At 39.2% G+C, this 144,179-nt stretch overlaps 3 protein-coding genes and 1 long non-coding RNA gene across 4 annotated transcripts in view; 1 reads left to right on the top strand and 3 right to left on the bottom strand.

The window, feature by feature from the left end:
- The window catches only part of csmd3a (CUB and Sushi multiple domains 3a), a gene marked incomplete at its 5' end in the record, with an annotated part of 185,252 nt that extends 168,997 nt beyond the window's left edge, over positions 1-16,255 (bottom strand). The window contains 3 exons of the mRNA XM_079468986.1: positions 6,842-6,954; positions 15,910-16,132; positions 16,225-16,255. Coding sequence (XP_079325112.1) covers positions 6,842-6,954; positions 15,910-16,132; positions 16,225-16,255 — 367 coding nt within the window. The remainder of the gene's footprint in view (positions 1-6,841; positions 6,955-15,909; positions 16,133-16,224) is intronic.
- Positions 16,256-16,611: 356 nt separating this feature from the next.
- LOC306901110 lies at positions 16,612-20,263 on the top strand. Its single transcript, XR_013787363.1, has 4 exons — positions 16,612-18,831; positions 18,926-19,051; positions 19,165-19,240; positions 19,615-20,263. It is a non-coding gene; the product is annotated as an uncharacterized lncRNA (long non-coding RNA).
- Positions 20,264-83,803: 63,540 nt separating this feature from the next.
- eif3ha (eukaryotic translation initiation factor 3, subunit H, a) lies at positions 83,804-129,548 on the bottom strand. Its single transcript, XM_079470436.1, has 8 exons — positions 129,344-129,548; positions 119,368-119,524; positions 103,084-103,251; positions 97,122-97,221; positions 94,969-95,118; positions 92,068-92,188; positions 85,310-85,442; positions 83,804-84,066 (listed from the first exon to the last, which is right to left on the bottom strand). The coding sequence occupies exons 1-8, from the start codon at positions 129,422-129,424 to the stop codon at positions 83,969-83,971; spliced, it is 1,008 nt and encodes a 335-aa protein (XP_079326562.1). The 5' UTR covers positions 129,425-129,548; the 3' UTR covers positions 83,804-83,968.
- A 1,914-nt stretch (positions 129,549-131,462) lies between these two features.
- rad21a (RAD21 cohesin complex component a) lies at positions 131,463-136,506 on the bottom strand. Its single transcript, XM_079470052.1, has 14 exons — positions 136,291-136,506; positions 135,293-135,479; positions 135,082-135,211; positions 134,870-134,969; positions 134,541-134,647; positions 134,235-134,426; positions 134,035-134,157; positions 133,778-133,909; positions 133,406-133,629; positions 133,125-133,278; positions 132,789-132,934; positions 132,516-132,692; positions 132,339-132,422; positions 131,463-132,222 (listed from the first exon to the last, which is right to left on the bottom strand). The coding sequence occupies exons 2-14, from the start codon at positions 135,434-135,436 to the stop codon at positions 132,031-132,033; spliced, it is 1,905 nt and encodes a 634-aa protein (XP_079326178.1). The 5' UTR covers positions 135,437-135,479; positions 136,291-136,506; the 3' UTR covers positions 131,463-132,030.
- Between the last annotated feature and the right edge of the window lie 7,673 nt (positions 136,507-144,179).

Here is a 144,179-nt window from a genome sequence, read left to right as displayed (position 1 = left end):
TCGCCCGCTAATGCAGACTCATGTACCCGCCAGATCGCTAAGCTCTGCAAACGAACAATGTCTAGTAGTGCCATCCCAAAAAGTTGAAAAATCACTCATGTACCTTATGTGGATCAGTTCCACATTTGGGGAATGATCTGCCCGCTGCTACAAGATCAGCAGATTATGTAGCCATCTTTAATAATTGGCTGAAAACACATATCTTCGGTCAGCACATGAACAGTTGATCAGTTCTTACTTCTATCTCTTTTCTACTCTTTCTATCAAGGAAAAAGAAAAATCAGTGGTAGGCTATATGAGACCAGTTCTATTGCATTTATGCTTTTTGTTGTACTTTTGTTGTTCCATTTTCTTCCAATGTTTACCTCATTTGGAAGTCGCTTTGGATAAAAGCGACTGCTAAATTACTAAATGTAAATGTATTATTGTTAATGTATCATATGTGTGTACCATATGCCTGCATATATTTGCTTGGATGTAATGTCTTTCTATTTACATTTATCCATTTGGCACACTTCCATGCAAATTATTATACCGAAATGCAGAACCAATCTGGTTTTCGTTTTCTTACATCTATAATTAAATGTTCAAGAACATGTAGTGTTAAAAAAACTAATACAGGAAGATCCCAACGTTGGACCAACCGGACATGCAAAATTATGATTCAAGCACATGATTCATATTCAGCATTTGGATCTGGAGGTGCATTTGTTGTTTGGTACATTTCTGTACTTTCTAAACCATTAATTTAATCTTAATACGAGCACTTGAGTAATCCATTTTAAGTGTCTTAAAATCCCCTGTCAGTTAACACCGGCGAGAACATTATCTCCACATCACTCAAAAACAAAAGTAGAAAATCTACTTTTCTTAATCTGCCTTTAACAACAGAGCGTACACTTTGGGACCAACACTTCCAACAAACTCAATTTCCATTCGGCTGCATTCAGGAGTCCCGCTGTTAAAACGCTCATGATTCAAGTTGATCAAATACTCTCCGCAACAATCCTATCTTACGCGCTGACTGTTTTCCACACGGGAACACAGCACATCTGTCAGCCCATCTTCACCAGCGTCAGGATAGTCCCACAGAGCTTCACGCCCCTGATCTGGGGTAATGGAGGCATCGCCTGTTCATTACAGGTTGGCATTCGGTATTATGGCAGTCAAATAAATGGGCCAGAAATGAGATGCTCTTTTTATGCGGAAAGTATTACCTTGCAGAGAGGATTTTCATTATTTAAATCTTGACAAAGCAGCAATTATAAAGTTAGTCCCTTGGTAGGCTCAGGAAAGTTAAAGGCAAACAGAACAGACACAACATAAGCCATGTTTGAGTGACGGCGCCGGACACGCATGCAAAACTGGAGATGTTTTTTTCACAGAGACCTTGTAATTGCACAGATGTCCAATTATGACAAATATAGCAGGTTGCTTTAACGACACGGATTTCCCACAGTACCAAATCTATACTTGACACAGGACAGCTTAAATTCCCCATACAAAACACACTTAGCATATATCAAGTTTATCCATTACGTGTATACTTATTATACAAGTCTGGGTCATATTTTCTTTAACCTTGCATAGTTTAGTTCCTGGTTTATGTAGAGGACGTGTCACACAACCTGTCAATGTTAGACTATTAATAATACCGCCATGAATATTTAGTCAACAACCGACACATGAACTTGCAGCAACATAGCGCAGAGGGTTAATGTCGAGAAGCCTGTTTATTTTGCTCTCCGATTTCTTCTGTTGTGTTGCGGCTTATCTTGAAATAAAAGTTATATACATAACACACACTCATGGCAAGTTTTAAGAAAAGTCCTAAAACGGAAACACTGGAAGAAAGTTTCTTTCCGGCTGACATCACCAGTCCCTTCATAGTATTCCTCTTCATTCTGAACTCTCCTGAAACATCACATCGGCTTCATCTGTCTAACACACAAAGCTTATTTTCTAAGATGTTATTTGTTAATTCTACCTGTATTTACACAAGGATCACAGCAGCGGACTGTCACACCATCTGATGAAGCACGCTGGGACAGCGCTTCCCTTCGATTACTTAACATGACAATTTATACCACGAACATCGACATAAACACAGCATGACACCTGTCATAAGAACATATGGAGGATTACACGTCCAACATCTGCCATAAATGACTTGGTTTCGTCAAAATCAATGTGGTTGGGTGATCTGCACCGGCCGCGAATCAACAAGCGAGATGTAATATCTAAAGATTATTCTAAAGAAATCTGAATGTTAACCCGCTCCGCTGTGTCATTTCATCTTATTTAGAGTACGTGTCTGCTGGAAAACAAGATGCAAAAACAGAATTGCAGATTAAGAGGATACACACGGAAATGGACTACTTCATGTAACACATACAGAATATCGTTCAAACACCGTTCCAACCAGAAACAATAATTAATATTAACTTAAACCCCAAAATTAAGAAAATAAAAACTTCAATTGAAATAAAACAATAGACGGGTAAATATTATCTGGATTAAACTGAATTACAATGTTGCTTTAGCAATAAACTGAAAATAGTTAAAATGGCACAAAAAATATGAACTGGAAATAAATACAAACTAAACGTAAATAAAAATATTAAACCTAAGTTGAAAACACACCAAAATGCTTAAAATGTAACTTTTTAGATATAATAAACATATTTAATGAAATCTATTCACAAAAAAGATACATTAATGTTCTTTAATATACAATTCATGTATAATAAAAAATATAAGTTACACTTTAAATAATTTATTACAAAATAACAAAATAAGAGCTGCACATTCCAGCATTAAAGGCCTTTGGCTGTAAGTGAGATCCCGCTTGTTTAAAATAATAAAACACCTGAGGGCTCGAGTCATATTGAAGGTGAAATAAACAGTTGCGATAGATGATCACACACAGAGAGGTCCTGACACTGACTCTTATGAGGAGAAATAGAGCTATTTTAAACCACTTGTGGTTGCCAGAGATGTTCATCACGGCTCCCAAAGTGTCCATGAAAAGACCACCAGAAACACTACGGTATAATGACACTTTTATTTGTAATATTCGGGGAAAAATGGAACGCAGATTACGTCTTTCCTGAATCTGAAACCTTTCTTGTCAAACCATTGTACACGATGATAAACCAGCTCTATTTGTCACATTTTGTCACAAACTATTTGTCACATTTACCAAAACATGGGCTTACAAAATAAACATGTTTAGCCTATTAAAATGACATGAATTGATAAAGTCGATAAAGTCAATGTGAAAGATCATTCGTAAAAGATTTCTTTGCTCAGTTTTATTGCTCGGGATATTTGATAGAGTTTTCAATTGAGTTTCAATTTAGTCTCAGATGTTTCTCCTTAAATGACATGAGAAAAATATAAACAAATGGGAGTGTTATTTTTAAAACAAATGAAGAGAACATCAGTCAATATCATGTAATATCAGTCCGACTTAATTTCATTAAATACAACAAAAACGTTCAGCAATGTGACAATTCTCATGCTTGAATTAGAAATGAAATTACAGAGATATTTAACAGATTTATTATCCCTCTAAATATGACCAAAACAAAGAAAGACTAACAGCCTTTTTCGTACACATAAAAACACGAAATGATATCATTTTATAATGAGAAAACGAGAGAAAATTGGCTTGGTCTTTTTACATTCTATCACTCTTTTATCTTTCTATTAATCAATCTATTTTCAGGTCAAATATGATATATCACAACTGTGACCTGAAGGGCTTAGAGTACATTGAGAAAGGCGTTGAAGTAATGGCCACAGACTGATCCCTGGAGATGAGCTATTTATCCCTCCATACGTCTAATGACTCCACCGCCCTTGAAGATGATGGAAGTTTGTCAGAGAGCGATGCGGCACCGAGCGCAGTCTCCATGCATTCAGAATTACTGAGCTTTCCGTGGCGTACTAGCAATCCTAAAACACAAACCGTCGCTGAAGCCTCCACACGCAGATCCGGTGGGTCAACAGGCGAGCGACCAGCCTTCCAGAGACATTAAGAAAGCAACGATTGCCATTCCTGCTACCGTCCTGAAAATGCTTCTGAATCGACGGTCTTCCTAACATCCAGATCACCGCGGAGGGGTGCGGCTAATGCACATCGTGATGACCGGACATTAGCATGTCGATGGTGACATGTGGTATTTCCAAAGTCATTGGCATTCTGAAGGGCACACGCTGTGTCGCAGAACAAAAAGGTTGAAGATTCTCTGTACTTTAAACCGAGATGATGACTTGTAGCGGATGGCGATAGAGACATTAATCAAAGCGTACGTACCGACTGTCAAACATGCTTTTGGTTGTTGCGACGTGAGGGCAAACTGACAGCAGGCAAAATGAGATTTGGTCTCCCCGTGTGTTCTTCTTGCACGATGTCTATCTCTCCCATAAACTGTGAATTTCTAACAGAATAAAACGCAGTTTGTACGCAGACCAAACGCTTGTTAGTGGTGCTGGCTGAGGCCTATACTTACGCTGGGGATTTAAACAAACCTCCAAACCCACACTGTTTACACCAGACAGGAATAATACTTCAGACTGACTGGATTGTTGGAGAGAGGTGTGGTATTACTGCTTTAAGCCATCAGAACTTTAACCGCTGAACTGTTTTACCGAGCTACAAAATCCTTGAGACGGAGAAACTCGATGAATATCACAGCCCACGTACGCACAGCTCTTCAGAAGTGACAAGCGTTTAGTGTGGACAGAATACAGGTGGATAACCATAGCAACATATGAAAAAGGAACAGCGATACGTGATATTTATATAAGTGATATTTCACTTAAAAATGATAATTCAGTTATCATTTCCTCACCCTCTTGTCACTTGAAACATGAATGACTTTATTTCTTCCGAAAAACACAAAAGAAGATATTTGGAAGAATGTTTGACACCAAACAACGGCTGTGCCCATTGACTTGCATTGGTCTTGTGTCTATACAATAGAAGTGAATGAGTACCGCCATTGTTCGGTTATCAACATTCTTCAAAACATAAGTAGGGATATAACGATTCACTCAGATAATGATGCGATGTGAGTGAATCCCTGCTGTTCAAAACATGTACAGTTTATTTTACGGTGCGTTCAAATTTCAAGTTCGATTATTTTGGTTCTTTTGGTCCGGACCAAAAATAAAATGCATGTAGTCCCGGTTCACTTATTGTTCAGACTGACATTTTAACAGCGAACCTAAAGATATGGAAAAACAATTGTACATGCTCAGTGTATGCCTGCGCATATGAGGATATTATTAGCAAGACGGTAACTCGCGAAGACCTCATGAAGTGTTTAAAAGCAGTCAAAATGGCGACAGGACTTCCTCCTTTACATGCACAAGCACATATGATATCTAAAATCTTTTATATTACCAAATCACGTGATTTTTTTTATTGTTATCTCTTCCAGTTTTGCACTTTTATACATTTATGTTTTAAAACCGTTAGTTTTGTTTCCAAAGCTTCAGTACATAATGACGCTTTCATCCGTCTTACGAATGTACTGCAAATGCTCTTAAGAACGCTGAAGACGAACAGAAATGAGACATACAGCTCTGTGCTTGGAGCACGTCAGTCACTTGCGTCAGAAAAGTGAGTGAAACGCACACACAAGCACATGTTTCTACCAAAAAATACGTCATTAATAGCGGTTCACTTCCACGATTTGGTACGATTGCGTTCATATCAGCAGCGAACTGTACTGGAGTTCACATGAGCCGTGCCCCAGACTCAGGTACACCTCAGCGGTGCGCACACGGGTTCAGAAGACACGTTCACATCATCCATAGCAACCGAACTCTGACCTTAATCGAACCCGATTGCCCACCACTAACAGAACAATCGCACCGGAGTTCGTTTTAATCGACCCAAACATGGCATATATGAACACACCCTAAAGGTCTCAAACGACTTGAATCATCACATAATATAAACTTTATTTTTACCCAGCTCGCGGTGAATCGCTACATCCCTATATATAAAACATTTCACTTTTCAGTGACCCTAAACTTTTAAACATCAGTGTGAGTGTCCTCAAACTCTTCATTTACAGTACATCTATTAAACTATAAAGATGACAAGAAAGGACACAAAGTAATTGTAAATTCAATGGCAATCTCATGCCCCCAAGAGTGTAATACCCTGCAGGATTAATATTCCAAAACCCATAAAGATCTAAAGGACATTAAACACAAAAGCACGAGGCCGGAACCGTGGCTTTGAATAATTTACACTGCAGAGAAGCAGCAGATGGACTAACATGCTGTGGTCCGGTCAGGTGGACTGAGTGATGGAATGATGGACACCGTTTGAGAAATGACGGTCGCTGACAGTGCGACCCAGACACCTGCGAACGGAACCAATCGACATCCAGACTCGCACATCATCTGCTTCCTAACTAAAGATTCCCTTATGGGGAGTTATTTACAGAGACTCGAGTGATTTAAAGTTTGTTTGCTGATCTGAGAGGCACAGACAAACCCTGTTTGTTTTTTCTAAAAGGGGCATGTCACGGAAAACCAAACCCTGGCGACCTAGCCAGTGATTTAAAATTTATCACTCTTTGCCTATTCAAGTACACACAACATGAGAAATAATACAATAAAAGGAATAAATACTTCGCTTTGTCCTATTCTATCTTTCCGCCCACTGCCTGCTGTCAAAGCACACACATGCACACACACACACACTTAAGTGATAAGCATTTTTTAATTGACTGCAACAGTGCATGATTTTTCACCTTCAAACATAAAACACTTTGTAAACAGCAGATAAAATGAAAGGTTGAGTAATGTGTCTCACCTTCATAATATATTTTAAATCCGTGAGCGCTTACAGCAAAGTCACTGGTGAGACGCAGAGAAAAGATGGACCCAGTACTTGTGACCGGCGCTGGCAGCTGGAATCCTGTTATCCTGTGTGACAAAAGAGAAAATGTTCGTGAAAGATTCCCATGCAAATAAACACGTATTTTAATCTTTAAACCTTTTTTGTTTTGCACGGGCCATTTTAGATTTAGCTAAATAAACATCTATGAAACGCCATCAAAATGTTTTAAAACTATGAAGAAATGAGCAATGCCTAAAAACGATTTGGATAATATTTGTTACGCAAATAATGACTGTACATCAGTTTAATTTATAATGTGGCAATCATCTTTTTTATGATTTTCTATTATTGCAATCAAGTTTCAACGACTGTGTCAATAAAAATGTTTGATATGAAATAAGAAACGTCCCAAAACATCTTCCGTTTATCTTCCAATCAAGCTGTAATTTCACAGATTATATAAAATGGTTTTAATGTAGCAGCTAATAGCTATGAAATTATCCTTAACAAGACAAAAGAGTCTGTCATTTTATTCCAGAAAGGTTTACAATTTAATTTCCGACAGCATCAGTACCACAGAATGTTATCAAACGAAATTCAGTTGCAGCTCTGATGGAAAAGAGATTTGTCTGGTTTAGAAAACATATGGATAAAAAAACGTCAGAATCACAGTGATGCGTTGAAGTTTGTCAATTTTTTTTTCTAAATGTTTACAGGGACAAAAACCTAAATTCATGCAAGTTATGTCTTTACTGCTTTTAAGTGCAACGATTCTAGGGATGACTTGTTCATGTATCTTTAATATAAAAGACCCCTGTCGGCTGCGATGTCATTCCTATTCAAGTGTCCGATTGCTCTTTTGAAGTATTTTATTCATAGCTTGTTTAACAATAGTGTAGTGAGTCGTGCCTGTTATATACTGTACACTTTATCTATTCTAGGTTAACAAATATCATAAGATGAAAGAGAGAGTTTTATATTTCATAACAGCTCAATCAAATAATTGTTTGTGTATCACTAATAATAATAATAATTGTAATTTATATAGCGCCTTTCCAGGGCTCAAGGACGCTTTACAATAAACAAACAACAATAAAGGCAAAGTTGACAAAGACAGCAGACAAAACAACAGTAGATGAGAATTAGGTGAATGGGGCAGCACATATATAAAAAATAATAATAAATAAATAAAAAATAATAATAATCCTTCTTTAACAGATCAAGGAAATCCTTGAAATCAAGATAAGCAACAATGATCCCAAAAAAATTCACCAGCTGAACTGCGAGGCCTGATCAATTTTATTGAGGGAACAATATAATAACTTCATAAAATGAAATCTATACAAATATTTTATCAGTGTAATTTCCAAATAGCCACCAATGGTCCGTTTCTGCTGACCACTCAGGGTCACTCGGGAATAACATCACATTGGAGAAGCTTATTATTAACAATCTGAGAATTATTGAATTATTGTAAAGTCAGCGTAATGCAGGAGTTCAGGTTAATGATGTCCTAAGAACATCTCTCACCCGGCCAGAAGGCGATTAGAAACAATTGTACTTTCAAAACCAGCGGGATTTAAGTTATGTGAAATACATGCAAACATATTTGTGGTAAAGTAAAGTTCACTGAAAGTGCAAAGTAATCTCAAGTAGTCCATTCAAAGACCAAGATGAGGCACAATGTGCGCAGAAATGTGAAAAGCACACCGGACTGGACTTTATCAATCTGGCTATGCGAACCCATAAGAAAGAAAAATCACAAATGAACTTTTTATATCATGAGTATTTCTCCTAGACATTAATGAGAAATGTACAGCAAAGAGACACTTCGCTTTGAGTGTCTCAGATATTTCTCCAGGGAAAAATAGGCGGAATTATCACATACGTCTTTAGTGACAGAAGAGATGTCAACAATTGAGTCATGAGATGTTAATCAATCCGATCTCAGATTTCTCAAGTCTGATATTAAATATCATTATTATCTCAATATGAACTCAAACATTTCTCAAATATACCCAAATCTTGGGTACTTCTATCTACATTTATTTGGCACGTCCATTATCCATACTGAACAATAACCATGTCTTTCAGGAGAAACATCTGAGACTCCGTCGACACGAAAACGAAACACGACTGAAAACTCAAATCTCCTGACTTATGAAAGAGCAACATCTGAGCGATAAAGTTTTCATTTGGTCCAAATAATCTTCAAGCCATCTCAAGAAACATACTTGGGAAAGCGCGATATACCTGCCATTATTTGGCAATTGAAAAGTAAAGCTTTTGATCCTGCGGACACGCAGCCAGCGCATCTGAGGGATTCATTACCGCATCTGTGCAACGACCAAACGCCGGAGAAAAGACCTGAATTATCCCAAACAGAGCACAATTATTCTCCGTCTTATTGGTTTTTCTTGGCTGTGAGTCCATTTTCGCATACACTGCAAAAACACAACAGCTGCCTTTTCAATAATGCATCATTGGTTTCTTACCCAAGCTTTGTTTTTACATGACCCTTACATGCAAATGCAATCAATGACAACGGCGGTAACCATGACAACGCATAATTGCAAGCAGCTCCAGAAAACAATGACATAACGCATACATGTTGTCCAAAAGGACCATTCAGTACATCTACAGATACACAGCACTATAAACACGTATGCATAAAAAATCTGTTAAGAAACCGGTTCATATAAACGTCTTTGTTATATGATAGAAAGAGTTGATTGATTTGAAAACCCTTAAAGCGACAGATCATCAAAGTGTTCATCATTTACTCATCATCGTGTCATTCCAAAACTTTTTCACTTTCTAAACACGAAAGAAGATATTTTGAAGAACACCGATAACTAAATAACACCGGCCCTTTCGTTGATTTACATTACATTGCACTAAACCACCTAGACATCAAAATATTTCTTATAATTCTTTTTCGTTCCATAGAGAGTGATGTACACGTTTCAAGGGTGAATAACTGATGACAGAATTTGCATCTGTGCATAAACCATCCTTTTAAAATCAGCACTAGGATTTTATTAATAGCCAAAAGTCTGACTCGGTCGCTTTCCCCAGCATCTGGTTGCCATGGCAACATCAGCTCTGATTATTTGTTATTATATAATAGCACGTAAGATGCAATATCAGCACGGCTGTAAATAAGAGGCCACAGGTACATCCAGCACATCAGTTCTGTAAACAAATCACATAACTTACATTTCAGACTCAAATTCGACCATATTCCCTTTTCACAAATCAGAAACTGTGACAGTCACACACACTGACAATTTCCTTCCCACACCGAAACCTGTGGAGACAGACCTGATAACCTTTCTTAACTCTCTAAAATTGGAAGCTCTTCGGGCATGAAAAATGATTGAGCACTGATTGAAGACCTGAACAACACAAGAGAATCCAGGCAAGGGTTTTGGTCAAGTTTAACTCACCTTGTGCCGGTTTCTGATGGATGGAATGATGTAGATCTGCATCTGACGTGAAGAGGGAGTATTTGTGCGGTACTAATTCAGACTCTTCCCCTTTAATTACTTCATGTCAAAGCAGTGTCAAATGTTATCAGCACCTTAACAAGAATTATTTCATCCCAAAATTACAATTCTGACAGACTCATGTCATTGCAAAACTAAATGCTTTTATTTTATTCTGAAGTTAACCGGGACAGTTAATTGTCTATTAAAATTATTAAATTATAATTCATTTGTTATAAAATAATAATTTTAAAACAACAATAATAGAGAGGAGAGAGGAGAGGAGAGGATATTGGCTGGTATTCTTTTCATTATTTTATTAAAAAAAGAATCGTTCTCTATGAAAAAATGATAAAAAATGATAATTCATATGTTAACAATAGCAATAGTAATACAATTAATTAGTTCATAATTTATTCAATTTAATTATTTAATAAATAATACATATAAATCAACATTTGACATTTAAACTCTAAACGGGACAGGTTCCACCATCCGGGTTTTAAGTATGACACGAGGGAGAGCAAACGATGACACAAGTTTCATTTCTGGATGAACCCATCCTTTAAGAAAAGTATTATGACCTCCGTGAACATTTACATCAATCTGCTGCAAACGGCTTCAGCAGCGGCAGACTCGCGCCGTTGACGTGTCATCTATCACGCCCGATGCCGCTGCCCACAGAGACTCCCGCTCCTTCTTCCAGACTTGTAAAACGAATTATGCGTACAAGATGACACTGTACATCAAGCCAAGCTGACCAATTTCCTACTCGGAGCGCAAAACATCATAATTGCGAAATTGAAATGACTGGGCAGACACTATTTAAGAGAAGCAAGACAGGCCAATTACTCAAACGCACCGTGCTCGCGTCTGACCGGCCCGCGCTATCCAATTAGCCCGGCGTTCTCTGAAGGTTGAGTAAATAACCGTGTTTGGATCGGCCTTGCATACACACGGAGTGACGCCTCACTAATCAGACTTCGTTAGAAAGCTTTGCCTTGATCCTGACATGTTTTGGCCGTTTGCCGTTAATCTGAATCTGACTGCCGTATCTCTGAAGAGGGCAGGTGAGAAAGAAAAATGTCTTTCAGATTTGCTTTCGCAATCTCACAAAACGCTCCACGAAAACCAAATTCATTTGTCGCGCCCGCTTCGGATTGATTCATTCATCCGCTCTGGAAAAGCATCTCTCAGGTATGTTTTACGCACGCGTGTTTTCTGCGTGTGCTGAAATACAACGTTCTGTTTGGTGGGTGAATTAATCATTCTCACTCTTATCTTGACCATGTTTTGGAGATCAGCTTTATTGAATACGTCTGCTGAAGATCTGGAGATCTGGAAACATCTGCTGCGTAAAAACATCTGCTAAACATCTTAGAAAGAGCAGCTTTAAGTCCATTCTCAATCATAAACATGTAACAGACATCTTCTAGATGTCTACATGACTTCTGACAGCAGACGTCTCCGAGACGTATTGCAGATGAACAAACTATGTATTGTAGATGCCTTGCAGATGTAAATGCAGACGTCAAATAGACGCAAGGCAGATGTATGTGTGCTATCAGGTTTTTTTTGCATGCGCATTCCAATTAATATCAATCAAAATGGCAGTTTAATAACAACTCAATAAATACAACTAACACGATAAAACAACATAAACATGATAACATAAAAAAACATGATTTTTGACTTTTGTTTTTCATTCTCACGTTGGAACCAAACTCTTCGTAAACTCTGGGCAAAAACACAATTTAATGAAATCATTTGACGCCTCTAACCTCATTCAACAAACAGGAGGTCAACTTTTAATTGTTGATCTGCCCCACAAACTTCTGTCCTCTCATGCTTCAGTTCAGGGTACTTTGAAAACAGAGCCGTGCGATGTGAAGAAACTATTTCGGGACGGCACGTTCCGAACGGAGAAATGACAAATTGCAATGTCAGGAAGCAGTTGGATAAGTACCGTGTCAAAGGCATCTGCTTGAATTGCTTTGATAAATGGATTCTTTTCCAGAACGTGTTGAAGTCGAGGGTTGCCGTAAGAAAGCGTAATATTTCCCTATTTGCTGGATGGCAAACGAGTGGTTTTGTCCTCAAATGTTGTCTGCCAGGCCTTCACAGAAAAACAATGCAGGTGAAATAGGGCGTATATTGTAATAGAGACAAATTTAATCGTGATATCGTTATATGGATAAAAACAGATTACAATCTGTAACTTCAGCTTTTCTATCGCCCTGTTTGAAACATAAAATTGCAGGTTATTCACGTTAATCTTAATAATAAACATACTTATCAGCTCAGCCTATAAAGCATTATCAGACTCCTAATATAAAGGCTACAAAGGAACCTTTTTTAATGTAAAATAACCTTTTTCTAGCTTTTAGCTTTTAGTTCTTCTGATGTTAAAAGTTCTTTATGAAAGTCTAAAATGGCATCACGCAGCTTCTTTTTAAAAAGTGAGCAAACACGCCTGACCCCAAGTTAACTTCCGGCATGTGTTATATTTTAACAATACATTTAATATTACATTTTTATTATTAATTTATACTTTGTATTAAATTAAACTATTCAACAGTTATTGATTTTTTTGAGGAGGTCTAACGGAAGTAAGTTTGGGCCACATAACGTTTGTTTATGTTGTTGCTCCCGAGTCTTCAACTAAAATTGCTTGAGGTCCAATAAACGAATCCTCCTTACCAGCTGAGGTCCGGTCAATGTAATACCTAAAAACATGACATGATGCTTTTTGGTTAAGAGCTTGTTATGTTCCATAGTGAACATTCACATGCTCGTTGTTGGGCGGTGAGTGAGTGAAAGAGGACCTGTGTAGTTCGCTCATGGTGGGCTTTGAGCTAATATATTTTACATGTCCTTACCTCAGACTGCTGCAAGTAAGTTTCTTCAAAGTGTCTATGTCTAGTTTCATAATGCCGTTTAAGGTTTCCACTTTTGACAACCGCAACAGCCTCAAATGGGCCTCGCACATCGTATCGATGTAGGAAGAATAACTGCAAATCTCGACCCATCTCGGAAAACATGGTTTTCAGCATCATTCATTTATTTATCATGTCAAAAGGCTTTGAGGTCCGGACGGATGCATCTTGCCGTCCTCATTCGGACTGGAGACCACTAGTTGGTCTATAAGATCCATTTTGCATCTTTTTTCATATAAGCTTAAGCTTTCAACATAAGTGTTGAGTAAACGGCACTCGTAAAAATATTTCAGAAGGTCATATAAGACATATTGACTTCTTGTGCAATGATGCCAACTTAAGGCTAGCACCCTTTACTATATCTCCTCTAGAGATCTTCCATCTTGTACAGACTTGAGTAAGGGATGAGTATTACCTGACAGTTTTGAAAGGCCCATAGAAACTCCGGAGAAAGTTGAAGCACGACTCATACAGCCGCAGATATAATACGGGACACAATAACTTCTCGAGGATGTGACAGATAAGTCAGAAGGACATAATGTTCTCATGCTTCAGTAATGACAGATCCAGCGTGTTCCGGGAAGCCATTCGAGTCCCGTTTCACTCTTTGGATTGTTGCGCTTTTAAGACACGAGCATCTATTACTTCAAGCTAATGAAAGCGGCCGCTCTGCTCCTCCTCCGTCTCATATCAGACTCTCCAACGGAAAATACACCAAATAAATTTTGAGAGTAATACCTGTTAAACCCAAGAAAACCGTATTACTGAAAGGCGGGCGTTAGATTAATGCTTTAATAAGTGTATAATGAACTACCGTGCCTGCAGAGAAGAAGAATAACTATTGATTTACTCACCGCTTCGATAATAAAATCTCCTTCTTATTCCGCAACATATTTGTGAAGATTTGCTGTATTCATTACACGCTCTAATTTGAAGAGTATAATGGGAAAACTTCGCAGGGTTGGTGACCAGACATTATCTGATGAATATCTCCTAAAATCTTTGAAAGAGAGAACATTTACTCATGCTTTGCACTTTGATGTCAGTTTTGGTTGAATGGAAATTGTGTCTTGGTGAGCACGGAAACACTGCGGGATGAATGCTTGGGAAGTTTTATATTGAATGTGGGAATAATGAATCAAAACTACCTCATAATAGTGACACGATTTTTAAAGGAATAGTTCACCCTAAAATCTAAATTCATTTTTTTCTTCAGCAGAACACAAAAGAAGATTGTTGGTAACCAAACAACACCGGCCTCCATTGACTTCCATTATATGAACACAAAACCACCGAGACATTTCTCAAAATATCTTTGTGTGATATTTTATAACGATAAACAAACGAAGACAGAATTTTTCTCTTTGGAGCTGAGAGAAGGTTATATCTGTATCTCCAAACTGATGAGTATGGCATCCATTTTTGGAATCCAAACGTTGTTCTGTTCAACCTCCTCAAAGTCATTTTAAATACATCAATATCAAGATGAATTACAACGTTACAAAAAAGGTGCACAACGGTGTACTGAAATTATTTTATGAGGCAATGAAGTGCGCATCCCATGAAGCATTGCAAACGGCATAATCGAATCGTAATAGACGGGACGGTATTAAACGATTGACTACATGCCATCGCTTTTAAGTATACAATACAATATATTTGACATTTACGGAAAAATCAGCATCAACAAACGTTGGGGAGCGCAGGAAGCAGCTTTATACATTATCGCTTTTTTATGGAGGAAAAATGAATTCGAGTTCTACTTCCAGAAGTCCTGCACGCCACAACGGAAATGACTTTCAGCGAGCGTTATAATGTTCGGATAGAAACGCAAAGGCCAGATTGCCATAAAACAAATACTTTCAGTCATTATAATGAGCGGAAGTGAGAATGTCTTTGGGCTCATCTGGAGAACACAGATCTGCTGCTGTTGTCGTTATAATTGTTTTAACCTTTAATAAGAGAAACGTAAGACCAGGTTAATTTTGTGCGCTTTTAAGCCTTTCAAAGCATTTTCGCTCAATTTATAAATAAGTAGCCTACTCTCGATTATCAAACGTGGCATTCGACAGAGACATTTTTGTATAGTGACTACTAACTACACTCAGTCGTCCTGAGAGAATTATACTTTACATAACTGCCCTTGTGTCATCTCTGTCACCTCATATTTATGTGTACAAGAAAGGAGATAAAGGATTAGCCGATCCCCGTGAAAAACAAACATTGTCACACACTTCCGACTCTCTTTCAAATCCAAAACTCGCCTTAAAAAACCAACATACATCCCAACGCAAACTCATGGCAATTAATAATTACATTTTAGCTAAATTTGGATGAATTCATTCAGTATCATTCGCACATCCGATCTGCTTTCATCCCATGGCTAGGTTTATGTATAAAATCTCCTCATGTGCCTCCTAAAATAGTTTCGTTTTCTTGAGTAATCGAGTTGCACATTCCCAGCAGGAGAAGTTCATAAAGAACACTGTAAATATTGAATGCAATAAGAAAATGTAGGTGCACACACACGCAAAACTGAAAGATATGATGCCACTTTTTTTTTTATTAATGCAACCCCGGCAGAACCCCTTTCACAATGCCTGTGAACACGACTTGCCTCGTTCTGAAGTTGGAAGGATGAGGATGTCCGTCGTATAAAGATAAAAAGTCATATTCTTCCTCCACAGCGAAGGATTGAAAAACTATATGGATTCTGTTCCTCTCTTCTGCTACGACAACCCACGTACAGTTCGCTCCATTGGGATATCCGTGAGGAAAACCCGGACTTTCTATGGTCCCATTTTTCCCTTTTATTGTCCCACCACATGTATAAATGAAGCCTGGAAGGAAAGAAAGAAAGAAAGAAAGAAAGAAAGAAAGAAAGAAAGAATGAAATATTAGTGCACTGTCCGAAAGCATGGAAAACACACACTGTAACCGTCTTTAAGGTTAACATCAAACATTCGCTAGTTAATTTACTCTCTTACACTATATAACACATTGTTTACTATGAAGGTTCACCCAAATATGAAAATGATCTCATGATTCAGTTCAGAGGACATGTATTAACGGACATGAAAATGATCTCATGATTCAGTTCAGAGGACATGTATTAACCCGCTGGAGGCATTCGGAGTAGGTTTATGGCGATGACCGATGTGCTTTCTTGGAGCGTTACTATTTAAAATCCCATTTTATAATAACATATATAATACAGTATATATTATATTTAAGAAAATAACATGGTGGCGTTTCAGCATTAAATTGTTTGTTTGTTCATATTTGTGTTTCATTAAAAAATACAAATGCTTAAAACTACATACACTGTAAAATATTACCGTAAAAATACGGCCAATTTTAACGGCAAAATACTGTTCTTTTAAAAAACGGTTTAATAATGTTAATTTACAGTCATTGATCTGTAAATTAATTACTCGCTAGTAAAATTAGAACATTCAACCGTAAATCTGTTTACGGAATTTAACCGCAAAGAGCTGTATAGCAAACAAAGGCAATCAGAGTTAATCTTTATTTAGTCTGGATTTACATTTAAACAGAGTAATTCAAAACATTACTGTGATAATTTACACAATCCTTTATTACAAAGTAAAATAAGTTTGCACAGTAAGAAATATACAAGTTGTACAATTTAACTTTGCCCTCAGTTAAAACAATTTCCCCATGGACAAATAATTAAAGGGATAACATAATTAAATCCCCTATTTAAAGGGTTTTTTCAGGGGTGAAACAAAATGACCCCATGTTTTACTCAACCTTAAAGTATCGATGATCCTCAGACAAATACAGTCGATGATATAGAAATAAAGTTTGGAAGAGAAAGGCTAACGGGTATGATAACTCAGAATGTATTCATAAAAAATACACCCTTTAACAGAGACATCACAGCCAGCGGTGATTTTAAGAAAGACTTGCCGAGGTGAGGCTGCGTTGGGCGGGGTGCATAAGTGAAATCGACTCACTTGTCCGAAACAGTTGGAGCAAATTTTTTAATAGACGCTATCTTTATTAAACGACAGCAGATCTGAACTTTATACACATACATTCTCGTCTAAACAACTCTCAAAACTACATTTTGTTACACAAAACAGTCATATTTTGAAGCTCTTGGCTCGATGACAACAGTAACGTTACTTGCGCAACTAACGTTAGCTAATTTACGGATGACGTTTTTACAAGTCAACGAGAACACGAGTACGCCAGGAGACGGCCATATCTTCCAAGACACTGTCAAGGTAAGTGTTTTTATTTGTATTTATCTATTATTTTATTATATTGCGCTTCGAAACTTATATATTTTGACTGAGCTGCGTGGCGCGAATTACCTAGACTGACACACAAACCAGAGAGTTCTCAAATGGCCACCACTGACGAGCATCAGAAGCGGTGCGGAAGGGGGAAACTGTTAGATAATTCAACGACACTCCTTGACTTAAAGTTGTAGTAGAAACGTTACAGATTCAATCTCAAATTGAAGCTATTTACAAGGTAGTCGATCATGGGAACTAAACCAGTCTAGTTGCTCTCCCCTCCCCCGCCGCTCGGGTTCTTACTCCGCAGCACAAGAGGCAGTGGCGGACCTGCTGAATGAATTCTAGTCAGTGTGACACCTCGCGGTTTTCGTAGCTGCATACATTTCATTTCAAGTCTCGTCTGAAGAAATTCATGGGATTCAAGTTTGATTATTAAATGAGTTTTGTGTCTCCACACACACGTTCTGTTGCAAATACGGTACAGTAGACTGGTGGTTTGCTTCGTTAAATTGGCGATAAGCGCATGCAGTACAACGTCGATATATAACATAATAATTTACTTAATAACTTCAAATAAAGTAAAAAATACAGTTTTGTGTGTGTTAGCGCAATATATTACATGTGTGGTATGCTTTTGTACGTTAGCTAGACCAAGAAGACTTGGTAAATTGCCGTAAAGTGACTATTACCTGAGGTAACGTTAAATCCCTCCAGATATAAATGAATGAAATTCAGACTTGTGCTGTTTCGTGGTGTTAAAGATAAGCAATGTTTTTTTGCAAGCTTTGTGGACACATATGTAGTACTATACCTGCATTTCTGAGACATATGCATGTTTCTCATGTCAGGTTTAATTGTGCCTGTTTGCAATAAGTAACTCACTGTTATCCGATCTGTGTCAGTGACCTTATTTGAATTAACATCTAATGTTTTTTTTGTGTCAAGTCAGGTGTAAACTCTGAAGGACCTTTTATAAGCATCTTAAATCACACATTAGAGACGGGAGGAATGAAGACTGTTCTGTCCCAGACGGATAACACAGAGAGGGCCCACCTGCTTATCAATCTTCAGCGGTCCCGTTTTCAGGAACATGAAGATGGACTTGTTTTATGCATTTTCTTTCCACTAGTAATTTATTAAAATTTCTGTATTGAAGTAATTTTTTGATGTTTTTCCATGTATTGTGTTTTCTCTACAGATTACTGCATCTTCATCTGATGTTGAGAAGACACTCATTCTACCTGCCAGTCCTCGTCTGATTATGCTCGGTTAGTGTCACCGGTAACCGGTTGTTCAAATGAAGCAATCTCAAAGGCAGTTCATTGAAATTATAATGTAAATGTTTTTTTTTTTTCATTTTAGACATTGGAGGGCAGGCAAATGTTGTAAGATGGATGCTTAGTCTAGAGGGCCGTATTATATTTGAGTGTACATCTTCCATCTGCAGTATCAGGAGGAGGCTTGTTGCACTTAAGAATTTCTTCAAAGGTACGACCTCTAAGAGTTTTCCATCCTTTCACTGTTTAGTAGTGTATATAAATTCTTCAATCAGAATGATTAACAAATGGTTATTGTATTCTGTAAAAATTTGTTGAACCTAGACGCTTAATTGGAATTAAACCAGAACGAGTCTCCAATACCTGCAGAGGAAAGGTCTCCAAGAAGACCGGCAAGGTGGTGAGTAAAAATATTCATCAGTTAATCCAAAGGTTGCCTCTCTACTGAATTGCATTCTGTTATAAAAGCAGGCCGTTTTATTAAGTAATGTACTCTGTGTTGCTGAACACACCGCGTTTTTATAATTTTGAGCTCCATTGTCTTTCTCATGGATCAGCATAGTCGTGGCTGTTACACGAAAATTCACAAGTTACACGAGCAGAGCATCATCATGCAACAAGTCTGCGTTATTTTTGGGGCAACTTGTTTGACGTGACCATCGACACACATTTCATTCATTTTAAACACCGTGGCAAGACTGTAGCTTTCCAAGAGTAGGGTTAGAGATACCTTCTATAGATACTCTGCTTAAAGTTTTTTTTCCTATCTTTCAGACTACCAGCATGTGAAGTTGGTCACAGATGGTGGAAAGTTCTTTGCCGATTCAAGGTTTAATAATACAATGTTTTCTATTGTTTAAGAAGTTAGATAATATGTCTATAGACTGTTCTTTTTGCACAGTATCTGTTTATGGAGAAATAATAATAAATTTGTATCTGTTTAAATATGTCTATAGACTGGGTTCTTTATGCACAACATATCTGTTTGGTAATTTTATGGTTCCTCTTCTCATCTTTGCCAGTCTGTTGTTTAATTTATTTAAATAAAAAGCATTCATTCAGAAACTCTGCTGCTAGTATTTTACTGAAAATATGCTATTTAATAAAACTGTAAAATGATGGTACGCAGCTGGAAACCATATTGCCAGTACTTTACCGTTAATTTACAGAAAGCCGTAAATGAGTGAAACCGTAAAATTACGGTTCGCAGCTGGAAACCCTGCTGCCAGGATTTTTCCGTTAATTTACAGAAAGCCGTAAATGAGTGAAACCGTAAAATTACGGTTCGCAGCTGGAAACCCTGCTGCCAGGATTTTACCGTTAATTTACAGAAAGCCGTAAATGAGTGAAACCGTAAAATAACGGTCCGCAGCTGGAAACCCTGCTGCCAGTATTTTACCGTCAAATTACGGCAGAATTTTTTACAGTGTACAGTACTGTGGAAAGATCTTGTTTTTATTGTTGCAAACAAAAACATTTTTGTAAGGTGTATGTGTAGCTCTTGCTTTGGTGCACCAGAATAAATAAACATAGATTTACAAACATACAAACAAGCAACGTGAGATTTTTGTATAAACAAGCATTCCTACAGCAGAAGGTGTTGCCCACACAGAGATCTGATCCATCATCGAGTCAGTCTGGGATTACATGAAGAGACAAAAAACTGAGACAACATAAATCAATAAGAACTGTGGCAACATGTCAAAGATGCTTGGAACAAACTACCTGGAAACTACTCAATGATGGAACGCTCCAATTTCACTGTGTTCGGTTTTTGTCTAGAAAATTATTATATTTGATATTTTCTATTCACACAGCAAGGCTAAACTAGATAAATATAAATAACATGTTAAAAACAAACTGTATAACAGCTGTTCAAACTTAGACGGGATCATAGTTTGGGAAGAAAATATCTACGATTTGAATCTCTCATAAGAAAAATGACAGATGAGACCTCTTTAAAATCGCAATTATTTCTCCTTGACATCAATGAGATTACAGGCCTTATTTTAACAATCTAAGTGCATGGTCTATAACGCACGGCCCAAGTCCACTTAGGGGGTGTCCGAATCCACTTTTGCTAATTTAAGGATGGGAAAAATGGTCTGTACAAGTAATGAGTAATGGGTGTGTTTTGGGCAGTAAACATTTACGCATTTGGCAGACGCTTTAACCAAAGCGACTTACATTGCATTGCACTATACATTTGTTTATGACTGTGCAATCCCCTGGGATCCAACCCATGACATTGACGTTGCCAGCGCCATGTTTTAACCACTGAGCTAAAGGAAAGCTTAATTTATTTATTAATATATCATTTATTTAGCCTCATGTCATTTCATACCCTTTGTTCGGATGAACACGGATATCTGGAAGAATGTTAGCAATTTTCAATATTGTGACATCATTGACTGCCATAGTGGGAAAATGTAAATGGTAGTCAGAGGTGCCCCAAAACTGTTTGTGTTCCTATATTTGTACAAAAATCTTTCTTTGTGTTTAACAGAACAAAGATTTTTTAACAGGTTTGAAACAACCTGAGGGTACAGTAAGTAAATGATGACCGAAGTTTCATTTTTGGGCGAACTATCCCTTTAAGAGCTAGTTGCGCTCGGATTCACTATTTACACGGCCGAATTTGCAAGAGCACGCTTTCCTCAGAGAGTAAACGCATCTGTTCGTGCACGAGGTTAAAGCGCACGAGAAAACCATCTACAAGCCGGATTTCTATCTCCATGTACACAATAAAAATGTATTTGTAATATTTGGCATTATTGTCCATCTGTGTGTAATAAGCAGCCTATTGGCGCGTATTACTAGCACGCTCTTTAAACAACTATGAAAATATTGCCTTAATATACTTAAGACCAGGTTGGTCAATGGCACAGTCTATTTCAGTTGCCTCAAAATAGCAATGTGCCAACAATATGGCTGATTTTCAGACCATGGATCCACAAATGGGCGCAATTGAGATTGTAACAACGTGGCGCAAGACGTGAAAATGAAAACTGCGACGGGCTGAAACTAGCAAAAAACACTTGCGTCCAGCATGTGGGTATGATAGCAAATGGAAACTTCTACATCTTAGAAATTTCTCCTGAGAGAGTCTCAAAGAGTTCAGAAGAGATGACAAAAATGTCAGCGTCACTGAGCTCAGATTTGTCAAGTCTGCGATCAAAAGTCAGCATCATTGGAGATCTCAATATGAACTCAAACATTTCTCATCAAATTTAACCAAATCCGGATTGTTTTACCTCTACAATCTACATTCATTTGACACATCCATCCTCTTCCTGCATTCAACAATTACACTCTCGTTTGTTTCTGTTTTTCACTTTTAGGAGATATAAGAGCAACATATGAGCAGTAAGACAATCTCGGTGTCCCAGTATGCCATCTGACAACACTGCTGCCTGTTCTGAATCAAATTTAGCCGTCTCCTCCAGGCTTTAAAAGAGCAAGCTCTGAGCAATCACTTCTGGGAATCTCTTGTACAGCTAGTTAGTATTCCTCTCCACAACACGCATTTCAAGTTTCCCGTCTGAAAAATCCCCAACCGGAGACATCTGACGTCGCTCTGGCATTAGTCAAGGCATGTCAGTATCTGCTCTCATGCTCGTAATGGTCCGATTGTGACAGGAATTACTACATCAGTCTAATGTTTGAGTCACCGTCATCAGATGGTTGTTCTCGGAGATGATAGTGGCTTCATTTGATGGCCGTTCCCTTATATTTCAACCCGCCGAGCACCGTGGGAGTGCATCTACCACCTGCTACACACAAATTGGCACATTTTAATGTGACAACCTGAGCAAATAGATGGGTAATGACAACTAGCATTAATTGAGCTCTTCTATTTATCCCTTCCGCTTCCCTTAAGGCGTAATTAGCTTCCGCAACTCCGCGAGATAAAGGATCTTATTCTCTCTGCTTTTTTCACGTCTGTTGTTGGCCGGGAGAGAAGAAAGAATGATCGCTCTTGAGAGACGTCGGCACTGACTCACAACCACCATGAGATCTGGCCAGACTCGATAACAAACTGCAAACATCCAGAAGAAGCATGCGATGGAGGTGTTCATACAAACAGATGTTTGGGTCATTATAATTAACCGAAGAAAATGTAAAAAAAAGGAATAATAAAGGCAGTAAAATTAACATGCTTTCTAAATACTTTGCAATTTAGATAAGACAAATGGCTTTCTGCATACAGGAATGAGAATGGCCACCGCTGTTTATAACAGGCGTTATCGCATGAAATTCCATTCCCAACATGGTCTCTCTCATCCGACCCCTGTATGCTCTTACGCCCCTCTCATTTCCGGCGACCGCAGTCTGTTGTTGAATGTACCGGAATGTTGAACCGCCATCTTGGTATGCCCAACTGACAGAGAGCCCAATTGAGTCCAAATCTAAAACAACCCATTCTTCATCTTATTAGGCTGATGATGACATCATTTTTATTTTGGAGTGAACTAGCATTTAGCATAAGCCTACTAGAATGTGGCACTGACCAATCAGCATTCGGAAGCAGAAACTAGCCATTACATAATGTTGATTAGAAAAAAAGCGTCTATTGCAATTCTATTGCATTGCCTGCTTTTATCAAAATGACTTCAGGAAAAATCTAAAAACCATTAATTCATTGGTTGAAGGATCTGAAGCCCAACATCAAACAAACATTTACAAACAGCAAAAAGTCTTTGAAAATACATAAATGAGAAAACACGGCAAGAAAAATTTTATAAATATTACAATTTGATTACAGTGAGATCACACAATGTTCTAGTAAGCAAAACTAACTCAAACAAATATTTAAAGTAAGATATGCTTTCCAGTTGAAATGTCCAGGAACTACTAATAGACTGTACGAAGCTTTAGTTTCAGAATAGTTTCTCTTGGATTTACTGAAATAAGAATAAGCCTCGATGGTTAATATAATAAAATGTACTATATAAACCACCACAGGACTTTCATGCAGTATTTATTTTTTAGGTCATTGGTGAGTAAAATTTAACTATTAAAACATTTCAGTTCATTTAAAACAAATAAAATATAGGCCTATTGTTTAAAAACTTAATTAAATTTAACCCTTTAAGAAAGAAAAACTACACCAAACCGTGCCTTAGCAAAATTGTATACGTTTAGAATATTATTAATAATGAATTAAATGGATTAAATTAAACGTTAACAGTAAATTAATAAATATAAAAAATAACAATTGCTAAAACTAATGTTAAACAAATTAAATAAAACAAAAAATGTATTCAACTTCTATTAAAACATTGATAAAATTGAACTAAAACCAGCACTGAAAGAAATGTATTAAATGTAAAGAAAATGCATTCAACTTTTATCAAAACTTTTACAAAATGTATAAAATTGAACTAAAACCAGCACTGAAATAAATTGTACCCAAACAACGACAGATAAAAATAAATAAAAATGAAACGTAATGAATAAATGACAAATGCACATAGCAAAATTGTTAAAACCAAAACTAACAGGAAAACAACTAAATATCAAAATAAAAGCAAATTTATAATATTAATAAAATAGCAGAAAGCAAAAATGTAACTAATACGAAGCAACATCGGAACCACTGCACAAGTGCCATTGCGGGTTTTACCAACAGTGTCACACCATGCTCGTCCAATCAGAACACAGAGCTTCTGAGCTGAAACTACCTGTTTCGTACTGTTCATTATTTTCTGTGCGTTTCAGCGGGAGCTGTGACATCTATGTGTCTGTGGTGAAAAGGGTAATTCTGTCTGGATAATACTGAACCAGTAATTTTTTCAGGCAGCTGCAATTGGAGGCAATCATGAACGAAATCGGCCTTTGTCTTCATGATTAGTGTCACATCATGAGGTGATTTTGGTCCTAAATGGTTTGAAGAGGCGGAGCGGCAGAACCCAGGCCCTGAGCTCATTCATTTAACATTCAGTGTTTGAAAGGGTTGGGCCCGTTGCTCATATCTTGTTGACAGGGCTGTGGATTACACCTGCACGGACAATTAAAGTTTTGCATAAAAACATTTGGAACACAGCCATCCTGGGAAAACCTGACCACTGGTACTCAAGCCGGACGGAGAGGGACGATTTCAATGAACCAATCAAATAGATAAAAAAAACATAACAATCGACTCTTTCCTCAATGAATCATCATTTATATAATGGATAAAGTGTAATATTTTATATTTATACCTGCATCTTCACTGCACCTTTGTTGTTGATGCCTACGCATCATCAGCGCCCATGCAATCTTATCTCATACGGGTTTTTGATTCATAATTTTGTTTATTTATGTGTTACATTGTTTGTATTCCGAATTGGGTGCGTTTATATTGCCTATCTTGTAAATACGTGTGAAAATTGAATTAGGAATTTCGCTGTCCTTGCACAAAGACATGGTTCTCAGTTATCTTTTCACTTAAGTACTTGCTTCACATGGTTCGCCTAAACCTACTTAGGAGAAAGAAAGATGGACACAAATGAGAGCACTGCTGGCATAAAGATTACAGCGATATGATGAATGTGGATGGCATAAATGATTCGCTCTCCAGAAAAACTGGTAAGAAATATAGTCAATAGAGTAAGTGATTCAAAAGGGGTCGGTGTTTTTGGGTTACCAACATTTGAAATATCTTTTGTGTTCTGCAAAAGAAAATCAAACGGGATTGGATTGACATGAGGTGGAGTCAATGATGACAGAATTGTGAAAGAATTGTCATTTTTTGGTGAACTATCCCCTTAAGACTACGTGTACCAGCAAAGTAATGTACAATAACATCATAAACACAGGCTTTAAGAGACGCAAGAAAGTGTGTTAAGCGAAGCATCAATGTAATTGCTTTGCGTTTCATTTAATAACGCCGATAATGATTATCAAATGTTGGCGACTGAGAATTAGTACAATCTAAATTGTGTATTGGAAATGAAATGATGGCAGTACTTACCTTCAAATGATAATAAATCTGCACTGAACCAAAACTCAGAAGCACAGAAAACCAGCTTGAACTAAGATTCAGTCAGATTTATTAGTGTGGTGTTTGTGTACTTATCACATTTTGCACATGACAAATAGGCTCCTAACTTTTACAGTGTGAATACTGTAAGCTGTTAACATATGCGCCGCGGACCGAATCAGGTCTTAGCTACAATTCCAATAAAAAACAAGCAATTGCTTTTTTTTTTGAGTGGGTTAAGATTTGTCTTATCTCCAACCCTGCTAACGGCACGGAAAGAAAGAATTAGACATTAGACCTTCCTGTAAGAGAACCCATTACAGATCATTGCAAGCGCCGAGGTTCCCGTTGCTTCTAAAACGCCTTGAAAAAGCATCGTTCCCTAAAATCACGTTCCCCCAGATTCATTTAGATGTTTTTTCCTCACTGCTTATTTCTGCTTTACTTTCGAAGCAGGGCGTCTCGTCTCATCCACCCATCACTCTTATTATACGCTGCCCTCCCGCGGGTGACCGCTGACACCGTAATGGTGGCACGCCCGCCGCCGCCCGCTATAAATTGATATGAGAAACAGCATTAACATCACGCTGCGATTGCGGAGCAGAGAAAATAGGTCAGTCATACGAATCAACATCTAAACACATAAATCTCATTGGAATGGAAACACGAGGAGAAGATGGGAACCAGCTGCTCCTACGGCGATTTTATCACGTCGACTCCACCCGGCAGCCACCGACGAGGCGGACAAGAGCTCAATCAAGATTTGTTTTGCCGCTGGAGAAGCAGCGCAGAGATGACAATAGACCTCAATCTTATTTCTGCTCGCATAGCCAGATGGCCAGAAGAGAATTAAAACTGACAAGCTTAAAAATGCTAAGCAACAGCATAACAATGTTTTCTTACGCTTTCGGATCTTTTGCCGTACACTCGAAGGGTTATGCATATCTGAATGTCGCGTTGTGCAAGAAACATGGTTTGACTTTAAACCTAAACAGAAAACAAGCCTGCAAATAGATATTAAATATGTGTTCAGAGGTGTATAAAGACTTCACATAATGAAGCGTTATGTTTTAATTACCTTAGAATGAGCTATTGTATCTGTTTACATTGACCGCGGGTCCCCTTACATGGAATTCGCCATGTTGTTTCTACAGTAGCCCTAAACGGACAAACTGCTCTAAATAGCGTGTTTCATAAATACGTTATCTCCTTCGGCAAAGAAACGAAATGTGACGACATCTTAGTCATGTGTCAGCCACCGTAGTGCCTCGAAAGGAAAGGGTGAGCGGTTAAAATTACTAGCCTCACCTCTAGATGGCACTAAATTTCACAAACTGGACCTTTAATATCCTTGTTTACTATCCTTGTCAAGAAAATGTATCTTTATTTAAGAATTTTTTTATATTTGCACTTGAAAACAATACAAAGAAAGTTTGTCAAATAGCCTCACCAAATTTTTTCTCCATCCATGTTAAACTAAACCCGAGGAGTCATTTGTGCAAATATCCCTTCTGTGCATCACCTTTGGTCAATTCTGCACACTATATATGCTGTTTTCTGAAAAACAAGCTATATTTATGACCAAGTGCATAAGAAAAGTAGTTCAAAGTTACTTGTACTGTAATAGGCGGACACATCATGGTGTCGCGCTCCTGAAGTTTCACTGTATCTCTGTGATTCATAGCATAAAGCTCTAAGGTGCACAAACTCTCTCCGCTATGAGCGAACAAGCTCGACTCATTTGTTTTTACTGGTAGGTAAGTTTCTTTCCCCGTTTATCATTTTACTCTTTACCCCACTTATAATGTTAGTATACTTTCTGGCTCTATAAACAGTTATTCATTTTTATACCACCATTTGCATGAAAGTAATGTTCACATAAAAATAAAACTGCATCAGAGCCTTGATTTCAAGAATCATATCAGGTAGCTCATAGATCACATGCATACTCTCGAGACCGACATTATAATGAAATCGATCAAATGACTGCACACACCCACCCGGATCGATCACTGTCATCTGAAGACCTGTCACACCCGGACAGATGTAACCCGTTAGGGCGCCTTCTGTTGTTTAAATCTGCTCATCGTATCATCAAACAAACTATCAGTGGCTTTACCAATCGAAAGCCAGTATCGATTCTCGACAGGGAAGACGAGTGGAAGAAGCAACGGGGATCCTGACTTGAGTGAAACCGGTCAAAACAGAACAAATGGCCTTTTGAAGTTGAGCAACAGGCCAAATATTGAGCTTATCATTTTTTATTTAGTCTTCAAACCCAACTTTATACAGTATGCTACATTTTAACATCAAAGCCACACTTAAAAATGACAATATCAAAGCAACTGGCATTTAAACAAACTTTCGTCTGTCTTACGAATGTACTGCAAATGCTATAAAGACCTAGGGCTGGGTACCGATTCTGATGTTCCGATTCAATTCCGATTCACAAGCTCTCGATTAGTTTACGATTCACAAGCTCTCGGTTAGTTTACGATTCACAAGCTCTCGATTAGTTTACGATTCCCAAGCTCTCGATTAGTTTACGATTCACAAGCTCTCGATAAGTTTACGGTTCACAAGCTCTCGATTAGTTTACGATTCACAAGCTCTCGATTTGCTTACGATTCACAAGCTCTCGATTAGTTTACGATTCACAAGCTCTTGATTCGTTTACGATTCGCAAACTCTCGATTCAATTCAATTCCAATTCACAGGCTCTGGATTTCGATTCCGGTTCACAAGCTCTGGATTCTATTCAATTTCGATTCACAAGCTCTCGATTCGTTTACGATTCATAAGCTCTCGATTCGTTTACGATTCATAAGCTCTCGATTCGTTTACGATTCGCAAGCTCTCGATTCGATACAATTCCAATTCACAGGCTCTGGATTCGCTTCCGGTTCACAAGCTCTGGATTATATTCAATTCCGATTCCAAAGCTCTCAATTCGTTTACGATTCACAAGCTCTCGATTCGATTCCAATTCACAGGCTCTGGATTCGATTCCGGTTCACAAGCTCTTGATTATATTCAATTCCGATTCACAAGATCTCGATTCATTTACGATTCACAAGCTCTCGATTAGTTTACGATTCACAAGCCGTCGATTAGTTTACGATTCACAAGCTCTTGATTCGTTTACGATTCGCAAACTCTCGATTCAATTCAATTCCAATTCACAGGCTCTGGATTCGATTCCGGTTCACAAGCTCTGGATTATATTCAATTCCGATTCCAAAGCTCTCAATTCGTTTACGATTCACAAGCTCTCGATTCGATTCCAATTCACAGGCTCTGGATTCGATTCCGGTTCACAAGCTCTTGATTATATTCAATTCCGATTCACAAGATCTCGATTCATTTACGATTCACAAGCTCTCGATTCGTTTATGATTCGCAAGCTCTCGATTCAATTCAATTCGAATTCACAAGCTCTCGATTCCATTACGGTTCACAAGCTCTCAATTCGATTCGAAATAAATATCACAGTACAATGGTGAATCAAAAAAATTTAAAGAAGAGACATAAACCTGCACACACTTGGTTATATTGAAAGAGAACAGGTTATTTAACATTTAAGATACAGTATAACAAAGAAAATTTCACAAAATTGGCTGTAAAGAGGGGCTGCAATCATATGAACCGCTGTGTTTTATGTGAAGTTGCATAATTAAGCATCCGTTGATTAAGCAATGAATGAATGATATGCTTTCTGTTGTAACACCCACCCATTGTAAAACGACATCTAGTGGATAGTAGCAGCTATAACATTCACGTTAATCAATGTTCAGTGCTTGCGGAAATATGAAAGAAAAGAAATCGATTCACAGCTTTTGAGAATCAATATTGAATCGAGCGCATTTAAAAAAAAAGATTAATCGATTTTTCAGGTTTTTTGCCCAGCCCTAATTAGACGAACAGAAATGAAATAAAACACTCTCTGCATGGAGTGCGTCAGTCACGCTCGTCCGAAAAGTTAGTGAAACACACACAAGCACACAATTTTACCAAATAATACGTCATTGAAAGCGGTTCACTTCCACGATTTGGTACGATTGCGTTCATATCAGAACCGTACTGGAGTTCACATGAACCGCACCCCAGACCACCTTTTTATGCGGACTCGGGTACAGTTAAAGGGTGCGCACCAAAAGTCCTAATGTGAAATCGACCTTAAATGTGCTGCTGTGACTCCTGTTATTAATGTTAATCGAAGAACAAAAGAAAAGAAGAAATCAATGTGATTTTGTAGCTTTAATGGGGATTCTTCTCTATTGCATGTATTTAGCAGTTAAGACTGTAAGGTGTTTGAGAACTTACCTGGCACACTTATTAGAATGGGTTTGATTAGTCGAAAACAAATATATATTTAATAAAGACATCAGTTGCAAAGCCAACAACATAAAAATTTTGGCTTTCATTCATAAAATGATGCTGTTAAAGAAATGGTTTGTTTCTACATTAATTTAGAATGTAAATGTATATTTGATTGAAAGCACTAAAATAAACATGTTAAACAAAATAAATGATTGTATTTCTTTAATTTCATCAATGCAACGAAACATAATACATAAAGGTGATTTTAAAATTTTACTCCAAGTGTGCGATTAATCGCAGTTAATCACACGAAAAAGGTGCGATTAATCACAATTAATTTATGTATCTACTGACGTATCTATTGACATATTTAATGTGATGAACTACATTAATGGTTATATTACTGCGCAATACAATCTCATGGCAATTCGTAACTATTTTAGGGGGGGATAATTCGTATGAATCCATATGATCTCATTCGTACATTTCAGTACAATTTCCTTTCTCTCCAGTGACACGGGGTGAAGCATCATTCTTGCATTTTCCTAAATCCGTAATCTTTAATACAAGTCACATCGTACTAATTTATACGAAAACCAACAACAAAAAACATAATATTGTTACGTTTTCTTGTGAGATCAGATCGCATTGAGCAGTTGGTTAAAGCTCAAGCCTCATTTGTTTGCAGATGCCAATTGCTTTTAAATGTTATCTAACGCAATAACAGTCATATGACTGTATCCCTCGTGTCTTTTTGACTTGTAAAGTGTCCAAACTATTTTTTAATCTAATAAACTTCGAGCCAAATTCGAAGCAATATATCTAGATTAAATAAAATGCAAAGTTAGGGAAACCGCTAAGGCGATGATCAAAGCTAATCCATTTTGTCAGGAAGGAATCATTGCGCGGGGAAAAGTTGATATAATCGACATAAAAATTGAAAACATTATCAAGCGATACAAATGTTTCTATTAAAAAACGCGTACAGATTACTCAGGCAGTCTTTGGAGGGGCCGTTAAACTGCACACCTCAACACAACTTATCAAACTTCATTAGAGTCAATTAAACACAAACCCCTGTTCTTCTATAATGGACTGTAGCTTTCCTCGTGGCCCTGATCTGGTTTATAGATGAGAAGGCTCTCCTGATTTGCTAGTGAATAATTACGATCGCCCCGCTCTGCAATCTGTTATTCAATTTGTGAGATGGGCAGAAAACGCTTGCTTTTCAAGACCAGGGATTCCTTAAAGAAAAACAAGCGAGAGCCGCAGTTTGTGTAATGAACTTAAACAGCATTTGTCAATCAAGGTGTTTTCAGGTGAGCGGCGTGGAGCGCTGCTATATAACACCACAGAGAAGCTGTGAAACTGAGCGAGGCTGTGAAAGGATCTTAAAACAAGACTCAGCAGACCAAACGGTTGCAAAATAAAACTGCTAAATAATCTGTATATGGGTAGTTGACAAATATACCGTAAATGGGGTAACAGAACAAAACTTGGAAACAAACTAACAATAACGATAAATCTCTCTTATACTATTTTAAATGATACATATACATTCAATTTAATTCGATTTGATTTGTATAGCGCTTTTCACAATGTCCATTGTTCCAAAGTAGCTTTTATGAAGAGTTTATTTGCAAAAACACAAGAAATAAAATCATGTTTTTTATTATTAAGTGTTTTTGTTAGAAGTTTTTGAGTTATTTTACCTTCATCAAAACAACCCAATATTCATCTGGATACACAATAAAATAACATCATGTTTGAACTTCATAGTTCTTCCAATGTTATATAATATATTACAAAATGTTTGTTTTCTAAATGTTTGCTGTCACACCATAGGACATATGTGCGGTTTATTTGTCAACAGGTGTGCCAAACGTCATTGATAATTCTTACAAATACTAATAATACTAATAGTTATGCTAATATTACTACTAATCATTTGTATTTTATTTTGCGCCTTTAAAAGCTACTTCTCCAAGCACTTAACACAGTAAAGATATTTAAATAAAATACACTTTTAACACTTTTTATTTAATAAATAAATTAATTGAATTTAACTGGAAAAAACTAATAAAAAACTATTTAAAATTAGAACATTTGCACTGCTGTGCTAGAAATAACAAAAGAAATGAGAAGATTCTTACAAAATGGAATAATTTTGTTTTTGTTTACCACGGTTTTGTTTGTCTAATCATTTGAAGGCAACATTGACGATTAATTATGATTCAATGCACATCCCTTTTAACAACGTGTTTATAATTACACCCTAGCAACCACATAGCAACACCCTGGCAACCAACAAAACACAGCTGCGTCACAGGGTGAGTTTTGCATAATCGGTCAGCATCCACATCTCTCCATGCAACATAAAAACTCGAAGAAAACTAAAGTTCATGCTAGTCAATTAAAACCTAAAAAGCACTTCGCGAATCCCATCTGTCAACATTACATGCATTTAATGCAATGCAACCTCTCTGGGCTTTATATTCTGCAGTCTCTCAGTAATGACTGAATTATGTCCTACTCGAGAAAATCCAGTTAAAGTTAACTTACACCGCTCTTGCACATCAGAATACAGTGGATGAACGTGTCTTTACACAAGCCAATAAATCATCGGTCCAATGAAAGATGATTCGGCACAATACTTACAGCACGTGTTAAAAGTCGACTCTATAGCTACAAGAAGAATCTGCCATCTGTGCGACGTTTCATCAATTTTCTTTGATAAGGACGTCGAGGTTGATGATGGATCACAATGTCAATTAAGGCTTCATCTGCTTGACTGATTAAATTAATTCCCTCGCAGCCTCCTGCTCGGCTTTACGCAGGGGTCACACTGTTTTTAAAGAAATGATCATCGCAGGCTTTTCATTTGGAGAGCGATGCTGAATAAAGGTTCTCTGCAGAGAACACTTAAATATATTGGCTCTTATTCTGAAAGCGACCCGCTGTCCACCTGAATCCGTCGTTGGATTTCTTTTACACGAAGTCCAAAAGTAGAAGCGAGAAAATCACGTCTGCGGTCTGAGGGACGGCGTATGTGACAAACACATGTGCATAGGCTTCGGTCTCCAACACACCAACAGATAAACCACGAATCTGAACTCAAATCATAACGGTATATCTCACATTAGCTTTAGATGCCGGTCCCAAAAATAACAATTGAGAAACTTTCAAAGCTCAAACGTTTCTCCAAACGGAGTAAAATGAGTTTTCTTCCAGCAGAAGGCCCCACAAGTCTCGAGATCTAAAACGGATCTTAAGTTAAAGATGTCAATGTAAACTTTTCAAACATTTCTCATCAACGACTGAACGATGGAAGCTCCGACATCCACATTCATTTGTATAATTCTCTACTCTCACCGTATGTCAATAATTGGATTAACAATACGTCTCCGTAGGGAACGAGATCTCTTTAATATACGTCAACAGTTTCTTCCAGGCGTCGATAAGATTAAATGTAGATTAAATGGTCCAATATATGAGACTTTTCTCCTGACACTTGTAATCTCACATTTTTCCCAACAACGTCCAAGATGTTCCGATTCAAACATCAGACATCGCAAAGACTTCTCATCAAAGAGACCAAACTCTGAGCTGTGCTATCCACATTCATTACAGGAATCTATACTTGCTCCTAAAACATTTTAAAAGAAGTCTCTCGGTTTTAAAAGAAAAACATCTAAGCAATTCCTTGTTTTTCAGGGGTTGTTTATAGCTAAAGGGATCGATTATTGAGGACGTCACGATAGCATTCATTTATCCTGTGCAATGGATTCCTAAACTACTGGAACATCACGTGACCCGTGTGCATCGAAATGTGGGATTAAAACAATAAGTATACCCCAACAGGATATATCTCAGTTTCTGGCCTGCGGGCAATCATTGGTTAAAGTGAAAATACAGTGACAAGATGGGAGCTATTCAACAAGCAAGTGTCCTTGAGACGTCGGCTAGAGGGAAAATAATGACAGTATCTAAGCAGTATATGAGCTGGCAATGTCCCGCTCAACCGGAATAGGGCTGTTTGAACTTGACATTAAACATAATGTTATTCCAAAGCCATATGCGGTTATCATTTTTGCAGGACACTGTAAGCTACATCGACGGTTCGTAGGGACCATGGCAGTCTAACTCCAAATAAACACAAAAGTAGTTCATTTGACTTTTGATGCTCAGACACTGCGCCTCTCAGATCACGTATTGCAGAATAAAACTGGCATGTTGCGTTCGGTTACGCCACGAACGCGCCTGTCAATCACGTCCCACTTGGTGTGACCACACCGACGCGTCATGAGAGAGATTTCAAAGCTTCAATGCTATTGCAAAAGAAAGCTTTTGTACGCTTGCTGGAAAATAAGTCTAATGGAGTGCTTTCATAAGCTTTATCAAAAGAACGACAGCTGCTGATATTATATAAAAAAATGAAATACAATTTTAAGCAAAGAAGTTCATACACGTAAAGGGATTTCTCACATTTCCTCCTTTGGTTTACAGATAATGACTGGATTTTCAATTTAGGCTACCACACGTAATATTACCAGTCGAGCTTTTGATGCTCATGGCATTAAACTGACTGTAGGCCATCCACATCAGGACCAATCGAGCACGACCGAGATCAATAATCTCAAATCAGATGTAAAGTTATTTCACTGGCCTTTCTATTCAACACACCGTCCAATTTTCCAAGCGCCTCTTATTAAAAATGTATCAACAGAGCGATGAAGGCAGTGCCGAGCTGTTTGTTTGGTCAAGGACGTTGTATGAGGAATAACTTCAAAGCCGCGGCTACAATGCCAGAGGCCTCGTCTCATCACTAGGAGAAAGCCACAAAATCTTTGCATTCGTGAACACAGAGTTCTTTATTTAACCATCTGACATGATGAATCCAGCAAATCTCAGAGCTGATCTACAGTAATCACGCTTGTTTTCCTACAGCATTTCAATCTCACCACCATCTGACATTTACCTGCGTCGCCAGACAAATGTAATGAGGAATTTAGCATGCAGTACGCTCTAGTGTCTGTCCGTTGGCCGACATGCACACGCAGAAAAGCAAAAAATGAACGGGTGGGGGGGTTAATATCTTGCTGTGCTGGCATAATTTCCATCAGATTTCCATTAGACTGAGTCACTTAGCATCGAACTCACAGGAGGGAACGCTGCGAGAGTTTAAAGGTGTTTGTTAGCAAAAGAAGCAATTATGTGCGTGTTTAACTTAGCCGTGCTTTTAAGGGGACTTGAAGACGATTTTTACTCAGCCAGTCGGCTTCAAGCTCGACACAGACTGCAGCAATAAATATGGATCCCGTTCGATACCACATTTGCAATATAAATAAGGAGACCAATAATCCTTCATACACGTCGGACACACAACAGTCTCCATTCACATCTGACAGTGGAAGATTACACGCAACTCTTAGCTTCTATAAAAGTATTACAAATAAAACTCTACAAGTCTCTGCGAGACATCACTGTGACTGTTTGTGATTCCACTTATGATTCCTACGTATAAGCACATGAATAACTGTAGAACAGAAGTGCAATGGTCTGTGATACAGCACAAAAGTGCTTTCAATATTTGAAATGGTTTTTAATCAAACCAAAGCCCCGAAGACAAGAGCTAAACTATATTATATTATATGAATACATACTTGAGGCAATACAAAAAACAGCCATGCAATATGAGATCGTGTGGATGTGTAGATTTTACCCTTTCTAAACGCCGAATGAAGATGCACATGCAACAATTGTATTACATTTAAAAACTCATGTGATGAAATCATGAGTAGAGTAAAAAATTAAAAAATTACATTTCTCTCTATACACAAGCACATTCTTTCATTGCAACAGATAGATAGATAGATAGATAGATAGATAGATAGATAGATAGATAGATAGATAGATAGATAGATAGATAGATAGATAGATAGATAGATAGATAGATAGATAGATAGATAGATAGATAGATAGATAGATAGATAGATAGATAGATAGATAGATAGATAGATAGATAGATAGATAGATATTCATCCGTTATATTCTAGGAGAAAGTGAAAGCAAAGGACAGAAAATGCGTTTTATCTCATAACGTCCTGTGATGAAGAAATAGATTCGCCTGCTTAAACATTCGTGCCAACACACATATCTGGATCTGAACGCATGTACATCTTATTCAAATTCGTGCCAATTGAAATGCCCCGCATTGAAAACTCCCAGTATTCTCGCATCCTTTGCATCCCGACACCTGCAAGCCCTCAGCCTCACCAAGCATCCGAAAGCAGCACGTACCTTGCGCACACGTGAATAAAAAGGCGAACACTATATTCCAAAGGATAAATCCAGCTTTAAGCGTCATTGTTTTAGCGCGGTAAGAGTTCGCACGACAGCATGTCATACATCCCCTGCGTGCAAACGTTAGAAATCCACGCCATCCCTCGTTTTCAGCTCCTTTCATTGTCTCGAAGTGTCCGGGAGAAATGGATATTCCTCGGCTTGGAGAGGAACGCGGTCGCTGGAGCGCGTCTGGATGTATAAGGAGGTGTTTTAGGAGACCAGCATCGGCAACCTTGGCGAGGACTCAACCATCTCGCCAACAGGGGCACAAAGTATTCTCTGTACTCCTCATATGACTCTCATCAGTTTCTCCTCACTTACAGAGCAGAGAAGAGCTGCTGGCTCAACGCGCGCATTTAGACAAACAGCACTGCGCGTGCTTTCCGCAACTAATGGATATGCATCGGGTCAATGGCTTACTTTGATATGCGTTAATATACATTCAACGTATGCATTTAATACGGTTTCGCAAATAACAGTAACAGAGGGTTTTATGATTCGAGATGTTTGCAATGCGTCAAACTAAATTCTTTACGGTTATAAACGCGCATTTACGCATTGGTCAATTATGCATTGCGGGCGAGTACTTAATGTAAGTATTGAAAAGGGAATTACTTGTTTTAAATAGCGCGTGTCCGTGCAATGTCACTGCACGCATGCACAACACGTTTAATGGGATTTCGCAAATAGTTGCTAAATGCACGCTCGTGACTATTTAAAATGCATGCAATGCATCGACCAAAACAGGAAACATCACACGCTTTCCACATTACGCAGAGAGTTGTCAAATGCATGCGTGCGGCTGTTGCACATGTATGCAATCCATTAACAACGCGATGCCTTCCTCTAATAAATCAATGTTCTTTCCAGCGAATAGTTTACGTAATGCACACTGCATTTCATTAGATGTTGCAGTATGCACGCGCCACTATTTAAGCCCGTGGCCATGCTTGAACAACGCTGCATGCTGAACTCGGTGAGTGTTGCATTATCGTTTTTAGTCCGTTTCAGCACTTCATTAAAGGTGGGAGAGGGTCCCAGCATTTACCTCGAACTCCTCGACCCCACCCCCGCAGGTACATTTAATCAAACATGAGATTTTAGAGGAGTCTTCTGCCATCTGTAGGTTAGGTGACCACGTCTGTTTCACACATCACCAGCACCCCATCCCTCTCTGATACACAGACTTTTATACATTGTGGGGACATAATAACGCCTGGTTTCAGGGACAAATCTTAAGGATAAGACTAAAATGATTGTCTGAGCTGTCTTGGCTGAAAATAACCGAATAACAAAGATCTTAAAATGCGTCAGTGTCATTGTTTTGTCTCAAGATGCACACCAGTGATGCATCTTCCAAGACATTTTCATAAAAGCGACTTCACTATTATAATTTAACTTAATTTGTCGTTACAAAAAACAACAAAACAAACTCATAATTGGTTCATTAACTCTCCCTATTTCAACCCAGCATAATGATAACTTTCCATGTAAGACAAAGGGCGCTGTGTTCCACAATGTGTTCTAACAACAAAAGGTCACGGTGACCAGGTGCTGTCTATACCTATAACCACATGTGGGGAGGTCATAACAGTAGCCCATACAAAAGCATCATCACAAAACAGTCTCAGACATCACAGCAGTTCATTTCTGAAAGATGTATGTGTTATGACTAGTTAGTTTCTCTGAAACAACATTGCTGGGGAAGTCAACAAAGTATGGAGTCAATGTACGCTTCCATTGCGCTACAGTACATCCCAAAAGTAGTGTGCATAAGAAAGTGAACTCAAGCTGCACGCGTTGCGTGAATTTCTGGATTTAGGTAATCAAAAGCACCTTTTCAGTAAGAGTGGTTGTAAATAAGCTGAAAAAGCCTCATTCTGATCCGATGAAGCCTGCTTTCTGCTGAAGGCGGCATGCCCTGTTCAACTTTCATCCCTGCCAAGGATTAGCCTACACGCTGCAAAACACAACCACTGCAAAAACATCTATGATGCACGCTCACGAATGCAAAGCATGCCGCTATCCCGTGATTTATTTCGGGAGCAACCCATCTGTCCATTGATTCGGTCTAGGCCAGCAAAGCTGCTACTCCACTGGCCCGCTGTCAAGATATCTAAAACCAGGTATATAAATCCGTGTGCATATCAAGAATGCATGAAATGCACCAGAAAACCACATTATCAACCCCCGCAGTTTGTCCAGCGGCCGACGCGAGGGCCCACCCTGGCGTCATACCGCTAAAAAATTAATATTCAACAACTCGAACACGCTTGTTTACTGAGCTAAACACAGGTTCCCTCTAGGCAACATAACAGCCTAAAAGAATCCTCTAGACTTGTTTCTGTCATATCTAATACAGCGTTGAGTATGATGGAGATAGGATGAGCAGCGCTTTGACATTTCAGGCTTTGATTTCCGCTTCATTAACATAGATTAACAGAGAGAGAGAGATACTCAGGGAAGGAGGTTTTGTGCTCGGTAACAAACCGCATCGGCTTCCCTGCCAACAATGAGCTTCTCGGCCACCATCTGAAGGTTTGCTTCAGAGATGAGAGCGAGCATTACCCGAGCTCATTAGACATGCACTTTGCGAGTTCCTGTCTGCCCCCACGTTCTGCCTGCTGGCCAATTTAATAACTAGCAACTCTCACCTCCTCTGATCTGCACCGCTCTCTAAATTCCAGGCAAGTCTCTCTTAAAGTCCTCCCAATTTAGTCTGTTAAGCGCCAAGGTGCTTTTGTCCGACTGGAAGCACTGATCTTGCAATTCCATCCGTTCGAAAATGCAGGCGAATGTGGCCATGCATTTCAGACTTGTATTTCTGGAAATGGATAATTGACCGCCGCAAAGTGTTGACAAAGGGTGTTCTATATCTGGACTTCTGGAGGAAAAACGAATCGTCAGAGAATGTTATGAAATGTTTGCAATATCCCAAGGTGCAAGGTGGTGCAGTTTTTTTCTGTATTAAAATACTTCCTCTTATGTTAACGTAGTATGCAAAGAGAACTGAAAGTAAAGCCATCTGTTCGTTGCGTCTTCCAAAATTTGTCAGAGAAGAACCATTTTTCGGTACAAATTTGGAAGATTTATGTTAAGCAGCTATATACAGTATTGGTTTCTCCAAACCAACATTTACATTTTGTCATATAGCAGACGCTTTTATCCAAAGCGTCTTACAAAGAGTTCGGGGAGCAATAAGCGAAATGACAGACAATGAGCAATAGTACAATAGTAGTACTGGTCATGAAGTGCTTTGAGCGGCTGGTCCTGGCACACCTAAAGGACTCTCTACCACCCACACTGGACCCATACCAATTTGCCTATCGCAACAATAGGAGAACAGATGATGCAGTGTCCATGGCGCTGCACTCCGTGCTCACACATCTGGACAATAAGGGCACTTATGCACGTATGCTGTTTCGTAGACTTCAGTTCTGTTTTCAATACCGTCATCCCTTCCAAGCTAATCGTCAAACTTGGAAACCTAGGCATCAACAACCCTACCTGCAACTGGATTATGGACTTCCTGACGAACAGGCCTCAGCTTGTTCGGTTAGGCCCCATCTGCTCCACCACCACCACCACCCTCAACACTGGTGTACCACAGGGCTGCGTACTGAGCCCCTTTCTCTACTCCCTTTTCACACTCGACTGCAGGCCTGTGAACGGATCTAACTCCTTCATCAAGTTTGCAGACGATACAACAGTGATTGGTCTCATCAGCAACAACGATGAGACTGCATGCAGGGAGGAGGTCCGGCACCTGGCCACATGGTGCTCAGACAGCAACCTGCTCCTTAACACCTCCAAGACAAAGGAGATCATCGTGGACTTCGGGAAGGCGAAAGGAGGCACACACGACCCCATCCACATTAATGGGATGGCTGTTGAACGTGTTTCCAGTTTTAAGTTCCTGGGGACTTACATTTCGGAGGACCTGTCCTGGACCACCAACACCTCATGCCTGGTCAAGAAGGCTCACCAGCGTCTTATTTTCTGAGGACACTGAAGAAAAACCAACTGTCTTCAACTATCCTGGTTAACTTCTATCGCTGCACGATAGAGAGCATCCTGACCAACTGTGTCACAGTCCGATACAGGAACTGTTCTGTTGCTGAGCGCAAGGCACTGCAGCGGGTGGTGAAAACAGCCCAGCGCATCACAGGGACAACACTTTCTCCCATTGAGGACATCCAGAAGAAACGCTGTCTGCGTCGAGCTTGCAGCATTCTCAAGGACTCCTCTCACCCCGCTCATAGACTGTTTACTCTCCTGCCTTCCGGTAGGCGCTTCCGGTGCCTTCGGACAAGAACCAGCAGACTAAGAAACAGCTTTTCTCCCAGAGCTGTTTCATTATTGAACTCTGCCGCCCACTGATTCCACTACCTCTCTTACCTTTAACTCCAATGCTGCTACAACATTGTTTACATTGCACTACAGGGCTGCATGCATGACTGAACTGTACACACCAGTACTTCATGTTATCTGCTCTACCGGACTGTTTACGCACACACAGCATCATTTGCCCTCTATACTGCTCACTTGCACACCAGGAATATTTAACTGAATGCTCATTTGCACTAATGGACCACTTCCATAACTGCACTAACCCATCTACTGCACTGTAATTCTATTAACTGCATCTACTCATCTACTGCACTGTAACTTCAATAACTGCACTAACTTATCCACTGCACTGTAACTCTATTAACTGCATCTACTCATCTATTGCACTGTAACTTCAATAACTGCACTAACTTATCCACTGCACTGTAACTCTATTAACTGCATCTACTCATCTATTGCACTGTAACTTCAATATCTGCACTAACTCATCCACTGCACTGTAACTCTATTAACTGCATCTACTCATCTATTGCACTGTAACTCTATTAACTGCATCTACTCATCTACTGCACTGTAACTTCAATAACTGCACTAACTTATCCACTGCACTGTAACTCTATTAACTGCATCTACTCATCTATTGCACTGTAACTTCAATAACGGCATTAACTTATCTACTGCACTGTAACTCTATTAACTGCATCTACTCATCTATTGCACTGTAACTTCAATAACTGCACTAACTCATCCACTGCACTGTAACTCTATTAACTGCATCTACTCATCTATTGCACTGTAACTTCAATAACTGCACTAACTTATCCACTGCACTGTAACTCTATTAACTGCATCTACTCATCTATTGCACTGTAACTTCAATAACTGCACTAACTCATCCACTGCACTGTAACTCTATTAACTGCATCTACTCATCTATTGCACTGTAACTTCAATAACTGCACTAACTCATCCACTGCACTGTAACTCTATTAACTGCATCTACTCATCTACTGCACTGTAACTTCAATAACTGCATTAACTAATCAACTGCACTGTAACTCTATTAACTGCATCTACTCATCTATTGCACTGTAACTTCAATATCTGCACTAACTCATCCACTGCACTGTAACTCTATTAACTGCATCTACTCATCTATTGCACTGTAACTCTATTAACTGCATCTACTCATCTATTGCACTGTAACTTCAATAACTGCATTAACTAATCTACTGCTCTGTAACCTATAAACTGCATTAACTCATCTTCTGGACTGCAACCTATTAACTGCATTAACTCGTATACTCCACCGTAACTTTAATAACTGCATTAACTCATCCACTGCACTGTAACTTCAACAACTACATTAACTCACCTATTGTACTGCAACTTTAATAGCCAATAATTTATGCATACCTAAGTCACTTGCACTATTTTAGTCTAAATTATTATCTGTTCATATCCACCTGTACATTAATGTTCATAGTATATAGCCATCTGTATATATTGTTCATAGTATATACCTACTGTCATATTTTCATAGAACATTCCTACTGCAAAATATTTTTTTAGTCCATGCCCACTGTATTATATTCTCTCATATTGTATTCTGTATTTATTCTAACTGTATATCCTGCACTTGCTAACTGCACTTCTGGTTAGACCTAAACTACATTTCGTTACACTGTACTTGTATATGTGTAATGACAATAAAGTTGAATCTAATCTAATCTAATAGGTGCTAATACAAATTTACTAGTTTCAACAAAAGCTAGACCACTACCTGTTGAGAGAAGAGGGTTAGTGTTTTTTTTTATATATTTTTTTCATTTCAACAGTAGACAGTTCACGAGTTCACCTGCGCAGATAACAGCGATGTTGATAGGGATAATAAAGCAAGAGCTTGGTTATGAAGGTTATGCGTATTTGGCGTGCTGTCCGGGAAGCGGGCTCCGAGCTCGCCAGATCTATCCGAACCCGAAACACTACACCTTGGTCAGGGTGAGTGCGCCGAGCTCGGAACCGGTTTGAGCCCAGAGCACACCCCCCGGGGCTCTTGCAAAAGAAAAGTGAGTTTGGGAGAGGAGCCGGGGTGGAGGAGGGATGCTTAATCTTAGGAGATCGAGCAGGTAAGATGGATTCTCTATTTATGAGCGAGCTCGCTATGGCTAATTGTGTATGTGCAGTGATTGCTGATTGTGGACCAGCCGGCTGATTATATGCTACGGCTCCTCCCGAACTTTGTTAATTAAACATCATTTCACGAGTTCACCTGCGCAGATAACAGCGATGTTGATAGGGATAATAAAGCAAGAGCTTGGTTATGAAGGTTATGCGTATTTGGCGTGCTGTCCGGGAAGCGGGCTCCGAGCTCGCCAGATCTATCCGAACCCGAAACACTACACCTTGGTCAGGGTGAGTGCGCCGAGCTCGGAACCGGTTTGAGCCCAGAGCACACCCCCCATAAAGCAAGAAGTTGGACAGCCGCCGGAGTACGCATACCCCCCCAAACGCGGTGCTGGACAGTATGGAGGCGTGGACTGCGTTCGGGTAAGGACAAGAGGATGGTGGCTCCTTAGAAGGTGTGGTTTGAGATGAGGCAAGACTGGGGCAGGGGTTCCTCCAAGGATGGTTGAGACTGATATGGAGAGAGGATGCCTGCTGGAGTGGTGAGAAGTTGAAACCCATGAGCGGCTGGAAGTAGATTTAGTGCCCGTAGAGGGTGTAAATCTAGGAATTCAGAGATTATCTAAAATTAACCCCTCTTCGTGGGTGTCCCTGGATGAGGACTGATACTGAAGGAGGGGGCTACTGAAGGAGGGATCCCGCTGAAGTAGAGCACCTGATGGAGGTTCCTGCTGGGGAGAGAGCTGCTGTTGTGCTTGATCCTTAGAAAGTTGTAGCTGGCACAACACGAGATGGAAGCACTGGCCTCTGCGAAGGCGATCGCTGCGGCGACGCAGGCTTCGACGTCTTAGATGGAAGCACTGGCCTCTGAGGAGGCGATCGCTGCGGCTACGCAGGCTTCGACGTCTTAGATGGAAGCACTGGCCTCTGCGGAGGCGATCGCTGCGGCGACGCTGGCTTCGACATCTCAGACGGAAGCACTGGCCTCTGCGGAGGCGACCGCTGCGGCGACGCTGGCTTCGACATCTTAGACGGAAGCACTGGTCTCTGTGGAGGAGATCGCTGCGGCGACGCTGGCTTCGATGACTTGGATGGAAGCACTGGCCTCTGCGGAGGCGATCGCTGCGGCGACGCTGGCTTCGATGACTTGGATGGAAGCACTGGCCTCTGCGGAGGCGATCGCTGCGGCGACGCTGGCTTCGATGACTTGGATGGAAGCACTGGCCTCTGCGGAGGCGATCGCTGCGGCGACGCTGGCTTCGATGACTTGGATGGAAGCACTGGCCTCTGCGGAGGCGATCGCTGCGGCGACGCTGGCTTCGATGATTTGGATGGAAGCACTGGCCTCTTGCGGAGGCGATCGCTGCGGCGACGCTGGCTTCGATGATTTGGATGGAAGCACTGGCCTCTGCGGAGGCGATCGCTGCGGCGACGCTGGCTTCGACGTCTTGGATGGAAGCACTGGCCTCTGCGGAGGCGATCGCTGCGGCGACGCTGGCTTCGATGACTTGGATGGAAGCACTGGCCTCTGCGGAGGCGATCGCTGCGGCGACGCTGGCTTCGATGATTTGGATGGAAGCACTGGCCTCTTGCGGAGGCGATCGCTGCGGCGACGCTGGCTTCAATGATTTGGATGGAAGCACTGGCCTCTGCGGAGGCGATCGCTGCGGCGACGCTGGCTTCGACGTCTTGGATGGAGGCTTCTGCTGAAGAGTCTGCTGTGGCAGAGCCTGTGACTTGGGCGATGGCCCCTGCAGGCTGGGTCTGGATCCCTGGTGATTGCTGAGGCGGTTGCAGTGACCGTGAGATCTCCCGCTAGGGAGATGAAGGCTGAATAGTGGAGGTTCGAGCCCATGTGGGTGAAGGATGGATTCTTAGATGATTCGGGAAATGAGGGTTCGATGGGCTTCCCTGATGATTGAGAGATCTGACCTGATGTAGCTCTTAAAAGCTTCCGACGTCCAGCGCCCTAGTGCTTGGATTTGAGACTGCGATAGGCCTTTTTGGGCGGCTGTAGTTGCTGCGCCTATGCGGAAGGAGTGGCCGGAAAAGTGGTCTGCGGGAATGCCAGACAAGAGCAATACGGCTTTGAGGTGTTTTTGGAACCAGAAGCGTGTGGCTGGGCGGTTAGATTCGTCCACGAAGAGAGGGTCTGATGTGGTTTTGGTCTGAGATTTCCTGAAGTGAAGGTAGGCTAGAAGGGTCTGATAAGGCTGAATCGGTGACTGGAGGTTGAAGATGTAGATGAAATGTCCCCTCCTGGTTTGGTCCGTCTTGCTTTGTTTAATTAAGAATGAGATCGTCTCTGAATCGAGTACTGATAGGTCAGATAACGTTGGATGTATTACGGGGTTGAAGATGGACGTGGTGGAAATTTCAGAACATCTTAGAAAGCCGAAAAAGGCTAGGATAAACATGGAGTCGAGCGTGCGATCGACGTGCTTGGAGTGATATCCTTTACGGAGGGTGGAAATGCATCTGGTCAGTATATCCAGGGTTATAGGTTGCCTGGCGTCTGGGCGAGCAGGCTGGGTTCTTTGAATGCCCTTGATGAGCATAGATGTTTGGGAGCTGGCTATTGCTGCGGATGGAGAGTTGAATATGAGCTTGTGGAAGAACTGGACCCCACTCATGTAACCTTTAATTGAGCTTGCTTGGAGGTTTTTTGACAAGTTTAGGAAGGAGATGAAGGAGGTGATGGAGATTACGGAAAATGAGGGAAAGGGAATGTTGAACGCGTGGTGAAACGCCTTGAAGCTTTTCCATGCAGTGAGATAAGATTGGAGGGTCCTAAGGGAGACGGCTTGGATGATGGAGTTTCGAGATGCATCGAGGAGGGTTTTTAGTGGGTGGTTTACAGGAATATCAGCTCCGAATAGGGAGGTATCGGAGTTGGCAAGGGGTCTGCTTCGGGCGCCAGCTGCCTGAATTTCTGGAAAGCGAAACGAGAAAGGGCATCAGCAATCTGATTTTTGCTCCGGGAATGTGTTTGGCAGTTAGAATGAACTGGTCACAGGCTGAGATCCAGATGAGGCGTCTGAGGAACGGCATTAAAGCGGGGGAGTGAGAGCGGCCTTTGTTAATGCAATGAACCGTGGCCTCGTTATCGCAATGTACCATAATACTGGAAGCCGACCACTCTTTCCCCCATAGGGATGCTGCGACGACCAGTGGATACAGCTCGAAAAGTGCAGAGGATGCTAAGGCCTGCGGAATCTCTAAGAGCTGGGGGGGCCAAGAGGATGCAAACCAACGACCCTGGTAAAAGCCTCCGAAACCTACAGAAGGGGCGGCGTCAGTGAAAAGGTGAATATCGACGGGGGAGGAGGACATGTCACTGTAGAAAAATGACAAGCCATTCCATTGCTTGAGAAATTGTATCCATAAGCTCAGCTCGTCAAGGCAGGGGCTGGATATGGATAACATGTCCTCTAAAGCGTGCGCGGTGGACGCGAGAGAGAGGAGGTGTGAAACGAACGGGCGACCTTGCGGGATTATTCTCATCGCGAAATTCAGATGGCCGAGAACGGACAGGAGCTCGCGTTTGGAGCAGCGGGGATTAGCTAACAGCGAGGAAGCGATGACGATTGTTCTGTCGATTTTCTCTTTGGGCAGTGAAGCCTGGAATTTAAGAGAGTCTAATTTTATTCCGAGAAATTCGATGGAAGTGCTCGGTCCTGAAGTTTTGTCTGGGGCAAGGGGGACGCCGAGTTTTTTAAAAACCTGTTGGACTTTTGCTAGATGTGCAGCTGGAAACGAGTCGGGAGACGAGATGATTAAAAAATCGTCTAGTAGGTGGATTAAGTAGGGAATTGCATAATTGTTAGAGAGAATCCAGCAAATTGCCTCTGACAACATGTCGAAGATTTTGGGGCTGCTTCTGCAGCCGAAAGTAAGGCGGACAGAAAAGTAAAATTTATTGCGCCATTGAATGCCGAAAAGGTGCCAGAAGTCTGGGTGGATGGGCATGACTTTAAATGCGGATGTAATGTCGACTTTGGCTAGCCAAGCTCCACGACCTGCATGTTTTATTAAAGTAATGGCTTGGTCGATGTTGTGATAGTGCAGCGAAAATTCCTCAATTGGAATGAGGCTGTTGATGCTTGGAAAGGCCGAGCCGTGCGGTGACGAGAGATCGAAAATGAGGCGCTTTTTGCCAGAGAATTTACGCGTTGCTACGCCGATGGGGCTGATGCGAAATACGGAAAACGGGGGAGCTTCGAAAGGGCCGATAATGAATTTTGCGTCAATCTCCTTTTTAATAAGGAGATCGACTGACTCTGGTTCGGAAAGCGCGGACTGAAGGTTGGGGCAAATTAAGCTGCGTGATGGAAGACTGATAACGCCGGGGTCGAAGCCGTTCGAGAGACCGGTCAGAAGGTAGTCCGTGAACTGAATGTCGGGGTGCGAAGACAACTCGAAAGACAAACAAGAAACGTTCACGGGAGTCGAGAGGTAATTTTTTAAATTTTTATTCTGCATTTGGGACATCGGGCATACAATGCGAGCGTGTGCACCGCTGCAGAAAAGGCACACGTGCAGGAAGCGACAACGCTGCCTGGAACATCTGCCAGAATTGAAACTCCTGCATGCCTCCAGACTGCTGGGTTGCCCGTGAGCTTGGTTGGCTGGGCGGTTTGGCAGGCGCGGAACAGAGGAAGTGGATTTGGGAGGCGTAACTGGGCATGAGGGAAGAGAGGGGGTGACTAGGGGACAGCCGATTGTAGGATGCGCTACTGAGCGACATACCGCGCAGGAAATATTCCGAACGCCTAAGAAAACCCTGTTATGCAACTCAGTGTCCAGTGCGCCCCAGTAGGGGCACTGGTTCCACTGAGCCACACGAATGGCACACTTGGCGGAGAAAAGTTTGTGGTAAGTGTAAAAATGCGCGCCCCCGTAGGAGAGAGCGAGCTCTGCCACGATGGCGAGGTAATCGCCCAGCTCGCGTCTCCTATGAGGGAACGCAGTGCAGATCACGTCAGTGTAGCGGGAAAAAGCAACGGTAAATTCGGGGAACGACAGTGTGCGGGTGTGGTTGGGTGACTGATTTTTAAATGTGAGCGATAGATCACCGTAAGAGATCTGCCGCTCGGTTGACGGGGGTGATAATGGTGAGAGGAGAAAATAAAGGTCTGTGTCCGCACCTGTCAAGATCTGCGTTCTTATGTTCCCCGAAACTGGAGGCGGTTCCAGGGCTGGTGCGTTGATTGGCACTGGCATTGCTGTCGCCGAGGCCAATGAGAAGCTCGATCGAGCCTGCGGAAGAGAGAGAAGGGGGGGAATGGCGGCCGCCTGAGCGGCTAGCGGAGTCATGCTCGCGCTAGCAGCGGCTACCAGGGTGGCTGGGAAATGGCTAGGAACCGGCGCCTGCATCGCTAGCTGAGGCAGCCTCGCGCTAGCGGCGGCTACCGAGGGGGTTGGAAAATGGCTAGGACCCGGCGCCTGCATCGCTAGCTGAGGCAGCCTCGCGCTAGTGGTGGACGCAGGCGCCGTGGGCCAAGAGCCAGGGGCAGGGAATGGGAATGGGTGGTAAAGCACCGGAGCTCCAGGTGCTGGTGAGCCAATGCTTCGAGAGCAGCCCGCTACTGCTGGCGGGGTGTTTGCAGGAGGCCGAAGCTGGCCAACGGCGAGAGGGACCGGTGGGTCCGTGGCGATACCTGCGCTCGCGGAAGCCCTGCTGTTCCGGCTTCCCCGCGGGCGGCCGCGACTAGCTGCGGAGGTGGATTGCCCGGGTCGGGAATACGGAGAACCGCGAGCCGTGCCCGGCTTGGTGGCGGAACCCCCCATAGCGCCCTTCGGTGAGGCGGTGTCCGCCAGGGAAGAGGCGTAGAGGCCGTAAAGCTCCGCCTTGGTCATCCGCCTGTGGAAGTGGACGTCCGCGTTGGACAGAGCTAGTCGTAAGCCCTGGACGGTCCATTTCTGTATGGCGGGGATCGCGTTGTGAGCGGAGGTGTAGGAAGAAGCCGGGGAAGCAGGTGGACGTCTCTTTGAGGCAGGAGACGATGTGCCACCTCTCGGCTTAGCCTTCCGAGGTGTAGAACGGCGGAGCGGGCGGCCTCGTGATGAAGCCGGAGAATCGCTCGATATATCCGATCCTGAGCTGGATTGATGAGCGCTCGGCGGCGCTGAAAGATTGTCGTCGATGACGTGGGTCTCAGACATCGCGTTGATGCTTAATCTTAGGAGATCGAGCAGGTAAGATGGATTCTCTATTTATGAGCGAGCTCGCTATGGCTAATTGTGTATGTGCAGTGATTGCTGATTGTGGACCAGCCGGCTGATTATATGCTACGGCTCCTCCCGAACTTTGTTAATTAAACATCATTAGGAATTAATGCGTGATATGCCATGGTTTGCACATTTTTTTTATATATATGATATATTGAAAAAGGTCCTACAGTACAAAAGGTTCTTTACAGCCATTTTTCCATCCTTTTCCATCAAATAAGCAGCAAAAAGTAACTAAGCCAACCGTTGGGTTGAATAAGCCCAGACAATGTTTATATTTCACCCAAAAATGGGATGAAACAATCTGGTATAAGTTAATTTATAATGGTTAAAAACAGTATAAACGGTTAGGCTAGTGCGTTTTTGACCCAACGCTGGATTGAAAATAACCAATTAACAAGCATGTCTTAGAGTATATATCCAAAATAGTTCCGCTACAGCATCGTGAAGTATCTAAACTTTTAAGATTGTACGATAACATTTTAAATCTGTAAAATCAATTTGCACTATTTTAAAATACAGAATATTAAAAATGTATAACCAACATACAGTATATGTTTCACGTTATCTTCTAGGCTATCTGCATTCTAAAACTTTGACCATATACAGAATAACTTTTTAAAAGTATTTAAACCATTCAGTTAATGTAAATAACTGCGATATGCACATTCGAGATGTTTCAATATTTTCCATATATTACGCAGCCCTAGTAGACATTCTAGTTATCGTTTTTGCAGTTCTTTCCGCTCAGAAATTACACACTCCACCGTTAACAACAATGACTGTAATTTCTCTCCAGCTGGAGAACTGCTTGGATTGCAGTACTCTGATGATTAAAAACAACAGCACAATATCACCATGAGCACCACTACAAGTGGTCAACACCATCATCTTCACAAACCTGACGTCCCCCGAGAGGAGCCCCCGTCTCCCGAACACGCACGTTACCTCGGCCAGCGTCGGGCTGATGTGCCGGCCCAGAGCGTGAAAGCAACACAGAGAAATGAAACACTTCAGTGTGTTAATTCAGCAATAAATCACAGGGCAGCGTACTCAGGGCTGGGCTGAAGGGAATTCACTGATTGAACGCTCATTGACTTTGCTGCAGTTTCAACATGAATATTTTACAGTTGGTGAGGGGAGAGGTTACGGCGTTACAAACCGCTGGATTTAGAGAGTTACGGTCAGTCGTATACATTTTAGAGGCCGGGTAAATATACGAAATATATTTCAAGTTTCACTTCAGGCCAACGCTATTCCGAAAGACATAAAACTCGACAGAAGGGCGAAGCAGAGCCAAGTGACTCCTGCCTGATACAGCTTCTTAAAATACAGTCTCTTGTACCCAAAGATAACGTTTCAAAACCTAGTGTTCCAAAAGATACAACGCAACCTCTTCAGGGCCAAATTCATGTATTTATGCATTACAAAGACGTCAGTCCCATGAAGCTTCACAAGGAGCTCGGTGAAAAAAATCAAGTGGACAAAAGGAGATTAATGTCTTAGAATACAGAAAATTTTGATCTAAAAGAAGTTAAGACTGCACCTTTTTTATTGAGCAAGTACATAAAAGATCAATGTTGAAAAATATCTAACCTCACAAGTTGAGCTGTTGGGTAAAATTTCATTGACATCATCTCACTTTAATTTACGTAAATATAAGTGCGTTAAGTAACCTGCAACTTTGGGTTTCAAACAGCGATGGCGATAGAGAGACAAAAAGTACAGATGGACTATATTACTTCATACTTGCTCCAATGAACTTTTCTGTAAAGCAACATTCTAATACCAAACTATTGAAACCAAGTGTAACTCAAGTTTACAGTTTGCTTTTCGTGAATTTCATTTCAGTTAAGATGCGATCTCAGAAGACAGCCTCCCACTACTGTATGTAGGCAGTAAAGATTTTGAAACCGCCTCAAGGAGATTCTTAATACCAAACACAAGACCCCTTCCACATCAAATATTTGTCGTCTCATGTTTAGGAGTCGTCTCCTTTTATAGTGATGATATTTCAGACACGAGCGACTCTTGACAAGGTGATAAAGTGAACGACAGAGCCTCAGAACAAACAAGAGAAGTCAAACATCTTTACTCTGCCATTTATTTTATTAGTCTTTGTGAAATACGGGGAAAGTATCACACATTCTCAACAGATTTTACTGCTGGGTATTTACCGAGCAGACGCGGGTTAAGTGTCTCGCTCAAGGGCACAACGCGGTATAATCCGTACAATATTAGTATCAAAGCCTTAACCAGTTTCTCTCACAGCAGGACGCTCGGTTTCTCATGCATTTGAACAGCTCACTCGGCCTGCGTGTTTGCCTTTTGCTTGACATTGCGGTTGAAAATCAGCTTGGTTTTTGCATATTTCTATAATAAAATTTCTATATTCATTTCACAAAAATAAAAATGTATTTCGACAGCTTTTTACAGTACAATCGAAACAAGCTGGGATATTTTCAACACGTGGTTGGGTCGAAAGGGGACGTTCACAAACTGTGGGTCAAACTAATCCAGAAATGTTTCACATTTTACTCCAAACCAACATTTTGGGCTGAAACCGTTGGGTTTGTCCTCTTTGACACGATTATGGGTAAAAAACTGAATTTTCTAGACTTTAAAGGCATAATAGTACAGAAAATAGATTCATAAAATTATGAAACACAGATTCCATGATATTTTAGCATTTTTTTGTAAGATGTACTTTGCTGGTACTGTGTGATTTGAGTCTTTGCTTTGCAATGTCACTTGATTTAACACATCATTTATATACGTATATTTTGTATATATATATATATATATATATATATATATACTGTATGTGTGTGTTTGTGGGTGTTAAATTAAGAGTAAAATGCCAAGATGTTCAAACCTGCAATTGTGATCTTAGTCTCGGCTGCGCCATCAGTTCAGTAAACATTCTGCATTTTAACAAAAACTCCAATTTGCTTAACTCCAAAAAAAGTGCAACTCTCCATTAACAAATAACAAAATCCCTGATGTACAACACAAATTCAGCTTTAATAAGAAACATACAGTACAGCTCCACATGCATTCATTGTAAGCCTTCTTTAATAGACAAAGACCAGTCTAGCTTATTAAATCCAACTTCAAGGACTTGCACAGTCTGTTTTATGTACGTACCCACGCTATCCTTTAGAAGCACTTGATTTGCCTCTTACGGATATGAATGTTTTGAAAAAATGAAACACACCTGGTGTCAACTGTGTAGACTGGCAAAGATCAGACATTGACTACACAGAGCGTTTGTTAGAACAAAACATGTCTTAAGAAGCCGCGGTAATGAAGGAGGGAAACTCTCGCTGCAAAACTGCCACATAAATGCATTTTAAGACGAGTCTAATCCCTTAAGCCTTTCCTTGCCATGCAAGAGTTGATTTTAGACTCATTTATAATGATCTGCTCCAATCCATTTTCCCTTGTTAGAATCAAACTTTGTAGAGTCAAGTGTTTCGCGCTCCCAGAGGAAAAAAGTTGCACTGTAAATATTATGGAAATGGACCGGTCAAGGCTACTAACTACAGTAAAAGCAGCATGGGTTTAGGTCAGCACCGTCTATCTATTCAGATGAGCTATCGGCTCTTAAAATTCATCATATGCATTGAAGGGCAGAGACAGCAGCTAATAACTACAGACCTCAGGGCCACGGATTGATGCTGAATGACTCTTCATTCAGGTCGTCTAGTGGACAGTGACTCTAGAGAAGATCATTTGGCGCCTTTTTGTGCGCGAGCAGCTTGCTTGTCATTTAGCTGCCAAAAAGAATGAGCAAATCTGACCTCATGAAAGCCACTATCTCCATTCTACAACAACATCCCGCAGGGATAAAGACACCGCCTCAACAGTCGTACACGCAAAAGCAACCAGGCCCATTTAACTCTCTGTGAATACAGGTTAAATGATCTCCATTGTGCCGTAATTACTTAATACTTGTTCGTTGTATAATTTGCAACGATTAGTCAGTAATTACGGAGACGTGATGCTCATCCTCAGTTCAATGGACTTGAATGCACTCTGATCGCATGTCTCGAACCGCATCATATCATCAAAGGAAAGGGGTATTGACAAATGTCTATCGCAACAAGAGTTACAAAAAGGCCAATATAACAGAAGAGTCGCACAGAGCAGAAACGCCCCCTGCAATGCAATTTGCACACTACACATCCCAAATAATATTCAAAATGAGTACGTCTCAAATCGCAGTAAAAGCACACAATTAAAAAAAGAAAACATATATATATATATATATATACACACATGTATACATGTCATGTGTTTGGATCCTGTAAAAGTCATGATAGCTCTCCAAAACTTATTATATTTTTATTGAGACAATACACTGAATTATTGCATTAAAAAGTATATGTTCGGATGATAAATTATAAAAATAAGTTTTCTATTAAGTAAAAAAATATATAAAATTAGTCAAAATTGCATTAGAAGAAAAGCTGAAATGAAAGCAGTTATTTTTCGACGTTGTTGTCGACTTCCGTTATGCATTAGCGGTCATGAGTTCCATACACCTCAGGTTTCAGATATTTCCCAACCTGAAAATAATTTCTGGAACGGCGCTCTTTTAATATTAATTAATGCTTTACTAAATTATCAGTACTAAATTTTTACTAAAACATTAATGTTACTCATTCCATATTTCCGGGTTTGAAACTTTCCTAAATCCAAGGTGTGTGGAACGCAGCAGGTCGACTCTACATACTTCTCGTAGCATCGCCTTTACTAGTACTTTTAACACGCTTTTAGTTCATTCAATACGATTTTCACCATTAATCCGACTCAGGCACAGGCCCTGGCCGCAAGCTTTCAAGTCTACTTTCAATCTCTGCAATTTTATCGACAAAACATTTTGACATTTCATCTTCCACTGATCTTCTCATTTTCTTCTGCCACGCACGCGTCTATTTTTTACTCACGCCCTCAAACGCGTCTTTGAAGAAAGCTATTCCTGAAGTTTTATTTAATGTTTCCATTCTTCACAGACGCAAGGGAAAATCGTACCTCCATACAGCAGTTTTAAGATAGACTTGAAATAAATCAAAATGCCAGTCTGCAAGAAAAAACAAGCCATTGATCAGTCGAAATGCAGGATGAACTAAACTGCAGCTTTGCGCGCTAAATTTATCTCCGTCCATCACTTTGACTTGAGAGTTGAATAAACCGGATGAAGGATGAATAAACCGTGTTTATTTGCAAGTTTCGCAGACGAAATAGTCTATGCATTAGGAAATAGATGCTGTTACGTGCACCGTTGCACAAAACCTTCTCGGTGCTTGTGATAGGTAGGTTAACCTTTTGCTAAGGATAATTATGACCCCAATTTCCCGGAAACGAGATGTTATGTGATGACTATCCATACAGCTGAGTGCTAATGATACTCTGGAGGTATCGTTCACATATTGGGGCACGAGATCAAGGTGACAACGTCTCATCGACCATCCGTTACTGAAGAACACCATTTCCTTTGCAGTATATGACATCACTTAAGGTGATGCGTGTCATTTTTCTGCTAAACTGCTCTCATTCTGGCTCAATGTGCAAAGACAAGGAATTTCTGCAGTAGTTTGACCTCCTGAACACGCGTGTGGCTCTAAACATTGTTTCAAGTAAACAAGTATGGCTGCTCGATTATGACACAAATCATAATCGCGATTATTTTGGCCAATATTGAAATCCGGATTATTTAACACGATTACTCCTTAACCTTTAAAACAACAAAGAAAATTTAAAAAAACTCTGCTTTTAAACTCTGAACGAAATATCCACAGCACACACAGGTGTGCGCTGTGGATTTATTCAACAAGGAAAGAGAGGGTCCTTGCGAAATGGAACGCGACACAATAATCGTTTATTGTTTTTGTAATTGATGAAGGCTAAAATGGACGATTACGATTAACTTTCGATTAAATGCACAGCCCTACCAACAAGGCAACTGTTGCGATTTTAGCGAGCCTTTCAGTTTGTGATCCTCATAAATGCGAATCCCTTTGCTGCCACTAGGGGCGTCACCGTCATTCGCTTTGACGGCGTCTTTATGTTTAAAGCGCAATACGCATGCTTTGCACTTGGCAAGCCGTTTTGTGATGGATGGACTCATTTATTTGAGCAGATACCAACCTTTACCTTGTCATACTGTCTTGAAACCGTGTGTATTTTACTATATTAGATAACATTTGTATTTGATGTGATATACTACAATGCACGTTTAATACAGAATTGTAGACCATCATGGCCAGGATGACTAAAACTATTTCAGTATTTTTTGTGCGTGTGTGAGAAAACAATATATATTTTATTAAATTATGATTGTACCACAAAGTTTTCTAAATATTAGTATTTTGTTAACCACCGTATAATACTGTCAAGTAAGTGCTTTACAGACTGCAAAATATTTTTTTTATTGTACATACATCAACTGCTAACTAAAATGCTGTCTTTTATCACGTTTCAAATATAATTTTGGCTGTTTGCCATAATATATACTTTAGAAATGGCATTGTAAAGTGAACGTTTCTGAATTAAAAAGACAAATAAACAACTGTGACCACAGTTGTAAGCTGACATAAGATGACATCCAGTTACTGTACGTTTTCCACAGGCCTAGATGTTAGCAGATGGCAATCTAAATAAACCGCTGATTGACTCAGACGCTTGTTAAAAAAACATCTGCGAGTGTGAAAACGTGTCCTGGAGGAAGGGAGCGAGGGTTTTGTGTCAACCTGAACGTAGTCACGGTGACGGCGGTCTCAATCAATCCCGAAGAAGCTATCAGTTCTCATCACAACATCCTCCAGCCTCCTCCGGAGATTGATAAGTGTGTCACTCACTACAGCCCAGCTGCCCTTCTGTAATTACACATCTGACCTCCCTTATTTTCTTCATATCAATCCACATACAGATAGACCGAAACAGGCCCTTCTCTTCTCCAAGCACAAAAACAGGGCTTGCGACAAAGTAACAGATTCTCATTCAGAATCGTTTGCAAATTACCCGAATTCTTTGTTCTATTGATGATTGCGTCTCAGATCATTCTCCATTAGAACAAAAACAGCGCCACCTTTTTATTTAGCAGACCCATGTTTGGTGGATAGTTAGACACACCCACCTGCTCAATAATGCACTCCTCTGAAAGTACTAAAGCACCATTAGGGGTCCGGAAATGGAAGCAGAATCGTTAAAATCTCATGGCTAATGGAAAGGGACTGCCATTGGTTTTGCAGGCACGCTTGGGCTTTAGGTGCATCTGAAATGCATACTTAATGCAAGGTAATTAAGAGGCTAGCGCCGGACTCCCCTGGGCCGCTGGCATTAGTGAGGTATCATCTGGACTTCTGTACCTGTGTGCAGTCATGTGACCCAACTCCAGTCCAGACGGAAAGCTGTGCCTTCAGAAAGAGCTTCAATACCGAGCATCTGTCTGACTAATGGTCCATCTCTGCTGTGAATATAAACTGCAGCGACACACTTTCACTTCACCGATGCCTCGTATCAGCGCCGTGCGGTGGATTTCTCAAACTCGATTTACTTTCATTTAATGTTTACACAGATTCTAGGTGAAAGGATAATGGCGCTGCGTTTATCTTACTATGAGCAAGCAAATTTTTCTTTCATATTTGAAAGATTCATTTGACCTTTTCTGGCCAATCGTTGTGCAACGGTTTCAGACCAAAAGTAAAACACATTTTGTTAAACACCAGGGCCCTTATTTATATCTCAAAGGGAGGTTTTGGCAGTTTTCACAGATGCAAAAGTACAGCTTTATTTGTCTCTGTGGTTATTTAAGTCCGTCTCACTCGCTCATTATCATTTCAAGTAAAAAATTGAAGCAATTTCACGTTTATTTCGATCTGAAAGCGAGCCCAAAAAGCACTTGGACTTATTAAACATGATTTGCAGACTTTTACACATGATGGTGTTGCTGTCGGACGGTTCACGTTAAAAATAATTTACACCATTTCATCTCATATTTCATAACATTTGTTTTATTTACTACATTTACACTGTTAACTGCCAGTATAGGGACTGTTTTACTGCGGTGAATTATATTCTCATCCACATTCTTGGCACTGGCTCTTCCCGAGAAACACTCCGGCCAAATCCAGCAATGAAATGAAATACACTCCACAGTGTCTTATATCTACTTGTGAGATTATATATGAGAAGCATTACAGGGTTCATTCATCAGGATAGATGTGAAAATAACAGGAATAATCGAATGAGCTATACAGCGGTACGATGTAAATCAACAGGCTAATAATTTTACATTCAAATTGCAGCTAGATAAATTACAACATCACATCACCGGCCGCATATTAATTCTGGAAACAGGGAAGCCAGCCGGTAATTTTCTTTGGGTGGAATGAATCACAATACAATTGAATCGATTTAACACAGAACCTCCACGATTCCTCGCTCGCTCTTGGGTGGCAATGAGGGACGAGATGGCGGGTAACTGGCTGAATGCCAATCCAATCCCAAGATAGCGGATGGTGGTTTTGTACCCTTGAGAGGCGCATTCCATGTGAGATTGCCAAGATGGAGCTAAAACAGAGAAGCCGAGAACATTTCGCATTTACGCCGGTCTACTGTGAAAAAACAGAGCTACAAAATCTAGTCCATTTGAGCCACAGGGCATGAAAGAAAACAACTTTACTGTTTCACCCGGTGATCTTGTATATTCAATTTGAATTCCGCTATCAGTTTACTGTAGAAAAAAGTGATGTAACCACATTGAATTATGTATTCTGGTTTATATGCGTTTACCATGGTAAATTTGTGACGATTGTGGTTGTTGATGAATTGTTTGTTAGGGTTGGATACACAAGCGTTTGTGAAATGCAACCATACAAACAAGAACATTCTGTACTAAGGGTGCTGTAAGCTTGCCATGCATAAAATGTCTCCACTAGCTGACAAATATCAGTGAAATAGGTGTTCAGAGGAATCAGTCTCTCTGTGACAGCCCTGGGCTCCGTGTACTGCAAAAAAAACAGCCTGCTTTTATAACCAATCAGAAAACTAGCCAATCAAAAACACTGTCTAGCTGTCAGTCATGGTACACATTGGGGATGGCTGACATTCCTCTGGAGGACATGGATTTAGAGAGAGCAGAGGTGGAAGAAGAGAGGAAGTTTGCAAAACAGCTGAAATGGCTTATACGGCGGGTTTCATGCACCAAGTTGTGAAATGCTAAGCAACTGACTCTTTAAGAGACTAAAACCAGCTGTGACCTATTTATACACAATGTCAAAAGAATAGCTGTTTTTAGGTAATGAAAAACACTTGAAATGATTAAATATGGTGGTGTTAAAGTTGAAAAGCAATTTTTAATGGTAAGATGTTTGCAAAAACCCAGTGACAAAAAGAAAGATTGACTAATAAGAACAATCTATGGCAAAAAAACTGATGTAAACCAATGCGGAAAAAATGGAGACCGTTCCATATTTTCATTCCAGTCCAGTGTCCAAACCTTTGGAGAGACAAAATCACCCAACAACAATGTGAAAGACCAACAGCATGACAAGACGCACGAAAACTGTGATAAAAATCCAATTTATTGTAATTTTGTTACTTTTTCACATGTAGAAACATCACTGTTGTTTTGCTTAAAAGTGAATATGAACTTATTTTCTTTGTATTTGTGGTCTGAAACAATACAGAGCATCTTTTCCGTTATTTTCACCCATTTCTTACAAAATATTTTAATACAAATTTGGGATAAATATTCTTAGTAGTTCACTGAAGGAAACAAATAGAATTTTACCTTAACAATCTTGATCACAAAAATCTTGAAATGGTCTTGTCATTTTTTTTATGCGGCTGTATGGACGTTACTGTCATAGATGTACTGTATATACATACTGAAGATGCCTCACTAGTGGCTGTTTTCAATGGGCCGCTACATAAGTCTCCCACCGTATTAAAGTGGTCTGTGAACACTCAAGATGCATAGTCACAGTTGACTTACTCTTTTGTCGAGCCAAACTGCTAAACTGACATAATACAAAATGATGACGACATCAGAAATAGCTTTGAAATCAGTAATATTGGCACACGTGTATAAAAATAAACCAATACATTCTCACACGAGAAAAGTTATCACATTTTATTCTCGGAGGTTTTAAGGATGTGTATTTTTGCGGCATGTTGTAAATAGTGTCTTGAGCAGGAATCTACTGTACAGTATACACTGCTTAGCTCGGACATGTAGACGCAGGCTTACAGTGCATTTATGGCTTACATTTATTTATTTTCTCACAGTATTGTTCCCTGGAATTCGAAACTTGACCTTTGTGCTCTTAACTCAACACCAATAGAGCTATACGTAAACCATTATATAAAACAATTTTAAACATTACCTATAAGACATTTTTATTAAAATAATATTATGAGCATTACTCAAGCTACAAATAAAAAGCTTCCTCTAACCTTCCATGCACTTTCATAATTGTCCATCAAAGTCCTATACAAGTGCGTTTACATCACGGTATTTCAAAGAATACCATGGTATTCACATAATGACAGTGTGCATAGAGCATAAAAATGTGGTATTTTCTGCAGAGCATGACCCCACTTACTTTACCACTGCTCACTGTACTAAAGATAGTCTGCGTATCATCATACTCCTCTCCAAAGAATCTGTCAGAATAACAGCAGGCATCTGTGCTCGGGCAGGGGCCGCGACTGCAGGCACATTCTCAAACATGCGCCGGCAAAATCCTATTACTCATCTCCATGGAGACCCCGACGGGTCCCTTCGCCACACGGCATAGCGAGCGGCCCCAAAGGCGACACCCGGCAAGCCGATTAGATTTTTCTCTCTTTTTGTCCCCTCCCACCTCTCCGGGTGCATCTCGGAAGACCATCGGCATTAGACGAGTATCCGGCAGGTACGTGGCAGCGACCCCGCCGCCATGGCAACACTGTCAAATCATCCACCCAGACCGCCTTGAACTCTGCAATTACCACCACGGCAAGAGCAGATGTTCCTGCTGCGATTGAGCAAACCATGAGTGACAAAATGCAGGGCTCACCCGTCTCGGTGGGCACGAGCCGAAATGCTGCGCTCTTAAATGGCCTGTTTTACACCACACTTATTTAAGACTAAAGGCGGCGTGTCGCTGCTTACATGAGCATTGTGCTACATGAGCATTGAGAAGGTCTTTAATACCTGGAGCGAGCTGTCTGTTAGCGATGCCGTTCGGGTGACGCTGGACTTCTTGGAAGCGCGTGACGAGTGTACAGTATGTAAAAACAGAAACACCTGAGCGGGACGTGTCAAGGTGACGTCATGGAAACACCGGATCATTGGCGAGAGGGAAACATCCTGCAAGAAAAGAAAAGTAAAGAAAAAGCTGACAGCTTTAGCGTAAAATACTTTAGCGTAAAATAAAGAAAAGTGTATTCTAACATCATCTTGGTATCAGATAATTCTCCCATAGAACTGCTTAGAGGAAATAAAACTAGAAACAAACGAGACCGTTATTGTTCAAACCCATGAAACGTCTGGAGGTGAAAAATGAATGTTGACGTGAAATAATCTGAAATTGTGTAAATTTGATGAGAAATGTTCGAGTTCGTATTGAGATCTTCAATTGTATTGACGTAGATCTGAGCTCAGTTTGACACATTCATCTCTTCTGAATCTCATTGTGACATTTGTGAGGTTATTGACCCTTTTTCTCAGGAGAAACACCTGAGCCGCAGATGAGATGTTTTCTATTTGCTCTCAATTTGATCTCAACGATGTACTCAAAAGTAACTGAAATATTATAATGTAACTATTACAACGTCCTTAAAATGACATTTCATGTAGTGTGTATCGTTGCTGTGTGTGAATGTAAAGCCGAAAGTGAACTAAAAACAAAGTCGTCGTCTCCGAATCAAATCTAATTTCAGTTCTGGGTCGGATTTGAGTCACTCCACGTGATACCCGCCTACGTTCCATTTGCGAATCTGCACGCGGAAGACCGACCACAGCGCACTAGACCATCTGACCAATCAGATCAGTAGGCCGACAGAAAGGAAATAAAATTCACCAAGTGCGCATCAGTCTTTTCAAGTGGTCTTTTCATATTGTCATGACGTCAAAAAAGAGGAATATGAAATTGCGTAATGAGCCCAGTTTATTTCAACCACTTAAGAGCAAATCGCAGGAAAATTATAACCTCCAAACTTGTAACTGCGAACTTCCAGGACTTGAAAGCAGTGAAATGCCTGTAACCATAGTGACAGATAAATATGGAGACTTTGTTTTGCATCTCAATTTGTATTCCAAACCCTCTGTATTTCGGGTGAATCTCTCGTAGCTTTGATCCTCTCTGATGTGTGTGTGTGTGTGAAAACTCTCCCGGCCCGTTCTTGCCCAATTCAATTATTTTGTTTCTCGAATTCATTTCTCCGCCCAAACACTTACAAGCCCACCAGTGTTCGTATAGATTCTGTTATTACAATATAATCAAATTAACATGACATTACCATCATCCTTGTATGCCACGAGTTAGAAATAAAAACGCTTTAATAAACATTTCAATAGTAGTTGACAGGAGTGCATACAGTACATAGCATGCTGGGAAATGACTAGCTGTCATCTGGTCCCTTTCACACGGCTGAAGTTGCTAGCAGACTTCATCTTTGATTCTGAGAGATTTCGAAGAGTTATTTTCGTTATGGATTATAGGCTATAGAACGCCGCTGTCACTAACCCTGCATTTACAGACGCGCACATCACAAAACACATGAGCTGTTTAACACATCAAAAAATCAATAGCAAATACTTCTGAGGGTTCACTCACAAAACTAAACACTGAGATGAGGACCAAGTGGTGACAAGCATTAGAGCGGGTTGTTGACTTTTGAATAAGAGGGTTTGAGATTGTTACAAAGATTTTTGAGAAAAAACCGATGTGTGAATTTGCACAAGAATTGAATATCCATGTCTTTATAACATCAATTTGACTCGGTTTATAATCCGTGTCTTTCTTTTAACAGCTCATCCATGAATTAACCATGGTTTTACTATAGCATGTCTTTTGCCAGATTGATCACCAATACCAAAAAGACTTGTTTAAACTAAAAAAAGTTTATTCGCATGTGCTACAAGTATACTTTTTGAGTTAAGTCTATATTAGGCCTATTCGAGTATATTAGGCCTACTTGTACTGAATCTTTTGATGGGGATAAACTAAAGCACTAGTATATATACTAGCACCTAAAAGTACAATGAAGCATACACTTTTTTCACATATCTCGACATTATAAACTTACGTGTTCAAGTTAAAATAGTACCACTATAATATTATAAATAATATGGAGTTAAGCTATGATAATAATGGTAAGTCCATTTTAATAAAACATGCAAGTATACTAAAGTCAAGTCAGCTTTATTTATATAGCGCTTATTACAATTTTTATTGTTACAAAGCAGCTGTACAACTAAACATTGACTAAGCAAAACATAAAAGGTTATGCAAGTCAAAACACAGGTCAAATATCAGACAGACTATATCTTCCTATATGCAGTGTTAATGAAATAAAACTACAAAATTCGATACTTACAGTATAAAAAAGACTTAAGGTCACCTGTAGTGAAGCTGTGGTGCAAAAATAAATGTACATTATATGTACCAAACATGTTGTACTTTAGTTGTAATCCAAGCTTACTACAGTTACACTTGAAGTAAAGTATAAGTACATTTATAAACTCAAAAGTGGACCAATTTAGTCCCAAGTAGCATTGAAATCAGTACTTAATACAAAATATTAAGTATAATTAACAATATGCTTATTTTGTCTGTTCTTAAGCATATATACAATGAATGTGAAGAATACACCAAGTATGGTTATAGTGCTGAGGCCATAGTAGTTAAAGCAAACCAAAAACATAGTGAAATTCTGCAGGGCATAAACAAGCACTGTTTGTTTGTTTGTTTGACGTGCCAGTCAGACAGAATCTTCCAGTCAAAGTGTGCCATTCTTGGCAAGAAATAAACAGCAATATGTCATTTGTCAAAAGTCTTGCTAAATGGGGCCGAGCAGAATCAAGGTGCCACCGTGTACAGCGAGTTCCCGGCGCTGTTAGCAAAATGTCAAAGTGAAACACTCAATAACATTTAGATTTTTTAAATCAGGTGAGGGAGAGAAACCCCACAGTCCCATTACAATCGGCACTAACAACTACAGACAGGTACACAGTGCATACGAGTGCTTATTTCACTTTCCTCCCGCCTGTGGTAGACGTATAGCGACAATATCCGCCACTTGTTTGTCTGGGAAAGACTGCAGACTGTTTGCATTTACAGCCTCCGTAACCGCCCTGACAAGTGAAGATCCAATACAGTGATTTCACAGACATTCTGTGAGCAAAACAACCCAAACAAAACAAAGCTTCTTTCTATGAGGCTTGCCAAAGAATAAATTAAAGTGCAGGGCTGGAAACTCTCATTTACACATAAAATTGGATTGCACAATGAGCATATGAACTGTAAAATGTAAACTATTATTAATAATAATTGTAATTATTTCTATTGCGCATTCGAAAAACATGTGTCAATCCATAAAGACAGCATATTTGGTCATAACACGACTCCTTCCTTTTAAAACCCAATAATGCTATGTGGGGAAAAAACACTTTTATTGTATTTTTCAAAAGTAATAGCACTTTAGCTGCTCTTTCATGTTACGGTCTGGTCTTTAACTTTTAGGATCCGTATAGAACAAGAAGAGTCAGCATTTTACCAAGACAATGGCCTCTTCTTTCCTGTAGCGTCTGTAAAAGAGAACAGAGTTAGTCAGCGTTCAGTAAAGCACACAAATCAGCTGTAAGTGGGAAACAACACGATGTTGATGTGATTAAGTATGTCGTTCGTGTTGTTTTGTGGTCCCACTTAAAGCTGTCAGAATGATCATTCATAACAATGTGTGATTATTTAGGCTCCTTTGTCCTGATGGTGAGAATAAAGAGCCAAATATCCACGTGACCGAATGTTAACTAAGAAGCTTATCATGTCTGAGCAGATTCACATCAGATTCCCAAAAGGAATAGTGTTGTTGCTCGGATGTTGCGAGATTTGGTGGCGATCTCAGTCGTATCACCTTTTAGATGTTTCTCCTAAAACTGCTTTGGAGAAATGAAATACAAATGAGACAATTGTTGAAACACATGAAGAGTACGTAAGGTAGTAAAATGAATGTAGATTGTAGTGGTACAATAATATTGGATTTGGGTCAATTTGATGAGAAATGTTACAGACATATTACAGACTTGATCAATCTGGGCTAGTTGGAGACATTGTTGAGATCTCTTCTGAAACGGCGAGATTTCTGGCTCTTTTTCTCGGAAGACATATCTGAGACGCAGATAAGACTTAAGCAAAAATGTTCATTTGTTCTCCATATAATCTCACAGATATCTAATATATTGACCCACGCAATAATAATTCACATACATCATCTTTATCCTAGTCAAGAATGACTTGCAAGCGTACACCAGTGTCCAGAACTATCTGTTGTAATGTGGCATGTCTGAGCTTTCTATTATCAGTCATACAAATCCCCCAAAGCAATGCAGATATCTTATTTTATGACAGTCTAGTTCTATAAATACGCCGTCTGTGCACTACAAACAAAACTTTCTATTCCTGCAGTACACAGCTGTAAATGTACTCAACACATGGAATACCGGCATGGCCTACAACATATACCCAGTGGTCCAGTATACATCAGAGCTCATGGTATGAATTAATGTTGTCCCCTTTAAGATTTCCATCCTGCAATAATAATTTGTTTTTTTATTTAAAGATAGGCTAGGTAGTGTTGAAGTGGCTTTGAAAGCAGCGTTCTATCCAAAGCCAAATAATCTGATCTCACAACATTTGCTGGGTTTTCAACCCAGCCAGGGGCGGACTGGCCATCTGGCATATAGGGACGATTATTGGTGGACCGCACTTAAACGTGGGCGGGAGGGCGGACAAATGGAGGGGGACCCCGGAACGCAAAACACAAGCGTGATCAGGCCGGAATGCAGTTCTGGATGCAGCTCATTGCCCTGGACTTCTTGGCTAATTTTTACTCCCAGTTCAGCACTGAACTCAGCATTGGGTCAGAAAGGTACAAACAGGGTTAAATTAACCCAGAAAACGTTCGACCCAACAATAGGTTAAAACAACACAGGATTTTGGATCGAAATAACCGAGCCAGGTTAAGTTACAAACCAACAGTTGTGTTCATCCCTTTTTGATGAAACATTGGGTTGACAATGACTTATGAATTCATATGAACTGTACAAAACATATGATGGTTCGAAAAAACTGGAACGAAGAATATAAACCTACAGTAATGTCACTAGAACAAATTCATACAATTTGTCATCCAATTGTGTTGACAGGATAGATAATACACAATGTTTAGTAAACAGTACACTTATTTTACATCAGCAGACAAATTGAACAAATTTCGTTAAAGAGTCAAAGATGATAGACAGTGCAGTCAAAAATAATGCGATATAACCTGATCAATACTTTTTTATTGCAAAGATCCATCTAAATGTTTGGTTTTGAGGAATCCAAAACGCAATTTCTGCTTTTCTCATTCCAAACCCGAGACATGCCATCGCCTATCGAGCCGCAGCTGTTACAGTGAGTCTCGCCAGACTAAATACAGAAACATCCACCAACCCAATTTAACAAGCAACACTTTATCTGCAAGTGTGCCCATAAAATAATGAGGACACAGAGTTTAGCTGTTAATAAGCAAAAAGCTACGCAAAACCGAGTCATTTCATAGCTGCTAACAGAGGATATAAATGCGTCTGATTTAACTAGGATTTCTAAATGAATGAATGTAGCGAATGGGATCGCGTCTCACCCCTTTCCTTATTCCTAAAACAAAAACTGGTTGGAAAAGCACGATCCGTGATTCAGGACCATGTAACTGAGCTTTCATTCGATCGCATCAATACAAAACTTTCTGAGGCTAAGCTCTAACATGCCTTATAATTGAGGTCCATGACCAGAAAGAGTCTCGCTACTGTCTGGATGAACCACAGCCGCACAGATTTCAGACCGAGATAAGTGGACCAGCAATATTTCACCAAAAATATCACTGCTCAGTTATTTACTTTCCATACAAAAACGCGCCCAACAAACTAAAAGTTTCAATCTAGTGGCATCCATCTGGCCAGCGCTGATAAAAGAAGCGATACAGTGTAAATAAACGTCCATCTGCAAATCCAGGAGCGCAAGGTCAGCAAGCTCGCCGATTCTCAATTCAATGCTGTTGCACAACAGAAGCACTATGAGTGGGAGAATAAGTTCTCGCTCTCGACTTGTCACTACAGAAACAAGATTTCACAACAGTCATTAAATCCTTTAGCTAAGGGAATCGTTCCAGAGGAGTTTACACCCTGCGCTCCAGCAGGTGCCTTGTGATTTGTAACAATTGATATTTCCTGACAAGAGTCCTTTGGGCGCTTGTCTTTAGGGCTGGTATTGACGGACCGCATTTGGCGGTGGAGTCAGTTCTTGAGTAAAAACAGTAATTCATCCGAGGTCTATCGTCGGTAAGAACCACTGCTCAGACAGGAAAATAAAGTCATGCCTTGACCGAACTGAAAAAACCTGGCAGCTGAAATGGAAAAATGGTGAATAGGTACAGTAAGTAATGTATACGTAAAGAGTTGATTTGATAGTTAGCTCGGTTTTTCTGAATTGTCAGATTATGACAAAAAACCTAATGTTATTGTCAAACTGACACAACACAGGAACTCACCCAACAACCACAATGAACCAGCACAAGACACAAGGGCATTAAATAAAGGACCAAATCATGAGGGGAACAGGTGTAGGGCATGAATCAATAAGCAGGAGACGAGAGGGCGGGGACAGAGACGAAACCGGAGAGAGCATATGGCAAGCCACATCAACAATTATTGCATCTCTCCACATTAAACACAAGGTTCTGTCATGATCCTGCCCCTAGACCAAGAGAAACCTGACATGATGTGGCAGAATCATGACGATTATTACTTAATCAAAACAACCCAACTGCAGTTTCATTAATACTTGCGTAATAAAAACAAGATTTTTGAATATTTTCATTATTGCGTTCCTCACAGACACACACATACGTAAAATAATCATACAAAACAATATATTTATAATATAAATGCACTCTTTGTGTAAAACCTTCAAGGTTTTGCCAAAGGTTATTCACAGTAATGAGTTCTGGTTCTTAGAGGAACCTTTTTGTGTTCCACAAATAATCATCAAAATCAAATAAATCTAAATAACCTTTTTTGAGACAGTCTGAAGAAACTTTGTCGTTTTAGGAACCTTTCTTTTTAAAGCCAAAACTGTTCGGCTTTCTTTCTCCTGTGGAACTCAAAAGAAGATATTTTGAAGAATGTTGGTAACCAAACAAACATATTGATTCCCATTGTATGAATACAGAACCACTGAGGCATTTCTCAAAATATCCTCTTTTGAGTTCTGCAGAAGAAAGAACGTCATACGAGTTTTAGATGACATAAGTGTGAAAAAATGATGACAACATTTGATTTCCTTGAAAATTGTAATTCTTCTAGCTTTATTTTATTTTAAGGAATAAGGTTCTTTTATTTACTCTCTAAAGCTTACTTTTATTATCATTTAGAGAGTGTTTCTAAAACTTAATAACATTTTAATGATACAATGCTACAACATGATTTCTAAATTTTCTTAAGGTTACTAACCCTCCTTTAAGATATTATACAAGCCGTGCTTTAAAGTCGGTTGCTCCTGCTTTGACCAGCACCCATCACATTTGAGGTTTTACACTCCATTGTAGATTAAGAAGATGTAGAAAGCCACAAAATCTTTTGGGAAATCACACTGCCGGCTTCGGAGCTCATCATCTTTGATGCGCGCGTGTTGACAGCTCTTGTTCGTGAAGCCGCGTGCACTTGTTCATCTGTTTACTTTCCTCTTGTTTTCTTCCGTGGCTTTCCCAGTTTCTGACAGGCCATTTTGTCAGGAGTTCAAGACGGGCTCTTGTTTTCACCGGAACTGCGTGTACGTACATCTCATTATTCAATACAATTCTGGCATTTGACACAAAAAATGTTTTGTATGCTACTAGAACATGGCCACAAGATCTCTCTGGTGAGGCTATATGACTAAGAGGTTTGTCTTCCAATAAAATATTGAAGGAGCCAACAGCAAAAGAGCAAAACCTGTTGCCGATGGAGAGAGGAAATGTACTTTCTAGTAGCCTAGGAGTCGCTCTGAGGATGCTGTGGGTTTTAAGATGAGCTCAGGACATAAACGGCCTCCGGCGCGCACACACAAAACAGAGTCAATCGACTGGTTTCCCTCATGCAAACAACATCTAGTTTCACTAATACTTTACTCGGTAATGTTTCATTGTTACAGATGTTTAAAAGAGCCTTTGGTTAGCATCAGTACTAAAGAGCAACCTGGAATCCTACATACTAAACTACACCGTAAAGTTTTCTACCTTTCTACCAAATGAACTAAAGCATCTTATACTGTATATTTGCCTTTATATGACATGTGTCATTTTCAAAATAGTTTTTGGGGCGATTTAGGTCAAGAACAACAGATACAACAAGTCGAATACTACCATACAAACACATTAATGCCCATCCACACCAACAAATATTACAATGATTGGGGTCGCCTTCAAAAGTGATGTGTTTTTTGTAGTTCAGCTTATGACTAATAAACCAATGACCATCCATTGAAGAGCTCACACATTTAAAATGTGAATCAGCCTTTAGACGGAAACATCAGTACATTTTGGGATCGATTTTAATTGGTTTATGGTTGTTTTGTTTTTTTATCCACCATTTTGGAAGATTTAAACAACGTTGGTCCAGAAGAACTTCCTTTTTCCGTTTTTTAACACTGCACAAATGTTAAAACAAAACATTTAAAACCTAATGTTATACAAATATCTTGAACTTTGAAATATACATTATATGATTTAAAATACATAGTAAAACCGAAAGATGTTTACATCTTGTAAACTACTGTACTGTACTGTACTGTAAATCAATCCATTATTTTTCCATAGCATGGTTTTGCCATTTAATTCATAGTAGAACCATGATCAATTTACTTAAAGGAAATAAACTATTCAAAGCATAAGTATCAACGATCCTTTAATTAAATTCACAAAGGCATCCACGACACTCAAGGTTAGGATCAAACGCAAATGATTGTAAAAATAACTCATCATTTCTAACGCTGAAGAATGTAGCTGTCATATTTACACTATTAATATCATCTATCCCACTTTGCCGAGCACATGTGGGCAGTGATAAATTCATGACCATCGGTCAGTTTTAACAAATGCTGTTTTTAGACTAAGTCGAATCTTGACTATATACTTCCAATAAACTTTGGAAAATGTGATTCCACATGATATGAGCGCTTTCGCAGCTGCTTCAGATACCAGACCTCAGGCGCCTCCAAGAACGGTTCTGATGTCGCACTATTTAAAACTCCTGATTTAAAGCATCAGCTTGTTAAATGTCCTGAATATGAAGACATCAGAAACATTCTGGAAGGAGACCTGAGGACTGGAGTTGAAAACCCTGAGAAGCTGGGAAAGAGATCAAGAGAAATCACACTTTTAAAACCCCTCATTTTGAGAAAGAGCAGGAACGTCCTTTTGAGATTTGACCTTGCAACACATTTACTTTAGTCTTTTTTATGAAACATAAAAGCAGCACAAAGCATTTACTGGAGCGACATCTTCATTTTCACCAAATGACCTGCTAACTGCCTGCTGTTGATTATATACATTTCAGCAACCAAATCGGAAAACAACCCGTCCAATTAAAATGTTTTAACTTGAACATTTTAAAGCAGAAAAGAAACTGCGTACAATTCATTACGGGTCATCACAACGGCAACTCTCCAAAAATGACTGAGGAAAAGTTTGAGAGTTTTATTAGCATATCATTGACGGATAGATGATTGAAAAACTCTCTGGCACCTTTTCGAACCCCACGCAGTTCATTTCAATTAACTCTGTGAATGATCGACTAGTTAAATCGCCTTTATCAGCTCTCGGCTAAATAGGTTTGGAGATTCGGAGCTAATCCCGGTGAAAAATGATTATTGCGCTGTATACAAAACCGAAATGATACAGATACGACGGTAAGAGTTTTAATAGAGTGATTAATGTCCTGCACCACTTCTTCCTTTTGCTGCCAATATCTCTGTTGGTTGTATATATTTCGTGAGGCGCGTCTGTCCCAGATCTCAGGCTTTAGTATTTATCTGGGCATCTCATCTCTTTTCATGTCTGCTATCCAAAACGCTTGTCTGCATCGTGATAAGACATTGAGGAGGAGCGCTCGTCTCCACTGTACAAACACTTTTACAAAGTTTTAACTCTGTATTCCACTTTAGTAAGTTGAGGAAAGTAGCTTCAAATACCCTTGGTCGTGGTTATACCAGAGGAGATCTATCTGTTAGTATTTCCATTTGTCCAATGGGAAGACCAGGACTGTTTTACCTTATTTGCACATGCAACAACAAAAAAGGATTCATTCAAAAATACAAGTTAAGACAAGAATGAACTTGATAGGTGAAATTCTGTCACCCAATGCGTCTCATTCAAACATAGGTTTGAGTTAAGGATTATTCTTGCGAATTGCAAGGAACGGCTCATTCCACTAACTAAGATTATCACATTTTTGTTTTTTTTCCGAAGGAGATAACGTACATAACGCAGTTTGTCAGTTTATGGTGAATTGCACAACACAGCAAATTCCATGTAAGGGGACCCGCGGTGTATGTAGATAGAAATAGCTCATTCTGAAGTAATAAAAACACAACGCTTCATTATGTGAAGTCTTCATACACCTCTGAACACATAGTTAAGCATATTATATTGCATTTCTGTGAATACATTCTCAGAGTTTTGTTAATTTCCTCTTATAGATACTACAAATAACACGTTTTTGCACTGCTGGAAACGTCACATGAGATGAAGCCGCTCGGATTTCTAAAGCATTTGTATTCCTTTTGAAAAGACATTTATATTAGACATTACTGATGTTAAAAAATGGAAAAGAAAACTAAGTTTTTATTAATATTGTGCCCTGGACATTAAACGGTAAGTAAGGCCTCCAAACGCCCTAAAGATAACATGCAAGATGATTTACTCCATGAACAACATTTGTTTATTATTTTCTCACCATCATGTCTTTTCCAGACCTGTTAGACATTCTTTTTTCAGCAGAACACAAAAGAAGATATTTTGAAGAAAGTGTTCAACACCGAAGTGCATTGACTTCCAACACAAAACCAATAAGACGTTTCTCAAAATATCTTCATTTGTGTCCTACAGAAGAATGAATCGCATACAGGTTCTGATCGACTTGGGGGTGAACAAATGTTGACCGTATATTTATTTTTGCATAAACTATAAATTGAATGCGTACTATATATGAAAACACAAAGACTGCACATATCAATCCTCACCGGTACAGAATTCTTGATCTTTAAAATGCATTAAACTGGAAAAACTCGCTCACCTTGGGTTGAACTCCAGGTGTCCTAACATCAGTCCGTCCCTGTGTGCTGGTACTTCTCTGTTAGGGTGAGGTCAATCGAATCGAAAGCTCACGTTAGGCCTCCTGTGTGAACGATTGGAACAGAGCCAGCGATGAAGAACTGAATCTTGTGACCGAGTGTGACCTCTTCATTATTCATCAGCTGTTCACCGGACTGCAGGAGCCCTGTTCGTACACGTGCGGTGGGCTATAAAACCACAGAAACGTGCAGGAGGCGGTCTGCCATCACTATCAGTCAAACCATGAGAAGAGCTCCATATACAGTACTGCAGGGTTTATGAGCCTTGAGCTCTATATCAATGCCACGAAACCTCACAGATCTGTTTTGTTCCACAGTCTTGCTTATATTGAACCCGGGCACTGGCAAACTAATCGAATCAATCACGTTTCGTCAACCTCCATTTTTTTATGTTGTCCGACTAAGAGATCTGTAATTGAGCCGCGGTCACTAAATCACATTCGATGACTGCATCCCAATACAGCCCAAGTATAACAATGGAATTATATAAAAGGGAGATTAATAGCAGTGCGGTCCAGCTGGTATATTAGACTGATAACTGTTAACCGAATTGGCTCGCAAGAGTCATTTTCAGACAGTTAGTATTCATTTTAGAGTATAACATATCCTGCTTTAGGTCTTTCGCTTTTGAATTCCTCCATAATGTAAAATTGGTTTAAATAAAAAGAGAAAAACATCAAATGAAGTGATTTTTCATTTCTAAAGCACTTAGAGATGATATTACTTTTGAAATGACTAGTGATACCAGATATCACTGATGTTAGAAATAAGACATTTGGACTGTTCGAGTAAAGTGGGTTTTTTGAAGATCTTTATGTGAAGGAAAACAAAAAATGTTTGGAAAAGATATACATACACAAATTATGTATGACCAGGGTAATGATAGAGATATATAGGTTATAGAATACATATATCTGGGCTATTCTGTTCTTGTTCGGACGCACCCAATCAAATACACCTCAAATAATCTTGTTTGTGTCCAAATCGCTAAATCGTATTATGCGAGAAACAGCCAGATGATCCACTGCTTCTGTCCAGAACACTTCTTTCCCATTGAGGAACCCCCACATTCAGAAGAATGAATAAAGAATCTTAACTACTATAGCTACCATACATGTGTCCTTCATGGTTAAACTACAATGCAAACAGACGTACTGTAAATCATTTACATTCATTTATTTAACAGATGCTTATGTGCAAAGTCATTTGAAAGAAATGAAAGCGCCTTTACTATTTTTTCTAAACATGGCAGATGTATTCATGTTTGAGTCGCAGCTAAACACCGCAGGTGTTGCCCTTCATGTTCAGTTCAATAGAGTTGATTCACCAAAGAAATCTTGTACTACACAACGGTGGAAGCTCAGTTTTTGTGTCTCTGTTGTCACTTTTCCAGCTGTAGAAATAAAGCACAGAAGAGGAGCTATCATGCTGTGTCATGTATTCGGACTTGTGTACACAGTTAAACGTGCTGGCTTCTCATGCTTAACATGGTCAACTTGTCAACAAACGAGTTGGACGTATGGCGTAGTATTTCTGTGCCAGATACACTTCCCCGGCACTTCAACTTTGTTCTGAAAGTTTTTCTAATTCTATTCCTTTTATTGGCCTAAAGCCATGTTACGGATGTAATGTAAATGGTGGATGTAACGCTGGATTTAGAGATGGTTTGAAACCGATAGATGGCGCGGTCCCAGTGCTAAAAGATGCCGGACATGAACTGCACACGGTAAGTCATACTAAGTCACATGTCTGCGTTTGTTGGCAACCGACGTGTACGTGTATAATACAAAACACCAAGGGATTAATGTGATGAATCGGCTTGCTCTCCCCACTAGTCCCACCTCCATCAACTCGAGTTTTTCCGGAAATAATTGTCCAGCTTTATCGCTCTTTTAAAAATGTTATCAAACTAAATACTCTTCAAAGATACTACGTATGCAATACTACTGTACAGCCACTCAAGATTGATATGAGATTGGCAGAAACTGCCTGTGATAAGTGACCTTTAAAAGCTTCCACGGCAGTTTTTAAGACGTCCGGACATAAAACTTACAGGCAATTATGTAGACGCTTATGTGCAGGCGGTATGTGATAAAAGCATCTGTGATATCAAGGCAAGGTGGTATATCCCAATCTTGACACACTGACTACACAATAAAAAGAAAATGTACTTTCCTAAGCAGGTTGTAGCAGACGTATGGAAATTGTGATGGAGCTCATTTTAAATCGCATAAAATGTGTATTTAAACTGATTTACAAGCAGACATTATGCACGAGTCACGCAGACATAAAGGAAGTGGTACAAACAACATGATCTCACCGGAACTCGTAACTAGTTTACGAGGTGGCTTATTTGTGTGAATTTGTATTTTGTGAGTCGTACAAAAACATATGACTACTAGAAAAATGCAATACTGAAGCCCCATATCACCGCCCCTTACGTCAATGATGGGAAAGCAAATCATAAAATGTACGAATGAGATCGTACGAATTAGCCACTTGGTAAAATAGTTCAGTTTTTGCTGTGAGATTGGGTTCTGTAAGAACTTCAGCATTATAAAAAAAAACTCAAGGAACATAACCGCAACCCCATAAGAACTCAGAGCACACCCTCAACATTATAACTAAAAATGATCAAAATAATCAAATCAATCTTGATTTATTTTATCGTGGAGACAACCTCTTAATGAAGTTATATCGACAAAAGCAAACTGTAAAACAATGCTTTTGAGCCCTGTGCCATGTCTGGCAGTTGTTAATATTCTCGGACCCCTAAATAGCTCGTAAATCTTTCTGCGAGGGGGAAAAGGGCAAGCCATTCCAGCGTTTGCTTCATGATCGTTTGATCCTTTCTTCAGAATCAAAACCGAGGCAGTGACCATTTTTTACCGACATGACTTATTACAAAAGGCCAAGCAATAAACCGCTGGCTGCTCAACAGCACCCAAGCGTTAGAAAAAACTGACGCTACGCTCTAGAAATAACTAGATCAAAGTTACGGTAGTTGCTGCATGCAAACATTGACTCTTTTGCAAGAGAAATGCCTTCAGGACATCTTATAAGTGCCTTGTAATGATAAACGATATTGCAGATGACATAGAAATAATGTGAATAAAACGTTTAATGGCATTGTTCAGAGTTAAATTATAAATAAACAAATCTCTTGCTTCAGCCGCCATTGCAGGAGTAGTTGACAGCACATGTGATGATCATGAACATCATACTCAATTTGCTTCTGATAATCATACGTTATTTTAACCTTTCACATCATAGAGATCCATACATATTAAGCATCGCATAAAATACTTAAGATCAGATTAGTGTTTTAGATTTCGACCGTATCTCATGTGGCCGCATAAGTGTATGACTTCAAATGCGGCCTATGTAGGCAATTGACTTTAGGTTTGGAGGAAAGCCTATGTCTGGGATAAAATACAACCGACCAAAAATATATAGAATAAAAAAAACACTGCTGGGAACACATGCAAGACACGCACAGCGCTAATGTTCTGGAAGAGAGAGCCCTTGGCTAGCTGACACCGAGAAAAAGTAATGCAGAAATAATTCATAAAAAAACACTGCAGACCGGACACGGCAGAACACAACACTGCACTTTCACAGGAACAAGAGAAAGCAATGCATCTGTAAAATTAAAATTCACCTCATGGTTCAGCCTGTGGGAATGCAGTGTCATCCTGCAGGGACATGCGCTTCCAACGCTCGAGTCATACAGCTTTTTCAAAGTAAAGGATTTCTAGAAATAGGGAGGAAATTTACCCCCCAAAAACTCAGATAATAAATTATTTTCAATGGATGGCAGTTTGTCATGGACACGAATTCCCCACTGTTTTTCGTGTCAGTCAGCACGACTTTCAATACACATCCCTCTTTTGAATATAAATATATCTGTTTAACTTAACATTTAATGTTGTTTTTGACAGTGTAAACATTTAAAACAATTTAAAAAATATATTTTTATCTGAATGCATGTCCACGAATACAAATCAAAATATAACATTTCATGACTATGCCACGGATTCATGCAAGACTTTGTTTTGCAACAGAAAGTAAGGTTGGATGGATGAATAAGAAGACAAGGTCCAATTCTCGGTATGAATAAACCATTAACTATGACTTCTGCCTCAGTAAACTACTAATATTGCTTATTAATAGTAAGTAAGGTAGTTGTTAGGTTTAGGTATGAGGAAGGATTGGGGAAGTGTTGGTCATGTCCAATACGTGCTTTATAAGTACTAATAAACAGCCAATAGGCTAAAAATAGGCTTCTAATAAGCAACTAGTTAATAGTGAGAATTGGTCCCTATACTAAAGTGTTACCAACATGTGGATTAAAATCTCAGTGTGGAAGTTACTGGCGGTTACTTTTACAAGTCAAGAAATGTTTAGAAGAAGAACGCAGAGCGTTTAGAAGAACATTAAGAGTGCTGTAAAACACCAGAAGACAACACTTCATTAGCTTGTTAAAGCCTCTATAATTACCGCTAATGGTTTGTGTCTTTTCACTTCACCGGCCTGTCAGAGTTGTGTTTTATTTATTGTGAGATGCAGGTCTGCTCAGGCAATGCTTCACAACATCAGTGTGAGATATTGATCACAGATGTCTGTTCAAACAGGACACACCAGTAAATACACGTCATCATAATTTAAGGGTAACGCGAGTCATTCCTGTACTGCAAACACAATCTACGATTAATAACAATTTTAAGAAGTGGCCGAATGGTCTCTCTCATTCTATTTATATGATCTTCTCTCTCTCCAGTGATGGTTCGACGAAGATGTTGAGCTTCAATCGTACTCTTTCTTTTAACTGTATGTCGTTGCATGACCGACACTGTACAAATTCATAAGAAACCGCCACCACATTTCTGCATTAAATCACATTTGTATTCTGCCGCTAGCTTTACCAACCTAAATTTCAAACATGGTGAGCAATTCCATTCACCCTTTGTGTCTATTAAACTTTATTTGTTTGCGAGAGCCTCTTTTACACTATGAAGTTTCATTGGATTTCATTGCAGCTTATCTTATTTACTATATTAATTATATCTGCTGGCTAAGAAGAAAAAATTTTGGCAACAAATACCCACATTCAGATATTTTTATAAAGCGTTACTACACTGTAAAAACGCATCTTGCCTTAAAGGGATAGTTCACCCAAAAATGATGTCATCATTTACGGACCCTCAAGTTGCTCCAAATCTGTATAAATGTCGTTGTTCTGATGAACACAGAGGAATATATTTGGAAGAAGGCTTGTAATCAGACATTTCTTGGCCACCATTGACTACCATAGTAGATTTCTTTTTTTTTCTAGATATTTTGAAGAATGTGGGAAAGCCACAATTGACTACCATTGTCATTTTTTCTACTATCGTAATCAATGGTGGCAAAGAACTGCTTGGTTACAAGCATTCTTCCAAATATCTTTCTCTGTGTTCTTCAGAACAACGACATTTATTTGAAACAACTCGAGGGAGAGTGAACGAAGACAGCATTTTTAATGTTTGGGTGAACGGTAACATTCAGAATTCCTTCAAGAAATGTACATTCTTCTAAACGTCATCTTTGTTCAACAGAACGGAAAATGATAAAGCAATTTTTCCTACTATGGCCAAGAACTGTTTTATCTACAAGCATTCTAACAAATCTCTTTCTCCTAGCCCACCTCTCATCCAACCAGATTTGAGGACCAAAATAAATCTTTTTTTAAATGAGCGGAATTAATACAGGATGTGTTACGTGTCGAATTTAACACGCATGATGATTTGTGGATTTGACCAAACCCACCGGTCTCAAAAATGAAAGCGATAGTGTTAGAGAAGATCTGCCTTCCTAATCACAGTGTTTCTGTAATCTGGTCATTAGTCTGTTTGTGCTGAACTCATAAAGACTTGCTTGCTTGGCAGCTCAATTCTGAACAGGAGCCATATGGTCCACTCATCGGGCACTAAATATTCCTACTGGCTACACCATCACATTTTGACAGTTAATTTGTTCCTGGTGTGACACGGTATTTCAGCAAACAACTTATTCATGAGGTGCAATAAAAATACATAAATACTTAAGAGCATCTAAATGCAGCTCTCCGTCCAATGTGCACACATGGCAAAATCACATACGGCCAGTTTAGAGCCGTCACGAAGGCCGTGTGAGGGGAAAGGAGCGAAAATCGGGCGAGAATTTATTCCTCCGCTCATGAGGTAAGCAATGTGAAAACGCTGACACTTCCAGACAATTTACCGACCCTCGAACCCTGAACGAGATTTTTAAAACTCAAGGTTAACCAGCCCAGAAAGCATGCGTTTAAATCACCTGCAGGCGTCTGCAGAAGTCAGTCTGGGTCGTGCGTTGAAACTCCGTCAGGAACGACGTGTCAGTGGTCTCGGATGATCTTCCGTCCTGCTCAGAATTAATAAAACATCAAGCTTTTAATGTCACAGCCAGACCTGGGGTTTCATCTACATTGTCATTGCAATTTATTCACACCAGTGGAAGAAAATGGCTGTAATACTGTAAGTTTGTTTGTTTGTGTGGCAAACTAGGAAAGATAAATGATGGTATGCAATGGAAGCATTTGTTCTGCAGGTGTATGATCAGATTACGGCTCATTTTCGGTGTTTGACACACCTGTTTCTGCAAACGGCTAAATAACTTTCATCCCCACGTAACGTGGGAACAGTGACTCATCGAAGCATTTTATTCACTTAAAGAAAGGACACGCAGAATGAACACACAGTACCGTTCAAAGCTGTAAAACATGTAAGAAATCATTTCAAAGTTCTTGGACAGTTCACCCAAAAATGAAAAGTCTGCCATCATTTACTGCCTCCAATGTCATTTTAAGACTCTCTCTCACCTGCAAAACACAAAAGATGACATTTGGAAAAAATACCCATTGACTTTCATCGTAAGCTTAAAATTTCTATGATGTTCACATCTTCTTAGTGTCACAATACCTATAGGTTAACCATTATGTGCCTATTACATGGTTATACACATTTTAATCAATCTGCAAAAAACATGGCGAAAAAAATGATGCTCTTAACAATTCGTGTTAACATGTTTATCCATTACTTTGAGTCATCCAATGAATCTTATCAATTTTAATATTTGTATTAGTTAGTCAGTTTAATATTACTATAATTCAATTGTATTGTAAAGCCAATATGACTTAACTCAAAAAAAGACGTATGCCCTCTAGCAGGCTATATAGATATTATATAGTGTGGTTACTTTAACTATAACAATAACCCTAAAGAGCAGGTCCTTTTCTGGCCACTTGGTCTCTGGCATCAGCGGTTCCGACTGGGTTTTGGGCAACTAACTGTCCAAGCGAACACGTTTCATCCGCACGCAAATACAGTTCTCAGTCACTAAAACCAAACCTTTTTGAAAACTCCTGAAGGGTGAAGATTTTTAGAAACTCCGGTGTCAGTGTTTTCGTGTAGATGGTGAAACTGGATTCTCCTTTGTTTAATGTCACGGCTTTATAGTTAGGGTTATATCGCCACCCGTTGGTTTGGCATCCTTTTGACAGCGCTTTATAGCGTGTTTTTGCGTTTTCGTGTGGATGCAGGTCTTTTGTTAAAAAGGAAGTATAAACTATGAGCCTTCAGTTTTTCACCATCTTTTCTTCACTGGAAACATGTAAAACTGCGCGCTGACTGAGGAACATGTGGGCTATGGTGACTCTGGGTGAGCACAAGGTGCTGAGAGAGGGGTCAGCTATAAAACCAAGTCAATCACAGGTTTATCCCCTCTAGCAGACACAACCCATCCCCCTGGATGTGAAAAAAACGTCACCTGTCATAATTATCCCAGACAGTTTGGGTCAGTCTACATTAGCAGCACGCTTTATGGCCGCGCATCTCGTGCCGCTCTCTTTCAGGCCAGCATAAATTCTCTCAAGGATGCTGAAAGGCCGTAGACGACTGTTTTAATGTGTCACAGAACAGGATATGCCCATGACAGCTATGATAAAACCAGGTGGTGGATTTATGCAGCATGCTAGCATTTAGGGGGGTCACGACTAAACCCTGCGTTTAGAAACCGTGTTTAAATACTCCCAGTCTGTACCGGTGGGAAAAAACACACGTGCAATTTTAAAGAGACAGTTCAACTCGTGTTTTATCATATACTGCCCCTGCATGACTGACTTTCTTCTGCAGAACACAGAACTTGAACTACCACTGACTTCAACTGTATAGACAGTCAGATTTGCAATGAACGATGACATTTCTTTTATTGTAGCAGTGGTTAGAGGATGGCGCTAGCAACACCAAGGTCGTGGGTTCGATCCCAGGTGATTGCACGTTCTTAGAAACAAAAACGTATAGTACAATGCAATGCGAGATGCTTTGGATAACTGTGTCTGCCAAATGCATTAATGTGATGTATCGCTTTGAAAGGATCACAAAGCATATCTTGCATTTTTCTTGTCTTAATGTCGTATTTTTTTCATCGCGCGCTGCTCCATTCATCTTTCCCACCCACACCTTTGCTAAATCAATATTTTCTTTAGGTTTTGAGGATTTACAAGATTACTTTTAGGAGGGTGGTGGGGGTCTTCATACCGCCTGCGCGCAGGGAATCTGCAGTTGCCATGGCAATTTCAGTGAAGGAAAAAAGGTAAGATAGTCATGACTTAACAGCGAGATCACTGGTTTCATTTTATTAAGCCGCCGCATTGTCTGTCATTACTGAAAAACAGATTTGAACGCTGCAACTCCAGCAAATGATGTTTTTTTAATAATTGTGGCAAATTCCAAAAGGTCCCGTTGCAGGGCCGCCACGCGTAGAGACAGGGAGAGATTATGGACCATTCGAGAGAAACGCAGACATAGTAGGCATCTAAAGACGTGAGGAATTCAGCACACCAAGTTCTCCCCAGCACATGGAGCTTTTCCTTTTCTTTTTTGAAGCCTATTTTCAGGACTAAAGGACATCTCATCCAGAAAAGAAAATACACCCGGGCAAACTAGATCTTGATGACTAAAGCCGAGAGAGAAACAGGTGTTTGACTATAAACTAATGAACGAACCTCCGTTCTGTTGTAAACTCTAGTGAGCATAAAAGGGAAGCTGCAGGGCATCAGGGCAAACTCTGAACGATGCCCGAAACTTCTCAAAGCCTTGAAGTCTCAAGCATTTATGCAGGGTTTAAAATGGACAGCTGGAAAAGATTGCCTAACCAAAGGTCCTCATGAATTCAAATTTACAAGTTTATTTGGGGGGTTTTAGTTATGAGAAATGATTTGCATGTCTATTAAACTAGTTGCCAAAAAAATCAAGAATCAACTTAGTGATTTCTATGAGATGCTTCTGCATAGGGCTGATCGATTGCGACACAAATCATAATTGCGATTATTATGGCCAACATTGAGATCCTGATTATTTACCACGATTAACCTTTAAAACAAATAGAAAAACTTTGCTTTTAAACTCTGAATTTAACTGATAAATAATGTAAAGAAATAGCACTGCTGAACCACTGTACGGAAATTAGTTTGCTATTGAATCATAATACAAGAGAAGAGAGGATCCTTGCGAAATGGAGTGCGGCACTATAACGTTTACCTCGATTATTTTGTTTTAGTAATCGATGGCTAAAGTCGACGATTACGATTAATTTTCGATTAATTGCACAGCACTTATTCTGCACTTCGGCTTCTTATCAGATTTCAGGAAGTGAGGTAAACTAAGCGAACAACTTTCAGACGCATCTGATGGACGGATAATCCACGCTCTTTGTCGTAAATGCTCTGCATATGTCAGCAAAAAGTTTGCATGAATTTAACAGCGTTAGATTAAAGAGGGTAAACCTTTATTTTGCACATCCATTTGATGCATCCAGATGGGGAGAGATAACCACCGCGTATAACCACGGGCTCTTATTTGATCAGTAATGCCTTCAAGTCTCTTCGTTCAGTCAGTTCGACAGCATTAATAAAAATGGAGACTTTATAATTCAAATGAACTGAAATGGACGAATCAGAAAGATTAACACAGTAAGAGTAAATCATTACCTCCTGGCTCAAGTCAGCTGTCACTTCAGTTTACATGTTGAAGTGCGATTCAATTCCTTACTCACTGAACAATTCAATATTTAGCTTATTATTTAGATTATTTATTTTTTACACAAACTTTATAACGCGGCGGTTCCTAATTAAGAAAAAAATACAAGGTTCAATTTAAAAAAATCTCAAACCTTTTTATAAATGTTTTCAAGAAACACTTACTACTCACCCGGAGCGGTCTTCTGGCGGCTTGACGGTAGCAACAGTAGAAGTGTTGATCGTAGTATCTTCATGATGACTAACGTAAGCTTTCACAAATTTATCGAATGATCCTCTTAATTTTTCTGAAACTCTTTCTCTTTTCATTTTTTGGGCCGATTCGTGTCGACGAAATCGATCACGCTCTCGCGCTGCGGCCGACATTTTGTATTCTTCCTCAGTGTGAGCATCTGCGTAAATAGAACTAACACGCCATAAAGAGAAATTAATGACGTACATTTTTTCATGTGTTATGAAATTAAAGATAGACGAAGACATATCAGAAACTTTGTTTTGCTGGGAGGGAAACCACCCTTACTCTGATACGTTAACACGTTGAACAAAGCGGCACTTTTCAAGACATTTCGGTGTATTTTTAAGCCAGACAGACACAAACGTCAATGTCAAGTCTTCTAGATTTAAAATGAACACGTTTGTGTAGAGTTTGGTGGACACACCTTGAAAGCTGATGTTGTTAGGTTCTGAAGAGAGAGTCTGTCCCAAAGTTTCAAAAGTTAACATTCAATGTAAACAAATTATTGTTTTATTATTTTCCCTGTCCGAACCCCAAGACCAATGTCATAAGAAATGTAAACTATTTTGGTATTTACACTCGAATAAAATAAAGTACTTTATATTATAATCTTTTTTAATTATCTTAAAGTGTAGGAATTAACTTCTAAACCGAACTAGTAAAACAAAAACAAACAAAAAAAGCCCGTAAAAATGGCAAAACACTAAATTATAATAAACATGAAAACTGAACAAATACTAATAAAGTTCATCATTTGTAAATATCAATAAAACTGGTTCAGACCCACAACCTAACCTGAATCAGTTGTTGTTTTTTTAAAGCACACACTTCACGAGAGTTTTCAGAAACTGCAGGTTGAGGAACAAGTTGAAGGATTGTGCGAAGTTGGACGTGTACGTAACTTGACCATATAACAATGGATCGACATCAAACTCCAACAAATGCATCTTTCCCTCATATACCTGTAGGCTCACATCATCGCTCTTGCTTTGCTAGAAATGGCATGAAAATCTTTACGCATTGAAGACATTAAAGCATTTTGTGCGTCAGCTTCTGGGTGGGCCGCTGTCGGTAACCCGCTGTGGAAAAATATGAGCTACAGAAGTGCTGCTGTACACAGTTCAGAGAGAGCACGTTATTATTTGTGATTACAGCCAATTTGACAGCCTCATTAATACAAGCAAACCAGAGTCATTCGGTAGACAGGACCTCTGTGAAAGCATCACCGACGACTCTATGCAGAGGTTATAACAAAAGGTTCATCTGCGTTTCCCTGAGGAAGAACCAGCGTTTGCAAGGAGGCAAAAGACTTAAGTTTTAAGAACGGCAGTGTTCGAAGTAAACACCGAGTCAAAGCCACTTTGCTGTTGTTATGACAATCAAAACTAGACAGAACAGACTTATGTCTGAAATTATCTTTAAAACTAAATTTGAATGGATGATTTTATAACATAATTTGAGAAACAATAATCCCTGAACGCTGGAGAATATCAATAGAGTTGCCGACTTGTAAGCACCATAATTCAGAAACTTGAAGGTAATTACCGGTCTTGTCTGAGCCCTGAAAATCTCCATCATCTCACAGCGGGACTCTGGCAGATGTGCAGTAACTCACGGAATGACAAAAACCAAGAAAAGAAATTCAAAAACCAGACGGCAACGAGAGATGTGTCCGCTTTTATTGGCCTCGTACAAGTACAAATGGCAAAAAACAGTACATGATTCTCCCCAAAGCTCATCATGAATATACTTTTGCTCTTCAGAGATGAAAAGGCAGATGGTTTCCTCGCTTCGTCTCGTCTCTGTCTTGGCACTCTCTCTCTTTAGCTGTTGTGGCCCTGCAGGGCCTCTGCCATGAATAGTTTGCCAAGGTTCTGAGAGGTGAACTCCTTAATGTGCTGACAGTAGTTGTTGATTTGTCCTTGTGAAGAGAAAAAAGAACAGAAATGATATATAAAAAAGACTAAGTGATATTGTTCATTTATTTGGAGTGACTGTCTGAACAGAGGCGTAAATAACGATGACCTGGTCAGATGCAACCCTATAGGGTATTTTCTTTATATTGTATATTGTAAAGTTGTATTTTAGATGTATATATAATCTGTATTTTTATCTATATTCTGTGTTTGTATCATTTGTAGGCAACGTGGGTCTGAGAGTAACAATTTAAATCTTCTATAAATGTGCAGAATTGACAAAAAAGCAGACTTTGAAGACAGACACACTGGTGTGACGAGTGTTTGGTGTTCGTTTCATTCTATAGTTGAACTATAATGATTATGTAAACTGCGTAAAGCTGCAATTTCATAATTTTATTTTGTGGTTTAAAAAAGGCACAAAAATGACTTATCGAGTAGATACACAAGTCATTTTTATAACCTTACCACAATTTACAACAGTAAGCTTATAATGAAGATTTATTATTCGAGCTGCCGGGCAGATTTAAGAGGAAATGTCAGTTTGACATCCTTTGACCACATTATGATCAGAACAGAATGTAACCTGCAATTATATGTTTCAAACAGAGATGGCGACAGAGAGTCATAACTTGTGGATTGCATCTTTAAGTGTTGAAATTGTTGAAGTATATACAGTATACTATAATACATAGAATTTGGTGTAAATGAATGATGTAATGCGATTTAGAATGACAACTATTGCAATTGTAACTGCGCTGTTAAAAAATGTACACAAAGTGTATATTTAAAATAAATGACACGTATATTAATTACATAAATATATAACAGAATATATCTCATAGTGTACATTATTATATAATACAAATAATAATGATGTAATAAGAATACAGCACATTATAAAAATTTAAAATCTCAGATGTTTTACAGTAAACAAAAAGAAATAAACAGATGCAAGCTTTTGCTGAGGTGATGTATTAAGATATGCCGTAGTGAATCACGGTCTACAGAGATGCTGGCTGTCAGATAACAGGCAGCGGGTTTAACAGATTCCATCTGAATCACTTCTGAGCAAAAGGACAGCGTGACGATTTAAGGCCGGCGCTTCAAGCTCATTCTCATTTCAACCGCCCCATTCATCGCCGAATTGATCAATTCGGCAGTAAATGGCTGATAGCTTGCAGAATGTCAGAGGAAAATCTAAATGCTTAACCGGGCCACAACGTTGGCCGGTGTCCCCACGAGTACCTGAGATGAGAAGCGTGTCCATGCGTGAGGGAGCAGGTGGAGGTTTAAACATCTTGACGATGTCTTCTTCTGGAAGCGGAGGCTCTCCACGACTCTGACGCTGAGCATTCTCCTGCTGTCTCCTCTGGAGATACTAGAAATAAACAGAAGATGAGAAAAAGATGAGCCGAGGTGGAAAAGCAACAGCTCTTTTTATGGAGGAACCTGGAACAGTTGCAACAAGACAAAAAGGTTTCCAAAAGGGGCGAGACGGAGACAGAACCAGAGACTAATGGAATAAATAAAAGCCAAGCAGTTGCCGAGTTCTGTGTCATTCTGGGGCAATTCGGACAGTCTGTGAGAATACAGAGCATCAGAATGAGTCAGGGTCACTGCATGAAGGAAAAAACAAGTTAGAAACTTGGGTTGAGCAGAATGAAGATATATAAAAGCCAACGATAACTACATGTCAACCCACGATCAGCCAGGACTACAAAACCCAACAGTGCTCAACAATTATAATAAATAAAATAATCTCACATTGTGGTTATCCATCAAGTTCCACATAAATATAATAAAGGAAAAATAATTTGACAGGTGCATCCCAAAAATGAGGATTCAATTCATTAAATATAACGTAGTGGTGTCCACCCTACAACGACCGAGGTCTTTTATTTACAATTATTATTAAAAATGTCGATTTTTCCCTCACATTTGCTATTTTCAAGCATTATGTGAATCTGCAGGATCGATTAAAGCCAATATAGTATATCTCCAGACACCCCTTTTGTCAACTATATAAACCATTTTCTGTTGAATTTCATGACTACAGCATAGCACGTACTGTATCTTGACTTTATATCACATCCCTACAGTTTGTAGGAGACATTATAACAGTCATTCCTTCAAGCTTCGGGCGGTCTGAAGACACATTTGAAACCGAAATCGAGCCCAACATTTTCCACTTTTCAAGCTTGACCATCATTTTTTTCCACAATGTCGTAGATCAACTTTTAATATACGCTACACTCACAGTAAAAAAAGGAGGAGAAATTCACATCATATTTTAGTTGTTGCGACTTATATCACCGGTGAGGATACTGGCCATTTTTGTGGAAATTAGGCATATGATTTAGGAACGCAAACTGCCAACACAGCGGCAGTTCTCTTTGATATTAAATGGTGATTGATGCGGGTCATTTGGTTTATATGGTGCACCCGGGAACCGACGCGCTCGCTGCCGTGTGGAGGCAGGGGTGGGGAGGATATGATCGATGACAAGAGTAATTACAGATTTCAGCGTGCTTGATATAGGAGTTGTTGTGGCGAACTGATCGTGACCGAGCCGCTGCAGTCTGGTAGCGTTTCAAGGCACCTTTTAGATTTGTTGCTGAGCCTCAAACTTCCTTCCAAAGAGAAAGTGCATGAACACAGACGTCCCGCTAGAAGTAACGTTCTTCTTACTGCAAATTGCCCTGGAGGAAAGTTTTATTGCTGAGAGATTTGACACGGATCTCAATCGTGTTACATTTAAGTATCAAATTAGTTTCTCCTGAAAGAAACAAATCGTTTCAATTTATGAAATTTATGGAGGTGTAAAATAAATGTAGATTGTTGAGGTAAAAGAATCCGTAAAATACACGAGGTCAGATGACGCTCACCCGCCGTCCTGCTTGCGATCGGCTCTCTTCAGACCTCGTGCTTACAAGCAGCAAAGCAAAAAATCTGAAAATGTCAAGTGCATTTGGGCCCATTTTTCGGTTTTCAGAATTGGATAAAAATATGAATGTGAAGTGGGGGCGGTGCTGTAAATTACACGACCCGTCTGAACTCTAAATAACATCTATTGACCGCTGGGAGAAATGGCAGCCATTTATGGTGAGCATTAAAATCTGACTACGCAATACATCTTCATGCCCCACCATACAGGTCTTAATATACAGAATTAAATATTACACACAAAATGTTAAAGATGGATTATCTCATTTGATTTGCAACAATGGGAGGAACCAAAAATTTTATTAAATATCTCACCAAGGTTGTCACGATTTAGTCTATTCCATGTTATTACACAAAAAGAGGATCATGACAAAAACTAAATTAAAATGTAAAACTGGACGTTTGGACTGGAAAACATTCGAGGTAATTCTTCAAATAAACGGATTTCTCTGAAAATCAAGAAATCTCACGCTGACAGTCTCGTGTAATCTATCTGTCAATACATTACCCAGCAACACCGGCTCTTCTTTACACTGTTTGATTTCATGCGGCTCATTATATGAAATCAAAGTTACAGTGATTCACAATCACTTAATTTATTTAAGTTCATTTATTAGATTCAAGCTTTAGAGAAACAACATTTTAGTGCAGAGTGACGAAAAGAAAAAACCACAGCGGGTAAAATAAGTATTGAACACGTCACCATTTTTTTGCGAAATGTATTTCTTATTGTAAACATTTTCAACACGAGTCGATAACAACCCAAGTAATCCATACATACAGTTATTTCTGGAATGAAATGGAATAGAAAGGAAAAAGATTTGATAGAAAACAAGACTATTATAAAATAGTACAAAACAATCAAGATGAATATAATGAATATACAATAAAATGTAATATAGATTTATTTTTATTATAAGTTAAATACTAAATAAATTTCTTATATTATATCCAAACACGGATCAGCAGTTAACTTTGTGCCAGTGCATACGTCCGATGAAACAGTCTATAGAATACAAAGTATATTATTAATGTTGCAATTATTAACATCAGTTAAAAAAAATGTTCTCATGTCATACTCTCTATTCCCACTCTTTGCTGCGTTTACCTTCAAAAGTATCGATCACAAAAATCAGATAACGTTGGGAAGCCGCTCTGTTGTCATCAAGCATGTAATTGGATATTTCAGTCGCTCTAAATGACGAATCGGGCTGAAATGGCTTTGCTGCATGCGGGACGTGCGCTTTAAAAAGCCAATTCAGACGGGGCGACGCTACGAGAGCTCAATAGCCAGGACAGTACACACAGAGAGAGGGAGATAGTGAAGATATATACCAAAATAGTGAAGATTCACTAACAAAATAGTGAAGATATATACCAAAGCGTAAAATGTGAACCAAAAATTCAAAACCTACTTAATAAATTCCTAGATACGCAATTTCCACACAATAACGAAGGCGTAAACTTAGCAGTAGAGGGAATTAACAAAATATTTACAATATCTGCAACACTAGCCAACCTAAAATCAACAAATACGAAAACAAAAAAGAGACCTGCCAATGAGAAATGGTTCGACAATGAGTGTAAAAACCTTAGAAAAGAAGTACGAATTCTGTCAAATCAGAAACACAGAGATGCGGATAATTTAAACACACGCCAACTCTACCATGAAAAACTTAAAGAATATAAAGACACCCTAAGGACAAAAAAGAAACAAGATAAAAACAAAATCAGCTAAGAGCAATTGAACAATCTCTAGAAACTAACCGCTTCTGGGAACATTGGAACGCACTTAATAAATCTCACCATGAAGAACTACCCATTCAGAACAGAGATGTGTGGATAAACCACTTCTCTAACCTCTTTAGTAATATAACCAACAACCACGAACAAACTACCCTTGAAGACAAACTAAGCACCCTAGAATCAACTATTAAAGATTACCAAAACCCTTTAGATTACCAAATTACACTAGAGGAACTATGCGATAATATATGCAAACTTAAATCCAGAAAAGCAAGCGGAATTGATGGCATTCTTAATGAGATGATTAAAAACACGGACCAAAAATTGCCATCCTCAAACTGTTAAACACCATCCTTAATACAGGTATATTCCCCAGCATCTGGAGCCGAGGTCTTATTACCCCAATCCATAAAAGCGGAGACAAATTCGACCCAAATAACTACCGCGGAATATGCGTAAACAGCAACTTAGGTAAACTCTTCTGTAACATCCTAAACAGCCGACTCTCCAACTTTCTAAATGACAGAAACATTCTGAGAAAATGCCAAATCGGTTTCCAACCAAAATACCGCACATCAGATCATATTTATACCCTTCATACTCTAATCGACCAAGAAATTAACCAAAATAAAGGAAAACTCTTCTCATGCTTTGTTGACTTTAAAAAAGCTTTTGACTCAATCTGGCATGAGGGGCTTTTCTTTCAGCTTATTCAATGCGGCATTGGAGGAAAAACCTACGACATCATCAAATCAATGTACACGGATAACAAATTTGCAGTTAAAATAGGCAACAAGCACACAGACTTCCTCTCCCAGAGTCGTGGAGTAAGACAGGGCTGTAGTCTGAGTCCTACTCTATTTAACATCTACATTAATGAATTAGCTCGAGCTTTAGAACAGTCACCAGCACCCGGTCCCATCCTACTAGACACTGAAGTGAAATGCCTTCTGTTTGCAGATGATCTGGTGCTGCTGTCACCCACAAAAGAGGGTCTACAGCAACATCTAGACATCCCGCACACCTTCTGTCAAACATGGGCGCTATCAGTGAACCTTAAAAAGACCAAAGTTATGATATTCCAGACAAGGCATAGTCGACAAAATCAACATCACAACTTTAAACACAACAACGTGCCTTTAGAGCAAACCCAGAACTACACATATCTCGGTATAAACATCAGTAACACCGGAAACTTAAACAAGGCAGTGAACGACCTGAGAGACAAGGCACGAAGAGCTCTTTACGCTATCAAAAGGAATATAAAAATCCACATCCCAGCTGGAATTTGGCTTAAAATAATCCAATCCGTTATAGAACCAATAGCACTTTATGGATGTGAGGTTTGGGGTCCCCTCACCAACCAAGAGTTCACCAAATGGGACAAACACCCAAGTGAGACCCTGCAAACAGAAATGTGTAAAAACATTCTACGGGTACAAACAACGCCTGCAGAGCAGAATTAGGACTATAACCTCTAATAATTAAAATACAAAAAAGAGCGATTAAATTCTATAACCACCTGAAGAACAGCGATACAGAATCACTCCATCACAAAACCTTACGTCATCAGGAGCTGAACCCAGAGAAAAGTTGTCTCATCCAACTGATCTCAGAACTAACTCTAAAACCCCAAACGTGTCCAACTGAACCCCAAACTCCAGCCAGAATTAACCAAATGATAAAAACACAAAAAGAAAAATATCTCAAACACTGGACAGAAGCAACAGCTCAGCAAAGTAAACTTGAATGCTATCGGTCATTAAACAGAGAATATAAAGCGGCAGAATACCTCAAAAGCGTATCAGACCCTAAACTAAGAAAAGTGTTGACCATGTACAGACTCAGTGAACACAAGCTCACTGTGGAGACGGGCCGACACAGACAGACATGGACCACAAAGACTTCAAGCAGTTTCAACAACAGGACAAGATCTCATACATACTGGGAGAAAAGCCCATCAGCTCAAACCTGGCGGCCAGATACGTCAAGTCCTGTCACGACAGAAGAGCAACAACCAGCACAACACACACACACAAACAACACAGACACAACACAGACACAACACAGACACAACACAGACACAACACAGACACAACACAGACACAACACAGACACAACACAGACACAACACAGACACAACACAGACACAACACAGACACAACACAGACACAACACAGACACAACACAGACACAACACAGACACAACACAGACACAACACAGACACAACACAGACACAACACAGACACAACACAAAACACTGACACAAAACACTGACACAAAACACTGACACAAAACACTGACACAAAACACTGACACAAAACACAGACACAACACAGACACAACACTGACACAACACTGACACAACACTGACACAACACACACAAACTGACACTTATGACAGGATCCTGTCACTTTCACTAAGAACTTTTGTCAATACTTCGCACTTTTATGTCTGTATTGATGTGTACATATTGTTTCTTATATAGGATACTCTTATTTTATTTCAAACAGAATTACTAACATGTGTCTGAATAGTTGTATACAAAATAGTAACAATTTAATTATTAAAACATGCATGTGACGTCTGCACTGTTTTACATAGTCACGATGGCTTCATGATTTCATGAAATCTTATTTCAAATCATAAAACAACAGCTTAAATAGATATGTGAGAGGAAATCGATCGCATCATGCTGTCAATCCTCATCATAGCGTAGGGACAAACAGTTCAAACTAGAAACACAGCTCAGTGGTAAGAACATTGCGTTAATGCAAGGTTGTGTGTTGGATCCCAGGGGATTGCAGATACCTATGTTAAATGTATAGGATAATGCAATGTAAGTCACTTTGGATAAAAGCGTCTGCCAAATGCCTAAATGTAAATCATGTTATATGCTTATATTGAGCAGTTATGAGCAGAACACTATCGCCTTTTGTTCGCGAGTGTATTTAATATAACGTAACGCAAACTTTCAATTGCTACAAATGTTACAGTCATCTGCTATTCAGCCGCGCGCTCCCATTGCGACATGAACGGAATGTGTACCGTTACCGCTCATGTGTGAGACACACGCGAACATCCAAACGCATCTGTTTAATTTATATAGAAAAATGATGATACAGTAGTGCCGCGGCACTGCAACATTGAAAAGGAACCACACTGAAACGTGTCACTGCGCCATGTTCCACACATTAAGCTACATACACCGGTACTGCGTTATATAAAAAAATACATATAATAACAAAAATACACCTTATATACACATATACCGCTCAACACTAAGAGACAGAATGAGAAAAGCAAATATACCTGCTGCTTCTGCTGTGTTTGCTTGCTGTTGTTGCGGCAGTATGTATTGAATTTTCCAATGTCTTGGGTCATGTCGTCCACGCGGTCCATGAGGAGCTGGAGGCTCTTTTCCAGGTGGTTACTATGGCAACGGATAGACAGATAGAGAGTTTAGTCAAGCAAAGTTTGCGTGATGAACGTTCGACTGCACACCAAAGCGTAATTGCTCCTCAATTAAAAAACATGATTGGAGTTAATAAGAGAGACTATCTGATCTTCATTTCTAACTAGCATGTGGCGAATTTTGAGGGCCACCAAATATCAAAAAGTTTTAATGACTTCTGGACATATCGGCCGTGTACCAAAGTAATGAGCAGTTAATGTAGGCTGCGTTTAAAGCACGTATTTTAGATGCAAAGGCTGCTTGAACAGGTGGATGCTATAATTCAAAAACACAACATGCATATTTTATGGTGACGCCAATCCCAGAATGCACTGCGGGAGGTAAAAGCTATCCATTAAATACTTAATTGAACACAATTCATCCAACGCCGGAGAAACAGATGAACAAAACTGCATCGCTTTAAAATCGTGTTTGCATTAACTACTATTAACAAAGTTGAATGAATTTGGAAAAACATACAAATGAACGTTCATATTAGCTGATGCTTATAAATGAAATCTTATAGAAAAACGCACGACATTTTCAATAGTCTGGCCTAGCGGACCGCTGTAAAGAAACGCCCGACATCCTCCCACTAAAAAGACACCACGACGTTCATCTCCACTCGTTTTCGGAGTGACACATCTGCGCTACAGACCTATTGGTATTTGCAAGAAGGTAAAGGGCATCTCTGTACACAGGGAGATGGAAATTACACTTTGAATACATTATCATTATCCGTTCACTGATGGGAGTGCTGAATGATTTCACCAGCAGGCCCTATTAAACACACCAACTCCAGGGATGCTCGGAATTACAAATGAAAGACTGACTCAAAATGGCAAAGATTGTGCTGACTCACAAAAGCATCAAGTATAAAGAGCACAACACCTGCTCACATCCCAAGTATTTAGTCTTTCAATTAGACTGATTCCAAAGAGCGGCCCGACCAGCTGCGTCTGCGGGAGGTGCGCAAACAGATGGAAAAATTTAATTCTCACGTAAGAGATGATGTACTGTAATGAAGAACATACACTTTAATGTTCTTTTGTAAACAAAAAACGTGAGTGATGTACCAGGTTAACACTAGGGCTGCGAGAAAACATGATGATATTCAACATATACGCTATTTGAGGGATAAACAAATAAATGAATCCGTTTTGAAAATGAACAGTTGAAACTAATTCACATAATTAAGACGTTATTAAAACGTTGTTTTAACGTTGTGAGATGAAAATGCAACAATTGGCAGTCACTGGGAACTCTTTGAACCAAAAAAAGCGTTTCACGTGCCTCATGCAACGTACACCGTTTCACAACGTTCAACAAAATTCAATACTGTAATGTAAACCTACTTTATCATTTACAACACAAATCTCCCTCCCTGTTCAGTCATCCAGATCATTTATTGACACTAAGCCACGAAAATAAATACTACTAGCACATATTTACATTTAACCTATTCAATATTCAGTGCCGTGGCATAACCTGATGAATGATGCCAGCACATGGCAAAAGCACAGAGGTCATTCACATACATGTCTTAAAGGTACAGATTTCTTTAATCCGCAGAACACAAAAATAGATATTCAGAGAAATGTGGTTTTGTGTCCATACAATGGAAGTCTGTGAGTTTGAATGTTGTTTGGTAACCAATGTTCTTCAAATGAGTATATTTTTTAATGTACTGCAGACGGATGTCATTTCCGGTTTGAAATGACATAAGGGTGAATAAATGATTTATAAATACATTTTTTAATGTGAACTATCCACTTAAATTCTAAGAATGAGAAAGACTATGAACACTGTATGTTTGACGATGTTTCTCTCTGCTAGAAACCTTGACTAACAAAAGAACACTTCCCAATACTTTTCATTAAACACATTACAGCGTCTTTCGAGCTACGGGTTATATTAATAGGAAAAAGAACACTTAATTCCGGCTATAATGAAGTCCATTTCTGGGAAAAGATTTCCTGTTCTCCTGGAAACCCTCATCTCAATCTGTAATAACATTCGGTGGAATCTAAGTGGATTAGTCAAATTAATTTATATGGAGAATATTTGCATAGGAATAAAATGTTCAGCTTCATTTAAACTCCTTACGGACTGACCCTCCTAAAACTTGAGTTCGGCAAGTTTTTTCTGGTCTGAGAAAAGACAGCGGGTGAGAAAACACCAAGCGCAAATAATTTAAACTAGTCGCATAACCGTGCATAGTAAGATAACAAAATCAATTTTGGAAAGTAAAGAAGAAACACTTTGCATATCTTATCTTATGTTGTTTACTTTGAAACGGCAATAAAACCCTTACAATATGTCATTTTCTCATGTTCAGCCTGTGTCATTTTAACAGATTTGCATATTTCGTGAATTTTATGACACCTTTTAGTGCGCCAAAGTCAAGCCTAAATTCTCAAGCGAATCCAGTTAAGAACCACAGATTTGTACTGGGGCCAGAGGGTATACATGCAAATCTGAGATATGAAATTAAAAAAAAAAGTGTTAAATAAATTCAACCGAGCAACAGATCGGAAGAAATGCTAAAAACAAAATCACTGCATTAAGAAGAGTTCGCTTTTTCAAGCCCGGTTATAAGGGTCTGGATTAAACTGTGCCGTAAGGGCATGTCAGCGTGTTCCGCGGTCAACTTCATGTGCGAATCCGACTTACAAAAGACACGGATTGACAAGCTGAACCAGCAAATGATTAAACTTTGCCCCACGCCACCTCCGGCCGAGGTCGGGACCCGCACTGACCTGCTAGACAGACTGAGCAGCTCGTGTTTGTCGGCCACCGTACTCTTCTCCTGAAGATCCCACATGAGCACGTTTATGAGATGGGAGTTCTTGATGGTGATGGGGACCTCCTCGAACATGTGCTCGAATCCAACGGCGGCCTTCTTCAACCTGTCGAAAGCAGAGAAGATACGAGCGAAATGTATTTTAGTCGTCTGAACGGAGTAGATGGAGCTGCAACGTTCAAGAAAATAACTTGATGATTTGTATCTTTGATAAATAAAGGAAGAGTTCACCTAAATATGAACATTCTCCCATGATTTACTCCCCCTCGTGTCATCCGTCGAACACGAATGAAGATTTATAAAAAATCTATCACTTTTATATACATGATAAGATCCAAAAATGCTGAATCTCCCAAAAACACATTCACAAATCATGAACGTAATTCAAATGAGGCTAAATAAATGTTTTCTGAAAGCTATATTTAACCATTTGAGCTCATTTCGCAAAACCGAAACCAAACAAACACATTCGAGTGCTAAATTCTGATATAAACGCATGTCATTTCACGGTTTGCACATCTTGCATTGAATATGATGACAACAAGAAATGTGAGAATCAAAAAAACACATACATACATATCGACAAGTCGTATTAATTGCAACAATAATTGCAATAATTGAATTTAGTGCTCTTACGGCTTTTTATTTTTAGTATTAATCCCTTTCTCTAACAAGCATATAAGATTTAACTTCAGAAGACATTTATTAACCCACTGGAGTCATTCGGATTACTTTTATGATGGATGAGCTACAGCATTGTGTGACCTATATACAGTACATAAAGTGATGAATACCTTTATAAAAGCAAAAATCTTCATTTGTTTGAGACTGAAGGAAGAAAGTCATATTTATCTGAGATGGCATGAGGATAGAAAAGAAGATTTTACATTTTTGGGAACAGAAAATGATTTCTTTAATCTATTGGAACGAAAAGTGCTCATAAAATCTCATTCTTCGGGCCCTTATGCTGAAAATGAAAACAACACCAACAGGCCTTTGAAATGATCAATTCAGTACAAATCCACGCAGCAATCCACAAGTTCAATATATTCTATTCTATTGCTTCTAAATGCATCATTTTATTTATGCAATTTGCATTGCATATGACCTGGATACGGTCAAATAGAGTCACAGCATTTCAACTGATATTCTGTTTATATCCATCATGCGATCTGTATTCATCTTTGCAGACCACCGTCCCACTCCCCCTCAGTTAACAACACAAATACAGGTTCATTTTCATAATCAATAATCTTTCCATTGCATGAAATGCTGTGGAATGATAAACACTCCGTCAGCCGGGGCGCTGACATCTGACAAGGTCGAAACAGGTCACAGAAACACCTTTAATGTATCCGAGAAGTCTACGCAACCATTTCTAGAGCACTTCCGTCTCCGAGAGAGAAAGACGGCTTTCTAACGGCCGCTGGAATTTGTACTTGTGATCTCTCCAACATCCCAGCTTTGCTAATATTTATTTTATCAGCTTTTATGTGTAGTCCACATTCTGAGTGTTTGAATAACTGCAATAGATATTAACATTTAGAAAAGTCATATACACGTAGGTCATCGGCCCAAACATCAAAGCGCTAAATTGAAATATGACCATTTAAATTATATTGGTTCTTTAATGTCTCGCTGTCAAATGACATTAGCGAGAACCAAAGAAACGTATTGTTACGTCACACGGTTAACATTTATCTCTCTCATGGTTGGTTTAGGTTTTCACTTCTGAAGACGGGTATCAACCATCTCGAGTCATTTAAATGCATTTAATGATGTATTTGCTTTCTTGCTTCAACAAGTTAGCGCCTATAAAAAGTGACTTAACCTTAGTTTATTTCTACCTAAAGAAAGGACATTTGGGAGTAAATTATGAAATCATTTTTCAGTTTTTGATAAACCGTTCCTTAAAGCATTTATAGTTCTGCAAGAATTTAGCACGATAAATACCGGCAGTAAACAGCAGGTCGAGGAGGACATCATACTGTGACTTGCACGACTATTCCAACAATAACTGCGTTTTGAATTAAAACAATCATGACCTATTCTTTTAATCAAAACCCTTCAACAAAAAACACATTTATAATGTCATAGATGTGATCGTACCCCTCTGGTGAGAAATCCTTCTCCTTACAGATCTCCATTAGTTTGGGGGTTAACCTGTAAGCCTTCAGACACAGAGAACCTTGCGCCGTCTTTATGGGATCTGCAGAAGGAAAAACAAACCGCCATTAACATGCTTATGTGCATACAACTAAAAATGATCAGTAAATCTTAAATATAAGTAGGTATTAAAACATTCGTTTAACTATATACTAGAATATACATTTACTTTTAAGACATAATTACAATGTCTACAATAATGTCTAATCGCAGCCTAAACACCCCAAATATGTAAATATTGGATATATTTCATGACCACGGCACATTTTTTAAGTTCTACAGCTACTAAACCTCTACAATAGATACGCATATTAATGAAGTCCTGACAAGTATTTCACATTTGAAGGTTCGATTGTAAAACGAACAATAAGTTAAAGGACAATAACCGAAAGGTCATCGAGTTAAAACGCCCATGCAAGACATTTATATGACTGTCCCGGATAACCAATCTGATGGGTGAGATGCAGGAGGTCACGCGCACAAGCCTTTATCCGCTCTTTATAAAAAAATCATGAACCGCAGGTGCCGTCAGGATTCATAATCACGCCCCGACTCACAAAACCTCACAGTTGCTCGGAGTAAGCGAGTTGTATGGAATTAATGTGCTTGTCAGTGGGTTGTCAAAAAGGCTTTAGAAGTGCTCACACGCGTCTTATCAGGCCTGCCACTCACATCCACCCTGCAGAGGCGTGCCGTTTTCTTCTGAAACGGTTCTCTTTCGCAAGAAGCTACGAACATCTGTGGTCACGGGTGGCCATTCTCTGACCGATCGGCACGGTCTGGATGAAATAAATAGGGGCCGATAACATATAGGATTGGGATTTAAAGGGCTAAGGGAATACTGTGCAATGTGTTCTGTTCCATCACGTGTCCCACAATGCATTATGATATCTGTTCTGGTGAAAATAACCAGAAAATAATAAAACACCATTCAATTCTAAATAATGATATGAATTTGTTAGTAAAAACAGAAATGTATATACACATGTATACATATACACTACATACATCTACATAAAATAATATATGTATATCCTTTGAAGTACATCTCAAGCGAGTCTCTTCAAAATGTACAATAAAATACATAAAAATGTACAATATACGGTATAAAGACTATGCTATATATCATAAACATTTAATATCACATATATCATGTAATAGATGAATACTTAGGATGCAGCGCTAGAAGTTAACTGCACACATAAAAAACATCAGTATACTTCAGTAAATAGTGCAGTATGCTATATTATAGTGATGAGTACTACACTTTAATGTATAATGCTGTAATACTGTAGTGTACTTCAATGTTTACTGGACTTCACTATCGATATTTATTACAATGTTTGATTCTGATTGGCCAGTTGTAACATTTGCAGGTTCGTTATTCCCAGATAACAACCTCCCAAAACTAATAACACACGGTCACCCGGATATAGCGAATCATCTTGTACATTTTTTTTAATTAAATATATGTTTTTTAATAACATATGACAATTTTATTTACAAATGATAAAACAAAATTGCCCGTTCGTGTCATTTGAACGTAATTTCCTACCTTAAAAATAAAAGTAAACGGCTTTTCCTCGCGCAAGTTTTGAATTCGGTAAAAATGAGCCACTAAAATATTTCTAATTCACATTTCATGTCCAGTTTTATTCTCATGTGGCAAGTAGCCGTGTAATACGCAGGATAATGCACAGGCAGCCGGCTGTTATTGTGAATAAGCCCCTTATTACATGGCTCGTTGGAATGCTTGATTCTGATTGGCCAGTTGCAATATTTGCAGGTTCCCAGATAACAACCTCTCAAAACACAGTAACCCAGATGCAGCAAATCATTATGACAGGTTTCCTTGACAAATATGTTATTTAAAGACCTATTTAAATAACATATGACCTTATGTTTACAAATGATTCAACCAAGTTTGCCTGTTCATGGCATTTGAACGTCATTTCTTACCTTAAACATTTAAGTAAACGGCTTTTCCTCGCAGAAGGTCCGAAATTCAGTAAAAATGAGCTACTAAAATATTTCTAATTCACATTTCACGTCCAGTTTTTTTCTCATAAAAAGCGAGATAATGTACAAACAGCCGGCTGTTATCGAGAAATAAGCCCCTTCGCTGTGATACAAGACCCTCCACTTTGGGGGGTCTTGTATCATGCCTAAACGTAAATGCAAACACAACAGTCTTATTATAACACATGTAACATCACGTGCACATATAAGTACACTTTGAAGTTGAGCAGGGAAGTGTACTTTACACACATTTCTTCTATTAAAACAATCTTTCATTTGCCAGAGGTGATTGACAACATCTAACAGATGCGGTGCACAGATGTGAGGGGGCAGAATCCAATGATTTAGGGCAAATTTGACAAGCATAAGCATTAGCTTTAGAGGCCCGATAGACAGCGTGATGTATCGAAATGAGTTTTCAGATGAAAATACACCTGCGTCTATGAGCCGCTTGAATTGGAGCAGAAACAATCCGAGATCTCAAGACTTTTCCTGGTATGCAGAGAGATGTTGGCAGATTTTTATTTAGCCTTTAATATATCGGCCTGCATTATTGATGGGTTCAAAGGGGGCATGATTAAATATAAAGAACGGCACGGCAGTGTCTGCAGAGCTGTGTGTGGAATAAAGACTTTCCGAACACTGTCTCTCAACACATCATCTTCTATTGCTCAAGATGGCAGCGGGGTTATCATCAATGTCACCAACTCACGGCCTCGTGTGGCTTATTGGTTATATAAAACTATGACAACTGCACTATGATAAAACATTTTATTTCTCTACAGAAAACTGCTTATTCTGATTAGTTTTAAGTAACGCAGTTTACTATTCTAACAGTCTAAAGGCCGTTTACATCAAGGGCCTCACGATACATATCACGATAGATGGGTCCCGATACAATATATCACAATACATTCGATACGATACAAACGTTCGATATATTGCAATAATTTTTTTAAATAGCTAAAAATACATGTTGGTGTGTACAATCTATGGTATTCTGGTATGTTCATCACATTATAGTGATAACTCTGCAGACACAAAAGATTCCATTCAATTTTATTAACAAAGGTATTTATAAGAGGTATTTGTCATCTTGCTTACACAGTGTTACTGAACAGCGAACATATAATGTTTAAAGTGCATATTTAGTCATTAAAAATTTAAATGCAATTGCCACAAAAAACGTATTTTTTTCAAAAAACAAAGTACATTAAAATCTATTCATAAAACTGAAATTGTCAGTATGACTCTCTTTTATATCCCACTCCACCAGTGCAGTTTTCAGTAACTCCGCAATGTTTATGCCAGTACGGCTCGTCTCATGCATTGCGCGTGTCTATGGTTGTGATGTAATCCTAACATACGATGCATTGCAAGTCAGGGTCACTCGCTCTACCGAGCCAAGGGATTTTTTTACCTCTTCGTAAATCCCGGGTACTTCTGCGTCCGTTGTGTGCCTGCGAATCGGAATCACATAACACAGCTAGTGTTCACCATATGCCCGAAGCCGGGGTTTTCAACCACACTGTCGCAAATCCTTACAAAGAAAATACACCACCGACTCTGTTATTTTCTTTGCACGAGCTAAGATATACGGAAGTTTGTTGGTGATATTATATGAATGAATCTACTTTACGCCTTTTGCTTTCTCGCACCCGCTTGTTTTTAAAACATTGTCCGTATGACAGCGAATCACCGCAACATCAACAGGAACGGAAAAAATGGTTAGGCGATGAAACGTCATTTTGAATCCATTCAAACCATGATTTATTTAAGGTATCGATACTATAGGTTGGACTATCGATACACTATCGTGAAAAAAATTATCGCAATAGTTAGCTGTATCGATAATTTTGCACAGCCCTACTATACAGTGGTGTGAATGCAGCATTTTGTTTGTCATATTCCAGGAAACCCCTCCAGATTTCATAAAACAATGCGAAAAGTGATAAACATTGTATGTGTCCTATGAAAAAGACTTACACAGGTCTCAACAAAAAGACCTGTCTTTTTTTTCTATACTGTGGTATTCAATTATAATCCTAAAGCAAGACGCCAATTTTAAACAGACCTCATAACCACATACAGTGGTATACAAATTGAATAGTTTTGTGTAATTTCACAGTAAACCTCTCGAATGTGCAAGTGACAAGCCAAACTTGGTGTTGCTCATGGTGTTTTGGTCCACCTCCCCGGTCTGGGCATTGCCATATCTCAGTCTCAGATTCACCCATTCGGACAAATGAGGCGTCTACATAGAGGTCAGAGTCTGAGCTTCCGTTTCATATTTTTTTTAAAGATATCCTCAATGATTTAACATATAGGGAAGAAAATACAAAATGCAAAAAATGCAGTCATTATAAACAACTTTTACTTTATTAAAAACGAATTAAACTAAATTAATTATATTATGCATTAATAAACAATATGTAAATACTGCAAAATGTTTTGCTACAAACTAAACTGAAAGGCAGTAATTGTTCAAAAAACAAAGCATGTTTTGTGCAGTCTTAGCTTTGAGTAATGTGGGTGTTTTCTCTACATGCTTTTGCATAGGTGATGATCATATCACACCGCCAATCCTCCTTCCTACACTGACCGAACCCTCAAACCGCTCCGATAAATAGTTCAAACTACATAAACACATCATGTTTTATGGTTACATTGTACATAAGTAAGAGACGGAAGATCTCTATTTTTGAAGAGGTTTGCCTGTGAATGTATTTAAAATAACATTGCAATTGAGCTGACTGTACCACAAGGACAATATAGCAGCTGCAATGGTGCACTTCCCCAGAAACTAAAGACCCAAAGCTTTCAAATGATACCACGTATGACAGTTCTACTTACAGAAATACATGTAAACATTATAAAATTTGTGATGTCATTTTGGACCCACCGGCAGGTCCGTATAAAAATAACAAGAAAGCTAAAAATATAGTACATATAACAAATTTCCAAAACATTAATAATTTGCTAAAGACCACAAGATGCAAACGCTGGTCAAAAAGACCTTCCAGTTTCATTTTTGTATTAATATTTTTTTAATCTGACCTAAAAAATGAATTCGTTTTAACAACATTCACTTTTTTATTTGGTTATAAATGTTCAGTTGGTTGTATTTTGTTCAAAAATGTTTGCAGTGTTATGCTATAACGGAGTTCTTCTGGACCAGCGTTGTTTACATTTTTCGAAGTGGTCTTTAGCATTTGTTATTTGTCAAAGAACCGACAACATTCACAGTTTAATATTTGCAATACAAGTGTAATCCTTCAATGTTAAATTACTTTGTTAAATAACTTCCACACCGGTGCTAATAAGTGCAGAAACGATACCTTGAGTGATTCGAATACAAAAAATCATTGAGGCAATTAGGTTTGCCTCGAAGCTTTGTTTAATCCATTTAACTATAGTACACATGGTATGTCTCATGCTGATAAATAAGTGATGGCTTATTGAAATGTTGAACTGCTAATTTAATTAATTGGTCTAGTTTGCGAGTAAAACTTGTTTTCTGGCTGCATTGAGTCCATTAAACTAGATGCGGACTAGTGGATGCCGGATCATGTTATTTACGCATGCCATCTGCCTGTTCTGCGTGTCTGATGTTATGCAGGACTACTTGACCAATAGCAGATTCAGGAAAACTGTTTGAAAACATGATTCTCTGCAATCCCATTAGGTGACGCTAATAACCCAGAAAACACATTAAAATAAACAAATTTCAAAATGTGAAACTACAATAACATCAGACAGCAGTTATATCTGCATGTGATGCTATAAAGAAAAATATTAAGAGATTAAAACAACATTCCCATCCCACAAGCCCCTTCTGCCATTTCCATAGTCTGTAAAAGAATAATGATCAGTTAAAGCCACTCACCATAAATAAGCACCACAGACTCTTCGATGGCATGCTGGTAACTGAACTGAGAGTCCAGCAGCGCTCGACTGACAAAAGAGCCGTAATATGTAGACTGATACCAGCCGACGTGAAGATGGTCGATGTTAACGTGACGCAGGCTCCTCATCATCTCCATCTGGTATTGAACTGGCAAAGGCAGAAAGAGAGAAAGAGAATTTGTTTATATCTTTACTTTGAAGAATGATTGTGCCGACTAAAAAAACTAAAACTTTGACATTTCCAGGGCTGTTCATTAGTCAAAGCGAAAGGCTCCCAGCTGGTGCATCATGGGAGGGAGTGAGGTGCTGGAAAAACTTGATGGTTGGGTAGATTCAGCGTCCTGAAAAGTCTGGTTTTCGAAATCCTCATGAACACTTATTTGACCTCAAATGTAATAAGAAATTTTTTTTTTCTCATGGCACGTGATGAATTTGACATTATTGGTGCCAATCTTAGCAACCACTTTAAAACAGCACTTTAAACATCTTCAACTACAAAACAAACACTACAAATGAAGATTCACCGATATATCGGCCAATAATCGGTATTGGACAATAAAAGTGATTCTTCACTTTAACGGCTATAGATCAATAGTTTAAAAAGCCAACGATTAGAAGTAAAGAAATATAAATGTAACCTTTAGAATTAAGTCAATGCAAGTAAATATTACAACCAAACTTTCTGTATCGGCATAAATCAAAGTGCAACCAGTATCGGTGCATCTCTAACTACAATCCATTCCCACAAAGATAAAACAAGATATCATCAAATTCAGGTCTGGGCGCCGATTCTCAGTGAGAATGCAGAGAGGTCAACAGGTGAAAAGCCGAAAACGGCGAACCTTACCGGGGATTTACACAAGGAATAGCACACTTTCAGCTAGTATGGAAAACCACCACATCTAAAGGTGAACCCCCAACCACAGGGGTCTCCAACTTGGTGCTAATGGGCACCTGGTAGCCCGCATGACCTCTGTAAGGTGCCCGCTAAACACAGGGCTCACCAATAATGCTCAAGACAGCTGACAAATCTGTGACTATACCAATCAGCCGAGTGCTACACAGTCATGAAAGGTTATTATTAGCTTATGTTATAAGCTTTAATATCTGAATTTTGTTCTGCGAGTGTAAAAATAAGGCATCGCATGTTTAAAGTTTGAATGTATGTTATCAACAAGTAGCCCTCTAGAGGATTTTAGATATTTTGGTAGCCCTCGCTTACAAAAAGGTTGGAGACCCCTGCCCAACCAGATGAATCGCTTTGAAGGCCAACTTCACACCTCAACTCCTCTCGTAGAGAACAGCGATGTAGCCGCAAATAATCAAACCCTACTGGGAAGTGACCAAACAAGTACCGCATGAAGCATGGGGAAAAAAAGTCCATTCAAATCCACGCACAGGGAAAAGTTTAATTGTTGGTTTCAGCTATGAAAACATGGGATGAAAATCCTCAGAGCTGAAGCGCAGGATCCCGACACGCTGTCAGTTTACCGTAACAGCCCACCGGATCTCAATTCCTGGAGATGACAATGAAAAACAGAGCGAGAGAATATAATGGAAACTGCCTTGAGGAATGGAACGTCTGTCCAAAGGTGTTGGAGCGTCACTTTGTTCTGCAAACAGTGGATGGTGCCAATATGACTGAAAGTTAAGCCGGAAGAACAGTTTATGCGAGTAAACAGACGTAGATGCACGCCTGATGCATTTTAAGCGTGCAGTCCAATTAAAACACACTTGAGGCATTTGCAAACCTCAGTGCTTGAGGAGGTGATAGTTCAACCAAATCATCAAGTCATTTATTTACACTCATTTATGACTCTTCTCTGGAACACAAAAGATGTTTTGAGAAATGTCTCATTGTGTCCATACAATGAAAGTCAATGGGGGTCAATGTTGTTTGGTTCAATAACCGTATTTTAACCTTTCACCTTAGAACATATGATATAGTTGTCATAACAATCGCGTCACCATTAAATAAACAATCCCAAGGCACAACAACATTTATACCAGCAGGTGAATCTGCCGGACATCATACCACCCGACGTTAAAATCAAAAGTCAACAATAAAAATCACAATATTTCACCAAACAAACAACTAAATCTCCACAAATACCGGAAGGTTTAGGGCTCTATTATAGCATGTGTATGTGCACAACGCCAAAACTGATGTTGAAAAACGAAATCTTTTGAAAGCCTCAAGCCATCCTTTTTTTCAGAAATGTTTGATGTGTAGTGACTCAGAACACCACGTAGGACAGAAAACTACTCTAATGTTCAAACCCCACATAATCCCCAAAATGTGTGACTGCAAAACCACAGTGGTCTCTTTGAAGTCAATGTGAAAAACATTCACATTATTGTGACATCACCTATAGTTGTTTACAGGTGGTTAAAGGGATAGTTGAAAAATCTGTCATTAACTTGACCTCAGGTTGTTCCAAACCTGTATAAATTCATCTGTTCTGATGAACAAAAGGAAGATATTTGGAAGAGTGTCAGTACCAAACAGATCTCATCCCCCATTTACTTCCATAGTAGGAAAAATAAATATGGGAGTCAATGGGGAATTAGAAAAGTATTACAGGTTTGGAACAATCTGAGGGTGATTAAATGACAGAATTTTCATTTTTGGGCAAACTGTCCCTTTAAGCATGTTTTAACATCTATGGAATATGAAGTCAAACATTTTTTGTTTTAAATCACGTTGACAAGTTTGTGTCCAACAATACCATGAACACGCATTGAGGATGGAAACAGGGTCAACTTTAGTTTTATGTAAAAATGAAAGCATAGTAAGAGTAGTAGTCTCTCTAGCATTGTGGACCCTTGATAAAAGCAAAATGAAAGCAGAAGGGTTATTTTCCATCTCCGAAACATACTCCAGTATCACTCTCATCGCTCTCCGCCGGATGATGATATTCTTGCTACAAAAAGCACTTCTCACAATCGAGCAAAACACTGTGCTGTCATGCTTTTCTTTTTGCCCATTTCGGTCATAATCTTCTCTCGCTCTCAGACAGAATCAGCATTACCGTGTGTGCCAGCGAAGTATAACAACTAAATTCATCATCCCTCGGTCGTGACAGGCAACGTTGAATATGAATGAGATGCCGAGATGTAATTTGTGGCGAAACTCTCGGTTGGTTTCCTCACGAGAGCGAGACGTCTTAAAGCACTAAATGGAAGCCAAACAAGCGATTCAAATCTTTGGAATAAACACACACACAAACTCCTCACAGTCCCACTTCTAGCAGAAAAGACAGCTCTGTCGACACAATCCCTACAGTCCTGTAAGAACTGATCGCTATGAGGCAATACATTCAGTCCGGGATGCAATTTGCATTCCCACGGAAGCTCCACAATGACACTTTTCTTGATACGAAACCTGCTAAAAATACCCGCGGCGAATGAGGCAATGACAAGTGGACGCTTTTATGGAACTCTTACAATACTCTTCAAAGCTAAGGATATGAAACTTTGTATGGCCACAACGAACACAATGGTTCTCCCATCACAAAATGGCATTCTCAAGTCAAGTATTCCACTGCTTGGCTAAATGCTGAACTAATTTGTCTTGAAGCATGTCTGAGGATGATTCCGGTTTATCTGACATCAGATGGATGAATTTGAGGGGGTATAACTGGCTTCTGTGCTGAAAAGCCGCCATGAAATGAATCTGAACACTTTATAGGGTCTACATTGTCACGGTGCAAACATTAAAGCTTGTTGATTTGGCACCAACGATTTGCAACGGTGAGCTAAAAACAATAATAGATTTACAATGAAGAAGACTTTAACACATTTAAAATTTGAGCTGTCAACCAACGTTAAGATAACTGTGTACAGTGACCTGCAATTTTGTGTTTTAAACTGAGATGGAGCTAGAGAGGCAAACATTACAAACAGATATGCTCCTTCGCGCTGACAAAATTTCCATTTTAAAGATATAATCGTTTAAAACTGACCGCCTGGCACGTGTGCCAAAAAAATCGAGTAATTCCATGACATCGTGCCACACTACAGCCACTCGTCAAAGTTCTCATCCAATCGGCAACGAGAGCTGCGCATTTATTTTGTCCTACATGGTGCATTTCACATCTACACAGAATGTTGAATGTTATGGAAGAGATCGGACATGGCAGCCTTGATGAGTAAATTAGCAGGCAAACCCCAGTGTCACTCACCATCATGTGGAAAATGCTAATCTAGCCTGCTAGCAGTGCAATCAAACGCTACCCTTCCTCTCGCAAATCACCATCCAAAGCCAACGTTTCTGGACAGGATTGCCTACTTTGCCTTTAAGTGACACATCATGGGAATCGCTGATCTTCCTATTCTTTTCAAATATACTTTTACACCACAGTGGCTATCAATCTGTTAAATGAAGCTTTGCCAGACTGACTGTCGTAAACAAAACCTAATTGGTTATATTAAAAGGGGGCAGGGCAAAAAAAGGGTTTCACTGGGAATTTAAAGGTGATGTAAACTATTTCTGATTCTACCAAAACTACAAGTTTTTTTCTACAAGTGCAAAACTACATCTCTCCCTTTGAAAAATAAAACAGCTGCGTTAATGTCTTTTGAACACAGGTATTTCAAAACAATTATCCGTACCCTTTATCTGCACGAAGCATGAGTCTGGTTTAAGTCGGGCATTGGGGATTGCAGACTATTGCATTCTGCGATTCTCATTGTGGCTGTCGAATTCAAAGGCTTTTGTGTGAGAAGCACTTGAGGGTCAAAATCACGTGGATCATTAATTTAACGATACATCGGAATCTGCTGTCAAACCCCTAGTGTGAAACACAAGCCGGGTGGGAGTCAAAGACGTCATTACCTGGATGAACTGTGACAGCTGATTTGTCGGTGACTGTGCAAGACCATTCATTCCAAAATCACCATTAGGCAACGCAGGCCTTCTACGCAGAGTGACACAAGTAATAAGAGTCCACGTCAAACTCCAGAATAATTTATTGCCTTTTTCGCGGGGCCTGATTTCTTATTGTCAAGGCTAACCGTGAATTACGTTAAGCAAACAGGCCCTTCATACGAGGCCAATATCTGCCGTCTGAAATTGCATGCTTTCAAATCCACTCGCTCTTATTCTGCGTTCCAGAAAACACGCAATTCACACGCCTCCTGCTTGAAAATAACTGCTGGAACGCCGTCAAGTCAGACAACAGAAATCCACCGGTACCGCGATGTACAATAACAATTGTGTTATACGAAATAGTTTTAAGACTATTAAGACACAAAAAGCACATTTCAAACAACATGCATACAATTTGAAAACGTATACATTTAATATATATATATAAAATGATACATTCAATATTTAAAGCTAAATTATAGCCCAAATTATTATTTAACGCCAAATTAGAGCAGATTATTACTATTTATAAAAGAAAATCATATGAATTATGTATACGTTTTCATACTATTAACACAGCTATTAAATGTGTACAATAAAGTAGTTAGTCTGTGTTAATAGTATAACACATTTGATTTTTTAACAATAGTATTAATTTGCGTGATAACTTTCAATATTTAATGTATCATTTCATATAATATAGATTTTAAAATTGAAAATGTATGTATTTAATATATAAAAATGATATATTGAATATTTGAAGTTAAAGTCATGAAACAAAATATTACTATTTATTAAAAAAAATCATTTATTTATCTAGATAGTTTTCAAAACATTATGACTTACCATGATCCACAGCAGTAAACTAAAATAACGATTATTTATATTTTGAGCCGTACAATTACAAGAAAACATTAAGATAAGTGCACAAAGTAACCTACAATTGTATGTTCTAAAAGGAGAAGATGACAGAAAGGCAAATGTTATGTATTGCAGCTTTAATAAAATAAAAACAAACTGAACATCATGACCTATCGTTAAGTCTGATTTACTGAAACGCGTCAGGATCAAAACTGCTTTAAATATTCGCACCTGTCTGGAACGCAGCATTGGGTCATGTACCGCTCAGCCTCATATTGTTATACATCATGGGTCTGAGTTAAGAGTGTATTGCTTATTACTGTCCGGGGCTGATAGACGTTCAGTATAATGTCAGCGCGATATTCATTCAACTCTCCATTAACAAGCCCACGTTATCAAAGAGAAGCAGCGCATTAATGCACACATCAAGGGCATGTTTTCAGCGGCATAAGACCGCACCGCAGGTACGTTTGTAATACGCTCCTGCAAATCCTCATGACACGCAGCTGATTTACAACCAATTCACTGTAGTGCAGGAACCAAGGCGAGATGGTCACGTCAGAGATGCTGAATTATTCATTCCTTGGGGAAAATCAAAGTCAAACGCACTACTATAACAATAACCTGTTCAGGTTTAATAACATAACATCTCTTAAAGTTAGAATTCTGTCTTCGTTTACTCAACCTCACGTAATTCAGATGACTTACTTTCTCATGCAGAACACAAAAGAAAATACATTTTGTAACCAAACAACATCGACCGCCAATTGACTTCCTCTGTAACACAAAACAACGGAGACATTTTTTGTGTTCTGCAGAAGAAAGAGTTATATACAGCTTTTCGAACCACATGGTGAATAAAAAATAGAGCACGGCATGGGTTTAATCCCAGAGATTCAACGGTCAAAAACAAATGTATAGTATAATGCAATGCAAGCCGCTTCGGATAAAAGCGTCTGCCAAATGCATTAGGCTAAAATGTAAATGTCTGAATTTTTGTTTTTTGGGAACGACCACTAAATAAGGACAGGCCTAAACCCAAATATATTAAAATATAAATTACATTTTATAATAATTAAGCCGATTAAATGTATTAAAGGTACAGCTCACCCCAAAATGAAAATTCTGTTATCATTTACTCAAGTTGGACACAATTGGACCACACTCACTACCATAGCAGGGAAAATGTGCCCCAGAACTGCTTTCTTTCTTAAAATAATTTTTTTTCAACAGAATATAAAAATTAAAGTGTTTCTTTTGCTATGGTAGTCAATGATTATAAGCATTCTTCCAAATATATTTGTGTTTATCAGAAAAAAGAAATGTATACAGATGTAGTTGAAATTGAAGGAGAGTATATGATGACAGAATTTTTATTTTTGGTTGAACTATTAGAAATGGTCACACTTTTCATCATTAGTCATCAAAATACATATTTATTTTCGTTCTAAAAACTAACAGCCATGTTAATTTTGACATAACCCTATTCACCACCATATTCGGCCTGACACGTTAAATCCAGAAAGATGATCATCATCGATTTCATCTTCATTTTCATCACACTGAATCCATGCAGAGAGACAGCATTACGGTTTCTTCAGGCTGCGTGGGGGGGTTTTCATTATGCATGCGACTCAATCCTCCAAAACCGCAATTCTCTGATTTGATACGGCTGTGCCGCATGCGTGATGATACTGCAGAACAAATCACAAAGAACACCAGCTTTACCCCTTAAAACACTGAAGCCGATCATCTGAAAGCACGCTCAAACAAATATTAACATGGACTCTGACCGTTTCTGACCACGCTTTTAAATTCAACAGGGTTCCTCCTGCCACACAAACTAACTGCATCACTGCCTCCACCTGGTCAGGCTTCCCAACAGCACTTGAAGATACGGGCCGATCGCTTCATTAAACAACCGTGATGTTAATACATGTCCTGGGAGCCTTCTGTTTTGTTGCGTACGGTCTAGTTGTTTTTAATCACAATAATGCATCTTACGAAAACGGTGCCTTAACAAAGCTCATTTTTCATTACAAAAATAAGTTTACTAGTCGCAGTGTTGGGCAAGTTACTCTGAAAATGTCGTTTACTACTAATTACTACTTTCTGTATCAACCTTGATTAGTTAAGGCGACTCAAGGATAGACATGAAACGGCTCTTTCAATTCATGCAAAACAATTATATAAACTACATATAGTTGTAATAATAACTGACCAAAGCATTACAAATGTGAGAATTATACATTAAAGCATAGATTTTGAAGTTAGACTTTGAATTTTGATGTCAATTCCACTATTGCACACACACACACCGTATTAAGTTTAATTACATCAAAAGTAACTGTAATTAAGTTATAGAAAATATAAAAGTAATCGCTTACTTTACTTTTACAAGGAAAGTAATTAAGTTACAGTAACTAGTAACTAGTTACACCATACATAGTAAATATATTAGAAACCGAAGAAAGTACCGCCCGCCCCAGAAGACCCTATAAACAGAAGCTCAAGGGACTACAGCGGTGCACAAGACCAGCCCACAAGACGAGGGACCAGAACAACAGCTTGAATGATGGGACGTATTTGTCAACCAAAGGACTGCTTCGGCCGCCTCTCGTCCCATTACAACACCAGATATTGACTGGAATACTCCAGCCTGATGTTTATTTATTTTTTCCTCCGCATCCCTCCGGCGTAGACGGGTGTCAGGCACACGCTGGGCTCTCTTAACTAAGATTAATTGCAGCTAATCTCCGATGCCCGGTGGAACGCGCAACAAAGCAAGCCTCAGATCCTATTATGCAGCTGCTAGAAGAAAATTAGCCAGCGTGCCTCGCCGACGCCGGATGAGACGGCGATATGCTGTTTACTCGCCGCCACACACGCATCTGTCAGGGAGGACACGTGTACGGGGCGCGTGTCGCCGCGACCCTCCCTCCGCGTTTCACAAGATCTCCTCTCCCCCCGCCCGCCGGATGAGAAAAGAGAACAGAAGTAAATTTATTCGCTGGCTCCCTCGTCCCCGTGCGTGTCTACTAATGGTGGATGATTTCTTATTTCACACTTGTTCTGTAGAAAGTTCCCCTAAGGTGGGCTTCTAATTACCTGTAGGATTTCAAGTGCAGCGACAGGAAAATTTACAGGGGCACAATATCAGAATAATAAGGGCGTGAGTGCCGACTGCTCTGAGCCGGGGGGCTTTCTCAGAGTCGCGAGACGCAACTGACAAGGATTCTCACGATTCGCTTTTTGTCAGATGCAAAGACTTCAACAGGTACAAAGGAGGGGGTTTTTCATAGAAGCATCAGGTCTTGCATGCTCTGCTATCTTCTACAGATAAGAACAAATATATCAAATCAAATATAGTCGGTTTTAATTCACCAAACACGAGCACACACATCTGCAAACCTTCAAGTCTACACCTTTGAGTTCACCTGAAAATTAAAATCGTTCAAAACCTGTATATGATTCTTTCTTCTGTGGAAAACAAAATACATTTTGAGAAATGTCTCTGTGGTTTTGTATCCATACGTACTCCTTATATAACAAACGTACTGGCTGTTTTATGCAAATCACTGATTCATTAACATTAAAACGATGGCACAAACGAATTTACACTTTCTTGAAAATCCGACATTGAGAAACCGTTCCTGCACACATAAGTGCGCAACTTCAACAATTTATGCAACTTAACCACGCAATTACTACCAAATGAGTCTAAATAACTCTAATCCACGCCACATGCAACTCCAGCCCCATATTTCAAGAAGTCAATTAAGAGAAAACCCCTCGAGAGAAACAAAACATGGGAACTATTGACGCTGAATCACCTTATGGCAGCCAACTGCTTGAAATCTGGCTCTTCAGAGAAGCTTATTAAAATACGTTTGCCAACGAGGATTCTCCATCTGCCAAAAAAAGCTCTTGTCATTGTTTTGCCTGTATTACAGATTAATGTTTTACAACTATAATTATTAGTATTAATAATAAAAAAAGTGGCTAGCATCAACACTACTTAAAATGGTCTGGTGGAATACCGTCAGATTTTATCATTTCGCTGAAGATACGAGACAATTAATTGTGCCCTAATGACATCACGAAGAGGTCATCTAATTAAAATGCTTTTAAAGAAGCCGTTCAGAGTAATATTGCCTTCATCGTGCCACTAAATGTATTGAACGAGATCTAGCGCAGAAACGCTGCAGTACAAGCCTTTGATAATGAAAGCAATTCAGTTCGATTGTGTCGCCCCCACTTCCCGCAAATCAGACATTAATGAGTCAGCTGGGCTTTGTAAAAGGTTCCCTCTGCAAACGCATTTATAAAAATACGTACGCAAATGCGATCTAGATTATAAAGAGATTAAATTGCTCACAAGGTAGAACTGCAATCATATCAAGGGTTTGTGCAAAACGCATTAGTTTCAAGACATAAAATAGGTCCACTGTGTAATTTTTGTGGAGGGTTTATTGACAGAAATGCAATAAAATATACATAACTGTGTTCAGAGGTGTATACAAATTTTACATTGTGAAGCATTCTTTTTTAATTACCTTAAGAGTTATCCATTTCAATCTACATATACCGCGGGTCCCCTTGCATGGAATACACCATTGTGTTTCTACGGTAGCCCTAAGTGGACAAACTCTACAGAGCGCGTTTCGAAAATACTCCAACAAAGAAGCGAAGATGTGACAACATCTTTGTGCCGTGTCAGCCATTGTAGTGCTTCGAAAGGGAGGGTTGAAGTTAGCCGTTGGTTGCATTACGCAACATCATCACTAAATTTCATACACCGGACCTTTAAAGGTGCCATCTGTAACTTTGAGGAAAGAATATACAAAATAAGCTAAAGAAAAACAAGCCACAATAGAATTCAATCCAAATACAAACTCCGTCACACTGTTGCTTATATGATGTCATCAACGACTTTGGCACAATTTCTCAAATATGATGCTTACTGAACAGAATGCATAACAACATCTAGCATGTTAACAAAGTCCAACAGTTAAGAAAGTGAAAAATAAACTCATCCAACCCCAAAACGTGACAGCTTACTGAATTTCATTATTTTTCTACCTTGCACACATGAGAACTTGATCTGAAAATGGCACTCTAGTTTCTAATGCGCTTTAATTATCAGCCGCGGTAGCATTGTGACACATCAGAGTCCATAACCTAACGAAATCTGACGGATGGTCCTTAATTCTGATGTGTGTGCAATGTGGAACTTCGGCTGTTGCGCTGTTATTCAGTTGTGATGCTCATTTGTGAATCCGAGACGATTCTGCAGAGACTATTCACAATCACTCTTTTTCTCTTTCCGCCGTGAACTATCCAATGACCGAAATCTTCAACGGGCCTGTTTCAACGTATTCAAAACTAAATGCAACTTATAAACATGCGTTTTTCTAACACTGGGGCAACCCTTAAACACGAGTGCATTTGCTCCCCCTCACGCAAAGATCGAAAAGGTGACATCACATATCAGGTGACGCGATTCTGGGAAGATGGGCAACTGATCCTCCGTTGTGATTAATAAAGTCTTGAGAAGGGTGCAGATCAATCTACTAAAACCTGGACAGGACACATTCAGTGACATCAATAAATCAGACCTTTTAAGTAGCAGATGGGATCAGAGCCAAGGTCACGACTGCGGGCCGCGTCTCATGAGAATCCAAACAGGAGATTGGATTGTGATTCCTAGTTGATTACGTTTCCTTTAAGATTCACATTAGAGTCTGAGTTCGAGTGTTCAGAGGTCTATCATTGCTCAGAGATTTGATGGAGATCTTAGTTATGTCGTATAAACTTGGTCTCAGATGATTCACATTGCTTAGAAGTAAAAACTGAAACAAGTGAGACAATTGTTCAAACATATGGGAAGTGTACAATGTAGATTGTAGATTGGAGTGCATTTCATTAGAAATGTTTCAAAGTTCATATTGAGATCTTCAATAATATTCACTTTCGATTGTAGGCTTGACAAATCTGAGCTCGGTTTGACCCACTGAAACTCAGACGGAGACATTTCTTAGATTATTTGAAGGAGACTTAAGGAATTTCCATTTGCTCTTAGACGTCAGGGAGAAATAGCGGAGATATCTCACCCGTGATCATTCCTATAGCTTGGCATTACAAAAATATTTGAACCCAAACAACCTATCAAAAACAGTTTTCCACTCTCAACGTGTCATTGTGCCCTCTTCCAAAACATATTGAGCAACATGCTGACTATAAATAATTCATACGCCACCAAAAAGTATCCAAAACCTTCACATATCCCTATAAAAACAGACTCTTTGCACAATCACCGTATGTGTTTTATGAATAAAGTCATTGAAGTCATACGACCAAACCATTACAGAGTCACTGGCTTATCAACATGAACACTACACGACGTCCAGATGTGTCTGTGCATCTGCCGAAAATATCATATACAAAAATCATATCTAAATTCTGTTCCACGCCGTTGAACTCTATCCGTTTTATAATGCAAGAACATGCCCTGTGTTAACCCCCTTTCAAACGTGTCTGATGCACATGACCCCATACCAACGCAATTACCCCGACATCCATTAAAAGCCGCCGGTCTTTTTTCAGACGAACCCACCAGCTTTACGGATCTGAAAACGCGTAATTTCATGCATCACTAATAGGTTCAGCCTCCCCGAGTTAATAATTCAGATCAGAAGAGTTCGGCTGACATAACATCACGAAGCCAAGAGCCAACATGTGTTGAGTCCGATTTTAGTTAATGAAAATAAGTGAAAAGCTTGCACGGCCATACATGTGAAACCGGGGAGAGAATGGAAAGTTTGTTTGGTTTAATGCAGAGGGAAGTGGTGGGATAGATAAGCTTATCTAACGGCCACATTGTGGGTCTAATCTCAGAGCAATGCACATGACTGCCAGTGTCTGTCTCTGTACCGTGGGCTTAATCGATAAGCACAGAACACCTGAAGGTTTCAGCCCGGAACTTCCTCTCTTACACATGAGATCCCAGACAACTTCCTTCAAGTTGAGTCACGCAGATATTAAACCAATAATCAAACGAACAGCATTCATTACGGCTCACGCTGAGATGAGCTTTACTCTTCTGATCTCTGACTGTTTCCAGGTCAGACGTCCAGACCAACTCCAGTCACACATAATGATAAAATGTAACCCGGTCTGTGACATCTTTGCATAGGTCTCATCTAATAATGAGATTACAAGCATCAAAGTAGTCATAGACTAGAGCTGTGCAATTTATCGTAATCGCCGATTACGATAGCCGAAGAAAAATGATTATTGTGAGGCATTACATTTGGCAAAACTATACATCCGTGCAGCTTTTTTACATTTATTTTGATTTTAAGTTGAATTCAAGTGAAAAAAGACAAGGGGACGGACTCACAAAACCTGCTTAACAAATGTATTCTTAACTGCCATGTTTTATCTTAAATTCTAATTGAGGAGAAAAGTTAGGAATGTTGTTTTCCACAAAACAAAACCTCAAGATTGATCTTAGAAAATAATCAAGAATCAAAATTCTCGAAACAAAAGCTGTCGTAAGTATCATCTTAAATCTCAAAAGGTACAATTATAATACATGTATTTTGTTGTTCCACATGTGCCGTGAATTGAAGTGAATCAGAATCATAATTTTGACTTTTACTTGCCATTAAGGAATATTTATTTTGAGATAATAATAAGGTCTAGCTCCCTTACTTTAGCTTTCATTATTATATGAAGTGACAAAGTGACTCGAAACGGAGAGGGTCACAGGTCTTATGCCGTAGTAACATATAAAAAGTATTATTACAAGTATATTTTTTAAACGCTTGTTAATATATTAGCTAACATGAGATCGTTAATGCCGTTTAACTCTTCACATGCAAATATATATAGGCTACATAAGAATGCAATGTGCTTGTTACACGCATTAAGTTTATAGATAAACATAAACAGTTACCACACGAGCGAGCGAGTTATATCATATAATTGTATTCTTATAACAAAAATGTGGAAAATATTTGAGAATGTTTTAAGAAATGTTTGAGAATTGCACTTACGAACATTCTTACGAACTTCCTATAATTGATCTTACGAAAGGTCTTATATTTTGTCTTAAGAACATTTTCGTGAATCCAGCCGCTGGTCTTTATTTTTTGTGTCGATTTAAAAGCCAGCGAGTAATCATGATAAATAACCGTGATCTCAAAATTAGCCAAAATAAGCTTGATAATGATATTTGTATTAACCGAGCAGGTCTATCACAGCCAAAAAGAAAAGACAAAAATAGGCCATGTGCGTTTATCTCTGTAACCTATAGATTTCATGGCGTTTATAAATTGCATATATAAAATTGAATTCATAAAAAATAACCGTACGTAATCACTACCTTTTATTATTTGCCCAAAAACTACCGGAAGCTGGTTTCTGAAAAATGTAATTTAATTTTTGACTCCGTCAATACTGAAGATAACAAGGTTATATCTCTGCATCAAGTAGAAGAAAACGGCACATAAAATCTGGGTTTTCACAACGTGTGACACTGTGTCCTAACCAAATGCGAACGACGACATGCGATAGATATCTTTTCCATGTCAATAAGTGTGTTTTGTCCTAACCAGCTGCGCAATGCGCAACAGACGTTTCTATTTCTGTGACGTCATGGCGGACAACTCCACCCACACCAACCATCTCATTCGATAAAAGTGCTGCACCTCATGAATATGAATCTCCAAACATGGATGACGACAGTCTATATACAAATGATTACATACGTTAAGACGTTTAGTGAGAGTCTAGCATAGTGTCCGGTGAGGCATCACTCATGAGAACAGGAAGCATCTCTCTGCATGTGCACTCTTCCGCTCCAGCGTGAGAGGGTGCGTGGACATAGAAAAACTGTTCTGATTGGCTAGGTTTTGTGATTGTCACGTCCCGCCCCTTTTCTAATTTCGGAATGGACCAACAAATTGCTTATCGCAGAAATCGCATCGCGTTTGGTTAGGATGCAGTGCTAGTCGTAACGCACATTAGGATGCTATGGAAAGATATGGTTTGTTCTAAATGAAAGTTTTTCCTGCTTTGAAATATACACTATCCCCCTCTTCTTTTATCACTGCACCCATGTTGTACTGAACCTGCATCAGGAGAGATAAAACCACACCATCCTTGCCTATCACCGGTTTGGTCTCAGGTCCTGCGACATGTGGATCTGGAGCTTGTTAATGCTCAGCCGCGCCAAACGGTTCAACTCGGCTAACAAGCGCTTTCTAACGGCAAGGTCACCGGCTCAGTCAAGAGGCCCGGGGTTGGGGGCCGACCTCTTGGTGAGGGCTGACACCGAGCCGAGAGAGGGCCAGGAGCAAATTACTAACGTTACTGGACCAGACCAGCACTGGAAACTAATAACCCAGCTCCCAGCGGACAGAACAACAAGATGCTATGGGCGGAGACGCTAAAACTATAATAAGCGTGTTTCGCACAGACCTGGAAATGATTAGGGGATGTCAACATTTCCAGCTCCCCCACATTACAGTATGGCCTAAACAATATCAGAAAAGGCACTCAAACCAGAGAAACAATAACCTTATTTCCTGAAATGCAAAACAAAATAGTCAATCATTACACAAATCATTCACTAAAAAATGTAAATGGTATTTCTTTCTCGGTCAGCTCCAAAAAAGATCATAAACATGGTTTACTTGTTTATACTCGTCTGACATCATATAATGTTTTACTATACAACTACTAAGTTGAAGTATAACTAACATATTTTTGTAATTTAGTCTGACGGGAACAAAAAGTGTTGAAAAAGGAAGAACTTAATGTCCGACTTTCACATTACTGCACCTTTCAAATCATATATCAATACATTAGACTGGAATAATTTGCCTGTAGATATTAGATCCATTACTTCATTTTGGTTGTTTAAACAATCTATATTATCTTATTTTAAAGTAGATTGCGCATGCTATCACTGAAACTGACGTTCTTGTTATGTGTATTGCTGCTTTTTTTATTGGTGTTTTGTTGTTTGTGTGGTTAATCCTAATAAATTCTATCATTGTATTACTGATATTTGGTCACGGGACAAAATGATGCAAGTGGGAATGTAATGATGAGCCAGTTGAAAACCAATTCTAATATGTGACGATTCAAGCCGGTTGAGATGTTATTTGAATCGCAAAACATGTTTTGAACAGCAGGGGCCACTGTGATTACTGCAAACTTAGAAAACGTGGATATCCTAATATTGACATAGTCTTAGATTGTTTATATAAGAGTCTTTTGTGTTACATATTTTTTTATTTGATTGCAGTTCAGTTTGGTTTTTGACAAAAGCCTTTTAGAAATAATAAAAGTGCAATTGTTCATTTCTAATTTGTCTAAACTCATTTTGTAAAATTGAATCCGGGAATGAATCGGATCGTGTAAGAATTTTCATTTTTTGGTGAATTAAGAAAAGGTTTGAAGTGACACATTGTCACACTTTGGGTGTATTGTTCTTTTCTATGTATAGAGAATGAAGCTTACCTTCATCAAACTCCACATCTTCTTCAGTGTGCTGGGGAAAAGGGAAGCAGTTTGTGATCTCCAGACGGTCCTCCACCACCAACCCGAGCAGAACACCCTGAACCACCTCACTGCCCTGTCCCTCCTCCTGATAATGCTTAATGATCTTCAACACCACCTGAACACACAAACACAACATCAACCTGTTGACTAAAACATTACTCAACCAACATCTCACGGTGACAAAACAAATGCAATAATGACGACAACTAAACAGATTTTATAAAGGCTGGTTAAGATATGGTTATCATCACCACACTTAAGCATAGTGTTCCAGTATTTCAAATATCATTTATACAGTACTCAAGTACATTAAAACAGTCTTTTCAGCTTTTAAATTAAAAATACTTTGATGTGAATGTTATCAAGATTTAAAAAGTTAAAACAACATATATTTATGTGAAATATAATGGTGTAAAAACTAAATGCTTTTTATGTAAGAAAACACTAGAACTTAATATTTAGTGTGCAAAAGGATTAATAGTTAGATTAATCGAAAAACTATCCGTTAGATCAGTCGACAATAAAAATGATGGTTAGTTGCAGCCCTATTATTGTTATAATGCGAAAAAATGTATACCTTTCTGGTTTTAACATTTGTAGTTTTTTAGACATTCAGCTGTATATTTGGATTTCAACCTTTAAAAACATTTAGTATTCTACAATTTGTACATGAGCCACAATGAGATCCCCAACCTCTAAAATTATACCATTCAGTGCCTTATAAATACAGAAACCAAAGACAAGGTTGTAAAGACCAGAATCTAAAAGGATATGATGTTTTCTTTGAAACTTCTTAAGATAAAAGCATGCAATGTTAGGAAAAACACCACAAAACATCCTGACCATTTTTTAACTGTAACCATTGGCACGTAATGCAATTTTTTTTACATGAACAGATTCTACTAATAGATTGACCAATGTCTGTATAAAAATAAAATGATGATGCTGCCATAAAACCTTTGGACTTTTTTAGCACCTTTAAGCGTGGCTCCAAATTCTGGGTGAAAACTGCCATATTGAACCGCCCTCTCTAAATGGATTAATACTCAAATTCTTTCAGCAAAAAATTCATTTGAAACATTTCCAAAAGTTGGTTGATGCAACTACTTGCACGTAATTAACTTTGTAGCCAGAATAAAGCCGTTCTGTGAACTTTGAGGGGACAGTAACAAACACTTAGTTTGTAAATGACCGGAAAAGGAAGCATACTCATGAATCAAAAAGTGAAGCATGTCCGACTCCGAGCTAAATGAAGATGACTTTTTCATCTAAACATGGCACTCTGTGACCATTCACAGCAGTGAAAGAAAGAGAAAGACCCGAGGTTAATAGAAGAACAAATACACTGTCTAATTACACACCGGCTCTTTAAATATCAATCCACTCTTGTTTTCCTACTACAATACAATGATAAATGGCACACATCTCCCATCCAGTCAGTAGCAAGACTGCCGCAATGTTCTTTTATTCAAATTGAATATCTGTAAAATCTTAACGGGAATAACAAATAACGTTACATTGGTAAAGCAAGCATAACAGTATTTAAGAGTCTGAGAGTCTTGCAGTTGGTGAAAATAGAGAAGATAAGCTTTCCAAACGCAGATTTCCAAACCCGAGACAAATCAAGAAGCAGCTTTTGTTGTAAAGAACAGAATGATTTCCATCCGGTTCTATTAACAGTTGTTGAACATATTTTGCTGACACAGACAAAGCACTAAAATCCATCCACAGCGATTCCCATGACGCTATTGAATCTACAGCGCCACAGAGAATGAAAGTCTAAACTCAATACGATTAGAGATAAAGATACGGGTGCAGCCAAAGAATAAAACGGCAATACAACACTATTCAATGCACTGACCAGGAATCACAAGAAATCACAAAGCACACGACATTCAATCTGATTCACATTGAAGGAATACTCATGAGTACAATGTCATGACACGCAACTCTTATAGTGGTTTCTTTCCAGCCACAGTATGATCGCCAACGGGTTTGTTTTAACAAACAGAACTTGATATTAATTTCAGTTTTCCTGAATTTACTTTTGATATATACGTGTTTATGTCAAATGATACCGTGGACTCTCAACATCTCTCCCAAATTCTATATTAAAAAAATATTGATCAAAAAAGAGCCAGTGTTTGCGGATCTTGTATGTTTATTGCATACTGTATATATACAGTGAGGGAAAGAATTACTTGATCCCCTGCTGATTTGTAAGTTTGCCTGCTTACAAAGAAATGAAGGGTCTATAATTTTTATGGTAGGTTTATTTGAACTGATAGAAACATTTACATTTAGTCATTTAGCAGATGTTTTATCCAAAGCGACTTACAGATGAGGAAACATTGGAAGCATTTATAACAACATAGGCAACAAAATACATAAGTGCATCAAAACTAGTCCATTAAAGCCTAGCACAGTATAAAAAGCTAGACAGTCACAGAATCACAAACAGAATATCAACCCAAACAAAATTCAACTCTGGTCAGCAAGCAAACCATCGGTAACACGCCATGTCACAATAGATTGAAATCCTGAAGGAGCCAAAATGTGCTCCTGCCCAAGAAGTCCACCTGGCTCGTCTGAAATTTGACAATGAACATCAAAATGATTCAGAAAAGGCTCTGGAAAAAGTGCTGTGAGACCAAAATTGACTCCTGTTTTTGGAGAAAAGCTGACTATGACACCCAAGAACACCATCCCAGCAGAGAAGCACAGTGTTGGAAACGATATGGTTTAGGGATTGTTCTCTGCTCGGGTACAGGATGACTTCACCACATTGAGGGGTTGAGGGACGGGCCCCTTTTTCCCTGAAACCCTCCCCTTAACTAGATCACCGAAGATGGGTCGTAGATGTTCCTTTAACATGACAAAAACCCCAAACGTCTTGCCAACACAACAAAAGAGTGGCTTAAGGAGAAGCACATTAAATGTCCTTGCCAGTCTCTACACCCTATGATAGAAAATCTGTGAAGGAGGCTAAAAATAAAGTTATTTAAAAAAGCAAAACTGTTACGTTGAACCAGAAATCATCACATTCGTAACTACATCCATCCCTCCCCATACATCTCCTAAAGCTTTCATCATGTTTAATAAATGTGAGCTACAGCCCAAATTACTCCCAAATCTCTGGACACACGTAACATGGCGAGCTGAAATGACCTGACAAAGGTGCTCCGGGCTTCCAGCATCCCAGCCGTAAAGATATACGAACCATTTCACAACGGTGTGTTCAATTAATTATGAATGGATTCGCAGTAAACAGTAAGTTACAGCGATGCCCTTTGTCTCTCTTAAAAAGCGCACATCCCGAAACACAGCGGCACCTCATTCCAACGCATGCTTATTGTTGCTTCACCGAGGATTTGCAACAGGCTTTAAGGTCAGAATGAAACAAGCAGGAAAGTCAATACCGGCCGATCTTACTCCTGCCAATCTGTTCATTTCGCGGCGAGGCGGCGCGCTCAAGGAATTGTGAAAAATGCCCCGTTCACCTGAAGCCGCTGGCTAAAATCATAAAGCCGCTGGCTAAAACTTTACAGAAAGATGGCAGAGTTGATAGAAATGAGTGTCGGTAATTGCTCGAGCGGTCGTAACATAAAAGAACAGCACATTTCCTCCCATTTCTATTTTGGCCTTTGAATATTCGCTCATTTGAAAGCAAGCATTTAAAGGTAATTTTTTGGAGGATCAATTGACAGAAATTTAACATAATATATTTAACAGTGTTCAGAGGTGTAGAAAGACCTTCCTTAATAAAGCGTTATCTTTTTATTACCTTAGAAAGAGCATTTCTAGGGGTGCTCCGATCCGATATTTGTTTTGGGTATCGGTGTCGATACTGAATAAAATTCTAGATCAGGTAGTCTGCTAGGCGTGAGATAACAAACAATTCAACCAAAGCAAAGAATAAACTAGAGGAAACAAACTTCAGGACCATGCAAACAGTTTGACATGAACTGGATGACGGGCATTAATGACAGGAATTAACGACAACTACCGACAAGGAAACAAGAAAAGAAAACAAGCTAAGGGCAGAATTAGGGGCGGGTGGTACGGCATTATGACCAAACCATTATATCATGAAGAGTAGGAGTAAGTTTACAGCCATAATAAAATATTGACAATACAACTAGCTATTTTTCCCTGCAATCCACCCAGAAATGATAATATATCCCCATAATTATTATCCAGCTAATTCAATACTTTCCACACTATACTTTGTTTTTGGAATTTTGTGGTTGTAATCCAAGTTACAATTATGCATAGCAAAAGAATGATGAGTCTGCCCATCGGCAGAGAGATTTGATTTTCCTAATCCTATATCTAGGATCCACTCCACCCTTCCCTTTCGAACCACTTTGATGGCTGACAGAACATGGCGAATTACATTCAAGGGAACCTGCAGTGTATGTAGATAGAAATAGCTCATTCTAAGGTAATAAAAACATAATGCTTCACTGTGTGAGCTCTTTAAACGCACCTGAAGACACATATGTATATTATACTGCATTTCTATCAATCGATCCTCCAAAACAATCCACACTGGACCTTTAAATCGGCCATCCGCCGGTTCTGCGTGTATGAGTAAATGTGTTGCTCAGTTTAACGTGCTACACGTGTGACGCTCATGGATTCCTATGTTTCTCTGAATGAAGACAAACGCATGAACATCTTGACCAGAGTTTGCATTTAACTGTTTGAGAAAGAGGACCGTCACTGAACTACACGCAGTGAAACTCGAGCATCTTTTGCGGGAGAGTCTTTTCGCGACGACCCGTCAAAATAAAACACTGCTTATCCTAAACGCTCAAATAAAAAGATACTGTAGTGATCTGAGGGCTCTAGACCGCGATCAAAACGCTAGCAAATGTGATCCTTTTTATAACATAAGAGGTAAAATTTCACAGGGTCGCATTGGTGCCCCGCCAAAGATTTATCTAAACATTTTATGTGATTTATGAGTAGTGAACGTCCCTGATAAGTGCAAGGAGCTTGTGCAGAACATTCATGACCAAACCGCAGGTTACTTGTGAGCGAGTGAGAACAAAACACCATTTACAAGCACCTGTCATCGCTACCAACTAGTAGGGCTGTCAACTTTAGTCGTTTAGTCGACTAATCGGTCGATGCCGTCTTGGTCGACTGACATTCTCATTGGTCGACCAGTTGCCTATTTTTTTTAGCCTATGTTTCATCCCCAACTTTAAATACTTTAATTTCGGCTATTTTGTAACAGCGCCACAGTTTAGTGCACCACGTTGAACACTCGGGAACCACGTGTGGCTGCATGGCTGCACTGCTGCGTGATTGTGACGTCACTATAGACCAAGGACAGAGCTCCTCACTTTGCAGTTAAAAAAATCACTTAATTTTCAAAGAATTGTATTATTATTATAGTTTTATGTATTATTGATGTCTTTTCGTTGTTGTTTTATAAATGTTCTATGACGATTGTTTAATAAATGTTCAATCAAAATGCAAAACATCGCGTCTTTTTTTTTTTTTTTTTTTTTTTAGTCGACTGATCGCTGCGCAGGACAGGACTTTGGTCGACTAAGCATTTCTTTGGTTGACTACAGCCCTACCAACTAGACATATGAACATCAACATCTGTCTGTAATTATTATTGTATGTCTGACAGAAACAACAAATGAATATGAACAACAACAGCATTCAGTTGAATTCAAATACATCAGGTTCCGAGAGTAAAAGCAGGTACAGCGTAATGACGTCACGAGCATGCCAATACCACGTAATGCAACCTTGCACCATAGTGAGAACCTCTTCTCCCCACCGCCTATTATCACTCCAACCCACGATGACAATAACAGAATGCAGAACGAGTGAGCGAGTGGCACGCATTACAGCAGCGACGTTGCGACTATAGCTCACAGACTACACAGCACCATCAAAGCAGCTCAACACAGTCTCAACACTCCATCTAATGATACCCCATGAACTCGGGAGGATTGCACGCATGCCAGTTCTATTTTTGAGAGGCGCTTGAGTTTTGCAATGACTAGCAGTCCCTCCACAGTGTATTGCGAAGGTTTGCGGGCAGGCTTTCTTTCAAACTTGTCTCGGCAGACACATGATGCAATGAGAACATCCAAGTCAATCAGGTAAAAGCCTTAACGTGTTCCCGGTGGGTCACGCCACCGTTAACGTCTGTCCCTGTCAGTTAAGGCGAAAAAGACACGCATTAACGATAAACATCGTTCCAGCGTACAGAGCCCTACGATTCATCTTCATACAGATGATGATGAAACAGGATTTCTAACACTGGCGCTCGACTAGCCCTCAAAACTATCAACTTTGACTGCTTATTGTTTGCAATTTTAAAACATGAATAGAGCACATTAACAAATCTGTGTTTAGAATTTGACTTTAACCAAGTAAACGCAGTTAACGTTTCAAACAGAGGTGGCACTAGTGAGGCTAAACTTACAGACTGCAGCTTTGAAAGACCAGTTCACTCAAAAACGGTCCTGAAAATGCACTGCATTATTTATATTTACTTATAAAGCACCGTGATCAGTCACGCGACGTGAAGGAACCAAAAGGCCAAAGTCTGACTGGAAGAATATAGTACATTATTTGTACAATCTTCTTTTTTAGCTCCTTTTATATACTTTTAAGACTTGGCTATATAAATCACTGACCACCACGTTCACTATATGAACAAAGTGCAGCTCGAATATTTCACCCAAACCAAAATATTACGGGATCAGAATCACAGGAGGGTGAATGAACAAAGCCAGGCTGTTAGTTTTTGGGTGAATGGATCCTTTAACTCTGACTGAAGATAAAAGCTAATTAAAAAGAGCAAAGAATCTGTCCCATCAAGGTCAATTCATGTCTATAATGCAGTAACCGCTGCTACATAATGACAAGAGAAATGTTTTTTGAGAAACAACTTCGCCCTCTTTTGGTAGTGAGATATAATGCACTGCGTGCACCAACTTCAGCCACACAAAAGCTTTAAACTCAACAGCAGAACACCAACATACATTACTGTGATGGTAACTGGGTCGTTTAGTCTAAATGTCATTCAACATCAGTTTAAACTAATGCAAATCACTTCTCTTTATACAGAAACACAGGATAAAAGTTCAAGAGGATTCAAAATACTGGAAAACACTTTATGACAGTGACAAATGAGGACAACTTAAAAACCCAGGAAGTCTTCTGACCCAAAAATGAAAATCCTGTCATCATTTACTCAATTGTTCCATACTAGGGGGGGATGCACAGATATGTACATTTAAGTTGATAACGATAACCAATGATTATTTACATGGGAAGCCGATAACCGATATATTGGCCGATATACATTATCTAGATATTATGAACATAACATTTCCTAAGACTGAAACGAAAGGCAAAAAGTGGACAACTGCTTTTATATGAAAACATTCACTGCAAACAAGTAAACCGTTAGTTCTCTTTTTCCCTTGAAAATCATGTACCAAGCCTACCTTACACTAGTTAAATGTGATTTAACCTTTAAACTTTTCTGGTATATTTTTATTCAACAAACAAATGATAGATGTTCTTCCCGAGTAACCCAAAAATAATATTTCTTAGTAGCCACGAGTCTGACAGGTCTCAAGACGGAAAGCATTCAGACAGCAGTCTGATTCAAACAATTTCCTTGTGATCCTATAATTTACACATTTATAAATACTGTATCTACATACTGTACCTACTTCAACAATGTTTTGCTAATAGCAGTAAGTAAATGATCGTGACAAAGTCAGTACTGTGCAGTATTTTATAGGGGTGTAACGATACACCAATTATACGGTTCGGTTCACGGTTGTAGAGCCACGGTTCGGATCGGATCGATGGGACAGGGTTCATGTCATGGCACCAGCAATGTTAAAGAACACTAGATTCACTTTTAACTTAATAATAATCATATTAATAATAACAAAGTAACTTAATAACTGTATCTTTATTAACTGAATTCACATTTCTCTTTGGAAGAAATTAAAGTGTATAATATTTAGCTCTTATTAGTTTTTAACAGTGTTCTTACCACGATTTAATCAAATGTAAGGAAATACATTGTTTTGTGATATAGCCCTAAGGCAAAAATGATGCATCACGCCACATCTTCAAGAAGCTCATCAAGAAGCCCATTTTACTGATGATGTAGATTAAATAACTTGTATTTGTTTTTTTCCGCACTGCTATACGCTCTTTCTGGTCCATGTTTTGAAAGTCATAGATAAAAAGACATTGCGCTTTATCTCATGCTTTGAAGAATACAATAAAAGACGATCGACGGTTATCTCAGTGTTGGAACGAGTGATTGACACCACGATGCGTCAGTTTACCCCTCACACATTTCGAATACAAGCATATAAAATGATGTCTAAATTTAGTTTTATTTGTTTCTCTGAAGTTTACGATGAGAAATGAGGATTTACTCAGCGAAGGAATGATTGACAGCGCGATGCGATCGTTTTACCCTCTCACATACATACAACATTAGACATCATTTAGACGCTTTCAATGAGAATTTGTAGCTTTTTCCTTTCAATCCTTGTGCGTTTTGGTCATCACATTATTGAGCGTGATCAACAGTTGCTTCACTGCTGCTTCAGCTTGCGAGGTGAATGCTTTAACCTGCACCGGGGAAAAGTGTGCACCTCACGCGCACCTGACGTGTGTGGTGGACGGGGCCGGGGAAGCGAGGTGTTCGCCGTATGGCATGAGAGTTTCGCGGTTCGTATTGAGGGAGGTGTATAGCGGATCGGTGTATAGCCGATCGTTTGAATATTGTTACACCCCTAGTATTTAAACTGTGAGCAGCATGAAACTGAAGAAATTTTAATTGAAGACTAAATTTCGTTATCGGCAGAAACAGATAACGTTAAAAACGCCAATATCAATATGGCGGATAATTAACTGTGCATCCCTAATTTCATACATATATTCATTTCTTTGTTCTGATGAAGACGTTTTTTGTTGTTCCGTTGAACACAAAAGGAGATACTTAGAACGGTTTGCTTTCATACATTCTTCAAAGGCACCTCTGACTACCATTACATTTTTTCTACTATGGTAGTCAACGATGTCCTAGAATTGCCGGTTGCTGACAGTCTTCAAAATATTTTTCTTTGTGTTCAACAGAGCAAAGAAATTTCTACAGGTTTGGAGCAACCGAAGTGCGAGTTATTCACTGCAGAATTTTTATTTTTTGGGGTGGAGTAAACCTTTAAAGCTGCACAACTTTTTCCCAGCCAAGAAATCAATAGTATTTGAACAAATAGTATCATTTTAAATAATAACATTAAAGCCATTTTAAACACTAAAGCTTGTGTATGAATATTTGGGGTGACTATAACATTGTGACCAGATAGTCCAGACTAACAACAACAAAAATGCCTTAACTCCACATTTTTACATTTACATTTAAGTAATAACATTGATATTTACATACTTCTAGAAATACATAGTACATCGTTTTCAGTACCATGTGCCTTATGCTACAACCACTGTATCATAAAAGCATTGTACAAACTAAGAGACCATTATTGTAAGAACCATATTTACTTAAATAATCTTACATACTCACTGTAAGATTACTTATAAGGTAGTAAAATGTGCATAAAATATTTCTGTAAAAAACTATAATACATGTAGCCATGTTTTTGAGTGTACACTGGTAATATTGGGGAATTCTTGCACGCTGGGTATCAACATACAATAAAAACACTTGATATTACCAACGTCCGCGTATTATAATTTAATATAAACAGGTAAATAAAACAACGGCTAAATGCAATAATGTAAAAGTCGTGGTATTAGCATGGTCAGTGCTAGCTCTCGGCTCCCCCATCAGCCTAGTCTACGGGAAGAGAGTGCATATATATCTCTTAAAGTGGATTTGTGTTTAATAATAATGTTCGCTCACCAGCCCCTCGATCTGGATCAGTTTCACCGGTGAATCCAGTGAATTAGACGCAGAAGCAGCGGATTCTTTGCGGCCTGCCATTGTGAAACGAAACACGTGAAGACCTTCTTTTCCGGCAAGACCCGACTACTTCCGGTTCGAAGGAAACTACGTTTCAAAATAAAAGTCATTTTGGTTGTTCGACTATTCGCTATCCGATCGGTGTGTGACACCAAAGTACTGCATGTGCATTAAAGCATATAGCTCTCGCGATACGTCGATGTATTTAAACTGCTTAATGACTAGTTTGATTTAAAACGAATATAACAATTATGTTAGCATTAAAAAGCAGTGGCATCCTACAGTACAATTAACAACCAGTGCTTTGAAAGGGAGTGCTTTAGTTTTATTTGAGCTTTTTAACACAAATTAAACATAAAACTCTATTCATTAAAATATGTTTTAAGAGAGAACATTAAGCAGAGTTATAAGAAAGACTGCTGTCAAGATACTTCAACTTTCTAATAAACTTTAATAAGTACAATGCACAAATAAGCCCTAAACCAATGAATTACTAAAAGCAATTAGGGAAAGAACAGATGAGGAGAAATTGACAGTTAAACAAGAGCGTGGTCAGATAACATCCATGTTAAAACATACTGTTTTTGATACTACAGTATAATGCATACAAGAGCAGCGTATGTGAGAGACCGATAGGCATGATACAGACAACAAATTATCAGCAGTTTACAATCAAAAAGCATTTTTCTGTTGCAAAAAGAACAATCCGTTAGCATAATCATTCTTCACAATGGGAAGTGTGGAAGGGCCTGTTATTGCAGAAATTAAACAGAGAAAACGCATCGAAAAATCACAAAACTGCTGTATTCCGTTTAATTGTTTACTTTTATCAAAAGCATATAGAACGCAAGAACGTAAAAATGTAAATACATGTTAATAAAAAGCTCTGAATGTGCTGTACAAAACCCATGTTTCAGTGTTAAAGCGGCCATAACATAATACATAACTGTATATCTCATGTTAATCTTGAGTACTTATAAATAGTATTGCACCCTTAAAATATCCGCAGTCTTTTGTTTGATCACATTTATAAAAGACGGATACAGCTGTACGATTATTTCCGAAAACATTCAACGCGTGGGGGAGAAAAGAGGGGACGGAACTAAAGCACCTGCGCACAAAAGAAAACACAGACATCAGTTTCACTTACCGCGTGCGTTTCATGTCCAGAATCTTTAAGCGCTGGGACCGCCGCTCCATCTATCAGTTTCAAACGATCTCCAAATCCAGCGTTATCCACCGTTTATATTACATTCATCACCCAAACGCAGCAAACAAACAACACAGCTGAACTTCGCGAACATGGTGCTTTCTCTCTCTCTCTCTCCTGCACACAGGTGAAAGTGACTTGTGCGCATGCTCCTTCTCCCGCTCTCCATGGTTGATGCGTGCCGCGTGCTTTTCATGGACAATTGTCCAATAAGTGACTAAGAAAAGTTGTTACGTAACGATTTTTCATGTTAGAAAAAAACTTTCAGAAACCTGTACGAACGCTGGGGGAGTCTATCGAGCACAGAAATACTATGTAAACTTGTTTTTTGACAAGTTGACCATGTTAAGCATGAGAAGACATTGTACAACCTGTCTCTCATAACGTAAGTTGAATTAGATGTTATTTGACTGAAATCATATTTAATGAACACACTGACTTCACCATAAGATGCATTTATATGTTTGGGAATAACAGAAAACCAGCGCATTAATGCAGAAACCTCTCGATTCTACCACTTTAACATAGTGGTCCTAGACACGACTCTGCTCGGTGCTTCTGCATCCGGTGTGCGACCCCATCCTTCATTTAAAAGCCGTTTCTACACATCCCATCAATTCGCATTAAAAAATGCAAGCCACGCCCACAAATATTCTCCTTTGAATGACCTTTCAGCCCAGAACGCAGAAGTAAAAACTATCAAATCTAACGGTTCACAGGGACTTTAAACAAACCAGTCTTACCATGGAAACTACATACCTAATAGTCCATTTATGTTGTAAACCAATTTTGTACCGTTTGTAAATAATTCATAGGCTTAAAAAGACCATGTAGTCTACACTGTGCATTACTTTAACTTAAGCGCATCCCTCATGCAGTAATCACAGAGCAAGATATTAACGAATTTCACTTTTAGGAAAGTTTTTAATCAATATCAAAATTGAATCATCACAAGTGCATAAAATTCCAATTGTATGAACGAGTTAAACAACCCTTTAATAATCGTAATTGCCATTAAAAGAGAGATACAAAACAGTGAGCTATCGTGTCCACATAGGTTTCCAAAAATAAACCTTTTCAATTGTGACATTATTAAAAAGTTAAAATGTACACATCTAACTCTACTACAATGTAAAACATAATGAATTGAAGCTTATGAAGGAAAATAAAACAAAACTGAAAAACAATAAAAGACAACAATAGACTGAATAATCCCAATGGTCTTGACATTGTAAAAGTCCAACATGTACGTGTATATAACTCCTTACTATATGTGGGAACAATGTTTTCATGATCTATTGGGCTTTAACCTTAAGAATAAAATGGCCCCAAAAGGACAAAACAGATACAAAAACAAGCAACAGTAGCAAAACAAAACTGTTAAATACAACTACTAAAACAATAGAGTTTAACGCATCTATACAATATGGAACCGTGGTCCTGGCGTGGCGACGATGTCACTGTACGGCTCGACCTGGGTCAGGTCAATGGCCTGCTGTTTCTTGAGCACAAGAAAGCTGTAGAACTTAGCGGCAGCCTGTTTCTTGTTATTGTTTCTGCACAGCTCGAGCAGGCTGATGGACTGGGCTCCGGTTTTTGCCACCACACGCTGTTAAAACAAATCAAACATCAATTTCAAACCATACAGGCAAATACGGTGGAAATTACTCTCATGCCTTTAAAATGTCAACATATGGGTTTTCTTAGAATGCAAAGTACACAAACCTGAAGACCGTAAAGCATCTGCTGAGTTCTCTTGTTCCACCGTCTTTCCTCTTGGTCCTGGTCTCCTGATTGACCCTCTTCGCCCTATTTAGATGGAGGGAGTAGAAAATGTACTAAAATTACAGAATTTGGGGCATTTTGGATCAGGCATGTCCTGTAACTGACAGGTCGTCTCACCTCCTCATCGGTGTCATCCTTGTCTTTCCCCTTTTCATCCAGCAGGTCCAGCTCAGGGACCAGTCTAGAGAGGTTGGTAGTATCCTCTGGAGGAAGATCCACCAGAGGCATTTCCAATTGCTGGGAAAGAACGGACTGATCCATGGGAGGCAGTGTCTGTTCCAAAACACTCATTTGCTGAAAATTAGAACAATAAAACTCATTAAAAAGAGTTTAATTAGATAAAGAGAGTCAAGCCCGGCCCTGAGAGAACTCAAATGAAACATGACGTACAGGCAAAGCAACTTCCTTTTCGAGAGTCTTGCGCTTCACTCCACGTTGGCGAGAGGGAGGAGGCATCATGGACTCGTCCAGAGCAGTTCTGCTGCCCTCCATAGAAGAAGCCTGCAGCATACTGGGCTCCTCCATGATGGTCTGATCTGTATGAAAAAAAATCCCAAATTAACTTCGGTTCACAAAGTTTTGGGGCTAGCGAGGTGTCGCAGCGGTCTTGTGATTAGCAATCATACAGGCTAGAAATCAAGCAGGAAACTGCATGCTGCCATCAAAGGACCATTTCACAAAAGTTATACTAATCAAATTTGATCAACTAATTAAGGAAAAGCTTACCAATCACATCACTCCTGTGTCCCAGCACCTCCTCTCTTGGCACCTCTGGATTCTCCAGCTCCTTCAGGAAGTCCTCCAAGCTGTCAGCCTCTCCTCCCTTTCTCCTCTTCCTCAGCTCATCAGGCACCAATGGGGTCAAACAGCGTGTAAACATCTACAACAGACATTTCACATCACGTCATCAAATCAAACATTCACTGCGTACAGTTAAGGCTGAGGGTGCATAGTTTGGTTTGTCAGCTCGTTAGGTTTTAGAATACAGCAGTTAATCAAACTGTCACCTTCAAGAGCCGGCCGTTCCAGAGGGGCTGGGCAGGCAGTGAGAAGAGCTTCTCTACACCTCCCGTCTCCTTCCACATCATCAGCTTCTTTGTGGGAGGAGCCAAATCCAGTGTGGTGACAATGTCAGAGTAGTCGCTCAACTGGGCACGAATGGTCTTGCTGTCCAACTCTTTCAAGCTGTCGACGATGAGCTTTCTCTTTCGTTTAGCCTTGGTTTCTTTCACTAGGGACAGAAGAGTTAATGATTTCATTTTAATGACTCATTTCTTGATTCTGGAATAAACAGATGAAACAAACTATGCATATGGAGTATGAACTCTACATAAGGCATATCTTTACAAATTCAGTTCAATGTAAAGTAGCATTTTTACCAGTAATATCAATGGGCTCAAGAGCGAAGGCTTCTTCTTCGTTGGGAACCAGAGTGGTCTGTTCTGTCTGATCCGTGGTGTTGGGAAGAGGTTCGACTGGGCCAGAATCTGGACTGTCAGGACCACCAGCAGCTAAAACAATTCAAGAGAGTCAATCGGCATGAAGGAAATGTTCTACTTAGATGAGATATATACACTCATCTAGCATTTTTTTATAAAAGGTATTCCAAGCAAAGACACCGATGAAATTTACTTACGAGAAAAGTTATCAAAGTCATCTTCGTCATCACCGTGGTCTTGTGGCATCATCACGCTGTCAGTGATGGCAGGAGGATCATCGAATATGCCACCGCCATCTTCATTGCTCAGAAGCTTGTCCACTGAAATTAAACCACTGAATTAAGCATCATTATATCTTCACATTAACATTTTATCAATCAAGTTCAGTAGAACCTACCCAGAATTCCACCATCACTATTGTCCAGGTTGTTTTCCCCAAAGTCATCATAGTCGAGGTTTGTTGATTTGTCTGGGATATGGGCAGGACCAGGCTCAGGCTCCAAAAGCAGGTTAGAGGCAGAAGAACCGTGAATGATGTCCAAATCATTCTCCTCTCTCATCATCTCACGATCATCCATGCCAAAGTCACCTGGTAAGACGGTACCAACATTAGTTTAGAGAGCAAAAGGCACTCGCAACTGATAGCCTGAAGCAAAGTAGCTCTCATTTCAAGAGTTTGAAAACAAAGCCTGTATTATTTTACCAAAGTCATTGTCGGCCATGAGGCTGATGTTCCCAACCTCCTCCCTCATGGTGATCTCCTCAACACGACTCTGGTTCAGAGTGAACTGCTGCGCTACATCGATATCGCTGTAATACACAAAACAACCCAGTTTAATAACTTATACACAAAATCCCTTAGACTAAATATTATTTACTTTACTTCATATAACAGTTTTGCTAAGGTTCACATGGTAAACAAGTGGTATTTCACTAGCAGATGCTGCTCCGGTGAAAAAATGATCAGTATAGATAGCTAGCTTGTATACGGTCTTGGGTGTTTTTTAAACAAACGCAACATCAGGTGCATACTCAAGATCAGGAAGCGGCTGGTCAAAATCGTGGAACTCCTCTGGCAAGGTGATGGCATTGTATGCAGCCTCACGGTTGTCCTCTGGCAGATCCACAACACCTAAAAACACACAACGTCATCCATTTAATACAAGACAGAAACAATCAGGCGACACAAAGCCAATGCATTATGTGCATTTGTGAAACAGCTGGTAAGATAATGCAACCATTACCTGGGCGGAAAGCCATTTTGATCTTAATGAAGGCTTCATTACAATCAGCCAGAAGATATTTGGCTTTTCTGTGGTAGATCCTCACCACACCCAGGAGAAGATGGCCAGATGTACGAAGGGCCATTTTCACCTATTCAAATGACAACTCGAATTAACACTTGCTATAAAACAAAGCATTTAAAACAACAAAGGGGAAGCAATAAAGACGCACCTTTGGAGAAATGATGCTTTCCACACTGCTCTCCAAGTTGCATTCAAAGACATGAGCTTTGGTCAGCTTCTTGTCCCAGTGGGCCGCCAGCCAGATCTTAGCCAGCGGCCCACGTTTGCTGAGGACGAAGTGGGCGTAAAACATTGCCCCAATGTGTGGTCAAACCTCCGAGACCTTTCTACTGCACCTAGAATGGGACAAAATGAAGACACGTGAGCTCGTTCTAAAGACTTCAGAGATGATGGCTGTCTCAAACAATCCATGCATTTGAATGTGCCTAAAAGATTAGGAGTAGGTAGGCAGCTCACGAGGATTTGAGACACACCTCATATACGCTGCAGAACAGACATCACACATGATCTAACCCCATCCACTTACATGGCAACATAAAAGTCATCATTTATATATATATATATATTTATATAAACACATCTTAAGCTTGGCCTTGCATGCACGCCTACCTTTCGTATTTATAAGATTAATTACAATATAAGAATTATCTGAAGAATTAAATTTCGTCTGCCAAAAGCATTGCGCGCCTTTACAGCCACACCAAAACAAAAAGACTACATCCATAACACATCTAAGGCCGATTAAAACACACACCACCTATGAAAAACGGAAAACTTTAAACAAGCACGTAAATTATAGACAAAATGCATAAATTGCTTTCATTTTGATATACTTAAGCGTGTGGCAAAGTAACGTAGTCGACTAGCATGCCTCGTCACGTAGCTTTAAATCGCTATGAAATACAGCAATTACGCAGCACCCGACAAAATCTCTTTTTACATCGATCAGAGCAAATGTGCAAATCGCCAAAAGAGCTCAATTAAAACATTTAAAATACGTACAGTCCGAATATGTTTTTTCTTGATAGCATTAGCATTAGCCAACTGTTGAGTAGCAACGTCGCTCGAAGAGCGCGAGCATCAAATTAAATCCTCCAGCTCAAATATCGCGTCTAACCACAAAAACACACGTAATGCAAAACATACCATTCAATGTATCGTGTCCGTGTGAAACCCGGCTGCTTTATTTTCTCTCCTCATGCGGAGAGAAGTTAGCAGCCTTTGCCTCTCATTGAATCTGACAAAGATGGCGGGCGCTCTCGGCGGGATGTTTACAGTCAAAATTCGGCGGTGGGCGGGGCTTGCACGGTGAATGACAGGAAGCGGCTGCCGAAGAACCCAATGGTGGCGCGCCGTTGTGTTGGCAGAGGGCGGTGTTGTGTTATTAAATGAACGGGTGTGAAGGCGATATATTTGAGTTTTTCTCGGTTATTTCGATGTATTTGTCGTTTTTTTAAACCTGCTTGTTTTAACATCCACACTACCTAGTCGCATGTGCTCATCGTGAAAGCAATTTCCTGATCGAGAGAGAGAGATGGACACATAGATATTGTTGGATGCATGAATTAATTGATGGATGATCAGTTGCAAAACGTGATAGCGTGTAGATTTTAATTTGTACATTTGTAAAGAACGTTTTTGTACATGTACACTAACAAGTGCACTCACAGCCCCAATGTAAAAACCTGAAAAAGTGAATTTCGAGAAAAATATTTATTACAAATGTGTAAACTGGCGTTTACAAAATACATTGGCAGATACAAATGCATGGCATGTATTTACACGTTTTCCTAGATTCAGATTTGTATAGTAACCACGAATAGGCATCTACAACCTCTCAAATCGCAACCTCTACCATGCTATCATAATATATATATTCAGAAGGTTTAGGCTGCACTAGTTAGATCAACCGGAACCAGGAACACTTCCAATAACAACTGATGCATTTGTTGCATCAAAGAGTGCAGAACAGCCCTCTACTCTCAGCCAGTCTTGTGTCATGGTTACAAGGTTACCAGAGCGGACAGGACCATGCCCAGACCTGACAAATGTTGTGATGATAGAGCTGGACGAAGGACGTGGCTACTCTACAAAATTACAGCCGCTATTAGATTATTAATGATAATCTTAAATCTAATTTGTTTATTATTTTGGCTTGTTGTGCAAGCACTTTCGAGCTCGTGCAGAGGCTGAAACTTTTGCCAGGAATCCCCTGGTTAGGCCTGGTTTCCCTCTGAGGATTTTTTACAGATGATATTTCAATATTTAGTGTACAATTATTTACTCATGTGGTAATTACTAGCCGCAGGATAATGCATCCAGTCAGTTGTTATTGCAGAATAAACATCTCCAGTGTGATGCAAGAACCGATTCTAATCATGCAGATATGGGAGCCGTACACTACGACAGGCTGACTGTACGTTTTCTGTTATTTAATATTGATCATTATCATCAGCAAACTTGCTTCAGCTAAAATAGATTGTTAATTAGGTTGTAAAGGTATACATCACCCTTATCAGATTCAAGATCTTTATGTCATATATACCTGAAATTATATTGTGCAGATGGGGTACAAAAGCAATCAAATATATAATAAAGGACAAACTAAGAACAAAGATATACTATACTAAATGTAAAAGAGAATAAAATAGAAATAGAAAGCAGTACGTGGTATTTTAGTAAAGGAAAATGTATTTATTGATATATAGTTTTACCATAAATGAAATACTGTATTAGTCATTTAAAGAACTCCTTTCATTGTGATTTTCCTGCCATTAGGAGGAGTGGCATGACGTCAGGAGGAGTGGCATGACGTCATCAAATACAGCTCCTTCTCTCGCCTTTCAACAAGTTAGTTTTGAATCGGGGTTATCACGAAAGTAGAAGCAAAAGTCAAGGCGGGAAGATTAGAAATTGCAGATACAGATTTGCGAGGTTGTAGATGCTTGTGGTGGCAATTCAAATCTGAATCTATCACAACTTGTAAATATGTGCTATGCATTTGTATCTGCCAATGTATTTTGTAAATGCCAGTTTTCACATTTGTGACACATTTGTGAGTTTTGTCCACGAGTGCAAATCTCAACATTCAACCCAGTTTTTTATTTGACAAGTTTTCACATTGGGGCTGTGAGTGTACATTTTAGTGAACAGGTACAAATACTTACTTTACAAGTTCACAAATTAAAATCTACATGTTCTAAGGTTTTGCTATTGAATTACCTTCATAGGAGAGAGAGAGAGAGAGAGAGAGAGAGAGAGAGAGAGAGAATGAAGGATGAGTAGATGGACATTTGAATGTACGGACATAAGGAGATATGGACGGATGCGTACTACTGAAATACAGTCAGGAATAACAAGAATAATTGATTTTGTTCCTTGTGTGCAGTTTGCTGCAGGCCTTCATTAGCTTCTATTAAGGAGGAATTGACTCAGTTACTGAAGGCCGGTCATTAAAGTCCTGAGTCTCTTTCATGGTGTTAAGTTGATTTAAACTGGTCGAGGTGATTAAGGGCGTTATCGGTGCAGACCTGCGGCTATTCTTGGCCATTGATCTACTGAGCCTTGGAAAGAAGGACTTAATAAATTCAGATCTTGCTGTGGAAGGATGGAATTGTACAGGAAACAGATTCAGTCTCAGAAATGAGTAGTGATGAGAATGTAATGTTTTATACTGGAAATGTAACACAAGTTAGTAATAGTCATATAAAATGAGCACTGACATGTACTCTACGAAGGTGCGAATGCAGATGTTTTTACATTGTTATATCAATTTTACGGAAGGTGTCCCATTTTATTGCGGATTTATTGTGGGTTATGCAGAAGTTAGCAGGAAGCTTCAAATATTCGTAAAACAGCTTTAACGTGCTATACTATAGTTTTTTGTTTGCTTTACTGGGCATATTTTGTCTGTCAACACCTGGGACAGATTCAAAGTACACCAAGGTGTTTTATGTAACCATGCATTGCTCATATTTAATTCAAAGAAATTATGCATATCACGTCCATCTACAGTATAAGATAAAAATCATGTACTCCAGCTCTCTCTTGTTCTCTGCTCCTGATATATATGAAGAGTTTGGTTCCAAAAAATATATAACTCTATATATTATAACTAAGAAAGCTGTATTTGTTTTTGTTATTATGGTTTAAATGAAAAAAAACTGCAGTTTGCTTGATATGAATCGCAATGCACAACAATAAAACTTGATTTTTGAAAAGTTATCTAATTTTGGAATCAAACTCTTCCTATTATTTATGCAATCTCATCTATAGATGTTCTGTACTTTACTATACTCTATAATCATTTGATTTTCATATATGGTGTCACTTTAAATGAAGCTCTGTAAGGTTGTGATTCCTCTGGAGCTGTTTGGTTTGTTTCATAGATAACATGAATAGGACCCAACAACAAAAGCCAATGAAAAGGGAGTTTGATGAATCAATGTGAATGAGAATATAGAATGTTGCCGTTGGACGAGTGTGAATTAGCCTTAAGATATAAAATAGCTTCCCGAGGGTGTTTCTAAGACACCAACTGACTTTGGAATGCTTCAGGGTCACACCGTGAAACCTTGAGATGCCGCAGGTCCACGTGTGCGATCCCCTTAGCATCTTTTCTTGTGTGTTTGGCATGGTAACGAGGAAAGGTGATGGCATTGCTTAGCATATCAGACACGGTTGGTATTCAACAGGAACGGCTCTGAGAAATGGGACTAATCAAAATGTGCAAATTTAAACTCCCTGTGAATTGATTCAATTTGATCCAATTGAAATTCCGCACAGGGTGCGGGTTCAATTGAAATATGTGCAAGCCACATAGGGGCCACAATCTCATATTATAAAGGGTGCGAGACATTACCTTGACATGTGGTCTGCCTTGTTAATTCTAAAATGTAAAATCTCTCTCGTATAGGGAGCACAGTAGCGTTGTATTAAATGTGTTTGTCGGCTTAGATTTGTATTTCTTACACTTCATGGTGTAACATATATTTCAAGAAAAACTATTGAGATATGGCGAACGTCACATTGTGCTCATAACCGTATGGGTGCGTGATCAAGCAAAGCTTGATAATGCTTCAGAGGGCCACAAGAAAAAAGTCAATAATGCAGAAAGCGATCTTGTAAGTGTTTAAGGGGTTGTCAGATGAAAAGACACAGCTGGAGACCTAAAGTCTCTGATGTGAAATTACTCTTGATCAAACGTCTGTCTTGTATTATGTTAGCACATTAAATCTGTCACTGTATTTGCATATACATGGTCCCAGGTTTCTTCAAAGCTGGCATGGTGAGGGCTCTGCTGTGCTGTTTAAAAGTTAATTTCTCTTTGCTTTCTATTTAGGAAGACAAGCAGTGTTTATGACGTCAGTGAGCCGGGTAGCTAAATAAAAGAAGGCGTGGCTTAGGTGTTGGAGCGCCAAATGCTTTCAGGCCAGGTAAGGACCAAGGGCGGCGACTTTCATTATCTCACCTGTCAACCAAGGTTTCTTGGTTCTTCAAGAATGACCTTTCAGTCAAATGTTAAAAATATACATATATATTTAGCCTTTCTTATAGTCTCACAAATGTCTGAGTTTCAAAAGAGATGTCTAGTCACAAATTGTTTTTCCAGTCTGCAATCAAAATTCATCAAGAAGGATCGTTTCTCATCAAATTGACCCACAACCGGATTATTTTACATTTATTTTACACTTGTATGTTTTACATTTGTCTCGTTTGTTACTTATTTAAGTACTTACGTTACTTAATGTAAGCAATTTTAGGAAACCAAATTGATTCTTCAATGAAACACAACTGAGAACTCCATTAAATCTCCTGACCTGGGCAATTCCAGCGTTATGGAAGTGACAATTTGCGTGATGGACGTGACATAAAAACACTCAGAGAATGTCTTTATTACTAATATATTTAATGTTTGTATTTTACTAAACCCTTGCTGGTAGAGTTTAAACATCAGAAGAATATCAGGACATGTACAAGTTTACTATTTTACATAAGGGAAATAAATGTGCGTTATGGATGTGACAAAAAAGACAACATTTTTGGGAGATGACAAGCGCTGTTGGATTTCAAGTGCACAAACCTGAAGCAATTATAACCAAAAAATGGAGAAAGGATGACACTTCAAAGAAACAGAAAATAGTTTCTTCATTTTAAAGATCGAGTAACATGGTATTTGATGCATTCTGCCTTCTACACACTGATAAATGTGCCGACTTCTCATGCTTAACATCGTCAACTTGTTAAAAAAACGAGATGGATATAGCATTTCTGTGCTTGATACACTCCCCCAGCACTCCTACTCGTTTCGGAAAGTTTTTTGGCCCGCCCACGAGCCAAACGCATTTCAGTGATGGATGTTATATAAACGGTGGATGTAATGCAGGATTTAGAGATTGTTTGAAACTGATAGAGGGCGCGGTCCCAGTGCTAAAAAATGCCAGACATGAACTGCACAAGGTAAGTCAAACTAAAACACATGTCTGTGTTTTGATGGCAATCGGTGCGTACGTGCATATTGTACAAGACACGAAGGGATTAATGTGATTATGTATAGTGTGCTCGTACTGTAGTTCTCTCTCCCCCCCCCCGGCACACGTTCCAGAAATTATCGTAAAGCTATATTGTCAGGATTGGGCCAGGGTTGTTCCGGTTTTTGGCCACTAGAGGCCCCCATTGTGCCTTTTGACCCTTTTGTTTCCACTTGTTTCCAGTTGTTAGTTGCTCCTGTGCCTTGTTTCCCTTGAATGTATTTAAACCCTTAGTTTTCCTCAGTTATTTGCTCTGTGTTTGAATGTTGGCACCCAGCCTCAGTGAAGCTGTGAACCTTTGTTGCTCCAGTTGGACTCTCTTGCGGTACTCTGTTTTTGTTCTCGGTTATTATTTTTTTTGGTTATCTTTTGAGGCTTTTTCTGCTGTACCTACTACCTTGGGGATTTACCTTTTTTCTCTTGGATTTACTTTGGACGTTGTGGATTTATATTTTAGCCTGAAGAACTTTTTATTTTAATTAAACTCCTTCTCAAATATTGCTCTGTTTGCCTCATCTTTTGGGTTCTGACGACTATCAGTGGCTCAGTTTCTTAAGTGACTGTTTCTCCCACCGGAGACCTGAGTTCGGAACCGGGTCCTGACATATATCTCTCTTTTATAAATTTGATCCAACTAAATAGTCTTTTTCATGGAATTGCCCAGCAATAAAAAAGGCTACATGGAGACCAGCCTGTCCTCTGGGTATTTCCTCTGAGATACACCAGACTCTTAATAGAGATTCTTCTCATCTAAGCTTTGATCCTCCTGTCGCTGAAGTTACCGTATACGTGTATCGGCCTGTTCATTCGCTGGCCTGGGATATTAGGAAGCCTTCAGGAATTCAGCACTGTTAATACGATTCCTTTCTTCTGGCACCAGCATAAGCACCAGGTGGAGATGGCATTGATTTGCTTTTGACAACTTGAACATGAACTTGAACTATTTAAACATCAATTAAACCTACATATTGACAGATGATGACATATTGTTATCTCAACCATCTCAGATCAGAGAGGATTATACATTTTATAACACAAAAGAACATTGCCTGCTCACACACACACATATATACAGTATATACACTCCCTGGCCACTTTATTAGGTACACCTGTCCAACTGGTCGTTATCACAAATTTCTAATCAGCCAATCACATGGCAGCTACTCAATGCATTTAGGCATGTAGACATGGTCAAGACAATCTGCTGCAGTTCAAACTGAGCGTCAGAATGGGGAAGAAAGGTTATTTAAGTTAATTGGAACGTGGCATGTTATTGGTGCCAGACGGGCTGGTTTGAGTATTTCAGAAGCTGCTGATCTACTGGGATTTTCATGCACAACCATCTCTAGGCAAAATATCCAGTGGGCGCAAATGCTTGTTGATGCCAGAGGTCAGAGGAGAATGGCCAGACTGGTTCGAGCTGATAGAAAGGCAACAGTAACTCATATAAACACTCGTTACAACCAATGTATACGGAAGAGCATCTCTGAACGCACAACACGTCAAACCTTGAGGCAGATGGGCTACAGTAGCAGAAGACCACACCGGGTTCCACTCCTGACAGCTAAGAACAGGAAACAGAGGCTACAATTCGCACAGGCTCACCAAAATTGGAAAATAGAAGATTGGAAAAACGTTGCCTGGTCTGATGGGTCTCGATTTCTCCTGCGATTTCTGACTCTACTCAGATGGTAGAGTCAGAATTTGGCGTCAACAACATGAAAGCGTGGATCCATCCTGCCTTGTATCAACGGTTCAGGCTGGTGGTGGTGTAATGGTGTGGGGGATATTTTCTTGGCACACTTTGGGCCCATTAGTACCAATTGAGCATCGTGTCAACGTCACAGCCTACCTAAGTATTGTTGCTGACCATGTCCATCCCTTTATGACCACAGTGTACCCATCTTCTGATGGCTACTTCCAGCAGGATAACGCGCCATGTCATAAAGCGCGAATCATCTCAGACTGGTTTCTTGAACATGACAATGAGTTCACTGTACTGAAATAGCCTCCACAGTCACCAGATCTCAATCCAATAGAGCACCTTTGGGATGTGGTGGAACGGGAGATTCGCATCATGGATGTGCAGCCGACAAATCTGCAGCAACTGCGTGATGCTATCATGTCAATATGGACCAATATCTCTGAGGAATGTACCTTGCTGAATCAATGCCACGAAGGATTAAGGCAGTTCTGAAGGCAAAAGGGGCCCAACCCGGTACTAGTAAGGTGTACCTAATAAAGTCTCCAGTGAGTGTGTGTGTGTATATATATATATATATTCATAGAGAACATTGCACAGTTTATTTTATTGCGAGTTGTTGCTTGCTAATTGTATCTTGTTTCAATGTTTTGATATGCTCAAAGCACCATATAATGCGGTTTCACAGCAGGATGAACATTGGTTGACACTAAATGAAACGCAGTAGAATAAACATCGCCAATCTATGAATGTGAATCTCAACTCAAGCGCAGTGTTTTGGCAGATGTTCACATCAGATTTGC

Source organism: Barbatula barbatula, assembly GCF_947034865.1.
Source record: "Barbatula barbatula genome assembly, chromosome: 12".
In the NCBI taxonomy this organism is placed as follows: domain Eukaryota; kingdom Metazoa; phylum Chordata; class Actinopteri; order Cypriniformes; family Nemacheilidae; genus Barbatula; species Barbatula barbatula.
The sequence above is the reverse complement of the archived record's forward strand: the minus strand, read 5'-3'. Positions and strand labels throughout refer to the sequence as shown.

Bases quoted from the DNA above. Each gene is read 5' to 3' on its own strand.
- eif3ha (XM_079470436.1), bottom strand. From the start codon at position 129,424: ATGGCAGGCCGCAAAGAATCCGCTGCTTCTGCGTCTAATTCACTGGAT. The intron at 92,189-94,968 runs GTCAGTGCGGGT...CCGTTGCCATAG, and splicing joins CTGCTCAGTCTGTCTAGCAG to TAACCACCTGGAAAAGAGCC. The intron at 85,443-92,067 runs GTATATTTGCTT...GTTTATTTCTAG, and splicing joins AAACACAGCAGAAGCAGCAG to TATCTCCAGAGGAGACAGCA.
- rad21a (XM_079470052.1), bottom strand. From the start codon at position 135,436: ATGTTTTACGCCCACTTCGTCCTCAGCAAACGTGGGCCGCTGGCTAAG. The intron at 134,427-134,540 runs GTAAAATAATAC...CCGTCTTACCAG, and splicing joins CATGGCCGACAATGACTTTG to GTGACTTTGGCATGGATGAT. The intron at 132,693-132,788 runs GTACGTCATGTT...TCTAATTTTCAG, and splicing joins AAAAGGAAGTTGCTTTGCCT to CAAATGAGTGTTTTGGAACA.